The sequence below is a fragment of the Archocentrus centrarchus genome, chromosome 6, assembly GCF_007364275.1.
Source record: "Archocentrus centrarchus isolate MPI-CPG fArcCen1 chromosome 6, fArcCen1, whole genome shotgun sequence".
Taxonomy (NCBI): domain Eukaryota; kingdom Metazoa; phylum Chordata; class Actinopteri; order Cichliformes; family Cichlidae; genus Archocentrus; species Archocentrus centrarchus.
The window spans coordinates 27,176,060-27,301,271 of record NC_044351.1 but is presented as its reverse complement, the minus strand read 5'-3'; the positions used below and the strand labels follow the sequence as shown (position 1 = coordinate 27,301,271).

Here is a 125,212-nt window from a genome sequence, read left to right as displayed (position 1 = left end):
GGCAGATGACATCACCAGGGGAAAAACTCTAACGGAATTATCGTTCATCTCCAGATGGTCACAAGGACCACCCTTTCTTCAAGATCCTGTTGACAAATGGCCGCTCAGGCCCTCACTTCCAACACTAGATGGCGAAGATGAGTTAAAACGTTCGGCGTTTTGTGGAACCATGTCAGACATTCCAAGATCCACCATCCCTGATGTCACACAGTATCCAACTTTCAAGGATCTTGTCGAGGCCACGGTGAGACGCGTTCATGGGGCGGCTTACATTCCTGGCACCTCCACAGCAGATGATTATCGGAAGGCTGAAATGGAAATATTGCGTCAAACTCAAGAAGAGAGCTTTCCTACTGAGTTTCCCAAACTCAAGTCAAATCAGAGGGTTGGACCTAGCAGTCGCTTATACCTCTTAGATCCACAGTTTGACCAATCTATAGAGCTCATTCGTGTGGGAGGCCGGCTGCGACGTGCCACTGAGCTGGAAGAGGATTCTGTACACCCCATAGTCCTTGATTCCCGTCATCCCGTGACAGGGTTAATTATTAAAGATGTGGATGAACAACTTCACCACCCAGGACCAGAGAGAGTATTCGCTGAAATAAGGAGAAGATTCTGGATCCTCCGGGGCAGGGAGGCGGTTCGACGCTATCAGCGACATTGTGTTGGCTGCAAACGATGGAGGGGAAAACCAGTCGCTCCTCAAATGGCTGATTTACCACCATCCAGACTCAGAACATTTAAACCACCGTTCTACTCCACCGGAGTGGATTGCTTCGGACCCTACGTCATCAAGGTTGGTAGACGACATGAAAAGAGGTGGGGCGTCATTTTCAAATGTATGACCACCAGGGCCGTACATACAGATGTGATGTCAAGTCTTGATGCTGACTCATTCTTGTTGGCCCTCAGACGTCTGATATCACGCCGAGGGAAGCCCTTTGAAGTTCTCTGTGACCGAGGCACAGATTTTAAAGCTGGAGAACGTGAACTTAAAGAGGCATTCCAAACCCTTCAGCCACAGATCCAGGAGCAGTTGGCAAGTCAACAAATTGACTTCAGATTCAACCCTCCAGGATCACCACATTTTGGTGGATGTTGGGAAAGGGAGATTAAATCACTGAAATTGGCACTCACTACTACTTTGGGAGTTCAGAGCGTGACGGAGGAGGTTCTACGGACACTCTTGGTGGAAGTTGAAGGAATACTCAATTCGAAACCACTTGGCTATGTTTCAACAGATGTAGCTGACCCAGATCCCATCACCCCTAACATCTTATTGATGGGGCGGCTGGACCCTTCTCTTCCTCAAGTCAAGTACCCAGAGGTGGAGCTCACTGGTCGGAGGAGATGGAGACATAGTCAAGTGTTAGCCGACCACTTTTGGAAACATTTCCTAAAATTCTACCTTCCAGGCCTTCAGGCCCGCAACAAGTGGCAAGAGAACGCTGAAGACCTACAGATTGGGACCGTTGTAATGATAGTAGACCCACAGTTGCCACAGGCTCTTTGGCCGATTGGCACAATCAAAACAGTTTTTCCTGGAACAGATGGAAGGATTCGCACTGCTGAAGTCCAAGTGAAGGAACGCAGCTATATTCGCCCAGTAGTCCGTCTAGTGAAACTGCCAGAAGTCCCAGATTAAATGGTCCGTCTTGACCGTGAACAGTTTCCCAAATTGCAAATTATCATAGACAATTTGGGGGCGGCTGTGGAAAAGACTGGAAACTTGTCTGCCAGTGCATCAAAGGCTGATCTGGATCATCATTGGCCGGCTCGCCTGCCAATCATAATCAGCATCGACCAATCAGCGCTTCAGGATTCCGGGACTTAGCAGAGCAGCAGCACAGGACGGCGATGGAGTGCAGGAGGACTGTGAGCGAGCAAAACCGGACTTTCCAGTAGTTTTAAGTTGTTTAGGCCACTCAAGAGAGCTTTGTGTGTGCGTGCAGCTAACTGTAAGTAGATGACATTTAAGAGTTGATATTATTTGGTAGCGTTGAATTGGTAATAACTGAGTTCAGTGGTAATTAGCTAATTTTGTGTAAGACATTGCATGTTTACCTAGCGAATGTGGAAATAAGCTAACGGTAGGCGCCTGCAGACGCCATAGTCATGTATGTAGCCGTTAATTATCTTCTTTATCTGACCTACTGAAGTTACTTTGGCATTTAGGATGTAGCTTGCTACTTATTATCTGTTTGAACTGTATATAAGTGATGGAAGAAGATTACTGAGCATATTGTGCAGGTTTATAATTTGAATCCTGATTAGTGTATTTTCTTGATGTGTACTTTATAGAAACCATGCACAAAGGAACTGTAATGTGAGCAGAACTAAAATAAACGACAAAAGACAAGTAACGCCTCATCCTTGACCGGATGCCCGCAGCCTTTCCCCCTAAGAGTAACCAAGCCTTTAGTACAGTCACGGTACCTTATTTATTGTGTTTTTCTTTGTTTCATTTATACACGCCTGCGGGTGCTGGCAGGCATCCGCCTCAGCTAAGCTCCGGCCTCCCTCTTCCTACCAGCAACTGCATATTAAGAGAAAACACACAATCATTCCCATCATCCCCCCCTGACGCCCCTCTCAGAACCCACTGCCCCACCTCTCCCCTGCAGACCATTTCCCAAACCACACCCCACCGCCACAGCCACCTTTCAATGACACAACTGGGACTAACAGCTAACACCTTTTATAACATCCAAAACCTAAAACTCAGCCTTTGGCTGCTACAGTACTAAAGTGACCATGGTTTGATCTCTCTCAGACAATTATTTTTAGGTTATTTACAGTGTTAGTGGTGTAATGGTGTGCGAGACATTTTCTTGGCACACTTTTAGCCTCCTATCACAGCTGAGCATCATTTAAATGACACAAATTAATGACTTTGGGGTTCTCATTAGTTGTCAGCTATAATCATCAAAATTAAAAGAAATAAACATTTGAAATATATCAGTCTGTGTGTAATGAATGAATATAATATACAAGTTTCACTTTTTGAATGGAATTACTGAAATAAATCAACTTTTTCATGATATTCTAATGTTATGACCAGCACCTGTACATACATACATGCATACAAGGATAAATACATAAATGCATTTATGCATACAAGGACACATACAAGGATACATGTATGCATACAAGGATACAAGGATCTTTCTGAGTGGAGTTTGCATGTCCTCCCTGTGCCAAATAAAACCGTGACTGACTGGACAATATAATCATACAGTAGACCAGTTTCTGTCATTCAGAAGAGCCTTTTAGAGACAGGAAACAAACAGGAAGTTGGTGCAGCACTTCTCTCCCCCAACAATAATGAATTATTTTATATTATGTTGTTAAGTTGTAAAAAACTCTACAAATTATTATTATGTTCAATAACATGTAAACATCTACAAAATGTGATGTAGCTCTTTTAAAGCTGCTCCAGCTAAGCTGGTTTGGTGGTCATCATATAACACTCTTTGTTCTGGGCAGCTATCAACACAACTACAAAGTGAAGAAGACGTTTCTTAAAACTCATCATCAAAACTTGACAACTAAGCAGTTGTTTTTTTATGCTACTGTGTGTGATGTTTAAACTAAATTTCCATCTTCTTCTGGTTTCCATGTTTTTTTTATAGGAAGTGAAACTTAGCAACATTTCTATAGAACATGTGAATCTTTTGCAACATTACACATGTAGTCAAACGTGTTGACAAGCAACAGCATTTTTTACCACATAAAAGTGTGAAGGTGAGAAACAACAATATGTTTATCTACAAATTCAAAACCAACTTATCAGAATGGCCCATGAGTTTAGCAGAACAAACACAAGATAACATTATAAAGACTTAAGAAGGGTTTGAAGTGACAGCCATCAGAGCCGATACAAATTCAGCATTGGAGATGGCAAGAGATTAAAAAAAAAAAAAACAGACTAACTGGTGGAAACAGAGATATCGGAGTGTTTAATTTGTGCATATTGTGCATATTCATGACTTACACATAATAGTTACTCTCGAAAAGAGCCTAATTTTCAAGCAATTTCACTAAAACAACCAGTCATGCACAAACACTGACTGCTACATGCTGTTTCCTGTCCAACGAGCACTAGCAAGAAAAACAAAGCTGATAAAATACTCTAAAAATAAACTTTACATGAAGACTGGCCCTTATCATGCATTCCCTGTAGCTTATTTTGTTTATCATTTATATGAATTGAGATTAAATACAGAAATGGAACAACAGCTACAGTGCAGTTTCCACTTAGTCATTCAGCAGAAATGACAGAACAAGTTCAGTTTAGTTGGAGTCAGTACGCCCTGCTGTATATCTCATCTGAATAAATTGCAGTTTGTCTTCTACTAATTTGGACAATTTACACACAGACAATATTTGTAATACTGAAACTGCAAAGAGTAGAGTTAGTGAAGGTGAATGAGTTTAAATACCTGGGGTCAACCATCCACACCAGCTGACAGCGCACAAGTGAGGTGGCGAAGAGAGTGCAGACAGGGTGGAGTGGGTGGAGACAAGTGTCAGGGGAGATTTATGACAGAAGAACAGCAGCAAAAGTGAAAAGGAGATTTTACAAGACAGAGACCTGCTATGATGTATGGTTTGGAGACGGAGGAGGCCGAGCTGGAGGTGGCAGAGTTGAAGATGTTTAGATTTTCAATGGAAGTGACTAGACTGGACAGGAATAGAAATTTCAATGTCAAATTTATTTATGTAGCACATTTAAACAACCTGAGTGGACCAAAATGCCTTACAGGCAACCACAAAATAAAAGGGCCATACGTGAAAGAAAAAACAACAAACAAACAAAGATCCAAACAAAATATAATAACTTAACAAATACAAAATGTCAAGATCAGCTCAAATTTAAAGACAGAGAGAAGAACTGGGTCTTAAGTAACGACTTCAATGTAGAAACAGTCCAAGCAGTTCTAATATGAAAGGTTAAGGCATTCCAGAGGCTCGGTGCAATAATTGAAAAGGCTCGGTCACCTCTATTTTTAAGTCTAGACCTAGGAATTTTTAGGATCATCTGATAGGCGTATGAACATGAATAAGATCACACAAATACAGAGGGGCCAACCCATTTAAAATCTTAAAAACAATCCATAAAATCTCAAAATTGATCCTGAAATGGACAGGAAGCCAGTGAAGTGAAGCTAAAACTGGAGTAATATGCTTACGCTTTCTCGTCCCTGTTGAGTATATTAGACTGACAGTTTGAGCTAAGACTGAGATGATTTGCAAACGTGCAGAGGAGGGATAGCGGATATACCGGGCAAAGGATGCTGAATATGGAGCTGCAGGGCAGGAGGAACAGAGGAAGACCAGAGAGAAGGTTCATGGACATAGTGAAAGAGGATTTGCAGAGGGTTGGGGGAGGATGCTAGTGATAGGAGGAGATGGAGGCAGATGGAAACCCCTAAAGGGAGCAGACAAAAGAAGAAGGACAAAGACAATATTTTTACAGTTTTACTTCTGTGCACCAGGTTGACAAAGAGTCTTTGTCCAACAAAATGTGACGCTAACTGTATACTTTACTTTATACGCAATAATAAATTCATTTTGACTCAAAAAGAGAGGTAGTCCTTCTGTTCTGATACTAGCTGCTTAACTTCACACCTACAAACCTGGATTAAGTTAATTGAATGCATACAACGCAATATTACACAGAGAAAAAATATGAGAAATTTTGGATGATCAGTCCCCACTGAGCCCCATCTTGATATGCTCAAATTCACAGCTAAAATAAAGATGTTTGGCACAAAGATGATTGTCATTGCTCATTAATTCCTCTTTTTGTGACATCTGTACTCAGTGTTTTTTTTTTCTTTTTTGAGTATAACTTACTATTTTAAATTGTAATAAAGCTAAAATTATGTATTATAAGGGGGTGCCTGCTTTGGATGACAGGTGAGTCCATAGGACACAACTCTTCACAGGTCTAACCTGAAAACTACCAAAGACTAACAAAACGCCTTCAGTGTTAGATTTTAGTAAGTCAAAGATTATATAAGCAACTTATGTCTGGTTATCTATGAGTTATAATAATTATACTCACAGTGGCAAACTACATGTGCACATGTGGACATACTGCAGGTTGGTATCCCACAGTTTTCCGCTCTTCCTGCTGATGCCACTATTCATCTTGTTTTCTTTTGCAAGTCTTCAGTTTTGTTTCATGAAAACTGGGTTTCCTAGTCTGTAGTAGTAGTGCCCAGTGGCAGTCTGCACTGGGTAGTGCATGCTACTTTGTCATTTTTTTAATGCACTCTGTCTCTATAGGCTATAAATCACTGAATTGTACAGTACATCTTGACCAAGTCTTTTACTGCACCATTAATGCAGCTGTCTCACAACTCTCTCTGTGTTCCATTTCTGGTGCCTATTAGTATGTCTCCGTTTGCAGGTATCAATGTCTTCATGACACACCTAGTTAATAACACTCCACCCTCTCCTTCAGATATGGTCATGTCTGTGTCCAACTATGGCTGCAGCAATAAAACAAGCTCAAGGCTTCAAATAGGTACATTTACAAACTTTTTATACAGTATGGTCAGACAAACATGTCATGACCCTTTTATTTTTTTTTAGTTAACAAAGTCACGGGTGAGTGTATGAAATTTAAAGAAATGAAAGAGTTATTAAGTTGCTTTTTTTTTTTTTTTTACATTTTAATCTCTGTTGGTTTATTTTCTGCTTGGGTCTGAAGGCATGACATTATCCCTTTGACTGTACTCCCTCTTATCTTCAGCCCCTTACTCTGTTGTGTTGCGAAATCAGGACTGAACCACTTGAGAGAAGAGAAACCAAGCCAGTGATATTAGGGATGTTTCCCAAAAATATTTGCTTTGGTAGCTGGGTTTTCCAACTACCAAACGGGACCCTGCATTCCTTCACTCTGCGTGGCCAAGTCAAAGGAAGAAGGATTTCTTCCAGGAAAGAGGGAAAGCAGGCACGTCGTTGATGATGGAGCAGTGAGGGCTGAAGTGAGGAAGAATTGAAGAGGAGTGGCGGACTAAATTTCTACACTTCCCTGAGTGACGCGCCTCTCGCCGCTGCTCCTCCCAGTTAAGTGAGAGGAAGAAGTTTTCTCCTCTCACTTTTAACGCTGTTGATGTAGCGGCAGTTTGACAGAGTTCTGAGAAGGTTGTCTTGTCAAGGGGAAGTCTGGACATGAAAGAGCTCACCGGGTAGAAAAAGCACTTGAATTTGTTCTCCAAGCGTGCGGCATCATGAAGCCGTCACCGCGCTTCGGCGTCCCTCTGTGGACTCTTCTGGTCTTCAGCGCCCTCCTCAAGGTAAAAAGCTTGATCCCCTTTAAGTTAAAGAGAATTTAAACGGGCAGTATCGTCTTTTCCCAACTTTAACAGTTTCACTGATGCTTATGGTCTTTGTGACTTGGTGGGGACTGCACCTGTTGCGCAGGTACTTAAACCGTACATCCCGTAAGTCAGACGTTGGTGGAGTTTAGCTCACGCTTAAAGAAATATCTGCAGTTATAACAGATTCATTTCGTGTTAGTACCAACAAAGATCTAATAGCCGAATAAAACTTGTCATCAGATGCGCAATGTTCCTCTGAGAGTTTCAGCTGGATTATGCTTTATGTCAACAGGTTAATTAATACGGCGGCTGGAGAGTTTTAACAGTGGAGGAGTTTTTGTTAAAGAGACAAAGTATTATGTTCAGTGACTGCATATTTTTGTCATAAAATGGCAGTCTTTTCTAATAAGTAGGCCAAAGTCTCTTTATTGGTAAATTATTTACTCAGGTTAACACAAGTGACCTGACCTGTAGTATGAAATCCCTTAAAATACATTCCTCTGAAATAGGCTCAGAGAACAGACAGATTGTGGCATCCAGCTTACACCGATCCACCTGTCCCGTGTCCCACTGGTCTGTCTGCTGAGGGAGAGAGAGAAGGGCAAAAGATGAGAGAGGTTGAGAATGGCATGTGATGGTGTGTGTGGCCAACACAAAGGGGTCAGGAAAGGAATGTAGTGCAGCTCAGTGTCCCCTTCACTTCACAGACACAAGTCTTCAAACCAGGGACCTCTCCATCTTTAACTACATTCAGTTGGAATCATCATCAAAACAATTTAACCGCTGCATTGCATATTCCAACTTTAACTATGAGCGCATAATAAGAAGGCATGTTCTTTATGCAAATGTTTTTATTTATTTATTTATTTACATCTCTGTAAGATTATTAATATACCTTAAAGGTCCCAGTCTGCTGCCTCTGCTCTCTTTCCTTTCCATATGTGAACCTCACTGCATTTTCAGTATAAACTAGAGATTAACAGAGCAGAGTTTTACGCTGAGAAAGGGGCTGATTTTAAATGTTTATCTGTCATATTTGTTGCTGATGGACTTTTACATTGATAAACTACTGTTCCACTGCACAGTGGGGGTTTTTGCCGTGTGGAGCTGAGAACAGCACTAATAAAAAAGAAAGCGAAAAAATAAACAAAACAAAAAAAACATTTTGATTTACCGGACAAATCAGGTGATGGCATCAGCAGACGTGGCATGATGGTTTTGTGCTTTAAAAAGAGGAGGGGATGGGTGAATAGAAAATGCATGTTTCACACCAAAGACACCAATATACTTATTTAATTATTATTATTAATGTTTTTAAAGAAAGGTACTCAAAATACTGGCAAAAGCTTTAAACAGAACCTTAACATAGAAGTTCTGATTAAAAACTCGCCATCAGCCTGTTTTTCCACTGAATTGTGAGGACTTGGTTAATGTTTCAATCTTATGGTGTCATGCAAAGCAGTTTAGGCATTAATACACAGGCTGTTATCTAAAACACAAGGATGAGTGTTTTGCAGTCTGGTGCCACCTATTTTAATCTTAGATCAAAGTGAACAGTTACTTATAAATCTCCATTTTCACTGCAGCCAAACTGAAAGGCAGACAGGAAGTGTCCGGTCTGCCTTTGGACACATTTAATTTAGGTGAAATTTCCAGTTGTCTCACACCTTAACTGTTCCTATTCATGATTAGAAGAGCTGTGATCGAGTAACTTCCTTCTGCAGGTTTCCATACCTGAGACGTTTCTTTGTTTGGGTAAAATAAAATGACAAAGACATGTTCAGCAATTGTTGGAAGGGCTGAAAATAGCACTTGTAGATTAAAATGTAATGCTTGGCCTTGGAAATTATTAGTTGGAGAAAGTAATCATGTTGTAGACTAGGACATACAGTCAAAAGGTCCAGAAAAAGCAAGTGACTGCCTGTTTATTTAATATTTTTTGTCCAGTTAGTTATTAAATGCAGCTCTGAAGTGTCTGTGGGTGTATTACATGATACTGTGCTGTATTATTTCCATTGGGGAAGTAAAGGTGCACCAACCTGTTAACTTATTCATCTTCTATAAAGAGTACACAGGTTGAGCAGAGATGAACACTGGCTGCACGCTACACATGCAAATGTAAGCCTGGCACGAACACAGCTATTTTCCATAGTGTAAAGAGAAAGGCAGACCAGCATAAGGCTTTAGCTATGCACATCATTTTAGAAATTGTTGTTAGAGTTTATTGAAGTAGGACATTTATTTAACTTAATGTTTTCAAATACTGTCTCCCAAAGAGACACGAAAGACTTTCTCACTCAAAACAAAACAAAACAAAACAAAACAAAACAAAACAAAACAAAACAAAACAAAACAAAATAAAATAAAATAAAATAAAATAAAACAAAACAAAATAAAATAAAACAAAAACAACTCTAGCAATAATTTGTAGCTAGAGTAAAAAAAATTCTATTTGGAGTAGAAAAAAAAATCTTAAAGTGATTATGAGAAAAAAAGGGGACAAAAGTTTTACCTCAGTCAGCAGGTGCAGTTGACCCTCATGCTAGGTAGTACACATTCTTTTAAAATATTTGATTGATTGATAAAAAAAAAAATCTGAAAAATGCACAGAATTTAGCCTCTTCTAAGTCTCTAAATTATTAAATTCACTGAGCTACTCAAAAGGAACCAGCAACTGTCAGCGACTTTGAAGTGGAGATTGTTCTTGCATTTTATTCAGTACATTTTAGTACAACACCTTAAATTTCAATATGGCCACTTTAACCATTCAGTTTGCATCACTGGCACAATATAAACCTTGACTGGATGTTGTGTCACTTAAAAGATGTTCTGCTTGCACACTTGTGCACCTTAAGATGCTTTTTAAATAACTTTTATCTGCACCATTTAGTCTCAACTTTAACTTTTTGTAGAAGTTTTGTCTGTAGGACTAACCTTTTGTGCTTGAAGGCTTTGTGAAAATAGCCCTCTGGTCTTTCCATGAGTCAGAGGTTTAGGGCTGGGGCCATGTTCACACACATTTTGAGAATCCTCTCACAGAGCAAGGAGCTTAGGAGTGGTTTACTATAATTGTCAGAGCTACTTGGAGCAGAAAGGGGACTGAAAGTCACGAGGTTTGGCCGACCCCTACGCTACGTATAGCACATTCTTTAAAAAGGTTTGATTGCTTCAGCAAAAAAGAAAGAAAAACTTACAAAACTACTGACAGACGTGTTTGCACGTTACAACACCTACGGACAGTTATTGTATTTATTTGCTAACATTATTTACCATCTAGTTGATATTTACAGGAAAAAATGGTGCAGCTTTTGTTAGTTACTTTTCCCCTGCATCTGTGTAGTGTTGTTTAAGTACTGGGAATGTAAGCAGTTTTCATATAATGTGCAGTATTGGTGATTGTATCCCTCATCGCTTTAAAAAAAATTCATATTAGCTACCTGGATTACACAAACAGTTCATAATAATGTGGTGGAGTGTCATTCCTGGGGCATTTTTTACTCTTAAAAGTCTTCCTTTCAACTCCTGAGATAAAGTGTCATATTTCTAAGAAAGTGAAAGTGACCAACTTCCATTAAAATTAATGCCCACAAGTTTTTGGTTGTAGGCAAATATGGTCATATTTGCATGTGAGAGACATTTTAGGTATTTTTTTTTTCTGTGGTCAGATCAGATGTTATTAATGGTGTAACTCACAGTTCAGAGGAACAAAAATGGTGATTTTATTTTCTGATTCCTTTATTTTTTCCTTACTGATCGTTGCAGCTGCTCTGACTTATCACTTTTCTACCAGCATCATCGTTGGACAATGTTGGATCTGTCTTTAAAGTTTTTTTACATAATGTATATTTCGTCACTCACTCACTCACTCACACACACACACACACACACACACACACACACACACACACACACACACACACACACACACACACACACACACACAACCAGACCTTTACCTACATGAACTTCCCTTTAGCTCATGGGAACAGGTAAGAGAGAACAAGATCAAATTTTAAAATTAAAGGTCAAGAATCTGTTTTCTTAAAAATCCAACACACATTTGAGCTGTATGTGTGACTGCATTAAATTAATTCTTCTCTGAATACTTTTGAATGTGTCATATGTTAATTTCATTTACAAAAGTCACAGTAAAAATGTAAATTCAGACACATGATCGCCCTAAACCGAGAATGGAAAGACAAAGTAGAAAAGAGGAAATATTGTGCTTCCCTGAATTTTTTTTCATATAGATATGTATTTTCCACAAGTGGAACTTTCCACCTTACTTCTGTTAATATCCATCCATCCATATGTTTTGTTGTATTTAGTACCAGTCTTGTTTTAACAATTAATGTAAATATGAGGCACCTGAACCACCTAATGACATGTCGAAGTGTCTACGGGTATCCTGGGCAGAAGCATTGACAATATGTATGGTAGCAAATTCCCGTCCATTGTGATTTTATTTATCTGGCATTATGATATATAACCATTATTTATTAAATTTGTTTGTAACTCTAAATTAAACAAAACTGCTCAATAACTATGCTGCTCTTGTGGTTGCAAATGTTTTGCTTTTCATTCCTATTTAACTGCCCATTACTCAAAGCATTGGGAATTAAATGCGATTAAAATTAGGTTTAGATAGTGCAGGCCAGACAGAGCATGTTTGAAGTCACAGTTTGATTGGACCCAGGAAAAGTACAATGCTTTGCATGAGTTTATCGTCATGTGGAGCATTTCTCTGTTCCCACCCTCTGCATCTGCGTCTCTTGTCTTTCTTGGCCTTCTTACGAGAGAATGGTGGCATTACTATCAGTGAGAAATGTCTTGGAACAAGGAAATGTGATGTTTTTTTAACACTTTAAAAGAACTGGCTCGTCTGTGGTTGTGGACACTGTGTGAGGAGCGCTGTCTTTCCGGCAAGCCTCAAGCCTTTCCTTAAAATGTGGGTGACGTTTGGTGACGTGCGGTAACTCGATGACGTCCGATAAGTTTCTTTCTCTTGATGTGTTCTTCTTGCTTTATACAAATTAGAAAGCCTTCCAGTGTCTTGCGTCCAATTATTGGTCTAAAGTGCAAAAGTCACAAATCAAATCCTCCTTTGTGGAATGCTGCACCCTCCACCCACTCTCAGACCCCTTCATCTGCATCAAGACAGTCCAGTTTCAAATTGACATCCCCAAACATTCTGCATTCAACCAGCGCTGCGGCCTGAAGTGCAACTTGTACAAGTTGAATTACAAAGAGTCACAGTTCCCCAGTCCATGTAAATGAGACACAGGCTCCTCTCTGAGCCTGAAAGGCCTTATTGTCAGCAGATAGCCATCATTTTATCAGTGGCATCTGAGCAAGGCTGTAGTGAGAATAAAATTATGATTATTTTGCTGTTGTTTAATTTTGCATCATAATATCTTTCCAGATAGAGAAAAGGAATTAATAAAATCACAATTCACTATAGCTGCCTGTCTTTTTTAGTCTGTTAGTGTTCTCAGTATCACAGGTGATGAAATGTTGATGTTTATAAACTCGGCTAAATATCGTATTTCAGTAGCAAGACTGAAGATTTCAGTTACTCAACGAATGTTGGATGGATTGGCATAAAAGTTTGTATATGCAGTGCATTCTCCATTGCACAGTATTTTGTTAATAAGTTCTGAACATTTTTGCCAGTTAGCCTTGATATTCCTTTTTTTCTTTTTTCTTTTTTTTTTTTTTACAAATTGTGTGATTTCTCTTTGTGGCATTTAATGAGCATGTATCATTTAATAATAGGCGCACATTTATTGGTTAAAGTATTCATGTGCAAATGGTAATCTTATTAATTCCAAATTAAATTGTGATATTCAGTGAAATATCACCATAAGAACGAAAACTAGTAAAACTACTGGAATTTATGAATGAGAGAGGCAAAAAGCTCTTTCTTTTCTCACCGTTTAAAGAATAGTTAGAATGATAATATAAAATTCAGAAAGTGGACTTTTACTAATAAAGGGAACTGCAGGAAACGTTCACTGCTGTCACACAGCACGCCCCATGCTTCACTTTCACGCATTGCAAACATCACACTGGTCACACTTCTGTGACCAGACACATAGGCCCTCTTTGCCCAGAACCTGTTGGTGTGGGTATGTATGCATTCAAGTACGGTTTCTTCCTGTTACATTAGGAGGAAGCTCTAATGGCAAAAGCATTGTGCTCAGATGGGTATCTGCAGCCTGCAGCTCCATGCTTGGTAGCAGACCGCACAGTGCTGGGGACAGTAAATTTGACGTAACTCATTTTCATAGATTCTGATGTGACCTCTGATAGTGGCAAAACTGTGACAGCAGATATTTTTAGACACAGCATTCAGGATCATTTTATTATTGCAGAGAAAGATGCCAACTCTGAATTTCTCTAGTGGAGTATTATGTCATCTGTATTATCACAGAAATGCTATACAACACAATGTACACGAAATGAATAATGCACGAATTCACATGAATGGGAAAGTGTGTCTAAACTTTTGACTGGTGCCGTATATTACTTATGTTCTTTATCACATACAGTTAATATATACAAGCCAACAATTTCAATGTAGGCAAAAATTAAACAGCCGTGTGTGTGATGATATGCTTCAAAGCAAACTTTTACATTTAATATTAAATATATTGCATTATGCCCTGAATTATTTGAATTGGGGCATGCACGTGGTTGCAAAAAATGTATCCTATGGATGGAAAATGAAAATTAAACATATATTGAGACATTACTTGTGACACAAGTGATATTTTGGCAACAGCAGTGTTCTTGGTTAAACTAGACACGTTACAGTGAGGCAAGTGTTGATTAATTAGCCATTGTTGTGTGGCTCTAGACTTCCTTTGCTTGATCTAAATGAGCTGGAGGTATAAAGTACAACCAAATGCTTGACCTAAGCTCCCTTAATATGGTCTAAGTGTATTATCAAGCATCTCTGGGTGGGCTCAGGAAGTTAGATTAGAACAGAAACAATGAGGAGGTTACTCATGAGATACTGAGGCAATGAACTTTAAATAGAGAACAATCTGCCAGCTTATTAAAAGAAAAGTAGAGTGAAGAAAAAACTCAGACAAATCTTGTCCACGCCATCCATTCTGTATTTTAATGTTTGTTTTGCAAGACAAACTGCTGAAGAAATCCAACATGATTGCTGAAATACCACACTATACATACACAAGAGGTTTTAAATTATTCTGTATTACCTGCCCTCTACTCAGGTTGAGGCTAAGAGTTGCTACAGTATAATGGGAGCTACCTGTTTCCACCCATCAAGCTCCATAACATTCACTCACACAGTTTTTGGATGAGCTCAAATCAGCGAATTTAAGTAAAAACAAACAAATAAAATAATAAAGCAGTGAGCTGAGGAGGCTACAGAAGATTCAAGGATTTACTGGGAGCCCACATTCTTGGGTAAAGAAAACTCTGATCTCACAGAAATATGTAAAATAACCACAATATATTTATATTACATTACATGGTGGAGGCTCCTGATAAGGTGCACTGTTAAAAAAAATCTTGTCAAACTGTGAAAATTTTCCTGCTGGGGAAAATCCATGAAAAAAAAAAAGCTAATTTTCTGTTCTGTAAAAAAAATGAAATAAGGTTTTTATTAATCCTGCTGACTGGCAGGGCTCAAACTACCAACTTTATAACCAGCAGGTGTGCGCCACCCCTCTTATAGATGTTACATACTCCATCCATCCATTTCCTTCTGCTTGTCCGGCGTCAGGTGGTTGGCCTGGGAACGCCTCAATGTTCCCCCAGATGAGCTGGAGAAGGTAGCTGGGGATAGAGAGGTCTGGGCTGAGTTTTTTTTGCAGTGTGCTGTCACCACAGAAGCTAGGTAGCGACATGAAACTCATCCACTTTACCCAAGACATCCCCAGAGGGACTGGGGTTTTTTTGTCCTTTGTTGGACCATACTTCTTTGCTTACATGCTAAAGTGGTTAAGAAAAACCCTTTTCATCCTACATTTGAGCTCTTCTACATCACACATGTTGGCCAAAGTAATCAATAAGGGAAAAGCTGTTAAGATGATAACTCACAGAAGCTTGTTTACTTGCTCTGTTTCCATAAATGCTTAGACTGAAAGTGATCTCAGAACAGCGAAAGCAGAACCAGTAGATTGCCTGGCATGCTGGTCTATTTTTTTTATGAGACCAGAAGAAGCTGCTGACCTCTCACTTTGACAACTTCAAGCCATTGTTAATGTGACATGGATACACCCATGAAAGTGACAGAAGCTGTAGATTTCAATGGCTTCAAGTCAAGCAGAGTCAAGCTAGCTTCCTGAGAAGATGGCCAACTTCAGCCACAAGATGGCAGTAATCTATTGGATGGCTGTACACATGCAGTGGGAGATCCTTTATGTGATAGAACTCTCTTTTAGATGGTAGGTTTTAATTTGTGCCTTTTTTAAAAATGTAATAGGGCAAGCAATGCTTGCCTTAGTTGCCCAAACAGAATGCCAATGACATTTAGCATATCTTAACATACTGGTACTGATCAAAGCCCTGGTAAAGTACAACAAAAACCAAAAAAAAAAACCCTATCTGCAATAAATAAATACAGTTAAGGACAGCAGTGGCGCAAGAAGAGAAAAGTATTTAAAAAGAAAGAATAAAGAGTCAATGAATAAATAACATCACTGAATAAGATAAAGAATAGCAGATAAGGCAGTGGAAAAGGTCAAACAAAAGGAACAAAATCTACAAAGGAGATTATCAATATTTAATTTCTTCCTTGTCAGTGAAAACACCATGGGTGTTTTGTATTACTAATCTTCAACACACAGACTCACACACATTGGAGTCAGAGTCAGATAACATGATTTTGCAGAAATTTCAGCTGGAGAGGAATCTACTTTCTCCACTCAGCAGGTCAGCAAGGTCGCAACAAATCCCATTTTTATTAGTTTGCGTAATTCAAGAAGCAGAAACAAAGTATTGCGTGTTTTTTTTCCCTCTATGCCTTTGTTTCACGTTATCAGATTATGAGGTGGTAATGTTAAAAGGTTGATTCTTGAGCAAACAGTTTTAGAGGTTATTTCTTATTATGCAGGAAGGAAGTGGGATATTATCCGGAGTTGTCAGGAATCAGAAGGAATCAGAAAGTGGCAGGGTGCGTTTAGGGGTGATGTAATGTTTACATAGTGGTCAGTGCAGCCATTTCCTCCTCCGCCTGCACACCAGCCCAGTCAAAGGGCCCAGATAATAGTATACATTGGAAAAGGGTTGTCTCAGCTAGTCTCAGCAAAGTATGTGTTACAGGAATGTCTAATGTCTAAAGAAGAAATTGAAGGTGGTTTCTAACAACAGTTTATCTTTGCACTGGAGATGTGTTTAAAAGCACTCAGCAAAATTAAGACTAGTTAAATAAGAAGCTATGACAAAATTACTGTTTTGCACAAAAATGTCCCTCGCACTTATCAGATAGACCAAGCAAGAATAAAACCGATAATGAACTCATACGAGCCTGAGATGGGTGGAGTCTCAGTGGATTTGTAAGAAAAATTAAGTATTTCTAGGGCAGCATTTCCCAAAAGGGACTTTGAGCTTTAGTTATTTTTGCTCTCTGAGTCAGTGTCAAGGCATAACGGCTTAAGACAATGCTTTGTTTATTTGCTCAAGAGAAAATAAGTGACTCTTAGGCAGAGGGCCAAGGGAAATACAACTCTGGGGAGTCATAGCTTAGAGAAGTCACATTCCCTGAGGTCAGCTTAACATGAATATTTGTATGAAAACGTGAGATTGTCATGGTGTTAAGATGTAGCTTTTACAATGTGGTATGTGACCTTTACCATGTTCTTGCAATGCTGGAAGAAGTTCAGTTTCTCATTCAATTAACTTCTTCACAGTTTAACATGTGTTTATTACATTTACTTACTGTACCAGTGCATTCAAACACATTTCACAACACAAGCTGCCTTTTTTAAAAGTACTCACTATTTTTAGTATCCCCACAAAGTCCTATTTGTAGCTGTTCTGTTGTTCTTCTACAACAGCTGAACTGCTTTCGCCCACTGATATGAAATTGTACATTTTCCAATTTCTTAAAGGCCTTTTCTTCCATGTCTGTTTTAAGAGTTAAAAAGTAAACATGCTTTTTGGTTACCAAGATCAAATACTTGGATTTTAACTTGAATCACAGTGTGACATTTAATCAATAATCTTGGGACAATATACGTAATAACAATACAGCATCTATATTAAAAGGCTATGCAAATTCAAATTTGTATTACACGCCTCTTTGCAGTGATCTAACAATGTGTAACTGGTGACCCCCGGTGGTATTAATAAAAATACCCCCAGCTTACAGTTAAGATTTTTCATGGCTCCTCACATGAAGCATAGCAGAAAAAGATGTAAGAAATATTACAGTATATCACTGTAATTATTTCCCCAGCCATGGTGATTGTCTACAAAGGCTCACTGGCAAGGTTTTTGTTTTTTTAATCATATCTTTATATTATTTTTATTTCTTTATGAGGTTGCCTATTATACATCCAGAGGTTTTAATCTTGGATGTTTATCAAAACTTGCGCTCATAACTTGAGCCTGACTGAAATATTAGATTATTTCCAATATCCATCCATCTAGCCATCCATCCATTTACTTACACTTAAACTTTTTAGCACAAAATATTCTCCATATTGGCACAAGGTCACTGTTTATTTAACTGATAACTGGCCTTCATAACTCACAGCCTTTGTCTGATCACATCGTAACGTTATTATGGTTGTGGAAGATACACTACTGTACTAATTAACTTTCAACAATGTTGGCACAATCTAGAAAATAGGACTTTAAACAGACTGTCCAAACCCAACCCCAGCATTAGCACAGTGGAGAATGCTTTTAATTACTAACTATCTATCTGTGGTGGGAAAGCAAAATGGCACTGAATTACAAATTCTCAAACACTAGTTTACATGCTGCCTTATAGGGCGTTTGTCCTGTCAGGCAGAAACAGCAGAAGTGTAGTCACGCACATGTATACTTCCTCATACAAGCTGTTCCTCCTGTTAAAGTGTAAAATCCACCCAGCTTACTGGAGTTTTTATCTCACACTAGATGACATCCTGTAATGTGATGGTTGGTTTGGCGGTTAATCTTTGAGTTTTTGGTCAAAAAGCAAATAGCTACAATTATAAAATATTGCATATTGACCATTGTAAAAGAAAAGACATGCATATGGAAGTCATATTTTACTGAATTACTGTATGTTGTATTTGCCTAACAGGCAAACGCTCCCTGTTTCGACACTAGGAGGAAACAAAAATCCCTTTGAGGTGGAATTAAGAAGGGCATAAAAATCAAATGTGAGAGCAGCCAAAAGTAGCTTTGATTGTATGTTTACACCCACCATCTGATCCCCAGAGTACTGAAACCTTAAACTTCTGGATCAATGTGTGAAACCTTTGTTCTTCAGAAATAAGAGTGCAGTCCCAGAGGACTGACAGGAAGAGCAGGATCCTTGCTGTGAACAGAAAAGTAAAAGTTAAGGGGAGGACACTGCGTCGACAGGTGTACTGGGCAACTTTTAAAGCACTATGGATTTTTCTTCCCAAGATTCACAGTCAAACATACAGTCAGGACACTGAGGCAGCTAGCATAATGGTTTAATGGTTTATTAATTAAGGCCAGAAAAGCTTATTGCATATTAGAGAATTATGTTCTCAAACCTTAAAGGTTTTTTTTAATTTAATATCAGAGAATTCAGTTCTCAAAACTTAAAATATTATTTACCAAGAATACTACAATGATGAAAATGGTGTCATACATAGGCCTTTTAAAGCTTGATTATGAAAGGATTTGATTGGCTTTCATGTTGTAGCACTTGCTACTTACTTTGTGAATTATGAATTTCTCAGCTACTACTACTACTACTTTATTTATAAAGCACTTTAAAACAACAGCAATTGCAACAAAGTGCTGTACAGATACAAGTCAAATGAGCCAATACACATAACAATGACAACAACGACAATAAGAAACCAACACAATAAAACAAATAAAAATGAGTCTCAGCATGTATTAAAAGCCAGGGAATAAAAATGTGTCTTAAGAGCAGTTTTAATAGTCGACAATAAAGGAGTGCTCCTAATATGCAACGGCAAGTTGTTCCATAGTTTAGGAGCAGCAACACTAAAAGCTCTGTCACCCCTGAGCTTCAACTTCGACCCTGGTACCTCTAGGAGCAGGTGATAATTGTATTGTGTTTGAGTATGTTAGCCATCTTTTTAATGTGCTTTTTAAGCCTAAAGGTAGGATTTAAAATAAAACCTAAATATTTAACTTCATCAAATTCAAAGATGGCAGAGGACAGTGAACCAGGTGGAGCTATTTGGACTTACTATTAGGATTAGAACATTCTGAGTTTGATCTGCTTGATATGATTTTATCTCATTAAAGTTGTATATAATTGCTGCTTTTTGATATGCTTTTTGATAAGTATTGAATGATTTCCCGTGTCAACTGCTTTGTACAAGTCCAAAAATACTGCTCCCACTATCCCTCATTTATCCAGGCTAGCCTTTATAACCTCACTGAAATAACAACATGCAGAGTTGGTTGAATGGTTTACTCTAAAACTGAACTACATACTGTAAGAATGAGGAGAACTTCCTTTTCGAGGTATTCTTTCAGCTGCTCAACACTGACTTTTTCAGTAACTTTCAGGACCACAGGTAAAATACAGATTGGTCTATAGTTCATTATTTCATGTTTGTCACCAGATTTATGTGCTGGAGTAATCAGTTCATTTGAGGACAACAGAAAATACGCTATCTTGCACACATTTATTTATAATTTGGGTGACAGTTATTAAAAACCGTCTTTGTATGTTTTTAAAAGAAGATGGACAAACCCCCAGCTATCTTTTGCTGTTTAGTTTTTTGTGATTCAATTGTTTTTTCTGTTACTGACTTATCTAGTAGTTTCAAATTTAGTTTTGCATTCTCGCTTCCTCGTGCCTACAGATAGTGAAGGTTCATATGAAACTTTAGGCAACAAAGATTCACCCTAAAATTCTTTGACAGACTAAAATAATTGTTGAAATGATTTGCAACTACAAGACTCTCATTTACAAATATGCCATCAGTGTTAAGCACTGTTATTGTGAGAATCCCTATTAGTCAGTCTCTCTATAGCTTGCAAGAGATTTTGTGTTAATCTTTCGTTTGTTTAATGGTGTCTAGAAAAAAATAATCCTTTAATCTTTCTAATCTGGGATTAACTTAATTTCTGAGGCCCTTGATGATTAGCCAGTCAGTCACCACATTTCAAAGCTTTTTTCAGGGTTGCATCTCTAGACTTCATCAAATGCCTCAAAGCGTTTCTAAACCACGTTCATTTCTGCTTTCTCTTGTGCAGTCTATTTGGATAACAGCTTTTAAAAAAGTTCACATAAATTGTGACAGGCTTGTATTATTTTATTTAAAAACTGATACTTCACATTTGATCATTTCCTAGCAACTAGTGTAAAGCTGTGATCGATTACAGTGGCTCGCAAAAGTATTCATACCCCTTGAACTTTTCCATATTTTGTCACATTACAACCACAAACAAATATATTTCACTGGAATTTAATGTGAAAGACCAACACAAAGTGGTATACAATTGTGAAGTGGAACAAAAAATTATACATGATTCAAAACATTTTTTACAAATAAAAAACTGAAAAGTGCGATGTGCAAAAGTATTGAGCCCCCCTGAGTCAATACTTTGTGGAACCACCTTTTGCTGCGATTACAGCTGCAAGTCTTTTAGGGGATGTCTCCACCAGCTTTGCACATCTAGTGACTGAAATTTTTGCCCATTCTTCTTTGCAAACCAGCTCAAGCTCAGTCAGGTTAGATGGAGAGCGTTTGTGAACAGCAGTTTTCAGATCTTGCCACAAATTCTCGATTGGGTTTAGGTCTGGACTTTGACTGGGCCATTCTAACACATGAATATGTTTTGTTTGAAATCATTCCATTGTAGCCCTGGCTTTATGTTTAGGGTGAACCTCCACCCCAGTCTCAAGTCTTTTGCAGACTCCAACAGGTTTTCTTCCAAGATTGCCCTGTATTTGGCTCCATCCATCTTCCCATCAACTCTGACCAACTTCCCTGTCCCTGCTGAAGAGAAGCAGCCCCAGAGCCCGATGCTGCCACCATCATATTTGACAGTGGGGATGGTGTGTTCAGAGTAATGTGCAGTGTTAATTCTCTGCCACACATAGCGTTTTGCATTTTGGCCAAAAAGTTCAATTTTGGGCTCATCTGACCAAAGCACCTTGTTCCACATGTTTGCTGTGTCACCAACATGGCTTCTGGCAAACGGGACTTTTTATGGTTTTCTTTTAACAATGGCTTTCTTCGTGCCACTCTTCCATAAAGACCACATTTGTGCAGTGCACGACTAATAGTTGTCCTGTGGACAGATTCCCCCACCTGAGCTGTGGATCTCTGTATTTCTTCTAGAGTCACCATGGGCCTCTTGGCTGCATCTCTGATCAGTGCTCTCCTTGTTCGGCCTGTAAGTTTAGGTGGATGGCCTTGTCTTGGTAGATTTACAGTTGTACCATATTCTTTCCATTTCCGGATAATGGATTGAACAGTGCTCTGTGAGATGTTCAAAGCTTGGGAAATCTTTTTATAGCCTAAGCCTGCTTTAAACTTCTCCACAACCTTTTCCTGATCTGTCTGGTGTGTTCTTTGGACTTCATGATGCTGTTTACTCCCCAGTCTTCTCTTAACCAACCTCTGAGGCCGTCGCGGAGCAGCTGTATTTGTACTGAAATTAGATTACACACAGGTGGACTCTTTTTAGTCATTAGCAGTCATCAGGCAACTTCTGAATGCAATTGGTTGCACTCAGAGAAAAGGGGGCTGAATACTTTTGCACACCACACTTTTCAGTTTTTTATTTGTAAAAAATGTTTTGAATCATGTGTAATTTTCTTTCCACTTCACAATTGCATACCACTTTGTGTTGGTCTTTCACATTAAATTCCAGTGAAATATATTTATGTTTGTGGTTGTAATGTGACAAAATATGGAGAAGTTCAAGGGGTATGAATACTTTTGCAAGCCACTGTATATGTCATTGAAATGCATTCATATTTGTTTGTGAAGATGAAGTCTATCAAGGACTGAGATGATTTTGTAAATGATTTTGTAGCATTTTATCATCTGAGTCATCTAAAACTTGGAGTTGAGTTTTTCTTTTAATGTTCAAGCCAGCTTATATTAAAATCTCCCATTAGGATTATTTCCTTTGCATCATACCTTCTGATTACATGGTCTAAGTGATCAAAAAAAGTCATCTTTTACAGTTGAAGGTCTATACGATGCAATCACCAGAAACGGCATTGCATGAGAAAATGTGATATGTAATATTCCAGCTTATAATATTCCAATATGTCCCCTTGGATTGCAGATTGGTCACATTTAATACAGTTTTAGATGGTTACAGTAATAAGTTTACTATTATTGCTAACAACTAAATTAAGACAATTTCACAGCATTATGGCTTCCAAAATTGTCATTAGTTGACTCATCTCACGAAACTGAACATTAAAACATTGCACTGTAAGTGCTGTTCTGCCACCGTTAGAAGTTAATGATTGGTCCTATCTGTGAGCCTTGTGGGGGGAGACAGTAATGCAGGTGTGAGCTATGATGCCATGAGTTTAATATTTAGCTGAGTGGGAAACAGTTTGAAGGGTAAAATATCAGCAAGTGACTATGAGCTGTTTAAATGTTGGTTAATAATTAATGTGGAATTAAAGCTGTGTATTTGGTCCTGATACCAGGATACAGATGAAAACCACAGCTGAAATGCAAAACTGAAGTGCTGAAGCACATACTGTGATCAACTTTTGTCACTTTGAAGTTTCAGAAATTAGAGACCAGAACTTTCCCACATGTATTATTAGCTGTAGGGCTGTTTAGGGATTACATTTGGTCAGGTATTAGCAGAGTCTACTTCCTTGTTTGTATTAACTATCACACAAGCACGATCTTTTCAGCTGTTGCAGTGGGGCATTATCTCATGAGCTTTTCTGTGTCTGCACCATCAAAAAAGAAAGTGAATCAAAATAAATTAGCTTGAGTTTTTTTTTTTTTTTAGAATCTTGAGTTTTATGTCTATAGAAAGCTTTAGTTTAGGAGCGTGTTTGAATCCGTTCTTATTCATTTAACAAAAGACATCAAACTTCAGTATGCAGGCGTTCTGAAAGAATGGTTTTGTTATATGCAAGACGGCATGTAAGTAAAAAACCCGGCAAGTAAGCCCAGGAATGCGGCACAGCATTGAATAGCAAATTTGATACCCAAATAAACAACATTGTGTGAACATTTTGAGATTTGTAATTTAATTCCCAATTACTAAACACATACACATTAATGTGGGGAAAATAAACAGATTAATTAATTGTTATACAGCGATACAGGCTGTTTGGGAGTCTCAACCTTCACATCTACAGTGATTTCTAGTGCAAGAATTTATTTATTTATTTATTTATTTTTTTTGCAAATGTAAAGAGAAACAGCTTGAGGTTGCTATCAGGTCAGCCGGTATTTTGGCTGGGTTTACCTGATAGCAGGCTCGTCCTCCTTTACAGTAGAAGGAACAAACACCCCCTACATATATTCAGCTGCTAATTTCAGCCATGCCTTGTGACAGTGCACAGCTGGTTGGGTTTGATTCTTTGAATCTATTCAAAACTAAATGCTGACCTCTGCTGGTGCAAAAATAATTTACTTTGCTTTTTTCTTTCTTTGTGTCTGCAGAGCACCCTAGCAGAATGTAACTGTAAGTATGGCTTCCTCATTTGCTTTTATGTGCACTGTATCTGATATTTTGTCTCTGTTTAGAACAAAATTAAAGTTGCCTGTGCTCAGTTATCAGTGTTGTCTTACTTGTGCTGTTTTTCTTGTTCTTCTGTTTAGCATCTGTTTGTGAATCAGGAACATTAAATATAACAACAACAACAACAACAAATGTCATGTTTGAACCTGGCCAAAACTGCAACTTAACAGTTGACGGCACAACTAATGGAAACGGTTTGATAACTGACCTGACCCCCGGAACTGTGTATTCAACTACCATTAACTGTTTAAACTGCTGCAGTGTGTTAGAAATCACAACAAGTAAGTCAGTTTACTACAATATATGTAGCAGTGACTCTGTATTGTAGAGGATAGTTATGATTGTAGTGATAAATGATGAGAATGTGGAGAATGAATTTTTTTCCTATGGACATATCTGTAATTCACAGAGCCAGAAGTGGTCACCGGTCTCACTGTCACTGGTGTCACAACATCCTCTGTGATTGTGAACTGGACTAAACCAGTGGGAAACAGCTCTTTCTATAAAGTGCAGTGGACAAATGGGAGTGACACAGTAACTCAAACGTTTAAAAACATTACTGGCCTGATTCCTGGTAGTCAGTATGAAATAAGTGTCACTGCTGTGGCAAATGACAACCAGACTGAGGGAACAAAAACTGCTGTCACTGTATACACAAGTAAGTACACATTTAAGTTTAACCTTACATTATAAAGTATTCAACATGGAATTGAAGGGGGAGAAATGTGGAGACTGTAGTTTTCATATGTAGTGTTATTTTTGCACTTAATAACTCACTTGTGCTTTGCATCTATTTCTTTGTTATGATCTCTTACAGATCATAAAGAAGTCAGGGATCGTACTGTCACTGAAATTAGGACATTGTCTATATTTCTGAATTGGACTAAACCAGAGGGTGATAGGTGTTTCTTTAGAGTAGAGTGGACGAATGGAACAACGAAACAAGATTACTTTGACTCTTTTTTGTTAATTTTTTTTGCTCCCTTTTGGTTTTATTAATTGCTGGAGGTGAAATAATTAATTAAAAAGGAATTGTTTATACAGAATTGTTTATCAGGATTATGGGGCTAATTTTGATAAAAAATTCACGTTTGTTGTTGAATCAGATTGATTTTACTGACATGTCCTTTCATGTCCTACTTCATGTAATCCTCTTGTTTCTTTTTTGACACAGCTTGTGATCTTTTTTTCTTCTGTTTTTTTGATTTCTTATTCCTCCTCATGTTTTTGCTCTCCACTCACGGAGCCTGAAGTAGTCAGAGATCTCACTACTACTGAAATCAAAGCATCCTCTATATTTCTGAATTGGATAATAATTAATAATAATTATAATTAACAAATAATGCTTTTAAAAAAAAATTATATCCTGATGCATGAAACCTCAGAAATAGAAGGAGTGTGTTTCATTTTTCACATAACACTACTTCCCACAGTCTTTCTTCTTCCTCCTCATGTATTTGCTCTCCACTCACAGAGCCTGAAGTAGTCAGAAATCTCACTGTTACTGGTTTCACAACATCTTCCGTGTCTGTAAACTGGACTGAACCAGAGGGAAACAGCTCTTTCTATAGAGTACAGTGGACACATGGAGACACAAATCTATCTCTAAATGTGTCTGACACATTTACAAACATTACTAACCTGACGGCTGGTGTCCAGTATAGAATAATTGTCAGTGCAGTGGCAAATGATGGTCAAACAGTAGGACAGAGTACCTCTGTCACCCACTATACAAGTAAGTAAGCATTTAAAAATTGTTTATCCAGTGAATTCATATATATCAGGATACTTTGTAGACAAAAGCAAAACTCTTCTATGATCACAAGTGGGATAAAAATCAAAGAAAAGTATCATTAGAAGTCCAGATACCTGAATTTTTGGAAATAGGAGTTCAGGTATCTCAGCGCTGAGTTTGTAGTAGGTTGTGGGTGAGCTGACTTCATGTTTGGCTTCACCTACAATGATACTTGTAGACAGGACAAAGATGCTGTGAGAAACAAAGGTTTGGATCTCTTTTTTGGTCCCCTTTAGTTTTTTCCATAAGCGTCTTGTACAACATGTTACTGGTTATGTCGTTTCACTGTGACTTTAACACAAATATTGTAGACAGTTTTTGACATTCTTACCTATATGACAGTAAAAAATACAGTCATCTGAAAAAGAAAGTTGACCCTCTTTGAATTCTAAGGTTTAAATATCAAAAAACCAAAGCCACAATGCAGACGCAATGTACAACAAACTAAGTACACCCTTACTGCCACCATAAGAATTAGGAGGGGACGTAGCAGCCAGGTGGTGCTTATCAAATGCACTTGATTAATTAATCATCAGTGAGTGTGAGCACGTCTATGAAAGCAGAAATGTTGGCAGCTAGCTGGTCTGGACCCTTCAGGTATGTGTCAACACAATGCCAGGGAGGAAAAACATGACCTTAGAGCAACAATTGTTGCTGCCCATCAGCAACAATTATTCCTTCAAAGGGTTATAACGCCATTCCCAAACAATGTGAAATCTATCATTATAGAGTAAGAAAAACTATTGACAAGTGGAAGAGATTCAAGACAGTTGTCAATCGTCCCAGGAGTGGCCGTCAGTACAAACTTCACCAAAGATCAGATCATGTGTTGATGTTCATTTGAGCTTGTCTTGAAATCAGCCTAGAACCTGATAATTAACAAATAATGCTTTTTAAAAAAAAAAAATTATATCCCGATACACGAACCCTTAGAAATGGAAGGAGTGTGTATCATTTTTCACATAACACTACTTCCCACAGTCTTTGTTATTCCTCCTCATGTATTTGCTCTCCACTCACAGAGCCTGAAGCAGTCAGAGATCTCACTACTACTGAAATCAAAGCATCCTCTATATTTCTGATTTGGACACAACCAGAGGGTGAAAGGTCTTTCTATAGAGTCGAGTGGACAAATGGAACAACAAAGTGGAACATCAGTGTCACTGAAACTAAACTAAATGTCACTGATCTGATTCCTGGAGTGCGCTACAGTTTTTCTGTCATAGCAGTGACTGGAGATAACAAAACAGAAAGTGGCATAGAAACAATTTCACATTATACAAGTAAGATGAAGAGTATTTTTTTTTTGCTGGCCGGGGTGCTCATGTCCTGTTTTGTTTTACTGCTTTTCTATTCTTTTATTCACTGAAGGTGAAGTCATTAATTCAAAGTGGAATAATTGAGGATTTTGATCAGAATTTTGAGGCTGAATATGCTTTTGATATAAGAATGATGTTTGTTGTTGAATCAGACTGATTTTCCTGACATGTTCTTTCATGTCCTAATTCATTCAGTCCTCTTGTTTCTTATTAACACAGTTAGTGTTTTTTGGGCTTTCTTATTCCTCCTCATGTATTTGCTCTCCACTCACAGAGCCTGAAGTAGTCAGAAATCTCACTGTTACTGGTTTCACAACATCTTCCGTGTCTGTAAACTGGACTGAACCAGAGGGAAACAGCTCTTTCTATAGAGTACAGTGGACACATGGAGACACAAATCTATCTCTAAATGTGTCTGACACATTTACAAACATTACTAACCTGACGGCTGGTGTCCAGTATAGAATAATTGTCAGTGCAGTGGCAAATGATGGTCAAACAGTAGGACAGAGTACCTCTGTCACCCACTATACAAGTAAGTAAGCATTTAAAAATTGTTTATCCAGTGAATTCATATATATCAGGATACTTTGTAGACAAAAGCAAAACTCTTCTATGATCACAAGTGGGATAAAAATCAAAGAAAAGTATCATTAGAAGTCCAGATACCTGAATTTTTGGAAATAGGAGTTCAGGTATCTCAGCGCTGAGTTTGTAGTAGGTTGTGGGTGAGCTGACTTCATGTTTGGCTTCACCTACAATGATACTTGTAGACAGGACAAAGATGCTGTGAGAAACAAAGGTTTGGATCTCTTTTTTGGTCCCCTTTAGTTTTTTCCATAAGCGTCTTGTACAACATGTTACTGGTTATGTCGTTTCACTGTGACTTTAACACAAATATTGTAGACAGTTTTTGACATTCTTACCTATATGACAGTAAAAAATACAGTCATCTGAAAAAGAAAGTTGACCCTCTTTGAATTCTAAGGTTTAAATATCAAAAAACCAAAGCCACAATGCAGACGCAATGTACAACAAACTAAGTACACCCTTACTGCCACCATAAGAATTAGGAGGGGACGTAGCAGCCAGGTGGTGCTTATCAAATGCACTTGATTAATTAATCATCAGTGAGTGTGAGCACGTCTATGAAAGCAGAAATGTTGGCAGCTAGCTGGTCTGGACCCTTCAGGTATGTGTCAACACAATGCCAGGGAGGAAAAACATGACCTTAGAGCAACAATTGTTGCTGCCCATCAGCAACAATTATTCCTTCAAAGGGTTATAACGCCATTCCCAAACAATGTGAAATCTATCATTATAGAGTAAGAAAAACTATTGACAAGTGGAAGAGATTCAAGACAGTTGTCAATCGTCCCAGGAGTGGCTGTCAGTACAAACTTCACCAAAGATCAGATCATGTGTTGATGTTCATTTGAGCTTGTCTTGAAATCAGCCTAGAACCTGATAATTAACAAATAATGCTTTTTAAAAAAAAAAAAAATATCCCGATACACGAACCCTTAGAAATGGAAGGAGTGTGTATCATTTTTCACATAACACTACTTCCCACAGTCTTTGTTATTCCTCCTCATGTATTTGCTCTCCACTCACAGAGCATGAAGCAGTCAGAGATCTCACTACTACTGAAATCAAAGCATCCTCTATATTTCTGATTTGGACACAACCAGAGGGTGAAAGGTCTTTCTATAGAGTCGAGTGGAGAAATGGAACAACAAAGTGGAATATCAGTGTCAATGAAACTAAACTAAATATCACTGATCTGATTCCTGAAGTGCGCTACAGTTTTTCTGTCATAGCAGTGGCTGGAGATAACAAAACAGAAAGTGGCATAGAAACAATTTCACATTATACAAGTAAGATGAAGAGTATGATTTTTTGCTGGCCGGGGTGCTCATGTCCTGTTTTGTTTTACTGCTTTTCTATTCTTTTAGTCACTGAAGGTGAAGTCATTAATTCAAAGTGGAATAATTGAGGATTTTGATCAGAATTTTGAGGCTGAATATGCTTTTGATATAAGAATGATGTTTGTTGTTGAATCAGACTGATTTTCCTGACATGTTCTTTCATGTCCTAATTCATTCAGTCCTCTTGTTTCTTATTAACACAGTTAGTGTTTTTTGGGCTTTCTTATTCCTCCTCATGTATTTGCTCTCCACTCACAGAGCCTGAAGTAGTCAGAAATCTCACTGTTACTGGTTTCACAACATCTTCCGTGTCTGTAAACTGGACTGAACCAGAGGGAAACAGCTCTTTCTATAGAGTACAGTGGACACATGGAGACACAAATCTATCTCTAAATGTATTTGACACATTTACAAACATTACTAACCTGACGGCTGGTGTCCAGTATAGAATAATTGTCAGTGCAGTGGCAAATGATGGTCAAACAGTAGGACAGAGTACCTCTGTCACCCACTATACAAGTAAGTAAGCATTTAAAAATTGTTTATCCAGTGAATTCATATATATCAGGATACTTTGTAGACAAAAGCAAAACTCTTCTATGATCACAAGTGGGATAAAAATCAAAGAAAAGTATCATTAGAAGTCCAGTTACCTGAATTTTTGGAAATAGGAGTTTAGGTATCTCAGCGCTGAGTTTGTAGTAGGTTGTGGGTGAGCTGACTTCATGTTTGGCTTCACCTACAATGATACTTGTAGACAGGACAAAGATGCTGTGAGAAACAAAGGTTTGGATCTCTTTTTTGGTCCCCTTTAGTTTTTTCCATAAGCGTCTTGTACAACATGTTACTGGTTATGTCGTTTCACTGTGACTTTAACACAAATATTGTAGACAGTTTTTGACATTCTTACCTATATGACAGTAAAAAATACAGTCATCTGAAAAAGAAAGTTGACCCTCTTTGAATTCTAAGGTTTAAATATCAAAAAACCAAAGCCACAATGCAGACGCAATGTACAACAAACTAAATACACCCTTACTGCCACCATAAGAATTAGGAGGGGACGTAGCAGCCAGGTGGTGCTTATCAAATGCACTTGATTAATTAATCATCAGTGAGTGTGAGCACGTCTATGAAAGCAGAAATGTTGGCAGCTAGCTGGTCTGGACCCTTCAGGTATGTGTCAACACAATGCCAGGGAGGAAAAACATGACCTTAGAGCAACAATTGTTGCTGCCCATCAGCAACAATTATTCCTTCAAAGGGTTATAACGCCATTCCCAAACAATGTGAAATCTATCATTATAGAGTAAGAAAAACTATTGACAAGTGGAAGAGATTCAAGACAGTTGTCAATCGTCCCAGGAGTGGCTGTCAGTACAAACTTCACCAAAGATCAGATCATGTGTTGATGTTCATTTGAGCTTGTCTTGAAATCAGCCTAGAACCTGATAATTAACAAATAATGCTTTTTAAAAAAAAAAAAATATCCCGATACACGAACCCTTAGAAATGGAAGGAGTGTGTATCATTTTTCACATAACACTACTTCCCACAGTCTTTGTTATTCCTCCTCATGTATTTGCTCTCCACTCACAGAGCCTGAAGCAGTCAGAGATCTCACTACTACTGAAATCAAAGCATCCTCTATATTTCTGATTTGGACACAACCAGAGGGTGAAAGGTCTTTCTATAGAGTCGAGTGGACAAATGGAACAACAAAGTGGAACATCAGTGTCACTGAAACTAAACTAAATGTCACTGATCTGATTCCTGGAGTGCGCTACAGTTTTTCTGTCACAGCAGTGGCTGGAGATAACAAAACAGAAAGTGACATAGAAACAATTTCACATTATACAAGTAAGATGAAGAGTATGATTTTTGATGATCAGGTTGCTCATTCCCTCTTATGTTTTACTGTTTTATTTTTGAATCTGTTTTTCTTATAGTTTATTCACTTTTCTATTATATTATTCACCGAAGGTGAAATGTTTCATTTACAAAGGCAAAATTTGGATTTTTTTTTTATCAGGATAATGAGGCTTAAATGTTTTTGATATAGTGAGGGCTTTTTTTCTTTTTCACCAGACCCATTTTATTCTCCTGTCCTTTTCTATACTACTTCATCCTGTCTTGTCTTTCCTTATTTGGTATAGCCTGTGGTGATTTTTTTTCCTTTTTTAATATGTATCCTCATATATGTGCTCTTCACTCACAGAGCCTGAAGTCGTCAGGAATCTCACTATTACTGATTTCACAACATCGTCTGTATCAGTGAACTGGACTAAACCAGGGGGAAACAGCTCTTTTTATATAGTACAGTGGACAGATGGACAAAATGTAAATGTGAATGACACTTTTAAGAATATTACTGGCCTGACTGCTGGGGTCCAGTATGAAATAAATGTCACTGCAGTGGCCGATGATGGTCATACACAAGGACAGACAGCTACAATCACCCAGTATACGAGTAAGCATTCAAATGTGCCAAGAACCTGGTGCAGCGCTGACGTTTTGCTTGTGATTAGCATTTGCCATCAATAGTGATTTGTTTCTTTTTTTCTCAATTTTGAATGTTTTTCCTTTTCTATGCATCTAATCTATTTCCATAATGTTAGGCTTGTGTGCTGCTTCTCTACCCTTTGTTGTTTTATTAGTCGCTGAAGTTGAAAAAAGAAATTTGAAAAAGAATCATGGAGAATCAAAAAATGGTTGAAACTGTTTTATATACAGGTGATGTTTCTGTTCAATCAGACTGGTTTTACTGATGTCTCCTTTCATGTCCTACTTCATTCAGTCCTCTTGTTTCTTATTAACACAGTTAGTGTTTTTTGGGCTTTCTTATTCCTCCTCATGTATTTGCTCTCCACTCACAGAGCCTGAAGTAGTCAGAAATCTCACTGTTACTGGTTTCACAACATCTTCCGTGTCTGTGAACTGGACTGAACCAGAGGGAAACAGCTCTTTCTATAGAGTACAGTGGACACATGGAGACACAAATCTATCTCTAAATGTGTCTGACACATTTACAAACATTACTAACCTGATGGCTGGTGCCCAGTATAGAATAATTGTCAGTGCAGTGGCAAATGATGGTCAAACAGTAGGACAGAGTACCTCTGTCACCCACTATACAAGTAAGTAAGCATTTAAAAATTGTTTATCCAGTGAATTCATATATATCAGGATACTTTGTAGACAAAAGCAAAACTCTTCTATGATCACAAGTGGGATAAAAATCAAAGAAAAGTATCATTAGAAGTCCAGATACCTGAATTTTTGGAAATAGGAGTTCAGGTATCTCAGCGCTGAGTTTGTAGTAGGTTGTGGGTGAGCTGACTTCATGTTTGGCTTCACCTACAATGATACTTGTAGACAGGACAAAGATGCTGTGAGAAACAAAGGTTTGGATCTCTTTTTTGGTCCCCTTTAATTTTTTCCATAAGCGTCTTGTACAACATGTTACTGGTTGTGTCGTTTCACTGTGACTTTAACACAAATATTGTAGACAGTTTTTGACATTCTTACCTATATGACAGTTAAAAAATACAGTCATCTGAAAAAGAAAGTTGACCCTCTTTGAATTCTAAGGTTTAAATATCAAAAAACCAAAGCCACAATGCAGACGCAATGTACAACAAACTAAGTACACCCTTACTGCCACCATAAGAATTAGGAGGGGACGTAGCAGCCAGGTGGTGCTTATCAAATGCACTTGATTAATTAATCATCAGTGAGTGTGAGCACGTCTATGAAAGCAGAAATGTTGGCAGCTAGCTGGTCTGGACCCTTCAGGTATGTGTCAACACAATGCCAGGGAGGAAAAACATGACCTTAGAGCAACAATTGTTGCTGCCCATCAGCAACAATTATTCCTTCAAAGGGTTATAACGCCATTCCCAAACAATGTGAAATCTATCATTATAGAGTAAGAAAAACTATTGACAAGTGGAAGAGATTCAAGACAGTTGTCAATCGTCCCAGGAGTGGCCGTCAGTACAAACTTCACCAAAGATCAGATCATGTGTTGATGTTCATTTGAGCTTGTCTTGAAATCAGCCTAGAACCTGATAATTAACAAATAATGCTTTTTAAAAAAAAAAAAAAATTATATCCTGATACACGAAACCTTAGAAATGGAAGGAGTGTGTATCATTTTTCACATAACACTACTTCCCACAGTCTTTGTTATTCCTCCTCATGTATTTGCTCTCCACTCACAGAGCCTGAAGCAGTCAGAGATCTCACTACTACTGAAATCAAAGCATCCTCTATATTTCTGATTTGGACACAACCAGAGGGTGAAAGGTCTTTCTATAGAGTCGAGTGGACAAATGGAACAACAAAGTGGAACATCAGTGTCACTGAAACTAAACTAAATGTCACTGATCTGATTCCTGGAGTGCGCTACAGTTTTTCTGTCATAGCAGTGGCTGGAGATAACAAAACAGAAAGTGGCATAGAAACAATTTCACATTATACAAGTAAGATGAAGAGTATTTTTTTTTGCTGGCCGGGGTGCTCATGTCCTGTTTTGTTTTACTGCTTTTCTATTCTTTTAGTCACTGAAGGTGAAGTCATTAATTCAAAGTGGAATAATTGAGGATTTTGATCAGAATTTTGAGGCTGAATATGCTTTTGATATAAGAATGATGTTTGTTGTTGAATCAGACTGATTTTCCTGACATGTTCTTTCATGTCCTAATTCATTCAGTCCTCTTGTTTCTTATTAACACAGTTAGTGTTTTTTGGGCTTTCTTATTCCTCCTCATGTTTTTGCTCTCCACTCACAGAGCCTGAAGTAGTCAGAAATCTCACTGTTACTGGTTTCACAACATCTTCCGTGTCTGTGAACTGGACTGAACCAGATGGAACCAGCTCTTTCTATAGAGTACAGTGGGCACATGGAGACACAAATCTATCTCTAAATGTGTCTGACACATTTACAAACATTACTAACCTGACGGCTGGTGTCCAGTATAGAATAATTGTCAGTGCAGTGGCAAATGATGGTCAAACAGTAGGACAGAGTACCTCTGTCACCCACTATACAAGTAAGTAAGCATTTAAAAATTGTTTATCCAGTGAATTCATATATATCAGGATACTTTGTAGACAAAAGCAAAACTCTTCTATGATCACAAGTGGGATAAAAATCAAAGAAAAGTATCATTAGAAGTCCAGATACCTGAATTTTTGGAAATAGGAGTTCAGGTATCTCAGCGCTGAGTTTGTAGTAGGTTGTGGGTGAGCTGACTTCATGTTTGGCTTCACCTACAATGATACTTGTAGACAGGACAAAGATGCTGTGAGAAACAAAGGTGTGGATCTCTTTTTTGGTCCCCTTTAGTTTTTTCCATAAGCGTCTTGTACAACATGTTACTGGTTGTGTCGTTTCACTGTGACTTTAACACAAATATTGTAGACAGTTTTTGACATTCTTACCTATATGACAGTAAAAAATACAGTCATCTGAAAAAGAAAGTTGACCCTCTTTGAATTCTAAGGTTTAAATATCAAAAAACCAAAGCCACAATGCAGACGCAATGTACAACAAACTAAGTACACCCTTACTGCCACCATAAGAATTAGGAGGGGACGTAGCAGCCAGGTGGTGCTTATCAAATGCACTTGATTAATTAATCATCAGTGAGTGTGAGCACGTCTATGAAAGCAGAAATGTTGGCAGCTAGCTGGTCTGGACCCTTCAGGTATGTGTCAACACAATGCCAGGGAGGAAAAACATGACCTTAGAGCAACAATTGTTGCTGCCCATCAGCAACAATTATTCCTTCAAAGGGTTATAACGCCATTCCCAAACAATGTGAAATCTATCATTATAGAGTAAGAAAAACTATTGACAAGTGGAAGAGATTCAAGACAGTTGTCAATCGTCCCAGGAGTGGCCGTCAGTACAAACTTCACCAAAGATCAGATCATGTGTTGATGTTCATTTGAGCTTGTCTTGAAATCAGCCTAGAACCTGATAATTAACAAATAATGCTTTTTAAAAAAAAAAAAAATTATATCCTGATACACGAACCCTTAGAAATGGAAGGAGTGTGTATCATTTTTCACATAACACTACTTCCCACAGTCTTTGTTATTCCTCCTCATGTATTTGCTCTCCACTCACAGAGCCTGAAGCAGTCAGAGATCTCACTACTACTGAAATCAAAGCATCCTCTATATTTCTGATTTGGACACAACCAGAGGGTGAAAGGTCTTTCTATAGAGTCGAGAGGACAAATGGAACAACAAAGTGGAACATCAGTGTCACTGAAACTAAACTAAATGTCACTGATCTGATTCCTGGAGTGCGCTACAGTTTTTCTGTCATAGCAGTGGCTGGAGATAACAAAACAGAAAGTGGCATAGAAACAATTTCACATTATACAAGTAAGATGAAGAGTATTTTTTTTTGCTGGCCGGGGTGCTCATGTCCTGTTTTGTTTTACTGCTTTTCTATTCTTTTAGTCACTGAAGGTGAAGTCATTAATTCAAAGTGGAATAATTGAGGATTTTGATCAGAATTTTGAGGCTGAATATGCTTTTGATATAAGAATGATGTTTGTTGTTGAATCAGACTGATTTTCCTGACATGTTCTTTCATGTCCTAATTCATTCAGTCCTCTTGTTTCTTATTAACACAGTTAGTGTTTTTTGGGCTTTCTTATTCCTCCTCATGTTTTTGCTCTCCACTCACAGAGCCTGAAGTAGTCAGAAATCTCACTGTTACTGGTTTCACAACATCTTCCGTGTCTGTAAACTGGACTGAACCAGAGGGAAACAGCTCTTTCTATAGAATACAGTGGACACATGGAGACACAAATCTATCTCTAAATGTGTCTGACACATTTACAAACATTACTAACCTGACGGCTGGTGCCCAGTATAGAATAATTGTCAGTGCAGTGGCAAATGATGGTCAAACAGTAGGACAGAGTACCTCTGTCACCCACTATACAAGTAAGTAAGCATTTAAAAATTGTTTATCCAGTGAATTCATATATATCAGGATACTTTGTAGACAAAAGCAAAACTCTTCTATGATCACAAGTGGGATAAAAATCAAAGAAAAGTATCATTAGAAGTCCAGATACCTGAATTTTTGGAAATAGGAGTTCAGGTATCTCAGCGCTGAGTTTGTAGTAGGTTGTGGGTGATCTGACTTCATGTTTGGCTTCACCTACAATGATACTTGTAGACAGGACAAAGATGCTGTGAGAAACAAAGGTTTGGATCTCTTTTTTGGTCCCCTTTAGTTTTTTCCATAAGCGTCTTGTACAACATGTTACTGGTTGTGTCGTTTCACTGTGACTTTAACACAAATATTGTAGACAGTTTTTGACATTCTTACCTATATGACAGTAAAAAATACAGTCATCTGAAAAAGAAAGTTGACCCTCTTTGAATTCTAAGGTTTAAATATCAAAAAACCAAAGCCACAATGCAGACGCAATGTACAACAAACTAAGTACACCCTTACTGCCACCATAAGAATTAGGAGGGGACGTAGCAGCCAGGTGGTGCTTATCAAATGCACTTGATTAATTAATCATCAGTGAGTGTGAGCACGTCTATGAAAGCAGAAATGTTGGCAGCTAGCTGGTCTGGACCCTTCAGGTATGTGTCAACACAATGCCAGGGAGGAAAAACATGACCTTAGAGCAACAATTGTTGCTGCCCATCAGCAACAATTATTCCTTCAAAGGGTTATAACGCCATTCCCAAACAATGTGAAATCTATCATTATAGAGTAAGAAAAACTATTGACAAGTGGAAGAGATTTAAGACAGTTGTCAATCGTCCCAGGAGTGGCCGTCAGTACAAACTTCACCAAAGATCAGATCATGTGTTGATGTTCATCTGAGCTTGTCTTGAAATCAGCCTAGAACCTGATAATTAACAAATAATGCTTTTTAAAAAAAAAAAAAATATCCCGATACACGAACCCTTAGAAATGGAAGGAGTGTGTATCATTTTTCACATAACACTACTTCCCACAGTCTGTTATTCCTCCTCATGTATTTGCTCTCCACTCACAGAGCCTGAAGCAGTCAGAGATCTCACTACTACTGAAATCAAAGCATCCTCTATATTTCTGATTTGGACACAACCAGAGGGTGAAAGGTCTTTCTATAGAGTCGAGAGGACAAATGGAACAACAAAGTGGAACATCAGTGTCACTGAAACTAAGCTAAATGTCACTGATCTGATTCCTGGAGTGCGCTACAGTTTTTCTGTCATAGCAGTGGCTGGAGATAACAAAACAGAAAGTGACATAACAACAATTTCACATTATACAAGTAAGATGACGAGTATAATTTTTTGTGGTCAGGCTCCTTATATAGTACCATGTTTTCATTTCTATTTCTTTATTTTATCATGAACTGTTTTTTCTTCTCTTTTTTTGTTCTGTTTTTATTTCATTAGAACTTTAATTTTTTATCAACTGGAAAGGAATAACGAAGCTTTTTTAAAATCACACTAATGATGCTTAATATGCTTTCAGTGTTAGAATGAAGCTATTCTAATTAGACTGTTTTAATGGGTTAGTGTGGTATTGTATCATATCCTTTACCAGAGCACTGTGGTGTTTTCCCATATCTGTTAGCTGTTTAATATGTGTAGCTTGGCTTACCTAGATAATGGCATAGAGTGTAATCTTCACATATTTTATCCAAGCACACTCTTTCCTGAATCACCTGTAAATTTTATTCACATTATTCACTCAGTGTTTGAGAAATTTGCTATTAGCATTGTTTTAAGCTGATTAATTAGCAGCACGGCTTCTTCTTCTTCTTCCCTCCCGCACTACTCTGCTCTGTTAGTGAGATTTTCAATTATTCCTTGACCACCTTTAGCTGTAACGATACTCGAAGCAAATGTAGCCTTTTTGTAGCATTAGAAGCCAGGCTCAGTGAATTGTAGGCCCAGCTCTGCACCTTGGAACCTCAGGTAGTTCCCCAGGCCCTTGTAGTGGGTGTGGACCATTGTAGATTTGTGCCCTGTGTCATGGCCGGGGAGGAAGCGGACGAGGAAGGACAAACATGCAGGACTCCGGAGATGGGCATAACTTAAAGGCATTTATTAATGTAGGGAAAAACAATACAAAAAACCGTTCAGAAGGGAGACGAAGGGGAACCACAGGGAGCACAGGAACACACGGGCACACAACATCAACGACGCGACAGAGAACAAATGAAAACTGAGGGCTTAAATACACAATGGGTAATCAGGGCAAGAGGAAACAGCAGGGAACAACAGGTGAGGCAAATGAAACTAATCACACGGGGGGAAGCAAAACTAGACACGAAGCACAGGGAAATCATACTGACAAAATAAAACAGGAAGTGATAAACCAAGGAACACGCAGACGAGTCACAACACGGGGAACAAGACAAACATACTGGGAGGAGAAGCTCAGGAAATAAACTAAACACAAAACGCTGGGCAAACGGCCCAGGACGTGACACCCTGTTGCTCTCCTCCAGAGATTATTGTCTACAATTCATGACAGGTATAAAACAAAACAAACTTCCAGTCATTGTCTTCTGCTCATTCGGGGCTGGGTCCCAGGGGCGGCATCCTGAACAGTGAAGCCTAGGCCTCCCACTGCCCCAGCCTCCTCCTCCAGCTTACCCCTGATTCAGTCGTTAGCGCTTGGTCTTTGTAGAGCTCCAATATAACCTACTTAAGTGGCCGATGTTGTTGCTGCCAATTATGTTTTATGCAAGTACATTGCATGTTTTAATTACCTTTTGATTGTGTCCCGGTGTTTTACATGCGGTGCCCGACATAAACATAAAATGCTGGAACTTTTTTTCTCTCCTGGGTTTTACTCTTTGCTGTGGTCGTTTTTTTTTTTTAAGGTGCAAAAACATTTGTTTTTTGTTTTCTCCAGTTGTAGGGACAATAACTGGAAATGAAGGAAAGGAAGGGCCTTTCTCCATTACTTTAGTGACAGTATCAGGCTAAGATTAACAAAGTAATGGCATTTCTCTATAAGGTTGTCAGGGCTGCACCGCCACCTGGTGGCCGATGACTGCATAACATTTAGGACAAATATTTACTGGCACAAGGTGTCAATTAAAACTTTAATTAAAAGGCTAACCGACTAGTGACCATAGTGATGATTTGTTGACTAGTCCCGCACATCCCTAATTCTGTTTTACAGAGACCTGGTTACAACACGATGAATATCTTAATTTAAACGAATCGACATCCTTGAGTCACACTAACTGTCAGAATGTTTGAAGCACAGGTTGAGGAGGAGAATTTCTCCACCTTATTAATTTATCAAAGGCCCTGATACAGTTTTAATTCATTTATAGCTCCAAGTCTTAGCCTTGTTTGGAAAACTTAAAAATTCTTTTTTTAAATTATCTATTGCCTTCAGCTCACAGGCCCGTCTTCTGTGTAACCAACTCCCAGTTTAGATTCAGTAGACACCTTCTCTGTTTTTAAGATTAAGCTTAAAACTTTCATTTTTTGATCAAGCCTATACATGTAGAAGGGCTTGATCATGTGACCCTGGACCATCCCTTAGTTATGCTGCAATAGGCCTAGGGTGTTCCCATGATGCAGTGTGTTTCTTTTCATTCATCTCTTTTTCATCTCACAGATCCCTTTTTCCTTCCCACTGTCACCAAATGCTTGCTCATAGAGGGTCATTTTTACCGTTGTGTTTTCTCTGTAATCATTGTAGGGTCTTTACCTTACAATATGAAGTGTCTTGAGGAGACTATTGTGATTTGGTGCTATATAAATAAAACTGAATTGAAATTGAACGGAATGGAATGACATAGTCCTACATCACTCATTCAGTTCTCTTGCTTGTTATTTAGCACAGTCAGTGGTTATTTGCTTGACTTTTTTCTCTTGCTTGTAGAAATCAGGGATCTCATTGTCACTGAAATCAGGACATCCTCTATATTTCTGATTTGGACACAACCAGAGGGTGAAAGGTCTTTCTATAGAGTCGAGTGGACAAATGGAACAACAAAGTGGAACATCAATGTCACTGAAACTAAACTAAATGTCACTGATCTGATTCCTGGAGTGCGCTACAGTTTTTCTGTCATAGCAGTGGCTGGAGATAACAAAACAGAAAGTGACATAGAAACAATTTCACATTATACAAGTAAGATGAAGAGTATTTTTTTTTTGCTGGCCGGGGTGCTCATGTCCTGTTTTGTTTTACTGCTTTTCTATTCTTTTATTCACTGAAGGTGAAGTCATTAATTCAAAGTGGAATAATTGAGGATTTTGATCAGAATTTTGAGGCTGAATATGCTTTTGATATAAGAATGATGTTTGTTGTTGAATCAGACTGATTTTCCTGACATGTTCTTTCATGTCCTAATTCATTCAGTCCTCTTGTTTCTTATTAACACAGTTAGTGTTTTTTGGGCTTTCTTATTCCTCCTCATGTTTTTGCTCTCCACTCACAGAGCCTGAAGTAGTCAGAAATCTCACTGTTACTGGTTTCACAACATCTTCCGTGTCTGTGAACTGGACTGAACCAGAGGGAAACAGCTCTTTCTATAGAGTACAGTGGACACATGGAGACACAAATCTATCTCTAAATGTGTCTGACACATTTACAAACATTACTAACCTGACGGCTGGTGTCCAGTATAGAATAATTGTCAGTGCAGTGGCAAATGATGGTCAAACAGTAGGACAGAGTACCTCTGTCACCCACTATACAAGTAAGTAAGCATTTAAAAATTGTTTATCCAGTGAATTCATATATATCAGGATACTTTGTAGACAAAAGCAAAACTCTTCTATGATCACAAGTGGGATAAAAATCAAAGAAAAGTATCATTAGAAGTCCAGATACCTGAATTTTTGGAAATAGGAGTTCAGGTATCTCAGCGCTGAGTTTGTAGTAGGTTGTGGGTGAGCTGACTTCATGTTTGGCTTCACCTACAATGATACTTGTAGACAGGACAAAGATGCTGTGAGAAACAAAGGTTTGGATCTCTTTTTTGGTCCCCTTTAGTTTTTTTCACAAGCGTCTTGTACAACATGTTACTGGTTGTGTCGTTTCACTGTGACTTTAACACAAATATTGTAGACAGTTTTTGACATTCTTACCTATATGACAGTAAAAAATACAGTCATCTGAAAAAGAAAGTTGACCCTCTTTGAATTCTAAGGTTTAAATATCAAAAAACCAAAGCCACAATGCAGACGCAATGTACAACAAACTAAGTACACCCTTACTGCCACCATAAGAATTAGGAGGGGACGTAGCAGCCAGGTGGTACTTATCAAATGCACTTGATTAATTAATCATCAGTGAGTGTGAGCACGTCTATGAAAGCAGAAATGTTGGCAGCTAGCTGGTCTGGACCCTTCAGGTATGTGTCAACACAATGCCAGGGAGGAAAAACATGACCTTAGAGCAACAATTGTTGCTGCCCATCAGCAACAATTATTCCTTCAAAGGGTTATAACGCCATTCCCAAACAATGTGAAATCTATCATTATAGAGTAAGAAAAACTATTGACAAGTGGAAGAGATTTAAGACAGTTGTCAATCGTCCCAGGAGTGGCCGTCAGTACAAACTTCACCAAAGATCAGATCATGTGTTGATGTTCATCTGAGCTTGTCTTGAAATCAGCCTAGAACCTGATAATTAACAAATAATGCTTTTTTTAAAAAAATTATATCCTGATACACGAAACCTTAGAAATGGAAGGAGTGTATTTCATTTTTCACATAACACTACTTCCCACAGTCTTTGTTATTCCTCCTCATGTATTTGCTCTCCACTCACAGAGCCTGAAGCAGTCAGAGATCTCACTACTACTGAAATCAAAGCATCCTCTATATTTCTGATTTGGACACAACCAGAGGGTGAAAGGTCTTTCTATAGAGTCGAGTGGACAAATGGAACAACAAAGTGGAACATCAGTGTCAATGAAACTAAACTAAATGTCACTGATCTGATTCCTGGAGTGCGCTACAGTTTTTCTGTCACAGCAGTGGCTGGAGATAACAAAACAGAAAGTGACATAGAAACAATTTCACATTATACAAGTAAGATGAAGAGTATGATTTTTGATGATCAGGTTGCTCATTCCCTCTTATGTTTTACTGTTTTATTTTTGAATCTGTTTTTCTTATAGTTTATTCACTTTTCTATTATATTATTCACCGAAGGTGAAATGTTTCATTTACAAAGGCAAAATTTGGATTTTTTTTTATCAGGATAATGAGGCTTAAATGTTTTTGATATAGTGAGGGCTTTTTTTCTTTTTCACCAGACCCATTTTATTCTCCTGTCCTTTTCTATACTACTTCATCCTGTCTTGTCTTTCCTTATTTGGTATAGCCTGTGGTGATTTTTTTTCCTTTTTTAATATGTATCCTCATATATGTGCTCTTCACTCACAGAGCCTGAAGTCGTCAGGAATCTCACTATTACTGATTTCACAACATCGTCTGTATCAGTGAACTGGACTAAACCAGTGGGAAACAGCTCTTTTTATATAGTACAGTGGACAGATGGACAAAATGTAAATGTGAATGACACTTTTAAGAATATTACTGGCCTGACTGCTGGGGTCCAGTATGAAATAAATGTCACTGCAGTGGCCGATGATGGTCATACACAAGGACAGACAGCTACAATCACCCAGTATACGAGTAAGCATTCAAATGTGCCAAGAACCTGGTGCAGCGCTGACGTTTTGCTTGTGATTAGCATTTGCCATCAATAGTGATTTGTTTCTTTTTTTCTCAATTTTGAATGTTTTTCCTTTTCTATGCATCTAATCTATTTCCATAATGTTAGGCTTGTGTGCTGCTTCTCTACCCTTTGTTGTTTTATTAGTCGCTGAAGTTGAAAAAAGAAATTTGAAAAAGAATCATGGAGAATCAAAAAATGGTTGAAACTGTTTTATATACAGGTGATGTTTCTGTTCAATCAGACTGGTTTTACTGATGTCTCCTTTCATGTCCTACTTCATTCAGTCCTCTTGTTTCTTATTAACACAGTTAGTGTTTTTTGGGCTTTCTTATTCTTCCTCATGTTTTTGCTCTCCACTCACAGAGCCTGAAGTAGTCAGAAATCTCACTGTTACTGGTTTCACAACATCTTCCGTGTCTGTGAACTGGACTGAACCAGAGGGAACCAGCTCTTTCTATAGAGTACAGTGGACACATGGAGACACAAATCTATCTCTAAATGTGTCTGACACATTTACAAACATTACTAACCTGATGGCTGGTGTCCAGTATAGAATAATTGTCAGTGCAGTGGCAAATGATGGTCAAACAGTAGGACAGAGTACCTCTGTCACCCACTATACAAGTAAGTAAGCATTTAAAAATTGTTTATCCAGTGAATTCATATATATCAGGATACTTTGTAGACAAAAGCAAAACTCTTCTATGATCACAAGTGGGATAAAAATCAAAGAAAAGTATCATTAGAAGTCCAGATACCTGAATTTTTGGAAATAGGAGTTCAGGTATCTCAGCGCTGAGTTTGTAGTAGGTTGTGGGTGAGCTGACTTCATGTTTGGCTTCACCTACAATGATACTTGTAGACAGGACAAAGATGCTGTGAGAAACAAAGGTTTGGATCTCTTTTTTGGTCCCCTTTAGTTTTTTCCATAAGCGTCTTGTACAACATGTTACTGGTTGTGTCGTTTCACTGTGACTTTAACACAAATATTGTAGACAGTTTTTGACATTCTTACCTATATGACAGTAAAAAATACAGTCATCTGAAAAAGAAAGTTGACCCTCTTTGAATTCTAAGGTTTAAATATCAAAAAACCAAAGCCACAATGCAGACGCAATGTACAACAAACTAAATACACCCTTACTGCCACCATAAGAATTAGGAGGGGACGTAGCAGCCAGGTGGTGCTTATCAAATGCACTTGATTAATTAATCATCAGTGAGTGTGAGCACGTCTATGAAAGCAGAAATGTTGGCAGCTAGCTGGTCTGGACCCTTCAGGTATGTGTCAACACAATGCCAGGGAGGAAAAACATGACCTTAGAGCAACAATTGTTGCTGCCCATCAGCAACAATTATTCCTTCAAAGGGTTATAACGCCATTCCCAAACAATGTGAAATCTATCATTATAGAGTAAGAAAAACTATTGACAAGTGGAAGAGATTTAAGACAGTTGTCAATCGTCCCAGGAGTGGCTGTCAGTACAAACTTCACCAAAGATCAGATCATGTGTTGATGTTCATCTGAGCTTGTCTTGAAATCAGCCTAGAACCTGATAATTAACAAATAATGCTTTTTAAAAAAAAAAAAATATCCCGATACACGAACCCTTAGAAATGGAAGGAGTGTGTATCATTTTTCACATAACACTACTTCCCACAGTCTGTTATTCCTCCTCATGTATTTGCTCTCCACTCACAGAGCCTGAAGCAGTCAGAGATCTCACTACTACTGAAATCAAAGCATCCTCTATATTTCTGATTTGGACACAACCAGAGGGTGAAAGGTCTTTCTATAGAGTCGAGAGGACAAATGGAACAACAAAGTGGAACATCAGTGTCACTGAAACTAAACTAAATGTCACTGATCTGATTCCTGGAGTGCGCTACAGTTTTTCTGTCATAGCAGTGGCTGGAGATAACAAAACAGAAAGTGGCATAGAAACAATTTCACATTATACAAGTAAAATGAAGAGTATTTTTTTTTGCTGGCTGGGGTGCTCATGTCCTGTTTTGTTTTACTGCTTTTCTATTCTTTTATTCACTGAAGGTGAAGTCATTAATTCAAAGTGGAATAATTGAGGATTTTGATCAGAATTTTGAGGCTGAATATGCTTTTGATATAAGAATGATGTTTGTTGTTGAATCAGACTGATTTTCCTGACATGTTCTTTCATGTCCTAATTCATTCAGTCCTCTTGTTTCTTATTAACACAGTTAGTGTTTTTGGGCTTTCTTATTCCTCCTCATGTTTTTGCTCTCCACTCACAGAGCCTGAAGTAGTCAGAAATCTCACTGTTACTGGTTTCACAACATCTTCCGTGTCTGTGAACTGGACTGAACCAGAGGGAAACAGCTCTTTCTATAGAGTACAGTGGACACATGGAGACACAAATCTATCTCTAAATGTGTCTGACACATTTACAAACATTACTAACCTGACGGCTGGTGTCCAGTATAGAATAATTGTCAGTGCAGTGGCAAATGATGGTCAAACAGTAGGACAGAGTACCTCTGTCACCCACTATACAAGTAAGTAAGCATTTAAAAATTGTTTATCCAGTGAATTCATATATATCAGGATACTTTGTAGACAAAAGCAAAACTCTTCTATGATCACAAGTGGGATAAAAATCAAAGAAAAGTATCATTAGAAGTCCAGATACCTGAATTTTTGGAAATAGGAGTTCAGGTATCTCAGCGCTGAGTTTGTAGTAGGTTGTGGGTGAGCTGACTTCATGTTTGGCTTCACCTACAATGATACTTGTAGACAGGACAAAGATGCTGTGAGAAACAAAGGTTTGGATCTCTTTTTTGGTCCCCTTTAGTTTTTTTCACAAGCGTCTTGTACAACATGTTACTGGTTGTGTCGTTTCACTGTGACTTTAACACAAATATTGTAGACAGTTTTTGACATTCTTACCTATATGACAGTAAAAAATACAGTCATCTGAAAAAGAAAGTTGACCCTCTTTGAATTCTAAGGTTTAAATATCAAAAAACCAAAGCCACAATGCAGACGCAATGTACAACAAACTAAGTACACCCTTACTGCCACCATAAGAATTAGGAGGGGACGTAGCAGCCAGGTGGTGCTTATCAAATGCACTTGATTAATTAATCATCAGTGAGTGTGAGCACGTCTATGAAAGCAGAAATGTTGGCAGCTAGCTGGTCTGGACCCTTCAGGTATGTGTCAACACAATGCCAGGGAGGAAAAACATGACCTTAGAGCAACAATTGTTGCTGCCCATCAGCAACAATTATTCCTTCAAAGGGTTATAACGCCATTCCCAAACAATGTGAAATCTATCATTATAGAGTAAGAAAAACTATTGACAAGTGGAAGAGATTTAAGACAGTTGTCAATCGTCCCAGGAGTGGCCGTCAGTACAAACTTCACCAAAGATCAGATCATGTGTTGATGTTCATCTGAGCTTGTCTTGAAATCTGCCTAGAACCTGATAATTAACAAATAATGCTTTTTTAAAAAAAATTATATCCTGATACACGAAACCTTAGAAATGGAAGGAGTGTATTTCATTTTTCACATAACACTACTTCCCACAGTCTTTGTTATTCCTCCTCATGTATTTGCTCTCCACTCACAGAGCCTGAAGCAGTCAGAGATCTCACTACTACTGAAATCAAAGCATCCTCTATATTTCTGATTTGGACACAACCAGAGGGTGAAAGGTCTTTCTATAGAGTCGAGTGGACAAATGGAACAACAAAGTGGAACATCAGTGTCAATGAAACTAAACTAAATGTCACTGATCTGATTCCTGGAGTGCGCTACAGTTTTTCTGTCATAGCAGTGGCTGGAGATAACAAAACAGAAAGTGACATAGAAACAATTTCACATTATACAAGTAAGATGAAGAGTATGATTTTTGATGATCAGGTTGCTCATTCCCTCTTATGTTTTACTGTTTTATTTTTGAATCTGTTTTTCTTATAGTTTATTCACTTTTCTATTATATTATTCACCGAAGGTGAAATGTTTCATTTACAAAGGCAAAATTTGGATTTTTTTTTTATCAGGATAATGAGGCTTAAATGTTTTTGATATAGTGAGGGCTTTTTTTCTTTTTCACCAGACCCATTTTATTCTCCTGTCCTTTTCTATACTACTTCATCCTGTCTTGTCTTTCCTTATTTGGTATAGCCTGTGGTGATTTTTTTTCCTTTTTTAATATGTATCCTTATATATGTGCTCTTCACTCACAGAGCCTGAAGTCGTCAGGAATCTCACTATTACTGATTTCACAACATCGTCTGTATCAGTGAACTGGACTAAACCAGTGGGAAACAGCTCTTTTTATATAGTACAGTGGACAGATGGACAAAATGTAAATGTGAATGACACTTTTAAGAATATTACTGGCCTGACTGCTGGGGTCCAGTATGAAATAAATGTCACTGCAGTGGCCGATGATGGTCATACACAAGGACAGACAGCTACAATCACCCAGTATACGAGTAAGCATTCAAATGTGCCAAGAACCTGGTGCAGCGCTGACGTTTTGCTTGTGATTAGCGTTTGCCATCAATAGTGATTTGTTTCTTTTTTTCTCAATTTTGAATGTTTTTCCTTTTCTATGCATCTAATCTATTTCCATAATGTTAGGCTTGTGTGCTGCTTCTCTACCCTTTGTTGTTTTATTAGTCGCTGAAGTTGAAAAAAGAAATTTGAAAAAGAATCATGGAGAATCAAAAAATGGTTGAAACTGTTTTATATACAGGTGATGTTTCTGTTCAATCAGACTGGTTTTACTGATGTCTCCTTTCATGTCCTACTTCATTCAGTCCTCTTGTTTTTTTGTTTTTTCATTTGCCACAGCCAGTGGTCTTTTTTTTTTTTTGGTCTTGGCATTCTTCTTCATGTTCATGTATTTACTCTCCACTCACAGAGCCTGAGGTGGTCTGGCATCTTAATGTCATTGAAATCAGGACATCCTCTATATTTCTGATTTGGACACAACCAGAGGGTGAAAGGTCTTTCTATAGAGTCGAGTGGACAAATGGAACAACAAAGTGGAACATCAGTGTCAATGAAACTAAACTAAATGTCACTGATCTGATTCCTGGAGTGCGCTACAGTTTTTCTGTCACAGCAGTGGCTGGAGATAACAAAACAGAAAGTGACATAGCAACAATTTCACATTATACAAGTAAGATGAAGAGTATGATTTTTGATGATCAGGTTGCTCATTCCCTCTTATGTTTTACTGTTTTATTTTTGAATCTGTTTTTCTTATAGTTTATTCACTTTTCTATTATATTATTCACCGAAGGTGAAATGTTTCATTTACAAAGGCAAAATTTTGATTTTTTTTTTATCAGGATAATGAGGCTTAAATGTTTTTGATATAGTGAGGGCTTTTTTTCTTTTTCACCAGACCCATTTTATTCTCCTGTCCTTTTCTATACTATTTCATCCTGTCTTGTCTTTCCTTATTTGGTATAGCCTGTGGTGATTTTTTTTCCTTTTTTAATATGTATCCTCATATATGTGCTCTTCACTCACAGAGCCTGAAGTCGTCAGGAATCTCACTATTACTGATTTCACAACATCGTCTGTATCAGTGAACTGGACTAAACCAGTGGGAAACAGCTCTTTTTATATAGTACAGTGGACAGATGGACAAAATGTAAATGTGAATGACACTTTTAAGAATATTACTGGCCTGACTGCTGGGGTCCAGTATGAAATAAATGTCACTGCAGTGGCCGATGATGGTCATACACAAGGACAGACAGCTACAATCACCCAGTATACGAGTAAGCATTCAAATGTGCCAAGAACCTGGTGCAGCGCTGACGTTTTGCTTGTGATTAGCGTTTGCCGTCGATAGTGATTTGTTTCTTTTTTTCTCAATTTTGAGTGTTTTTCCTTTTTTTATTCATCTAATCTATTTCCATAATGTTTATGCTTGTGTGCTGCTTCTCTTCCCTTTTTAGAACCAGGCACAATTGTGAACCCTACAATCACCGCAAGCACTTCCTCCATCTCATTGAACTGGACCTCCCCTCCTGGTCAGGTGTTCAAATACAAGGTGGAGTGGAATCCTTATGGAACTACAAATGTTACGTTTACAAATAATAACCATGCCATATTATCAAACCTTATCCCTGGCACTACCTATAACATCAGAGTGACTGCCATTGCTGGAGATAATGAAACAGAAGGAGACCCTTTTAATTTCAGCTCATTCACAAGTAAGCCAGTCTTTATTTTTTCACCAGTTTCTAATTTAAATGTAAAATTGTCATGGAAGTCACTCCAGACTTTTACTGGTTACACATGGTCAAAAGAAAAAATTCAAATACACTCTTATTTTCATTCCTTTTACAGAACCTCTTTCTCAGTCTCACAAGGGGTTTACAGATGTTATAGACATGTAACCTTCTATTGGTCATTGTCAAAGAAACACAGAGGGTCAAAGTTACAAGAAAAAGAATTTGAAATTTCCACATTGTTGTTCATAGAATCTGAACTGATTGCCATCTAACTGACAATTCTAAAAAACATGAGCTGACAGAAATAACATACAAACTGTTGCACTTTTTAGGTTTTTGAGTAATCACTTATAGTGAAGACTTAAAATTAAGTCAGATTTGCTCTTGATTTACTTTTGTGCTTTGCATAATTGCAAAAAATGTTGAATCAAACAACTTCTCCTAATCAAGTTGTGGAGTGCTGCTCTGATAATCCATCCATCCATCCATCCATCCTTTCTAGCCTGTTTCAGTTTTTTGCATCTCTATAAAGTTTAGTCTAAAGCACTGTGAGTGTTGCAATCGAGGCATGGTTCTCATATAATGGTGTTTATCACATCCTTAAATAGAACAACTGGCTCTAAGTAACATTTGTAAAATTAATTAGCACAGAGATTCATTTTTCCAGCATGGGCTGTGAGGGAATAGTCAGTGTGTTCAATAAAGACAATACAAGTACAGATTTTTAGTCAAATTTTCTTCATCTGAAATTGTGACTTAAATGAAGGTGAAGCTGTCCAAAGCGTTAAGTAGCCACTTGTACAGCTACTTTTAAACCTTTATCATTTGGACACTAAATAATGAAACACCTAAATCAGGTCATGTTTGCAAATGAGAACTAGTTCTCAAACATTTTACCTGGTAAAATAAAGGGTTTTTAAAAAAAATAAATCGGCTATTAGCTATTTCTGTCAGTACTGATGTGAACCTACTCAAATTAAAATTTAGACTCTATACGTTGTGCACTGTCCATCATTTCAACTAGTGAAGTATAGTAAAATAAAATGTACAGTATAACTGCCCAAAAACCTATAGCCTTGACTGTATATGGAGACTAAAACTTGTAATTTTGTGTTTACTATGCAATATGTTTTTGTTTTTAGATATGTATTTACTGTGTTGATATTAAAATGCCATTTACATCTTTATTCTACAGGGCCTGAAAAGCCTGGGAACATTAATGTTACACGAGATACCAACAGCTTAAACATCAGCTGGATTTTGCCTAATGGAAAGGCTGATAACTATGTGGTCAATATATCAAATGGAAACGTAATGTTTATGAACTCCAGTCAAACACAGGCCACAACAGCCAGTTTTACTAATTTAAAACCTGGGAGACTCTATAATATTACAGTGACTGCTGTTGCTGGAAACTTCAGGAATACATCTGACCAGGTTTCATTTGCCACAGGTAAGCCCAGCAGTGTAATCTCTTTTCATTATTCTAATTATATTTTAAGACCCTGAGAATAATTCTTTTTGTACATTTTAGTTCCTACACCTCCTGGGCCCATCATGATTAGTAACTGGAGCACCTCCTCACTCAGTCTGGCGTGGGCAACACCTGCTGATATGAATGATGCTCCAGACATCAAATACTATATCACCTACCAGGCTGTGGGTGGTACCGTTCAAAGCCAAACTTCCACACAACCTAATACTACGCTATCTCTCCTCAATTCTGGAACCAACTACAGTATATCAGTAACAACTGCTGGACCTCAAAATTTAAACAGCACAGTTGTTTACAATTCTTCTTTTACCTGTAAGTACAGCAATAGGAAAAACAAAGCCATCGAATTCTCTCTGTTTTAAATGCATGTTTTTATTGGCTAGCACCTAAGAGCATTTAATAATTAGTAGCATATATTATCAGTAGCAGTATTTCATAGTTTATAGTTAAGAAATAGACAGAAAATATGGCATAAAAGAGATTGGTATGACATAAAACATCAGTCCTTGCTTGCAATAAGTTCAGGCATATTGCAGTTTTGTGGCCTGCACCTATTATGTTATGAGGGCATCCCATTTAACTGCTTTTATTTTAGCATTGCTTCCCAACTTATCATTTTTCACTCAGCTGTTTCAAAGAACAAAGTTGTGTTATTGTCACAGCCTTGGTGTCAGCGTCGGCTGCATCTGTTACACAAAAACTTTAACGTTGGCCATAATTCAAGAACAATGTGACCTAGAATGTTCAAATTAACGCCAGCGATGCAGCTATTAAAACTCTTGGAGACATTTGAATCTCGGCGAGCTTGACCTGAAGATAAAAGTCAGAGGTCAAGTTTTCTGAAAATCTTGTGAGTGCAATAATTTGAGAATGATCTCACCCAGGAGGTTCAAATGATCAAGGCCAGCACTTCTGTAGCTAACCTGGACCCAGGCTCTAAATACAGAGCATGAGACCTACACCTTCTATGATGTAGTCCCTGGAAAACTGTACACATTTTCTGTGTTCACAGTTGTAGTTGAAGTCAAAAGCACAGAGTCGTACAAGTACAGTATATTATAAAAGTGTATGAAAGTAGTTTCAGTCAAAGCTTCCTAAAAAAAATGTTGAAATTAATCAAAGGCAGAACCAAGAATCAGAGGCAGGCATACAGTTTTCAGAAAAGCTGAACCATTTAATTTTCATCATGTTCTAGCCTGTTTCAGCTTTTTGCATCTCTATAAAGCTTAGTCTAAAGCACTGTGAGTGCTGCAATTGAGGCATGGGTCACACCTAATGGTGTTTCTCATGTCCTTAAATGGATCAGCTGGTTTCAACGAGCATTTGGAAAAGTCATTAGCACAGAGATTAATTTTTACAGCATGAGCTGTGAGGAAATAGTCAGCGTGTTCAAAAAAGACAATACAAGTACAGATTTTTAGTCAGATTTTCTTCATCTAAAATTGTGACTTAAGTGAAGGTGAAGCTGTCCGAAGTGTTATGTAGCTAATTGTGCAGTTACATTTAAACCTTTATCATTTGGACACTAAAAAATGAAACACCTGAACTGCCTAACCATTTCTTTTAAGACTGGTGTGCACTGTCCATCATTTCAACTAAAGTATAGTAAAATAAAATGTACAGTATAACTGCCCAAAAACCTATAGCCTTGATTGTATATGGAGATTAAAACTTGTAATTTTGTGTTTACTATGCAGTATGTTTTTGTTTTTAGATATGCATTTACTGTGTTAATATTGAAATGCCATTTACATCTTTATTCTACAGGGCCTGAAAAGCCTGGGAACATTAATGTTACACGAGATACCAACAGCTTAAACATCAGCTGGACCTTGCCTGGAGGAAGGGCTGATAATTATACAGTCAATATATCAAATGGAAACAAAATGACTGCAATCTCCACTCAAGCCAATTTTACTAATTTAAAACCTGGGAGACTCTATAATATTACAGTGACTGCTGTTGCTGGAAACTTCAGAAATACATCTGACCAGGTTTCATTTGCCACAGGTAAGCCCAACAATGCAATCTCTTTTCATTATTTTCTCCACTTTTTAGAAACCTTAGAAAAACTCTGGGTACCATTAGAATACTTCAAACATGAATAATAACAGAAAATAAAGGAAATTAGCTTTTTAAAAAAGTGATTTATGGAAGCTAAATCTGATTAATTGGATATTTATGCTAATAAATGTATATATTTAATTGTTTTTAAATATGTTGTTATGGAGAAATAGCTAAACAGTTTTGGGGAAAAAAAGAACATTGCATTGAAATGAACATATTCAAATAAGCAGAATATTTGATCCCTTTTGTAACTGTCCTTAAAGATAAAGGTTGATACTGGCATACCTGTAAACGTTGGAGTGTACTTAATATTTATTACTATTTCTACATAACTGAACAGTTTTGTACTTCTTTAAGTTAGTAAAATGACTACAAGGTATCAACTTGCTGTTGTTTGTACATTTTAGTTCCCACACCTCCTGGGCCCATCATCTTTAGTAACTGGAGCACCTCCTCACTCAGTCTGGCGTGGGCAACACCTACTGATATGAATGATGCTCCAGACATCAAATACTATATCACCTACCAGGCTGTGAATAGTACCATTCAAAGCCAAACTTCCACACAACCTAATACTACGCTATCTCTCCTCAATTCTGGAACCAACTACAGTATATCAGTAACAACTGTTGGACCTCAAAATTTAAACAGCACAGTTGTTTACAATTCTTCTTTTACCTGTAAGTACAGCAATAAGAAAAACAAAGCCATCGAATTCTCTCTGTTTTAAATGCATGGTCTTATTGGCTAGCACCTAAGAGCACTTAATAATTAGTAGCATATATTATCAGTGGCAGTATTTGACAGTATATAGTTGAGATTTTGTCAGGAAATATGGCATAAAACGGATTGGTATGACATGAAACATCAGTCCTTGCTTGCATTCGGTTCAGGTTTATCGCAGTTTTGTGGTCTGCATCTATTATGTTATGGGGGCATCCCATTTGACTGCTTTTATTTTAGCATTGCTTCTCAACTTATCATTTTTAACTCGGCTGTTTCGAAGAAAACAGTCGAGGGTTCTTCAGTTACACAAAATTATTGGCCATGAACATTCAACGTGATCTAGAATGTTCAAATTCACACCATAGATGCATCTACTAAAGATCTTGGAAGGGTTTGAATCTCAACACCCTTGACCTGAAGGTAAAAGTCAGAGGTCAAGTTTTCTGACAGTCTTGTGAACGTGAATCTGAAACAGCCAGGGGTTGCGCCACTCCCAGAAGCACTGATTTACTCAACAAATGTTAACGAGACCAACTCTTCTTTAGCTAACCTGGAGCAAGGCTCTAAATACAGTGTCCGGGTCAGACCAATAGCTGCAGAAGGAAGTGAATGCACAATGGAACAGGCATTCAGTTACACAAATAAGAAATAAGAACCCAGTCAAACTCCTGAATAATGAATTCCTTCTGTACTGTCTTTTGTTACTCAAAACATCTGTACTGTACAACTCCTAAAATGTAAAATGCTTTTTTTTTTTTTTTTTTGAGCTTTGGTCTCACATAGTGCTTTGTTTTTTACAGTGCCCAAAGCAGTGACCAATCTTAGAATGGAGATAGTGAACACAACCTCCATCAACCTGACGTGGTCCAGACAATCTGATTACAAACCTTTCTACTCCTACCTGGTGACTGCAAGCCTGGATGGCACGCCGGTCCAGAATGCTTCAACAAACATTGAGACCTATACCTTCTATAATCTAGTTCCTGGAAAACTGTACACATTTTTTGTGTTCACAGTTGTAGAATGGTTCAAGTCCGAACAGGAAAGCATACAGAATTACACAAGTATGTCTTAAAGCTGTTTAAAATGTGCTTCTAAAATCAAATCTTTCTAATCCACGTGGTGTTTTACATGTACAGCTTTACTCTTGTCTTAAAACAGAAGCGGTGGAAAAATTCAAAGCACCACAGGCAGAAGCTTCAGAAAAACTGAAGTGTACAGTTTACACATAAAGATTGTCCTACCTCTTTAATAATCAGTGGCTGTTAGCACCACACCTCATCGGTTTCTACACTTTTCTCTGAAAAGTGTCACGCTTTTTCTTTCTCAAGCCAAAAAAATAACCCTGATAACATTATCAGGGTTTTTTTTTTTTTTAACTGTTGTTGCATTAACATCTAGAAGTACATCTTTAGACATATTTTGGGTCAGAATACAAGTAAATTTGGTTAGCATTTCTTTGTCCCTATTAATTCACTACTAATATCACATTTCATTTTAATCTATTTTTCCAGAGCCTGAAGCAGTCAAAAACATTACAGCCATAGGAAGCACAACTAGCCTGTCAGTGAGCTGGCAACAGGTGAACAGCGGGGTCTCTGCATACAGTGTTGTGCTGTATAGAGACATGCAGCTACTGAACAGAACAGATGTAAGCAATGAAACTGCAAACACAGTCTTTCTGGGCTTGAACCCAGGAGTGATCTACTGTGTGCAGTTGGTCACCCAAAGTGGACCTCAAACGAGTAACAGTTCATCTGTTTGCAACGCAACTTGTGAGTTTCATTGACATTGTGACGTATGACTCAAACTTTATACTCAGTGTTTTTATCAACACTTGCACGTAATGTTTGAATCAATCAAGTTAATCAAAATAATCAACGCTACTCCTTATTCTGTTCAGTTCCCAACCCTCCTGGCCCCATCACAGTGATATCTCAGACTGTTAATTCCATCAACTTTACCTGGTCCCTTCCAAAAGACATGGACAATATCACGTACAGCTTCACTGTGTCAAATGGTAGCAGCTTTGTGAAAGAACACAACTGGTTCCTGATGGAAAATCTCAAGTCTGGAAGCCCCTACAACATTTCTGTTGTTACTGTGGGTGCGATGAACTACAAGAGTACACCAGTGACTACAGTAAACTATACCAGTGAGTAGACATACACCTGATCACACCACAGTTGTTTTGGTGGATTTTCTTTATGCTTTTGAGTTTTTTTAATATCAAGTTTATACTTTTTCTTTCATTCTGACACATTTATTTTTTACTGCTACACATTATATTTCTATGAGTTTTATAATTTTTGTGATGTAGTGACAATGAAAGCTCACCCAGACATATTTTAGATTTGTTTGGAAATAATTGTATTTGTACAAAAATAATAATGTTTAAAAACATGTGCACAATTTACATTTCAATATTAGGGCCATTTAGAAGCACTAAGTGACTGAGCACATACTGCAGATGGCATGCAGATTTCTTTTTCCTGAATAATATTGTTCATACTATTTACCATACGACTGTTTCCCCCGGGTGTGAGGACATGTAACAGGTTTTTCATCTGTCTCATTTTCTCAGGACCATATGCTGTAAGCAATCTGAATCAGACAGAAATAACTACAAATTCAGTGACCTTGGAGTGGAACCAGCTGGAGAGCTTATTAAGCTACTCTTATGAAGTGCAGGTCACCAACGTGTCCGGTGCTATTTTAAAAGACATAATTGTGAATATAACAAAGCAAACAATCACAGATCTTCGTTCTGGGAGCAACTTCAGCTTCACTGTCACTACACTGACAGCAGATGGCACTCGTGCAATTTCTGTGACAGTGTCCTACTTCACACGTATGTACAGTGTATCTTGTCAGAAATTCTGCCTCTCCTGGAAATTCACAATACTAAACTCAAACTAAATAAGCAAAAACAACCAAAGTTAGCAATCACAGTGAGCAAGCTTGTATAGTTTACTGTTATTCCAGTCAGAGAGATTTGTCTATTTTGTACTAAAAAAGAGTGCTGTTTATGTGAACCCATAATGCTACTGCAGTTTTAATAATAACAGTTTCTCCTGTGTTTGTAGGGCCATACAGTATTAGTGAGTTGAAGGCAGAAACCTTAAACACAACTGCTATACAACTGGGTTGGATGAAACCACTTGAGTACAGTAATGACTATAAATATCGGGTTGAGACAACAGGCTGCTCCTCCAAAAACAACACCCTAGAAAATGAAACCATAATCATATCAAACCTCAACCCTGGGACCAGCTGTACCTTCTGTGTTTCTGTCATGGCGGCAAATGGCATCGAAGGGGGAAAAAACTGCACCTCTCAGTACACGTGTATGACTCGTAGCTGGCATTTCAAGTTTTCTTTTTCAAACTGTCGGTGTTGACATGCTTTAATCCTTTTTGTCCTCATCACATCAACAGACCCCGAGACAGTACAGCCCAATATATCCAGTCGTTCCAATAGTTCAATCACAGTGACATGGACAGCACCTAAAGGAAATGTGGAACATTATAAAGTTTCCCTAAATGGCAGTGTTGTAGCCCTGAACTCTTCGAATACCTCCTACCTATTTGAATTCCTGTCAGCTGGAAGGACTTACACCATCATTTTATTCACAATTAGTGGACCCTTCAATGCATCATCTGGACCCAGTACTACTGCCACTAGTGAGTATAATAAATGTTTGCAATTTTGAATAGAGTCATATTACTTATATTAGCATTATAGGTAAGAATGTTTTTTGATCATCTGCATTTTTATTCATTTCAGCAGGTTATGAAACAAAAACACTGAAAAGTTATTTGTTTCATTTAATATAATCAAGAATGCAAGACTTTGTCATTATTAGACAAATACTGAGTGCTTCTCTGGCACCACACGGGTCCTGCTGTATGAGAGCATGTATGCAAAAATAGGACAAAAAGGTTTTGACAAATTAGCTGTTTCTGATTGGTCCCTAAAAGTCTGACCTCATGCCATAAGAAGTATCGTGAAGTTTCATTCAACATTGCACTAACAAACTGTGTAGCATAATTAGATAAGTGAGCAAACATGGTAATCGTAAACAGGGCAACATGTCATTTTGTTATTTTACTTCCCTTTATTTACAAGTAATATGAGTGAAAATATGCCAAACAGTGTAACATTCACTGTTTAAGTGTGCATATATTAGTGAATAATTAACTAATCTTTACAATAATGTTACACAGCTTATGTAAGCTACATTAACATGTTGCATTCCCTCCCTACCCCTCCAGTCCCTAACCCTCCAGGGGCCATTGAGATCCTGAGCAAAACAACCAGTTCCATTTACATTAGATGGAATGACGCACCTCTGATGACCGGTGCAAACTTCTTCTACCGACTGACTTACACACCATCCCTGGGAGCAAATGCCAACAATATCAACTCCATCAGTGCCAGTTATAATTTATCATCACTGTCATCTGGGACTTCCTACAACATCTCTGTGGCAACTGTGGGGGAATTGGGTTGTGAGAGTGAGAGGGTTCACATGGACATGGTCACCACAAGTAAGGGTTTTATATTTGTAGTTTCCTTTTTCACCTTTAATGTATGAATTAACTTTTACATCTCTCAAATGTCTGTCAGGACCACTGAGCGTGCTGGATCTTAGGAGCACTACAGAAGAGACAGACATCATAGTCATCTGGAACAACCCTGCTGATTACAAGGAAGGCTATGAATATATTTTGGCCTGGAGCCCCCCAAATCAGAACATCACAATGAACACCACTATGTATAATATCTCTAACCTGGTTCCTGGTAGCCGCTATAACTTTTCTGTAACCACAACGACTGCTGATAAAACACAGGGTGCACCAGAATCGATTTCCAAGTGCACAAGTACGGACATGACATATTAATTCTGCAAAATTTTGTTACATAAGTTTGCCTTTGGTCTGTGCTCATATGAAAAAAGTTTTTAAATTTTAAATTTTAAAGTTTTAAATTGGAAATATATTCTAACATTGTCTTTAGGGTAATATATATATATTTGGGATTTTTCAGCCATAACCTACAACTATACAAGTTAATTGATGAAACAATTTATTTTTGACTTGTAAGCCCAAGTTTTAGATCCTCTTTAGGCACAAGAGAGAAATATATTATGTAATAATTTAGGAATGTTCTGTTTTTATGTTATTTCTGTTTCACGCTGCAGATGCAAGCCCAGTGACAAGCTTAGGCTGCCAAGGTCCAAACAGAACAAATGCAAAAATCATCTTGTCGTGTTCCACACCCCGTGGCCAAAAAACTGGCTTCCAGATCCTTCTAAACGGAAATATCATTGCAGATGACCCCTCTTGCAATTATACTGTTTCAAACCTTCAATACTTTACAAAATATAATCTGACTGTGAAGACTCTAAGCTGTGGACAACCCAGCATTCCTGTGTCTCTTCAGTGTTCAACAGGCATAACAGGTATGGCTTTGTGCTTTGCAGAATGTAGAATAATGGTAATATTCAAATGTATTGCTCTGACACATTTCAGCACCAGAGTTTGAGACACATATAGCAGACTTTTACAGAAAATACCTCATGCTAATTTAATCCTTTTGCCTTGTTGCTGGTCAAAAACGTATGTCTATGCATTCTCTTGTCTGTGGCTAGTTTGTTGATTGATCAGTAGCTGATAGTACACTCGGTACAAATAGAACTGTGAAACATTCCTGCAGTTTCTTTCCAAGTTTTACTTTAATATTAATATACAGTTTTCTTTTGATTTTTTTTCTTAAGTTCCGCCCAAACCAAATAATCCTTCTGCCTTGGCGACTGTGATGAGTTCAAAATTCAATAGTTTTATTATTCAGATTGATTCCGTAATGTTCAACGACTCTGGGGGACCAATCACACAAATTGGGGTGATGATAACAAAGACTGGTAGGTTTTACTTTCTCTTTTCTTTGTCTGAACATGAAGGACAGTAGTATTTGCGTCATGTTGTTATAATTTATTTGTGCTGGATTTGACTCATGACAACTGTTTTTCTGTCAAAAGCCAATTACTATTATTGGTGTTTTTTGTACTTCCAGAGACTCTCACTGATTGGGACCCATACTTGAATAAAACTTACTCTAACTGGAAAAATAATGGCGCTGATGCTTACCTGGCTACAGTTGTACAGAGACAACAATCACAGTTGCGCAGCAGTGAAGATTCTCTGTGGATATCGATAGGAAATAAATCCACATGGGAGGGCTACACGAATGGTCCTCTGGATGCCAAAGAAAAATACAAGTAAGAACACAAACCAAATTGTGTATAAAAAAATTTGTGCATTAGGAGACAAAACACACTAATAACATTATAAGTCATATAGAATTTGGAAGATAATGTACATTAATTATTATTAAACTCAGTGTGAGCAATGATTTTATTCTGATCTTTTTTACTTATGTTCTGCTAGATTTTATATGAACTAACCTTTTACGTCTTTGACTATGGTCGCTAAGATTACAGCACAGTTACTTTGATAATTGCAGAGAGATACTGTAAACACAAAAAGGCACTTTAACTGTAAATACCAGATTTGTGTATATAAAAAATCATTTTAAATCTTTAAACTGAGTTTTTTTTGTTAAATCCTGCAGATACGCCATTGTATTATACACCCAACTGAACCTGCAAACTGGCCTTGTGGATAGTCGTAATTCATTTTTTGCAATAATACCTGCGGGTTCTGTCACTCTCCCTCCAAACCCAGGTACAGAACAATTGTATTGTTTGTTTGTTTGTTTGTTTGGCTTATGAGGTGCTTTTAGTAATGTTAGAGAATTCTTAATGACATTGGTCATTTGGTTTTGTCTCTCCATTGCAATTTTTGCAAACATTGTAGCTGACACTTACATTGCTATCGGAGCAGCAGCAGGGGTTTTTCTAATTCTCTTCATTGCCCTCATTGGCTTTATTATCTACTGGAAAAGGTTTGTTACTGTAACCACTCATAAAAATTACCATCAAGTCACCAAGAATAAACTCTAAATTTATAGTTTATATACTTTCCTGTAGGGTAGCTAAAAAAGAATCACCAGACATCCAGATTCAGTCCTTGAGGTAAATATTTTTATTTATATCATCCTGTTATACTGTATGTATAAATATAATTGGACAACAATTGGTTCTCTAATTGTTACTTTTTCTTCTTTGTTTTTCTTCTAGTCCCAAAGTGTAAGTACAAATCCTTTAAATCATAAAGTATGAGCAGATCTTTCAAACATTAATAGTGTTTTTCTGAACAAAACTGAACTCTTTTGCCTGAACTGTGGTTTGAGCAGAAGTGTGCTTGTGAATGTGGAGAACTTTGAGGCTTACTTCAAGAAGCAGAAAGCAGACTCCAACTGTGGCTTTGCAGAAGAATTTGAGGTGAATCATAAACTGATTATTCATTGACTCTTGATTTGTGGATGTATGAATAAGTACATGATACTTATTCATACAGACACATTCAGACACATTAAACACTTTAACAATGTTAGAAATAAATCAGGGCTGGGACAGTTTTACAGTATCACTTACACTCTCACAAAGGTACAGTTTGGAGTGATGCAACTTTAATAAAAATCAAATATAATAATTATTACTGGAATTAGTCAAAATCATAATGAAGGTTACATGTAATTTGATTAAAAAGAATAGCCTCACTGATTTTAACTTGTGTCTTCTAGTACTGCACGTGTAGTCATTAACTCTGGTTTCTTTTTTTTTTTTTTTCTGTATTTTACAGGACTTGAAAGTTGTTGGCACTGGTCAGGCAAAAATACACGCACTGCATCCGGAGAACAAGCCTAAGAACCGCTATAACAATGTCCTTCCATGTGAGTCGCCTTCACAAATCCACCTCTACTGCTTTAACCATAACACACTCACTCTTTAAACAGTATCATTGCCTGTATCACAGTATCTGCTATCATTTTCCAATTTTGGTTTGTCTATAAAACCAAAAGTATCACGTATCCATTAAAGGCATAACACAGTGTAGGAAAATGTACTGAAATAATTACATTTTAAATTCCTTTCACACTCATAAGAAGTGCATTTAATTCCAGCCATAAAATTTTATGTACCCTCTTGTTCGCCTCCTAGATGATTCTTCTAGGGTGAAACTTTCAATTATCCATGGAAGTCCTTATGATGATTACATCAATGCTAACTACATGCCGGTGCGTACTGACACTCTTTCAAGCAACTCTCTACCACAGTCATTTCTTTAGCATCAGTAAACATCCTACTCAGCAACATAATTTCGCTTCATGACATGCCATTTATTAAACTATTCCACCTTTATGTTAACTTAGCATTTAAAAATATCAGATAAAAATGCAACCAGCGGTTTTCTGTGGTTGGGCTCATATTTTATTTTGATAGGGTTACAACTCGAGGAAGGAGTTTATTGCCGCTCAGGGTCCTTTACCCACCACAGTCGACGATTTCTGGAGGATGATCTGGGAGAAGAATGCGCAGACTCTGGTCATGCTGACACGCTGTAATGAACAGGGACGAGTGAGTACAAACACAAATGCTAGAACTAGCGGCACAAGCATCGTTACACACACACACACACACATACACACACACACAAAATGTCCTCCCTTGTGTTAGAAAGAAAAAGCACCTTATCCTAAATAATGAAACTAACATTTTCTGTGAAGACATTCTTCACAGCACGGTGAACCGGTGGTTAGCACTGCTGCCTCACAGTTAGAATACCATCTGGAAGGCCTGGGTTCGATTCCACCTTGGACCAGACCACTCTCTCTCTCTCTGTGTGGAGTTTGCATGTTTTCCCCGTGTCTGTGTGGGTTTCCTCCAGGTACTCCGGTTTCCTCACACAGTCCAAAGACATGCACTTACTGGGGTTAGGTTAATTAGAAACTCTAAATTGCCCATAGGCATGAATGAAAGCATGAATGTGAGTGTGGATGCTGTCTGTCTCTCTGTGTTGGCCCTGCGACAGGCTGGCAACCTGTACAGGGTGTACCCTGCCTCTCACCCTATGTCAGCTGGGATAGGCTCCAACCCCCACCCCCCCATGACCCTGAACAGGATAAGCGGAAGTGAATGGACAGATGGATGGACATTCTTCACATTAGAACACCTGTGCAGGATCATGAACATTTTTAACAGACAATAAGGAAGAAAATTAGAATAAGTCTAATAAATGCAATCAGTTCACACAATATATTCATAAATATTTAATATGGGTTGAAGCAAGTGGTGTTTGGAAAAATATGTTTTAAGGAAACCATCCATCCATCATCTGCTGAGTAAGGCCTCAATCCCCCCAACCACCTCCGTCAGCTCTCCTGGTGGGACACTGAGGTGTTCCCCAGCCAGCCTAGAGATACAATTTCTCAGTGGTCTGCTCTTGGGTTTCCTTGTAGTTTGACTTGCCCAAAACACCTCATCTAGGAGGTGTCAAGGAGGCATCACAGTAAAATACTGGCTCTTATGGATTGATCACATGGAAGAGGGGACATATGACTCTGATGCAATGTAGATCAAGGACCAGTCAAAAGCAGAGCCTTGGCAGTCTGATCCCCAGTTGCTGAAACTGGTTCTTGGGACCTGGAATGCAAGTACAGTAATCCCTGTAAGCCAAAAGCTCAGGCTTCAGACTGCTGTAAGCACTCAGATTTAGACATTTTATTTTTTTCTACTCTTGGATCTGTATGATATCAATGTGAGCATAGCATCCCCACCCACTTGCCGTATTTGCATGTTTTCTTCTATACAGTCATGTGATGCTCACCTGAAGAAAGTACAGCTCTTACTGGTTTAAAAAGATGATTGTTATTCTCATAATATTTACACTTTGTCAAAGCTAAAACATCTTCTTTTCTTTCCAGGTAAAATGTGAGCAGTACTGGAATTCTCGCACTATGAAATGTGGCAACATCATTGTGACAGCAAGGTCTGAAATACCACTTGAAGACTGGACCATCAGGGACTTTGACATTAAAAATGTAAGTGTTTTGCAGTTCAGTTTTATTTATATAACACCAATTCACAACAAGCCTCAAGGCTCTGTAAGATAAATACCCTATAATATTAGAAAGAAATCCCAACAATCACATGGCTCTCTATGAGCAAGCACTTGGAGACAGTGGGAAGTAAAAATTGTAAGTATTTTCAGGTTACCAAGGAAAAGGAGGAAGACTACTGGATTACTAAACACTATGGTCACTGAATATTTAATGTGGTTTCCAGCAGGTGTCCCACAGCCATAATACTAATACTTTCCAATATTGTAACAAATGTTCGGTAATCACATGTCAGTATTGATTGATGCTCTCTTTATTGACAACATATCTATGTAACTAATATTTTGTATTAGTGTGCCTGATGAAAATGCACTTTACTTTAAAACATAAATCTTTGTAACACATTTTAGACAGCCAATTTATCCAGTTATCTTCTGAGGCAATGATCTATCAGTTATCTTGTCTTGAGTATTTTCAGCTGTTTTGAGGTGCTGTCCTGTTTGTCCTTCAGGTGAAAACAGCAGAAACCCGATCAGTTCGGCACTTCCACTTCACAGCTTGGCCAGATCACGGGGTGCCACAAACCACAGAGCTCCTCATCAGCTTCAGGCATTTAGTCAGAGAGCACATGGACCGACACTCCCAACACTCACCTGCTGTCGTCCACTGCAGGTTTGACAGAGCACACATGGAAATACACACCATCAAGCTTGTATGGAAACCTGGACATAGGTGCAAAGCACAGTGGTAGGGTTAAGTAAAAAAGTTTATTGAACAGTCTTTTTCAATAATGATATGCTGAAGGCAGGTAAGTTGATCAATTTCCAGTGGTCCTCTCTCTCTTTCACTTCTCTCCGAATAAAATCCTTTTCCCACAACTTCTCCTCTGGTCCGGGCCTCTGGATACAGAAAGACAAAGGTGAGTAACACACTAAAGATTTAGAGTCAAGCTTGCTATACTGTATGCAGTGCAAAGATCTGGCAGACTTGGTAGGTGCTCTAGCCGTTTGTAGCCAGAGGAGAACTGGGTCAACAGCCTGCAGGTGAGTAATTACACATGTGGCTCAGGTGTGTGGCTGGGCAGAGACCTCAGGTATGCTCCATGTCTGGAACACAAAACACACATATCCGCACAGACACACTCACACTAAACAGAGGAGGGAGATGAGAGAGAGGACAGAAGAGGGGAGAAAGAGAGAAAGGGCAAGCCGACCCTGGAGGACTGGGTACCACGACACACACAGCTCTGCATTTATCCAGTGTGTCTGTTTTCAAAATATCAAAAAAAAAAATTACATCTGTGTTTCTATGTTCTTTACACTTAGTGCTGGTGTGGGGCGCACAGGTACCTTCATAGCCATTGACCGCCTGATCTTCCAGATTGAAAGAGAAAATACTGTAGATGTGTATGGCATTGTTCACGATCTGCGCATGCACCGACCCCTTATGGTGCAAACAGAGGTAGGAAACGGTCATACTGTACTCACTGTGTTTTGTTGTTTGAAGCAGTGACATTTGAGTGATATGCTACATCTCACTGAACCTTTGCATTTGATATACCTGCAGGACCAGTATGTGTTCTTAAACCAGTGTGCCTTGGACATCATCCGGTCAAGAACGGGGACCAACGTGGATCTAATCTATCAAAACGCCTCTGCAATCTATGAGAATATAGACCCAAAAAGAGGGATTCCCAAAAACGGGTTATACAACGCATAGGCCTTGGAAGTCCATCAGTTCATCCGTCATTTTCTTCACTTATACAAAGAAACTGAGCAAATATCTGTGAAGTGGAAGCTTTGAACACATTTTTCTGTATTTATTTTTATTGTTTTCAGGCTTTGAATAATAGTCACCTAGGTTCCTGGATTCAAACACATATTTTATTATATTTATTTGTTAAAATTTATGAATGTTCTAAGTGAAGGAAACTGTATGTAGAGATGCAATAATGGATTATCTATTTTGGACTCTTTCCTTTAATTACATATTTTTGTACTCAGATGTTTTATAAATTCTTCTTCCTTACTACTGTATATAACTCACTGATGATTACATCTTTTTGCTCAGGTAGTGTGATGGATGCTGTACAGACATTTTTTGATCAAGAAAAACTTGTAATGAATCTTTGCCTTGTATAAAACAAATGCTGGTACGAATACGTTGTGCCTTTGAACAACCTGCTTTAACACCAATAGGTGGCACTCTTATGTTTTTAAATGAAAAAGACAAATGTCTTAAATTCAGCCATCTGTTTTTGCATATCTTAAGCCAATATGAACTCTGCAATGCATTTAAATGAAGGAGTCTTTTGCACATGTATGCGCTGTATTGTGAATAATGCACTGGATGCATTTGCCTTCTACACTGTCTACTACAGAGATGTTTTTATCCATAGCATTAATGTTGTGGCCTGTGCTTTGTGAAACTGTTAGGATTTTTGCTCTATACACCCAACAATTTTATGCTTGCAATTTTACTCAGTATACAGCTCAGGAATTCAGTGAAAACTGAACATGTTCCTAGCATCTATGGTTTTAGTACTTTGAGGAACTTTGTCCATTGTTTTATCCTCATTCTCAACATTGTGCATTCCTCACAGAAGCTGCAATGTTTTGTCACTTCCTGCTACATATCCAGTCCTTGTATGGACATATCCTGTGATGTTAAAAGGGCCAGAAAAACACAGGCATTCAAAGCACAGCATTTTCCATGAGGCAGGTACTTTTTTTTTTTTAAGAGAAATTAATTTAAGAGTTATCCATGTCCATGTTGTATTTTTAGTATCTCATAGTGTATTTAATGCAATTGTAAACATTTGTGTTTAAAATGAAAAATATAATTATTCACAAGGATTTATGATGTCTTTGAAAATGATGCTTGCTGGTAATATATAAAATATGTGTGTGTGACAAGGATTCAAAATTTGTATAACCTTCAAACTCTCAAATGAAATGGGATTAAAAATTCTACAATATCATGACACAATACATTACTTCTCTTTTTTAAAATCTGCCAGCTTCAATATGATTAAAGCTTTGTTTGCTTACTTTAATGCTATCTCTGGACAATCATGAGTTTTGATCTATTTACAAAGCTCATATCATTGAGCATATTCAGATAAGACCATTAAAAACCATAAATTGCACGCAGTGTGTGACAGCTGCACCAGCACTTGTGATAATTTCATTGTGTAAATAGTTTGTAAATTGTTTGAGTCAAATGGAAAGATCAAAAGGACCAACACAATACATGCCTGCATGCTGCAGAAGAGGACTGAGCTGGTACACCTCTGCATTATTCAACTTTGAGGTTGCAGGTAGATAAGTGCACCCTCAACGAATGAATAAATAATGCCATTTCTGTTTCTTACTTGGTGGGGAAAAAGCTTTTCACAAAGACTTCAGGAGACCATTATTTTCACACAGCATTATTTTGCCACAGATATAAGATATTTCCAGCATACTGGCTTTAATAAGCCTGAAATTTCTCAGGCTTCCAAATTCGCCTATTTCTCCATCTTTGTCCTCCACTTCTCCACATCATCTCTGTCTCATGCATCTCAGGTCAATAAGTTGGATTTGAAAAAGAGATGTGGCATTTGAATGTCCCATTTTGGACACATACTGTCCTGCAATTGCAAAATGAAAATAGGACAAAATATAACTGGGTGATCCAAATTCAGTAATGATCTCAAATGCTTATGTGCCGCAAAATCACCATAACAGGTTATGCCAGTAGATTTTTTGCTAACCTTCTCTGAAATTAAAAATAAAAGAACAACAACAGAAAAGACAAGGTGAACTATTCATTGTCTGATCTAATTTAAATATGGCCATTTCTATGTAAACGCCAGGGCTTACATGTTAATTGTAATAATACATTTATAAAAAATGTGACAAAGTTTACTCTTTGATTGAAGTTACAAAGGATAAGACTGCCACACCATATGTTCACGTCAATGAGTTTCAGACTCTTCATTACCTACATTTATCTAATAACAACAATTAATTTTTTTTTACCAATAAAACAACAATAAGAGCTGGAGAGTGTACCTCTGCCAGGCCTTAAAATGATCTCCACATCATATATAATCGGAGACCCTGAATGCAGGAGGATATCTGGACCCAGATTAACTTGTGTGGCTTCTTGAGAACATCAAGAAAACTTATTTCAACTTGATTTTTATTTGTTAAGATATACCCAATTTTGCTTTACCTAGCAAATAATGCTTCTAAAAATTTCTGGTTCTGAACTAAATTAATGCCAAAAGTTAATCATTGTTTCAGCCATGCTGGACCTCTGGTAAAATTTATATATTTTTTATTTTGTTTTTATTTGACCTTTATTTAACCAGGAAAAAAAGACAAACACACACACACACACACACACACACACACACACACACACACACACACACACACACACACACACACACACACACACACACATTGAGATTAAAATCTCTTTTTCAAGTGTGTCCTGGGCATGGTATATGTTTATAACATTTTAAGTAATCATGCTCAACAAACAAACACACAAACAAAGAACCTTTATTTTTAATTTATGCACTTTTATGTTGTGATACTTCTATATGGAGTATTTTAAAATTACATTAAAATGTAATAAACAATGTGTGTATTATGCAATGTGCCAATGTGAAATTCCCAGTTATAAAGTTTTGTTTGTCAACTTTGATTTGTGCCAGTTTAAAATGTAATATATAAATATTTATGACAATAGTAAATTTTCTGTAATTTAAGGAAACATCTGAAAATGAATCTGAAATGGAAACTGTGCCAGTGTTTATCTTGTAGGTCACATGCAGCTGGTGTTGTACGCAGTTGCGGCCACAGGTGGCGCCACAGCTCCCTGTGTGGCAGCAGCAGATGAACCGCAGGAGTATACGGTCCACTCCACACTCTCCATGTTGAAACGAACCGAGCAACTTGTCCTCCACCCGACTTCAACCGTCCGTCAGAGCCCGCCTGTTGTCCGCCCCCCAGAAAACCCAGCTGTGTCTACACAGCACCGTGCTATGACGCTGGACTGGGAAGGAAGCTTTGGAGCAAGTGCATGAGCGACAAAGAGTGAGTTTACACGCCTGTTACTACAGCACGACAACACAACGCCAAGCATAACTTGCTATTTTTAGTAACCGTTACTTGTATTTATACAACTAGCGCATTTTTTAAGAGCTAGCTGCTAGTTAGCTGTGATAACACTGAATGGTAGAATGAGGAAAGATTAGCTTTTTTCCTGGGATCCGCACTGCAATTTTAGGCTTCCCATCGCCGCCGCATTTAAAGGAATTCGGTCAGTGGTGATAGTAACGTCATCTTCAGTGTTTGGTTTGCTGTCTGGCTGGGTAGCAGCTAACCTTACTAGCTTGTTGCCTCAAGTAAACCCTCATTTCCACGTTAGCGGAGCAGCCCATGCCCCATGCGGCTGCAGTTTTGCTGTCACTCGTTTGCATAGCAACCACGAGCCCCACCGGTGCCCAGGATGGCCGTAAAAAGCAAGGGCATATTCCTGTGTTTGCTTCTTTTAGGTTTAATAGGTTTGCCGTGTTGCTTTCACTTGCTTCAAGTGTTACAAAGAGTAAATAAATGAAAAATCTAGAACATTGTACTGTAAAACGCATGAGGCAGAGCATAGACACATAGAGGGGTATTAACTGTAAGCATAAGAAAGCAGTCTCTATATATTCTCTATGCCATGTGGGATGCTACGTTTTTCTTTGACTTCACTGCAGAGTGCGACTGTAGATAATTCAAAATAGAGCGACGAGGCTGGCAGACATTTAAATGTCAAATATATGCAGGACAGGCCAAGACATCGCCAGCGTTGTCCAGCTGCACTGTGCCAAGTGGGATGCCAAACCTGCAACCTTTTCATGGGATCACTAGGAGCACATTTTAAAAGCCAGGAGGATTTTCTACAGAGACCCCTTTAAAACTCACCTTAAGCATTTTTTTTTTCATCTAGCCACAACGTTTGCTTAATGTGAGTATGGAAATTTGATCAGAAATTAAATGTGCACTCTGATAGATATATTTTATAAGAGAGGCACTGATTGTGAAATTCTGGGTTAATAATAACAGATGTTTAGGTGCCCCACTGATAAACTGCAAGTTAAAAATAAATAAATAAAAGAAGATGAGATGCAACAGATAAATATTGGCCACTTACATCTTATTTGCAGATATACAAATTTGTGTAAACTGGTGATTATCAGTAGATACATCAGGGCTAGCCTCACTGGTGCAAGTCTACATTCACTGATAAGTCAGAAGCTGCAGCATAGAAATGCCATAACAGAGCGTTTTTGAGGTCACTCAGAAGCACAGACTTCATTACATAGCTTGCTTGTGTACAAGACAGTGCTGATAAGATTTTCAGTTCCATCATGTAGTTCTCATTAGATTGCCTGGAGTGTCTGAAAAGCTTTCAGACCACAGCAATAACACTGAAAATGACTTAATGAGATCCATATCAGTATTTATACATGTGAAGGTCTTATGAAAAAAGTGCAGCTCAGCAAATAGCAGATCATCAGTTTTTTAAAGCTTTCAAAAAAAAAGAAGTGTGGGTCAAGTGATACTTGTGGCATTTGATCTTGATGAGATGATGACTAAATGTGGAGATTTTTCAGTGCCACTTTGTCTCATCCATCTTTAATTTTGTGGCATTATGTTGAGTTGGGCTTTGCTCGTGATGAGAATAACACTGAAGTGCTGAGTGCACTTTAGTTAATAGTTAAAGGGATTACTGGAATGTGTCACTCTGCTCGAAGTGAAAGTAGGTAATATCTGGGAAATTGCAGCAGAGCTTGAAGAAAAGACAATTGTTCCCACTCTCTGTGCTCTATAAATTGTTTATTTGCTTTGTTGCTTCAGTCTTTCTGGATCTGTCTGCACTTTCATGGACTCAGTCTATCAGAGAGGGTTATATGGAATGATAAAGGTCTAACGTGCACTGTCACCATTCACCATCAGACTTGCTTCGGACAAAAAAAATTGATCTGATATTGAATGACTGCAGAATGTCAGACTACAGCTGGTGTCAGTAGCAGAGATTGGAACATGGCAAGCATTAGAAGGTCATTAGTATTGCGTGGGCAGTGGAATTAGGTCATGAAATCATTAGCAACAGAGACTACTTCTTGTCGCATATCTGATTTAAATAGTGTCTAATACCAGTTATCAGATTGGGAATTAATACAGTTATTTCCGCTTTAGAAAATTAATGTTAGCTTTTCTATACTGACATCCCAAGTCTCGTCACACCATGTGACAGTCTACCTTGCTCTAATCAGGTGGGGATATTTAATGGTTTTGGGCCCTAAGCCTATCAACTAGAACTGCGGCTTTGCTCTGTCGTGAATTACAAATGAGGAGAGAGTGGCAGTGAAAGAAGGAAAGAGAAAAGAGACGTTTGAGTCATTTTCTGTGGGTGGATAGTCCTGCTTTTTTATCACTGCTTTTTCTAGCAGGAAGACACAGCAACAGATGTCCCGACTTCCATGCTGTACTGTGAGGGATACACAGAAAATACCACGTCTCACTGCATCCTGTAGATCAGACTCTAGAGAAGAAGCCAGCTAGGGGTTGAAGATGCTGACTAGTTTCCCTAGTTTCTTGACTCCCTCTCTCTCCCAGTCTAAATGCTAATCTTCACTCTGTTTTTAATGTAGAAATTAGATATTTTTACCTGCTTCTGATTGTCTCTGTGTATCTTAATAGTAATTTTCCAAAACATACTCGTACCTTTAAACTGCTACTTTGAATCTGGCAGTTCTTCACAATGGAATTGTCCTATTCCAGGGCTGATAAGTGGCTCAGTGCTGTTTCCAGTTCCCTTGAGATTTAAATACTTTCCCCGACATCTAGTGGGGGAATCTAGGCTAATACTGCTCCATACAGAATCTGTCTCTCTGCCCCTAGAGAGCAAATGCACTTTTAGGAGCTCATATTGTGCCAAGATTCCTTTCCCCTGCAGAATTTTTCATTACAAGTTACTTTACAGATCCTAGCTGACATTTTTGTTTTAAAACAGGGCGTTTTTGTTACAAAATATCACTTTTACCAGAGGAAAACTGAACTATGTGAACACAGTAAAACACTGATGTTATTAATGTTTTTCTTATTACATCATAATTAATGCTTTTATCCAAATGGATGCATTGTTTATTCAGATATTATTCTATAAAATTCACAAGGACTTCTGTTTTACCTGTCTAAAATGTAAATGGAATCTGGTACAATTTTATTTGCTGTTATATTGTCTCTGTATTAACACTGAGTAAAAAGACCCTACAGGTCTATAAACAATAGTTTTTTGTGTTGGTCGAAATTAACCCTGGGGAGTGAGACAAAGGCTTCTGAAACCATGTTCATGACATTTAAATGCAGAACTGAAAACTGGATTCTTCTCTTTTCATGGAATTGTGTGTCAAAAACAAACAAAGGGTAGTTTTGTAACAGCTTTATAACCGCATATAAGTTTAACTCTTGCTTTGTTTTTTTCTCTATTCCCGACAGCCTGGACTTAAAAAAAAAATTTTTTTAAGCTATTTGACTCCAGCTGCATTTGCAGCCAGATTTTTTTGTTTATTTGTTTGTTTCCCATTCTCTTGGCTCTCTCTTTGTCTTTTGCTTACTTTATCCACACACGCAAACAAATAAAGGGTTTGTGACTGACCTCCTGACCCCTAGAATGACTTCTCGCTTTGTTCCTAGATAACTGACCAGCAGGTGTCTGTATTTATAGAGCAGGTTTAACCCCATATATCTACCGCTCAACTTTTTACAGGCTGCCAGCGAGTGTTCTCACAACAGCTAGTGCCTCTGCAATCAATATCCACCTTTCTCTCTCTATAGCTTACTATATGGAGTTGGTGGTTGTGTAAATGCTTCCAGCTTTCATTATGGGCCAGTATACTATGTGAATATTGTAGATATAGTTGTAAAACTTGATTTATTTAAGATATGTGCCCATATTGTAGAAGCTGTCATGTATTGTGGACATAGAATACATTCATTGTTTTGTTATTTAATACTGAGGAGCCATATGGGTTAACCCACAGGTATTCAAACTTCCTGCTCATAATGTGTCTGGTTGGTTTTCTGAATTACCTACATTAAGTATGATGTAGTGTGCATATCCTCACAAAAGTCTCCATTGGTTTTACAGCTGTTTCTGAGGGGCAGGGCTTGCACAGATGTTCAGTCCCTGAAAATGATTGGCACTGTGCACTGCCCGTGTCAAACGTTGCTAATCTGCAGTTTTCTGGGATAAACTGCAGCATCTGTATCAAGTTTACAGCGTGGCTGTTGTAGGTTTCTGACATACTTTTAACACCGTGTTTTCTTACAAAAGATGTGCTGCTGAGAGGCTTGTTTACATCATCAGCCTGTCAAAGCCCACTTTCAGAGGGTCGTCACAGTGCTCTGTGCAGACAGAATGATATTGGCATTAATTTTTGGCATCTGTGTTGCTAATGTTTTATGTCCTGCATTTTATTGCCTCCAGATAAATCCATTAATAGCCGTTAATGTAATTCTACAGCTTTGTTGCTTTAGGAGACGAACAGTGTAAGCATTTTATCTGTTAAACTGCAGTCTGTTTTCTTAATGAAGCAGTTAACAGGGGGAGAAAGTGACTCTGTTAGGTTACACTAAATGGAAACTTGTGACATCCATCTGTGGATGAAGTCGTTCCAACAAAACAAGCATTGCCTTAACCTTTGAGAGTGACCTTGGGTCGCAGAACATGGTTGATTTCCAGGACATAAGACCATCATCTGACTTGTGTCTTAAAGTGACACTCCACATAAAATCAGTCTTTTTAACATTCACCCCACTTTTATGAGAAATGTCTTTAAAAGCTTCAACTTCTGCCAGATATTGATCACGAATAGTATGATTTATGTTGTTACAGTGGTTTCAAGTGTGATGCAGGGAAAAAAAGTCTACACTGTTCATAGGAGGATCCTGAATCATTGCTGCACATTTATCTGTGCTGCCTTACTCCCTCCGGTGTTAATGTGTCCCTGCTTCTAGCATTCCTCTATGCTTCCTCTTTTCTTTCTTTAAGTAAACATATCTTGGTCTCCTCTTTCTGCTGAAGGCATAGAGATGAAATTGATATTGACCCTCTTATCTAAATCTTATTATGTGTACTTTTGCACAAATTTAAAAGATTTTCTTTTACGGTAGGTTAAGTTGCTTTTTGTTGCTACAGTACTGAACAGATTTTGTTGCTGTAGGTTTTGACATTTAAGCATTATTTAATGATTGATTAGTGTCCTCTTCCAATCATAATTATATTTTTCACAGCAACACATATACCATGTCCAGCTGAAATGTTTCTATTCTTCTTTGCTTCACTAATTGTTGTGTTAACTAGGAACATCACAAGTGTTCTTGGATTGTTCTTCTTTGAAACAGACTTTCAAATATAAGGGGTGTTTTATACCAAGGACTTGATATCACACATTCTTTAAACTGTGGGCTTTATACCATGCATACAGTACTTCTATGTTTAACATATGGAAATCGTCAAATGGTGGGAAGCGCAGTCCAAAATACCCCCAAAGCATACAGTATGTAATTTTTATCATCCACACATTGCTCGAGATTTGTTTGGCAAATTGGACGTAATACAACCACCGGTTGCTAGGGAAAAAATATGTATTCCTGTCTAATTCGGAGTGGTTCCTGGAGGTTGCTATTTCTTACTGGGTGAAATTAGTTGCAAAGAAGTTGCTGCATCAAAAACCTTCTAGTGATTGCTTTGGTTGGTAGCAGATTTCCACTGTTGCCTGTAGTTTTTCATGTTTGTTTGTACTCGCTAACTACTAGCCAAGCGGAAGTAAAACTTGAGTGCCAATATATTTCAAAGGCTGAAGCTTTTACTTTGAAGGCAAATAGTAGCTGTTTTTCACTTTTCACAGTCTTACTACAGCTCGGAGGGTAGTTGGCCAATCCATCACTTTCATGCAAATTACAGGTGACCGCAGCAATATGCTAATGACTAAAGCAATTATAAGGAGGTTTTTGCCAACCGGTTGAAGAATACACATTTTTCCCTGTCAACCCACATGTGGCTAGGGAAAAATGGGGGCCATTGACCAGTCTCTAGGCCTGTGTGCCTGAGGCTTTAGCAATCATTTTCCCAGCAACTGCCATCAACTTCCAACCACCACTTCAATCGGTCAAGGAATACTCATTTTTCCCCCACAATGGGTGGTTGCCAGATAGTCACGGACCGGTCTCTAAGCCTGTGTGACTAGGGCCTTATTCACTTGATCCTATACTGCTACCATGATTATCACACATCCAAAATACTTCACAAGTTAATGTCATGTGGTTAGCAGTCATGTGTCTGCAAAACCTCACTAGACTTAGACGGTGAAGGGGATTGTTGGGTGATCTCTGTTGGTCCACAGCTTTTTCTCCCTAACTGGGTAGTATGGCAAACACTGTGAGGACTGGGTGAATAGGTGTCTCTATTAGGGCTGAAGCAGTAATAATAATGTTGGGTAAATGATATTTATCATAAAAGGTGTTGTATTCAATTCAATTTTATTTATATAGTGCCAAATCACAACAAACAATCGCCTCAAGGAGCTTTATATTGTAAGGTAAGGCCCTACAATAATAACAGAGAAAACCCAACAGTTAAAACGACCCCCTATGAGCAAGCGCTTGGTGGCCTCATCTAGCAGCCTCTAACTACTCTTTTAAAGTGGTGAATATAGTCTCATTTAAAAACCTGGCCTCCCACAGCCACAGTTCACTTATGAAGATGGATTGCCATTCACAGTACACTTTGAGATTTAATAATTGGCTTTGTCAGAGCAGTACTTACTAGTGGGACACATTTTACATTTATTAGGAGTGTGAAGATAAATTTCACCACTGGGAAGTGAGTTTCGAACTAGGCCATCTACTGTAGTTGTAAAAAGATGCAGTTATTTGTGAAATTATATCTGTGAGATTAGATTAATTACATATTATTAATTAATTATTAATTACATATGAGGCCTTGAATAATCAGGCCCCATCTTATGCCATTTCAATTAGTACCTACTCAGCGCGGGTCGACACGACTCGCCACGGTTTTGTTTTGTTTCCATTACAATTGAGGACCACCTTAGTGTGGGCAGAAGTCTCGTGATGTAATTTGTAAATTTGTAAAAGAGCCTCAAAGTGTGTTAGCTTTTGTCTACACTGCTGTGTTGTGCGATGGCGCCCGTGAGCAGCAGTTAGCTCAGAGACCTCATGATAAACTTTTTCATTTCTCATCTCATCTCCCACCAAGCACAGAAATGTCTGCACCTCCTCATTCGAGCACCGTGTTGGATTGCGTGCCTCCAGTTTCCTGCTGTCACAGTTGATTCCGGTGAAGGAGTCGCTCTCATGAATCCACTAGTGACGACACTTCCTGGCCAATCAGTGGCATGTTGTTCTTCGATGTCACATTTTCAGATCACCTCGGATTGCTTGGAACCCCAGCTGAGTGGGTACTAAAAAAGTACCTAGTACCTAGTAACAGGTACTAATGGAAATGCCTATAAACCATGCTGAGTTGAGTTGCGCTGAGTAGGTGCTGATGGAAACGCGGCATTAAAGACCTCATAGTACCCTATCACCCCAATAGAGCATGTCTCTTACTTGTGGTTCCTACGGTATTTAAAAGTAGAACGGGAGGCAGAGCCTTCAGCTTTCAGGCCCCTCTTCTGTGGAACCAGCTCCCAGTTTGGATTCAGGAGACAGACAACCTCTCTATTTTATTTTTACTCTGTTTATACACCACTCTGCATTTAATAATTAGTTATTATTAATCTCTGTCTTATTTCCACAGCATGTCTTTTGTCCTGTCTCACTCCCCTTGGTTCTGCTGGAGGTTTTTTCCTGTTAAAAGGGAATTTTCCTTCTCTCTGTCACCAAGTACTTACTCATAGGGGGTCATTGTGATTGTTGGGTTTTCTCTGTAATTATTGTAGGGTCTTTTTCTTATAATATAAAGTGCATTGAGGTGACTGTTGTGATTTGGCACTATATAAATAAAATTGAATTGAAAATAGAATGGACTAGTGGTTTGTGAGGAGAGACAACACAGAGGGATGAATCAGTTGCTCAGAAGGGGAAACTCCCACACAGTTTCATAAGAGCCTGTTGAAAAGATGGCAAACTAGCCCTTTGAGCTGCACAGGGTTGACACAGCCATAAACTCTGCTTAGTTTGTAGCCAGATAAACATTCTTATTATTCTAGATGTACTAATATATCTCCCCCAACATCACCATTGACCATTATTGGCCTTGTTGACTGATATCAACAGATAAGATGATATTTACCGATGGCAGTGTCACTTTGTTGTGTCTATTGGCTAAATATTCAAAAACAGTGTGATGGAGAGCAAAAAGATAATGAAAATTTGTGTTGCACAAAAGGAAAATGTAATGAAAAGGAAAGCAAAACAAATAACATTAATAAAAAAGTATCAGATTTGATTCTTTGGCGGATAGGTATTTACTGTTGGTCCTGTTTTGCTGGATTGAACTCTGATTTTACAGTTTGTGATGACTCAGATTTATACCAAATGGCACAAACAATGGACCCCAAAGTAGGAGAGCATGTGATGGACAGTAATTGGTCTTGAAGGGATTTGAGTGCTCTTAATGTTAAGTGGCCTTAGACCTAGATCAAAATTTTGTATTGAGTTTAATTTGCTGCCATCACGGACTGTGAGTGCTCACTTTGTGCCTCTGTGTCTCAGCAGTCTGATTTTTCTGTTGATAGATGGTTATGTTCTGGTTGTCTGTGTTATCTGTCTGCACTGGACAAACAGTTCCTGTATACCAGAGAACATTTGTAAATATCAGCCTCCATTACCTAGTGCCCACTTGGATCATAGTCTCAGATGCAGCAGGGCGTGAAGGACTTTGACAATATGACAATTTCACTTAAAAGACAGAAACTGACTTTACATTTGACTGTTGTCATCTATCTGCCTTCACAGCAGAATCACATGTATCCTGCTGTAGCCTTACATTTACCTAAGTGGTCAGAGATGAGGGTTGTTGAAGCAGGCTGCTGACAAGAGGCTTTCGTTATGAAGGCTCTCTATGTAATAAAAACTCCTACACAAGTACCAATTGGTATCTATTTAACCTTCAGAAAAATGATGACCTGAAGTCAAAAGAACTGTGAAAGATTGAGACTAAAATTTAGTTACATGTAGCAGAGTTATGTAAGTCAGTTACAAAATATATGTAAAATGTAATTAAAGTACAATTAATCCAAAAAAAAATAGTAAACAAAATATGCACATAAAGAATCTTGAAGCACAATAATTTTGTTGCTTTGGATCTTTTTTGCTCTGCAATGATCTTTGCACCTCATAAGCCAATTATATCAGTTTGTATTGCTAAGCAGCTCGAGTCTGACATGCCTGGAACTAGCCAACCACGTCAAGGCAGGCGGCCATGTCATTGGACCGCTTTCCAGTTTTCAGCAGGGGAATTTACAATATTCCCTTCTAAAATCGGAACAGATCTCAAATATCACTGAACTGAATATCACTTACTTTAATAAGTGAAATGCTTTCAAAATCAAAATGCCTAAATTTTGCTCTTGTTTAATGTAGTTTATTTAAAACAAAGCAACAAGTTACTTTCCTTTACTGTGGTTAAAATATCACTCATTACATTTTTAACTGTTAATTTCTAATCTTATTCACAAGTAACCCTTCTAGTATTGCCTATAAACCAGCCTTGACTCTCTTTTATGAAAGCTGTCATACCCACAGTGCTCTAATATAAATGTTTGCTTGGATAAAACATACAATTTGCTAGTCATACAATATTCAGGACTGTTTGTTTTTTCTTTTGTTTGTTTTTTCTGTTTGGTTTGGTTGCTCTCTCTACAATAAGATGGTGTTGCATATGAGCTGTCAGTTCTTTACACTTTTTCCTTGGCCTTTGGTCATAAGTTAAATGCAATCTCATGGTGTAACTGTTTTTTTTTATGTGGTATGCAGTTAACTTTATTGCACTGTGAATTGGTCCCAAGAACAGATACCTAAACATCTGCTCTGAGTGTGGAAATTGGAACTGCTAGAAATGGGTCATGCCGGTGTTGTTCTTCCATTGAAACCACGTCACATTCTGGGTCACACTGTTTTACTTCAATTGTGGTTTGCACTGTTTGTACACGTTGTGCATTTTATGACTCGTGTCTTTTAAGTAGGAAAAATATGGAGTAGACAAAATGAAATAGACTCTCTGGGGCAATTCTGAATCACTCATTCCTTCTGTATTTTTTCTGTTTTTTTTTCTATTGGCTGTGTGTTTGACCCAGTCTCTCCTGCACTGCCCCCCCCTCTGTGTCTCTGGCCCTCAAGTGCTGTTAGCTCAGGGATTCTCTTTCACTTCACTTCTTATTTAGGTTAGACGTACTCAAGTGCTATGGCTTCCTCCTTTGCTCAGCAGCAGGATTTTAAAAGTTGCAGATATCACCATTCCTGCACCCTATTTTTCACTTGTTGCTCTTCTATTAGATTAGTAACATGGTTTAAAGCGTACTAATTCATTTGTTATCAAGGGAAAACAAATGGGTGGTGAAACCACTATTTTAAGCTGTAAATGTAATTTATCTCAAATATAACCTGTTAGAGTGAAAGTCAAAATTTAAGATAAAATTAAGTTTGCTTATGTGAACTATTTGATGTAGTCATATTCCTACTATCTTGCCTCTATTCTTCTTGGATTCACATCCTACTAGGGAATGCATGTATCTAGTGTAAGAGAAGTAGTGCTCCATAACTATGATAATGTGGGTTATTGACTGTTGCATTATTACTTTCTTATGTTCTGGTAAACACACTTTGCTTCCAACAAAATAGCATTGACTGTGTGATAATTTTTATCTTTTTACTGATCTTTTTGGGAGGATTTGATTCATAATTTTACCTTAAGTCTACTGGAGGTGTAGGCTTGTTCTGACATACTGGATTCAGGACTGGGAAGTGTGGGGTGGGGCCTTAGCACAGTGGTGTGACCAGGAGCATGAGAAGGAGAGACGTTGGGGGTGAGGCAGGCTTGAGTGTTTGTACTGTGTGAGTTAACGTGAAACCTTTTTCTGACTTATGCATCTCTACAGGTGAGACAAGACGATTCAACAAAGGCTTCTGGATGAAGTGTCTCCTGTGGCTCAGGTGAAAGGTAAGGTGAGCACCTACTTTAATTTCTTAATAATGAATACACTTAGCTAAAGTGGATAGCCATCTGTTTTAGCTTCAGTTAATCACAGTTTGCATGTGCTGTTAGCATGTTACAGTCCAAGTTTACAATGTGTTAGAGTACTTTAGGTGTACTTAAATCATTTGTGAACTGATTTTTTTCAGTCCATCACCCTGCTTTCAATATTTGACACCAATGCAAGTACATTTTTACCCAGTGTTGCCAGGAGGGATAACTCACTTTCTGAGCAGAAGTAGGGCATGTCTCTTAAGGTATAAAGTAGATTCTGTGTTAATGCCAGTTTTTATGACATTTAAGTAAAATATTTTCCATCTACAGCTATTTGATCACAGTGTTGGCTAGTGCTGTAAAATCTGTTTGTTCTGTGCTTGTGTGCACATTTGTGTGCCAGAGTTTGTACACCATGTGGTTTTAGAAGAAAGGAAACAGTTAGAAGTGCTTACAGGGTGTGTCTGATTCATTTGACTTAGAAGGGAGTAAGTGTTTTAGGTTGCACAAGGACAGTTGGCCTCAAACTGATACTTCAGAGAGATGGGCAAAGCCCTAAAACAGGCAGTTTGCCTGTGGACCACGGTGCTCTCTCATACAGCGGCAGGAAAAGTGTAATTGCTAGTTACTGTATCCTTTTTCAGCCTTCTATAATATGCTGTATTTTTGTCTCTCCTGTAAGGAAAAAGTACCAATCTGTATGTTGGCTGTACAAACTATACTAAGATTTCACTCAGCTCTTTTGCACATTGGCCTATTGGGGTAGAGATGGTGACTGTGTATTTTTATTTATTTAATGAATGTAGCCTTGTTACTATGAAAGATTCCATTTTGATATTACGGGGATGATAATGATGGCACAGTGATCTTACTTTGCTTTCGGTATGCTGAAATTGTGTTGGGTTAGAAATACTGTTTAGTGATTCTGTGCAGCCCTAAGGTGGTAGCAGACTGTGCTGTGCTAGTTATAAAAAGAGGCACTTGCCAACTCAATTCAGTAAGGAAGTATTGAGATTCAGCCATGCCAGCGTTGTTTACCCTGGCATGTGCTTGGAGCATGTGGGCACATGAGCTTTAACAGCAAATTACACATTAACTAGACAAATCCAGTACCTAGCAGCTTACGCCATGACTGAACAGTCAGGGGAAAATGTTTAACTGCAAATTCTTGCACACATAATGCGGTTCTGATTTGACTTGCAAAATATGTGCATTTTTTTTTAAATGAAACTTTAGTTCAGCATCCAATGTAGTGCAGAACTGTGCAAAACTCTTGAGCCACTCTTCATTTCATTATATTTTGCTTCCAAGGAGCCAGACCTTCATGTAATTTTTTTCTTACTCATCTTCACTCCACTCCTTGTACCTATTTTCAGAGGAATTCTTTTTTGTTATTGTTGTTGTTTTTTTAGGCTATTAAACACTATTTCAAGCATGAAATAGTCACCAGTGTCAAGGGATGAGCCAGTGTTGTGTCTACATGTAACACAATTTAGCAAAGAGCCAGTTTTAAATTGCATATTTGATACTATGAGCCCGCACATGAACACACAGGCTCTGTCATGGCTGCATTTGAGCCAGTGGTGTTGGTCATCTTGTCAAAATTGATGGTATTATAAATGGAGAAAAGTCAGATTTTGGGCTATCATGCAATACCATCTGGAAAACATCTCATTGGCAGCTGTAACTAGTACATGATGCAATTAGATAATTTTGATCTGTTATTAATAAAAGGGAATAGGAGGAAGTGGCCAGAAGACTTGGGGAATGGCTGGAGCCAAGAGGATGGATAACCATAATGAAAACACAACCACAACAATGTTGAAATAATGCTCTGGGTGTATTAAATGCCTAGTTGGGTCATTTTTTTAACATTTGGACCACACATGACCAGCTGTTAGATCTCCTCCTCGCATACCATCATAGCTTGGTTGCATTCAACCATGTGTTTTCGATTGATTGTTGTTTCCACCTTTAGTAGGAACAGTTTTCTTGCATATTTTTCAAAGTACTGCACTTTGTTGGAAGTTATTGAAGTAGCGCGCTTTTTAGTAAATTCTCATCAGAGGCTGATACCTGGATCTCACTGTCAGATTTGCTTGGGGTTGTCTCGTATTATAATGCTAGAGAAGTAAATGCATCTTGTTGCTATATCATTGATACTGTGATATGAGGCTTTCATGTCGGTATTATCACAGTCAGTATGATATTCCACAGCACTACAGTGTAGGATCGTCTTGATAGAGAATGGAATAAAAGGTAGCCAACATCCAAAGATGTTGGGAATGTCCCAAATATTGACTTGTTATAATTGGAGAACCTGTTTTTGTCTTATACTTTAAGTGTTTCAATAAATGCACCTATTTGCCATTTTTCAGCAAAATATAAAGAAATGTTTAGGTGTGTCAAGACTTTATCATAGTACTGTAGTTGTTGAATATTAATATATTAAGGGCTAAAACAAGGATGAGATATTAATTACTTTCATGTGCTCACATTTCCTGTAGGCCAGGACATAATATGTATTTAATAACTTATTTTGATTTGCATAGAACACAAAGTAATTAAACATGGAGATCTCACAGTAGCTACAAAGATGCCAAGTTAATTAATTAAAGTAAAAAAAAAAGAAATCCGTATTTGCTTCTGTTGCAATTTGCTAATTGCCTGCATTGTGTCCAGTCACAATTTGGATTTGAAATCTATTAACCATTCAGCATTAGCTCACATCCAGCTGCTTTTAAACTGTGATTTAAGACAATTAGGATTTTCTACTTTTCTGTGATAACTACTTTTGATGAATGGTAAATTATCCTAAAACAATTTTATTGTCATTTTAACACCAGATTCAGTGAAACTGTTAGGTTGATGCATCACAGTATGCTTCGGATAACAATGACGCAAAACGTACAAGGAAAAAACCACAAGATTTTTCAGGCAAAGTGGTACAACCTGACTGCAGATTTTCTCAACATTTTCACTCTGCCACTTAACTGTAAAACACCTTGGCTGTGTTTATTTCAGTCAACCCACACACAGCAGTTTGAAGGAAGGGCTGTGATCACATTTTGGTTCACGCAAGTGGGGAAGAAGGCAGACAGTTCTAATATTCTGTATCCAATATCTCTGTCAACTCAACCCTGAAGTTAATTGTGCTTGAATGAAAAATGTGTTGTGGGGAGGCGCTGAAATACCAAGTGGCACATTTATGTCTGTCTCACACATCTGGCTGACTTCTCTTTTATTTCACCCCAAAAATCTAACAGGTTAAAATTCCAACCAAACAATAAAGGACCATAACACTTAATGTGTTTTCTTCTGTAGAGAAAAACATGATAAATAGAAATATGGAAATTGTTAACGGACTACACTTCTTTAATATTAAGTCTATCCTAAGGCTCAAATACCTCCTATTTGAGAGACAAATGACTGGATTTAGCATAGCATAACGTGGTTGATTTAGTGTTGATTCTACATTAGCATTTGTAGCTCCTGGGATCGAATGTCAGACATTACAGAGCCTTTCTATGTGGATTTGGCATGTTATGTTTAAACTTCTCCAGGAGGTTTGTTTTTTCAGCAAGGTTAAATTAACCAAAGAGCTCTTCGCCAAAGCACTCGGTCCTCAGGTGTCAAACTCAGCCCAGGTCTTAGGATGGGTTAAATGCATGGAATAAATTTCTCTGTAGGGATCAATAAAACTTAATTTAACTTTGAGTAGGCTTCATTGTTGTTACACAATGTTTGCCTAGAGCCATTTCATTAAAGAATAGTTAGAACAATCTCCAGCTGACCTTGCAATAATTAAAGAACAAATAAAATCCAAATTGGTTGTCAGAATAAATTTAAGGAGAGGTAGTAATAGCATGTGCATTGACTATTGTAGAGCACCATTCAGAGAAGACAGTACCTAGCAGTTTTGTTTAATAAACACAACAAGACTTAACTTAATGAGACCAACACTGAGTGAATTTTATATACATTTACTCTGTTTCTTGTGGTTGGAGAGGGGAAAAACAAAGGGAAATGTGTAAAATAATTTATTTAAGTAAAAAGTTATGCAAAGTAGTTTATTTCGGTGAAGTACTGCTACAAAATATTAGTCCTTTGTATATACAGCAAAGCCTTGAGGATATGATTAGTGCTTTGGCTGTGTCAGTGAATAGACTGAGAGTTCCTGTCAGTATCTATAAGTGTTCATTATTGTGGGATTGATGGAGAGACAGAAAGAGGGCAAGTGGCAGACAAGAAAACAAAGTGGATGGACAGTCTGTGAGAAGTGGTTCATCTGTTCATTTTTTTTTTCTCAGTAATGTTTCAAAGTACAATTCTCCTGACTGTTGCATGATGCAGTTCTTCTACAGTTATGTGCACAGTTTTGTTTTTTTTTACTATCATTTGTGCCAACAAGACGCCTGCGTTGTTTTTGTTTTTTCTTGCCTAGCACTCCCTCTTTCTTTAGGAAAAACTCTTTGGATTTACTCCAGCACTTAGATTCTCCAAGTGCTGGGTAGTTGGATCCCATTTTACCTCCATGTATAGCCATGAAAAACTTGACCAATGAGTTTTCATAAAGCAAACAGCATTTTTATTTATGGCTTCTGAACCGCAATGTTTTGTTTTTGTTTTCCCGGTATAACGCAGTTAAATGCAGGATAGGATGAACAGATTTTATCCACACAGGAGTGCAGAACGCAGTGACAGCACAGATAGGAAAAACCTCATTACGCTATGTTGATTTAGCTCCTCATGTGACAGGACTATCAAGTGACTGCTCGGACAAAGGGAAGAACTTGTAGCAGGTTGACCCAGTTACTTCTCATTAAATGCTTTACAAACCACGAGTCTTGCTGTGGTGCTGTCCCTTCAGCATGCATATGAGATCACCCAGTAGTCCAAAACAAATTGGACAGCAAACTTTTTTTTGAGAGTCTTGCAGCTTTGAAGTCAGCTTGTTTTTCTCTTTAACTGTTCCTCACTGTTGGAAAGAAGATTTGGAGGAGCTCCATGCTGATAGGATGAGGGTAGCAGGTCATGGATATAATTTGGTATCTCAGTTTTATGGAGATGATTCCAACTACTTCAGTGTTGATTAATTTAAACTATGTTCTTGTTCTGCATTCATACTGTTGGAGGCTAATAAGAGATGCCTGGCTTCTAAAAATGGTATTTTGTTTAATCCTGTATTTCTTTTGCATAAATGCCTCTTAGCTTAATGGTAGGGGAAGTATATAGGAACTATTTTGCCTAAAGTAGTCAAAGAGAATTACGCAATACCTGAAATAGCAATAGCTGTCAAGAGAGGTTTCTTGTTTCATTTGTACACTACCATGCAAAAGTCTTGAGCCATCATTTCTTTATATTTTGCTTCCAGGAAGCCATAGTTTTGTGGAAACACACTGCCAGTGCATTAAATGCATACTTGGATAGAAAAAAAAATCACACAAAGAAACACTGTCACTCATGGATTGGCCTCCCCAGATCCTGGGCCTCAATATTATTGAACAAGTGTGGGATCATCTTAATAGAAAACGGAACAAAAGGCAGCCAGTATCCAAAGAAGCCTGGAGAGCTATTCCTAAAGAGACTTTTTAATGAAATTACAAGGCTCACCTAAGAGAGTTCAGGCTCTGTTGAAGAATAAAGGTGGTCATGCCAAATACTGACTTTAAAGTCTGTTAGAATTTTACAAATTCTGTATTTCCATTTACACTATATTGCCAAAGTATTCTCAAAAGTGTTCTGTCAGGTTGACATCTGTCAGGGAGCATGACAAATGTCCAAAGTCTTGGTATGCTGACGCATTAAAAACAACCCCACACCAAACTTTACACTTGGCACACTACAGTCAGACAAGTATCATTCTCTTGGCAACCACCAAACCCAGACTGGTTCATCAGATTGCCAGACAGAGAAGTGTGATTTGTCACTCCAGAGAACATGTCTCCACTGCTCTAGAGTCTAGTGGCGGCTTGCTTTACACCATGACATCCGAAACTTTGCATTGCGCTTGGTGATGTAAGGCTTGGATGCAGCTGCTCAGCCAGGGGAAAACCTTTGTACGAAGCTCTCTACACAGTTTTTTTTTTTTTTTTTTTTTTTTTTTTTGCATTTTTGCATTTTTGCATTTTTGGCCACAGCGGCTTTTTATCATAGTGGAGAGAGACAGGAAATGGGGGAAAGATACAGGGGAAGACACGCAGCCAAATTGGCGATGGGCCAGGCCGCGAACCCGCGCTGCCTGCACCGCAACGCGGCATATGTGTGTGGTCGCCGGCTTCACTAAGCCACCCAGGCGCCCTCTGCACACTGTTTTTGAGCTAAATTGACAGCCACATGCAGTTTGGAGGTCTGTAACAATTTCCGCTGCAGAAAGTTGGCGACCTCTGTACACTGTCTGCCTCACTGACCCCGCTCTGTCATTTTACGTGCCTTACCACTTCAGTAAATACTTTTGGCAATATAGCATATGTTTGCACATGTTTCAACAAATCCCTGTTTCAGTAAGTCAGTAGCAGACTAAGCTGTTTGGCATTGGCAGAGAAGATTTGGCAAGTTTTTCTTGAGCACAACCCACATGCTCAACTCTGCTGCTCAACCTACAAATGCATTTTCCTTATAAATGTGGCACCATTCAAGGGAAATAAACAGGCTTTCCAATGGTATAAGAGTTATTGCCAAGAAGCATTGTTACAACAAAGAACTAAATGACCAAACACAAATTTCCTTACTTTTTGTGCTAAATTTATATAGCCAGCAATATTCAGAAGGTTTAAGCGTTTTGAAATTACTTGTGTAAAGTGTGTGACAGCTCAGGCGCTGACTCTCTTCAAAACTTCCCAGGAGCGTTAGTCCTCTGCTTATTTTCCCTGGAACATTTGCATTTTCTCCTGTTTATTCACTGATGAAGTCCTGTAGCTTTAACGTGTATTATAGTTAGTGTACTGACTGTCTAAATCCAATTCATATTTTGGCTATGGAAACATACCAATGTGAAAAGAAATCAGAAGAAGCAGGAGAGTTTTATCAGGCTGATACACAGACATTCCAGTAAAAATGGATTATCAGGGCGCCTGGGTGGATTAGTGGTGAAGCCGGCAACCACATACATGTGCCGCATTGCGGTGCGGGTGGCGCGGGTTCGAGTCCCGGCCCGTCGCCAATTTGCCCGCGTGTCTTCCCCTGTATCTTTCCCCCATTTCCTATCTCTCTCCACTGTCGATAAAAAGCTGCTGTGGCCAAAAATGCAAAAAAAAAAAAAAAAAAAAGGATTATCAGTATTTCATTCCAGAAAACATGAGACATAATTTGGTATTTGGGGTATTATAACAAGAAATCTGCAATCACCTCCTTCTCTCTTCTGCTGTCTGGGTTGTTCTTTGTTTTTCCATCATTTATTTGACACGTTGTCATCTGTTATCTTTTGACATTTCAAGCCATGCAGCGTCCTTTTTTGTTGGCATCTTCTTCCCAGCCCCTCACACCTCCTGTCTCTCTAGCAGAGAGAGAGAGAGAGACACTTTCCCCTGAGGACCACACATGGCCAAGCCCATAACTTGTTTTGATTTATCACATAGACTCACTGGGCCTCGTAAACAAATGGTGCATGCAGATAGCTCTGTTGTTGTTATAAATATCATATAAAGAATTAAATGTAAAGAACACAAAATACTGATGCTACTAAGCTTCACCACTTTCTCCATGATACAGCCTGAGCTAAATATCTTTCCATTTGCATATTTATATATGTCTGATTGACATACATGCAGTGATAACAGCAAAATTGACCAGTGTACACATTAAATGAATTCAAAGGTAAGTTAGTGTGTCCACATATTTTTTAGTGTGTCCACATTTTTTTGTGTACAAGGTAAGAGCATTACTATTAACATATCAGCAAATATGGCCTGTTTTCTGCATTTTCTTTCTTTCAGAATTCTATTTGTGAACTGTCTTACAACTTATTACCTTTTCTTCCACAGAGTGTTTTGGTGCTATAAAAAGACTGTTATAAGAGGCATTTAATTCACTGCAAGCAAATTGAAGTAGAGAGAAAGACTGTATCTAATTTGTGTTGCAGTAATATTTAATTCAAGATGCAAAGGGATAAGAAAATTGTCTCACACTCACTGCTTTTTCATGCCTTTATTTATTTATTTATTTGAATAGAAATGCAGGGATTTGGAATGGAACAGAAGGTAAGGACAGATATGATTGGAGTGCCACTGACAATAAATTAATTCTCAGCTGAACTACATAGTTCAACACTGGGCTTGTTTTGAAGACGTCTGGCACCTGGCATCCATCAAGGTTTTGCTAAATTCGCTACTCCTCAGCCATTTATACTTGAAATCTTCTGAAACTTTACACAAATACTCTTTGGGTAAGGCTCTACAAAACAGGGAGGCAGATTTAAAATTTTTGACTTTTTAAAAAAAACAATTTTTTTGAAATTTTCCAAAAATACTGTACATTAATGTTTACCTTTAAACCCTAGTCCTCCCTTATTCTTAGGCTGACTCTTTTGAAACTTGGTATGAGTATACAGTGTGTAAACCTAAAAAAAATACTTCAAACACATTTTTTTTTCAGGTTTTTATTTAAGGATTTTTGAAATTTTTAAGATAAACACTACATTTGTGTTTAACTTCTGTGATTACTTCTCCCTTATTTATTGGCTGAAACTTTTGAAACTTGTAAAGTATTGATTGGCTAAATCTAGACCAAATGCTGCATTTGAATTTCTCATTTTTTATTTTTTATAAATTTTCAAACTTTGTAAACATTAAAAAAGGATCCACTCAATGACGGTTGTTCTACAGCCAAATTAGTTTCAGTTTATATATCACATATTGTAAAACATTTGGCAGTGGAGCTCTATGAGCCAACAGGTCTCTTGTTATAAAATGATTCAAAAAGCACCCATTGCATTTCTACTTGTTTTAGCACACACAGTATTTAAGTGTAGTGAAGTTTTTTTGTAGCTGAAGACATCAGCTTTATTGCTTTATTGGGAAGGGGGGAAAACCAAAATACTTAGGCATTGCAAGTCTTAGGGTAACAGGACAGTGAAAATTGGTGTTGGCCTTGTAGATATATAAAGTAGCTTGATGTTGACCCCTCTTCTTTTCTGGCACAGTTTGGCATTATGTGTCCTCCTGAAAGGCACCTTGGTAGAAAAGAAATTAGACAGTCAGAAAGTACAGTAAAGTATCTCCCCAACTCAAGTCTTTTCAGTGAGTTAAAACATCAGCCACCAGGTCTCACGTTAGTAGTCCACCTTTGTTAGATATGCCGGATTAATGGTCAAACTTTGAAGGCTACGCTGAGAGGGATTTTGGGAACTTAAGTGGAAAGAGTGGGAAGCACAGTTTTAACTGACTCAATAAAAAGTTCTTCCTCTATTATGACTTACAAGGATGTTTTCTGCAGCACAATCCAAGCTAAAGCAGCAACAACAGCACAAACATAAATGAGAAGCACATATTACCTGTTCCATAAACACTGCCCCATGGTGACAACACACAGCTATGACATGTAGATGTGGGTAATACACGTAGCATCTGTGGATTACCAATGCATTACCATGTTGGGCATTTAAGTCATGTATTCATACTTTTTAATTCAACTTTTTTTTTTATTGTTAATAGTCATATAAGGAGAACTGAAAATAAGTGAGCTAGTCTTACAGGCACTCTGATGTGTGACAGTTCAGTGTTTACATACGACAAAAGCTAAACTCTTTTGTCGTATGTAAACCTGTGTGTGACCTGAACTCACACACTCACCCACTGTAACTGTGCAACACCCACATCTCTGTGCAATATTATATTATTCATACTGAACAATATCTAACATTCCTATATTGTGTAATATCCAGTATTCATTCACTAGTGCAATATTCATTCACCAAGTGCAATATTCATCATCTTCATTATTATATGTATACACGCATTTACTTTCTTACAATGTACAGATGCACCAATGTAGGTATGTATGTATATATTTTTATACATTCTATTTTTTGTATATTTTACACATTGTTTATTTTCTGTATATCTCTTGATCATATTGATTATACTAGATTATAATATTTTTATAATATTTTTATTTTCATTTTAGAGAGTTTGATTTTTTCTCCAATAAGGATAAGGAGGTAAAACTTAGGGAAAAAACATGTGGTGTTGTCTTTTTAAGTTTTACAATACTTCTATAATGGCTGCATACTTTTTTTTTTTTTCCTAAGTACATAGTGACATTCTAACAGAATATCAATAAATATATTAAGTGTAGCTTTCATCTTTGCACACGGCTTTTTTCCTAGTTGACCTCACTCATGTTTGCTTTGTTAATGTGTTTGTGTCTGAGTACGTGCTGGTATATGTGCCTTATTTAGGCGTCAATCTGCAGATGCTAATTTTCACATACTGTCAGAGCAATTAATATCAGGGTTCTAGCCAGTGGTTGATCTCCATGCGCGCACCCCGCACACTCTGTGCACGCACCCTATTAAGACTGATTTTTTTTTTCTCTGGCTAGATTGCTGCACTATAGTATTATTTCACTGCAATTTGCAACCTACCACCAGGCACAGCCAGTTTTGTTTACAATGTGCACGCGTGATCTCACGATGGTCCTGTTCATGCTTGATTTTGCAGGGCAAAATAGCGACCAGCGTGAAACCAAGGGGGAAGTAGAGGAAAAAGGGAGCTCAAAGGACAATTTTGGGCTTCCTATTAAATGGAACATCCTAGGAGCTTGTCTTGTTTCTTGTCTTCATAGATTCACAAGGATAACACACTGTCGTGTTGCTTAAGTAATGTTTATTAACAATAGCTGCAGGTAAATGTGCATCTTATTTTCAGAGCATCGTAATAGACTAGAGGGACCCGCACTCCCTATTGTCATCAAGTCACATGGTCCAATCAAATTCAGGTTCTTTCAATGACCCATAAGACCAACCATTATCAGAGATGCATATTATTATCCAATTGTTCATTGTCACTGAATTAGCAAGCTGGTACGGGATTTAGCATTCAGCATTAGCAGGCTAATGCTAATTTGGCCCCACCCCCCAACACTCATGCACCGGGCTGAAATTTTTTTCTGGCTAGAACCCTGAATATGTCAGATTAATTTCACAGTCACCAACAGGATTCTTAATGATGTGAAAGCAGCATTGTACATGCATCTTTGATGTTCCAAGAGGAGAAACACAAAACAGAAAGCAAAGGAGGATGTGTCAGAACAAGTCAATGTTAAGGCTACAGCATGTCAGAGTTAATAGTAAGCTAGCCCTCTGTTTACATGTGCATATCCATGTATCTTTGCATGTTTGTTAATGTCCACATTTTTTTCTCCATCATCCATCTGGCTAGGCTGACCTAAGGCTGGTTCTCACACAGAGGAACACTTGGCCTGGATCCAACCATATACACAGCCAACTGGCTTGTGTTGTTTTGTGGCCTGCTTTCTTATTCAGACTTATTCTATGAAAACAAATGTAAAAACAAAAAAATTGTGTAATTCATAATGTCAGTCTGGAGTCTGGAGAAATAACTGCTGGTTATTCCAGGAGTGTCCTCTAGATACTTTTTTTTTTTTTTTAAATAGATCATGCTAAAAACACACATCCACCCACACAAGTATACACAATAAATAATAAGAAGACTGGGGGGTGGTAGAGGTTACAGTCTTTCTACAGAATAATACTGTGAAAATTTAAATTTAGAAATTGACTGGTGGGCTGATTGAGTTTTACTTTTTTTTTTTAGTGCTGTGTGTCAATTCAGGAAAGGTAGAAATACACCAAGGTGCATGCTTGTTGTCACAGTATAAAAATGATACAGATAATTGAAACAAAAATGTGTGTTGAGGTTGATAGAACATCTTGTAGGAATACAAGTTTTGCAATTTGCAGTTTTTAGTCAAATTTTATGCTGTGTAATGGTGTTGCAAAGTTAGACATTCTGTTGAGTGTTATAATTTATACAGTCGTGTCCAAACGTTTTGAGAATGACACAAGTATTTTTTTTTCTTTATTTTTTACAAAGTTTGCTGCTTCCATTTTATCAATGAAGAACATCAAGGACACACTGATATTCTGTAAAAAGTACAGGGATTGGACTATTGAAGACTAGGACAAAGTAATTTTCTCTGATGAAGCCCCTTTTTGATTGTTTGGGGCATCCGAAAAAATGATTGTCTGTAGAAGAAAAAGTGAGTCCTACCATCATGTGTGGGTTTGCTTCTCATCCAAGGAAGTGGGTTCACTCACAGTTTTGACTAAGAAAATGGCCATGAATAAAGAATGGCACCAAAACATCCATCATCTGAGATCAACTTCTCCTAACCATCCAAGAACAATTCTGTGAAGAACAATGCCCTTTTCAGCATGACGGAGCACCGTGCCATAAGTCAAAGTAATAAATAATTGGCTTGAGGAACAAAAGATCAAAATTTTGGGTCTATGGCCAGATCTTAATTTCAATGGGAACTTCTGACAAAGTCCAAGCTTCATTATACAAGAATGGGCTGCCATCAGTCAGGATTTGGCCCAGAAGTTGATTGACAGCATGCCAAGGCAAATTGCAGAGGTCCTGAAAAAGAAGGACCGACATTACAAAAATGTAAATATCAATGAAAGCCTTTAAAACTTGAAATGTTTAATTATACTTCAGTATATCATAGAAAACATCTGACAAAAATATCAAAGAACACTGAAGCAGCAAACTTTATGAAAACCAATAATTGTGTCAAAACTTTTGGCCATGACTGTAGGAATGGCTAAAAGATATGTTTTAGAAATTTACACAAAGAGGCACGCACAGACTAGATTCAGAGAGGAACGGAGGGGGGGGGGGATACTTGAAGATCTCCTTTTTGACACAGAATATGTTTTGGATCTGTGGTTGTGTTTTGATTCAGCCATAAAGCTGGTTCAGTTAACACATAAATATTGGGTTAATCTTTCCTAAGACTGAGATCTGCTCCCGTCCCCTTTGTAGGGACTCCTGGGCTCATTTACAGGCTATCCTTCCTGACAGAAGCCTCTGTTCTGACCGTGTTTAGCATGGGAGGTTTGAATTTCTGCCAATCTAACCTGAAGCACAGGGAACAGTTAAAACTCTTTCAGTAACTGACAAATCCTTAGCCCTTCTCCACTCAAGCTGAGGAAATAACTCATAAAATGTTTGATAAAATCCTTCCATAAGGTGCAACTGTTGACCTTACAGGGAGGGGCAGTAAAACAGGGTAGGGACCACTGCAGTCTTTACAGACCAAACTTTCCTATTTAAGGTGAGATCAAATGGGAAATCTGGCTGGGAGGCATTTTCTTCATTTGAGTTCCTTAAAATATGCCTGCACCCCCACACCACTCAGAATAGAACAGGCAAACCACACATCCTCCCACAGTGTGTTACAAAATTAGACTGTGTCTGCTTTTTTTTTCTTCCTAAAGTGACAGAAGACCTGCAGTACTTCTACCTTTCACATGTCCTCTTAAACACAATAGTAACAGTTGTTGATTTGTCATTTCTTTTGCTTTGTTTAAAAAGACAATGTATAGTCTTCAGCAACTGTTTCTAAGGCGACCTTACGTTTAATATTCAGGAAGCAGTTCTAATACATGCTGATGAAGCTTTTGACCAATGACCATATTTTTTAACCATACTTGATTGATGCTAAAATATCTGGGTCAGCTTGTAGTTAAGGGTGGAAATTATAGAACATTTTTAAATTTAAGCTTTACAACATTTAAGGTGGTTTTTGTACTTTTTCATCTCACTTTTGTTAAAAATATAAAATATGACCTTATACCTCTCATCACCAAGATTATCTGCTTTTATCTGGGTTTTTAAGCAGTGTTTTTTTTTTCACAGGGTTTGGCAGTGGATGAGAAATGATGACCTTCTTTTAAAATAATAGTAAACTATTCTATAAAACTATAAAAGCCAGTGGTTGTAATGCTCTGCACATTAGCAAGTGGCAGAATAAATACTTCACAGTTTACTCAAATTCTTTTTTAAACAAGCAGCCTGTGTGCTACAGTATACTGCAGTGTGCATTATTGATGCACATGCTGTACATGGCAACACCCTATTGGTGTATATCTAGGTCATGTGGTCATCCATTAGTCGTGTTGTTACAGGAGACTGAGGGTTAACATGACTGGGGGCAGTGAAGCGAGGATGGATGGAGCAATGGAAGGATGAGGGATTGTCTGGACTTAATCTGTGCCATCATATTAAGAACAGCTGGTTTGATGTTGGCTCTCTGTATTTTGAGGCCCTCACACACAAGCAGAGCAAATGTGCTTTCATGTAGAGACCTACAGCAGAGTTCTTACATCAAGGCCATATGTGCTTGGCTATCTTTATGTTAGAGGGGAATTTTTGCATTGCAGCAGCACAGTGTAATTTCTCCCAGTGTTGTCCCAGTATTCAGGTAGTGGTTACTTCTCTGGAGACAGGTGATGACACTCCATACTGAGTTAAATCAGGAAATTTAAACTCTTTCACTTCGTGGCAGTGTTGCTGACAGAGGTGATGGTGTGTAATTTAAGATTACGGAAGTTGGATTGACCACAATAGAAGCCTTATTTTTAATCTGAACACAACTAAAAGAACACCATTCTACAGTGTTCTTCATCAGTGGATTGAACCACTGTTGTTTATTTCTATGTTTTAGACTGGCTAATTCATCTTATCAATTCCAGGTACATTTTTTATTCTCCAATAATATGCTGCTCACTGTTGATGTTGTTGACTGGCCACTCTAAGTTGCCGATACATGTGAAACAAAGATTTATCTGTATGATTCGGACTTGAGTTTAACTGGTGACCTGCACTGGGTTTACCTGCGCTGGGTTTACCTGCGCTGGGTTTACCTGTAGCTGGGATATCCTGTAGCTATCCAGGACGTGGGTGTGATGGATTCTACTGGATGTAGGAAAGTTGAGAATTATTTACATTCATCCATGCATACAGTTATTTAAGTACTTATCTTGTTCTGGTTCACGGGATGCTGGAGTCTATCCCAGCTTTACATCCTGGACACATCACCAGTCTATCGCAGGGCCATATTCTTTTATTTGTTTAATCTACAGTAAACTAGAGATGCGGTGATTACAATTTCCTTGGCCATTTCTGATTTCCGATTTTTTTTTTTTTCCTAAGTGTGACCTGCCAATATTGATTTATGCCAATTCCAGTTTTCCTTCTAAGAACTATTACTAACTTTCTTCATTGCAGAATATTATTTTCATAATAAAAGAAATAATTAAGCTTTACAGTTTCCCTCAAACTGCAGTAAGTTGCAGGATCTTCTCTCACTTAAATAACTGAAAATAAAGCACAAGTTCACCTACCTTTACCTGACCTGTGGCTTCTAACTTGTGGGTGGCTTAGTTCTGGATACCTTTAGCCACTTTTTTTTAGCTTCTTTAAAATATTCAGCTGGGTGAGGGTGACTTTAAGTGTTTACTTCAGCAAACTTTGTGTTCACTGACTTTGAGGTTACTGACAACATGTTAACATGTGGCTGTGCATGTGTGTGTGACTATTTTGCCTGTGCCACTGTACACGTGTTACGCATACATGAAATGGACTGGTTTATAATCGGACATATGCGAGGCTGACTGCCTGGCCGGTCACTAGTCGTGGCCGAGAATGCAGAAAATTGGACAATTCTGGTCAATGGTCAGTTGACTGGTACATCTCAACAGTAAACCAGAGCTTTTCATGTTTATTCACTGCTGGCTCAGTCTGCTAGGGACCTGTTCACCGTAACAGCCATGATATGAAAATGCTGATGGAGAATGTGCTACCAACCTGCTATCCACAGCAGTCAGTGCTGGTGGAAACATGATCTAATTGATTGTTTTTAAAAACACAGTTCTTGGGTATCAGAAGAAAACAAACTGTATCATAAGTGTGATAAAATTCACATGCTGTATTGTTCACAGCGGGTCACAAGGTTCCTGTTACTCTACTTGTGTGAACACATTGAGACTTTTGGTAGGTGAGATTTATGGTTGTTAGATCAGTGAAGCGTATTAATAATATACAGGTTAGAACAAGTCTATGTGTTCCACTCCCCACTCCCCTGCCTTCCTAGTGGGTGTAATGATTACTAAAAACAAACAGGCCCCATGTGACAGCAAGTCAAGTGCTTTCACCTCAACAAGGTAACTGTGGGTCACACTCTTCTGTTGTTGTTTTTTAATCTGTCCTTCTCTTAGTTTAAGGTTAATGTATGACACTGGACTACGTGCCATTGACTGGCCTGATACTGTTACCTTACTCGTATCCTTTCCACAAGATGTTGATATCAGTGTGTAAATATTAGTCTAGCACCTGTGTAGCAGTTGTGATAAATGAAGCGCATGTTAGCCTAGCTTGGCAAGCCTTATTTGCTGTGTGCAGTGAGTGGTAAGAGGTGAGTTTAAACACAGTTGTATGCCATGTTCAAGTATAAAGAAGGTCAGGCAGAGGTTAGAACTGGCTAAGTGTGAGGAAAACACTTTGTCTCTGAATTCTTGTGGGATATGCTTCTCTGACATTTTGTCTGTTGTCCCTGAAATATCAGTGTGACCAATGTTGATTTTTGTAAGGCTAATACTATTGAGGGGTGAAGGAAGACTGGCCCGAGGTTCAGTCACAGCTCAGCATAGTACAGACTTTGTGCTGAAATGCAACAAGTGCACATAAAGTAGATTAATTGAATTTTTTTTTTTTTTTTAAGTTACATTTGGTGTATGTGTTTGGTGTGTATGTGGTTTTTATGTTTTGATATGTTTTTTGTAAGTGCATCTAAACTGGTGACTAAAAAAAAGTGAAATGAGAATAGAGAAGTGGACTAAGGAAGTGCACCAGCAATGGGTGAGCTTACCTTAAAATTAAACAAGCCTTTCATGTAAATGGCAATCCGTGTGTGTGTGTGTGTGTGTGTGTGTGTGTGTGTGTGTGTGTGTGTGTGTGTGTGTGTGTGTGTGTGTGTTTGCACGCATGCGCAAAAAAACAAACATAGATCATGTAAATGGATCTGCACTTGTTTGCTTTGGTCTGAGATGTTGGTATGTAAGTGCAGTGGTTCTCAAATTGGGGGTGCAGAGCGACTGCAGGTGAGGAGGGGATGATTAAGGTAAAAATATGAAGTGAAGCTAAGTTGAATGAATATGCTTTATGGGGGTAAATAAACAAGAGCTTGCTAGTTCTGTAGTGCTGAACTTTTTTTTAGTAAAAGATCTTTAACGGCGATCTTTTTTAATTGTTCATGACAAATGTTTTGGGGTGTGGGTCGTGAACTTAATCCCAGAAGAAGTATGAGAACCACCACTAAAATCGGCGATTCTTAGTAATGTTAAGGCACTTTGAAAAATATTCCAGCTTCACTACCGTCTTTCCTACTGCTGCTCAAAACAACTATTATCACATTGATTCCTGCTGTGCTCAGATAGCATATCTTAACTGGTTCTGAGAGATCATAAGCTGGCACTTACTGGAACCTTCTGAAGACTGAATGCACTCAGTGTTTTGGCTTCATTTATTGGTGTGTCGTTTTATACAAATGAATGAGCACAATGCTGTTCCTTGCTTATTTGGGTGTTTTTGTATAACTCACACTGCTTCAGCACTAGTGCTGGGGCAGCTTGGTGGAGAGGAGCCTTTTATCTCTCCTTTGGTGCTACGTCATGTGCATATGTAATCCTCCCTTCGGTCTGCAGCAGCCAGTCACGTATGCATAGCCACACACTCTTGCTCTCTCTCTCTCTTTTTTTTTTTTTTAAACTTGCGTCATTTAAGAAACACACATTAGCACCACTGTGTCCCATAAATGTTTCACTGACAGTACAACATGAAACACAAACACATTAGGCATGTGAGGATGCCACACCCATGCTCAGTCTAGACTGCCATTGTGCACATACTGTTCGTCTTTTTCCTAACTAATCCTTCCCTGCAGCTGTGAAAGCCAGCTGTGATTGGTTTGTCCGGTCAGTCTTCATGTCTGCCCACATATCAGTCTGATGTGGGACATGTACTGTAAGTGGTATTAATTCTGTGTGTGTGTGTGTGTGTGTGTGTGTGTCTGTCTGTCCCGATGCAGCTTGGCAGGCCATTGTGTTTGCTGTTGTGTAATGTTCAAGCTTCAAGCCCTTTTCCATGCAGCCTGCACCCCACTCAGGGTTCAGCATTGTACTACATATGCACGCATGCACTGCAGCAAAACATTAGCTATTTATAGCTCTGACCCACAAGGACAGAATAAAGCTCTTTGTTGAATTTACCTTCTTCTCTGTCATGTCTTGGTCATTCATAGCTGACTTTTTGAAAGGACGATAATGCTAAGGTAGACAAGAAAAATAAAAAGATGAGATTGTAAGATTAGAACTCAGAAGGGAGTCAAAAGGTTGAAGGAATGAGTCAGAGGTCCAGAATAGGCAATGGAGGGAAGTAGGGAGTAGTTTGACGAGTACATGGATGTGAATGCTTTTGTATTCACTTGTAGCAGGAGAGTACACTTTGTACATGATGTCAATGGACAACAATCCTTCAGCACGTAGTCTAATTTTTAATTTTAGTCATTGCTGTGGTTTAGGGAAATCAGTGAAGTTACTAATACCTATATGTACACTTTCTCCTGCTGCGCTTGCCTCGTTTAATAACAGTGGAACGATGTGGGAGAGTTAAAGATGAATCAGTTTATGAAAACATTCTTTGAATGAATTTTATGTAATCTGTTGTTCTTCAGTGTTGTAACTTGACTGGTTGGGAGTCAGAGGGTCTTGTCTATTGTATGTGTTTGCATACTGAGAGAAAATGAATGGAATTATATTGATCTGAGTGGAGCACAGTGTAGCCATCCAGACAGACCTAGGTGGTAACAGCTACGCTCCGTCTGTTTTACAGTCTGCCCTGATCAGCTCGACATCTATTTGGATGAGCGTAATGATCTTTCTGGAAACTGCTGTGACCCTCAGGAGTAGTTAATAACATGCTAAGAATAGTTTGCAACTTGTCAATCGTTTCTGAGTTCAGTAGTGGAGAAAACAAACACATACAGCACATGTACACCCGTATAGAGAGTGTGTGTGTGTGTGTGTGTGTGTGTGTGTGTGTGTGTGTGTGTGTGTGTGTGTGTGTGTGTGTGTGTGTGTGTGTGTGTGTGTGTGTGTGCTTATTTTTTCTTTATGTGGGCAAGGTGGCCTGTAAGTATGACTCATCCACTCACTGCTATAAATTAACAGCACAATAACAGCATGAAGCTGCAGAGCTACAGCTTGATCCCATACACATCTGCAGTAGCTGCATTTGTCCTTTTTTTGTGGGCTGAAATGTACAACTCTTTAGAAGATATAATCTTTGAGGATATCTAGGGAAGCACTGATGAAGATGTATTTTTTTGAAAAGGGGAGGGTGAGTCAAAAGGGACAATAAGAGAGGTCTTTTTGAACAGTAGATCTCTGTGGTCAGACTAACTGAACTTTGTTGAGGCTTCCATCTGTCATTTACTCTGACAACGCACAGTGTGAACTGCTTGTCACTGCCATGCACAGTGCCATTATGTGAACAGGCTTACATGTCCTCATACAGTAGATCTTTGTTAGTGTAGGAGACAACTGAAAGGGTTGGGAACTCAGATGGATTGACATAGGCAGAGAGAAGGAGTATGGAGTTTGAATATGGAGTTTGAGTCAGTGAAACAGGGAATGGCAAAAAGAAAGATGCATGCAGGCACAAAACCTGAAAATTCTCTTTTGTTCCTATTACAACTTCCTTTCATTACTCTTTTTCTTCCTTCCTTTTTACATCTTCTTTCTCTCTTTTTTGCTTCTTCCCCCTGCAGAGGACAAGCAGGTTGTCAGGATGAAGGAGGAGAATTTGTTTCATCGGAGGTTTTCTCTGTGCCCTGGTGCCACCTCCCCACCCAAAATAAACCCTCGCACCCTCACCCGGAACCTCTCTTATGGAGGAGACAACGACCTCTACAACCTCAGTCCAGGTACAAGAGCAAGAGGTCACAACTGACAAATAAAAAAATGAACATGACAACAAGTGATATTTTGATTCCAGTGTCTGTGAAAATGTGGCGCACTGTGGAAATGTACTTATGCCATATTAATCAGAAAACCTCAGCTGTTGCTTTTTAACTGCTTTGTGCGCTGCCATGCTTTAATTGTCTGTCAGCAAGTTTTTTCATTCATTTATATGTGACTGTGTGTTGTGGGTTCCCACCAGGCAGTGAGACAGACAGGAACGGTCTCTCCATGCTGAGTAATGAACTTAGTCCTGCCTTGTCACCAGGCAGCAAGGTAAGAGCTCAGTTCCTGATTGGGCAGTTCCTCAAAAGTTGACTATTAATTACTCATTGGGTGAGATCACATTGTTGCCTTTAGTAATGACTTATTTTTTCCACTAATTACTGATAGCAGCAGTCTGAGAGTTTTATTGTAGACAAATCCAGCAGTTGTTGAGGCCTTGTTTTTAGGAAAATTTGTTTCAGGGCTTTTTCTTTAGAAATGGGTCATGCAAAATACAGGAGGTGAATGAAACCCTGGTGTAATTTATTCTGTTTAAACAGCACCAACAAAACAGGAATAAATCATTTTTAGGTCATAAATCTGCACCAGATGCAGTAAAATTCTGGGATTTGGAATCTCAGGGCCATGGTGGGAACTGTGTCCTTATGACCACAAACCATGTATTTGGCACCCAGAACTATTTTGCCCTGGTGCTGTTTATGTTGTATTAGTCCTAACTATCCTATCTGTCTCCGTCCTTATGAATACGAATTAGGAGTGGTCAGTAAATGTTTCCAGTGGCAACTGGGCAATAGTCCTGTCTCGTCTCCTTTCCTCATGTTGCTTTGCCTCGTCTCGCAATATTGCCTATTTGTATGTGGAATGATTCACATGCACAGCGGCATTTCTGACATTTTACCCTATCTCCCACCCTGAAGCCACCCCAAAATACTGAGAACAGCCTTACCCTTGCATGTTGTCATTTACCCTGGATTGTCGTCGTGTACTGGATTTTAAAAATAGCTTTGTTTTTGGACGTTACTGAATGCCTTTGTGAGCTCACTGATAATATTTGGTTAGCGCATATAGAACAAGTGGTTAAGTAACTGCACATCACAGTAGAATTGCAAATTACTTACCACTGTGGTTCTAATCTTTGTTTACCGATCAGTCCACCCTTTGTTGTTTACTCAAGGAAGTTAGTGGGTGTGTGGTCACAGCACCACAAATGACTGCCTGCCAAGTTTCCTTGCTGACTGAAAGGGCCACCCACCCCTCTTTGCACAAACCTTTGAAAACAATGAAATATTGGGCTGTTCACAATTAAAGCAAATAAGGTTATTTAAACTATTATCAACCACGTATTTATGCAAACTAAAATCCCTCCAAATAGTATGATTTGTCTATCATTTACGTTTCTCTATGTGCTGTCTCTTCTAACTCCCGCCTCCAGTCTGAGTCCAGGATGTTTAATGGTGTTGAGAAGGACTGCCCCTCCCCCACAGAGAAGCTGGCCCGGAAGGAGTCTCTCAAGGTACAAGTCACGTCCCTGCTTGACATGGTCAACAGCTGTTTTGACTCATTTGGGATCCATTTTAAATGTTGTGTTATTCAACAGTTTTTAAATGTGCACCTTTATGTTAAGTCTTTAAGTTGATTGCTAGTTAGTTTGACTCTGCTTCCACCTAGTGTTAAAACTTTTATATCAGTCCTCTTATCAGTACTGATGACTCATTATTAGTTTCTTTTTTCCTTTTCTTTTTTTTTTTTAAACTGTTCTAAAGGTCCAAAAGCAGAATTACAGGCAAGAGAAGAAACGGGCAGCTAAAGAACTGTCCAGTGCGCTCAAGGACCCCAGCGTCATCATCATGTCCAACTGGCTAAAGGTGCGAGACTGTTGCAGTGACTTCCAGGCCTGTTTACATGAGAACGTTTTTAGGTGAAAACAGTAAAACGTCTGTTGCTTTTTGGTTGTTCGTTTACACAACAATGGCGTTTTGAGTCCCTGGAAACGGCACACTTTGAAAATGGGTTCCAGAGTGGGACATTCCCAAAACACTCCTGTCTCTGTCCTATCAGGGAACATTTTCTATGGAAGTTTTCCATAACAGGAGACACTGGCAAATGGCACTATGGTTGCGACTACTATACCTACACTGCCAACCTGTGGCCTGGCATGGAAACTACAGCACTTTAAAAATCCCATGCAGTTCCGTGTGAACAGCGATTATTTTTAAAATGTTGCCATCTACATGCGTTACTTATTGAAAACAAACATAGAAAATCAATACATTTCCAGCAGATCGTTCTCATGTAAACAGGGCCCCAAAGTAATAACATTGCTGTCTCACTGATATCATTAACGTTTTCCTATTTTGCATCTTGCTTTTTAGTGTGCAACTGTTTCATATACTGCAGTTGTGAATTAACATCATTCATTTTCTTTACTTTATTTTGTTATACTGAAATTGCTTCCAATTTCATCCCTTATGTTTCTTTAGATCCGTGGCTCTTTAAAGAGTTGGACCAGGCTGTGGTGTGCCTTGAAACCTGGAGTTCTTTTGATCTATAAGACCCCGAAAACAGATCACTGGGTGGGCACCATCCTGCTCAACGCATGCAAGCTGATTGAGAGACCCTCCAAGAAGGACGGCTTTTGCTTTAAGCTTTACCATCCACTGGATAAATCAATCTGGGCTGTCAAGGTCAGGCATGTTTGTAGGCTCACTGGCATGTCCAGTTAAAAATATCTATTTCAAAAACACTAAAGTGGTCATTTCTGAGTCAAATTGAAATTTTCCCAATTCACTCAGCATTAGGAAATTTTATATTTTGTATATTTAGATAGTTAAGTCGGATTTATTTTGTTTGTTTTGAAGCAAGAATTAGCTCATAAAAACACTGATCATTTCCTGTGCAAAGGGAAAAATCTATCGAGGGACACCTAGTGGTAGTATTAAAAACTCCCAAAATTAATATTTCTATACATAATAATAATTATCCTGTTCAGTGCTCTATAATGCTTATGGCCATAGTGAGAGACACAACAGAAAGTGCAAGTCTGTGTTCAATCTATTTGCCCAGGGCCCCAAAGGAGAGAACGTTGGCTCCATCACGCAGCCTCTACCTAGCAACTACCTGATCTTCAGAGCAGCTTCTGAGTCTGACGGTGAGACTTCTGTTAACTTGTCTCGGCTGGAGGTGCAGCTTCTTGCATGTTTAATGGAAACAAACAAACAAAAAATAAATAAATATATATTCATATATGTGCAACCAAATTGATCAACCCTCCCTCCCCCTAAAATCTGTTCTCCAGGCCGGTGTTGGATGGATGCCCTGGAGCTGGCACTAAGCTGCTCCAGTCTCTACAAGCTGACGGCCAAATCTGGGAGAGAAGGCGATATCAGCACGACTCCAGAGTCCTCCCATATACTCCACTTACTGCAGTCCACAACGCTCACTGATACAGAGCTGCTACAGTAAGTCATAAGCTCACACAGCTAAATCCACGGAAATATAATTCATCTCAGATTTTGCTTTTATTATTTATTGTTATTGGATCATTAGTGATTCTTGTAATCATGTTTTAAGTTGTTGCCCATTTGCCCCAGTTCTCGAATATCACTGTCAGAAAATTCTTGTGGTACTCTGAAATATGTGATGCAGCATACGAAAACCAGGCTAAAAGCCAAGATTTTCCTCTTTTCAGTCCATTTATCTATTTTGATTATTCTCTATGAATTTTTAACTTGAAGACATCAAACTGTGTCAAACTTGTGAATTATTGTGGCTTAGTAATGATGCAAATAGATAAGTAGTCACTTTTAGCACATTTGTATGTGATTAAGCTTCTGATTTAAAAACTCCACTAGGTTTATAAGAAACCATTGATTGACCACAATTCACACAGTGTTATTACCACAAGCTCAAGATGTTAAAGGTGGCAGCATGACTAAGTGGGCAAATTTCACTGGCTGGAAGGATCCCACCTCTCAGCCAAGAGGTGGGCTACACTAGGACCTGGGGAAAAATCGTGTGCTGTTTGTCTGTAGATTATGCATCGGAAACTGTTCAATAAGCTACATTTTTCAGACATAGTTTTGAAAGATATTTGCAGACAGTGAAAACACTGGAACTATTGGAAAGTCTGGTTGCTGCATCATTGCTTGGCTGTTTTTGTGCACAGCTGGGATTCACAGTCTGCGTCTCTCCCCGTGCTGCGTCACATACAGCCTCTGTGCTTTCTGATGGTCAGCTCAGAACAGCGGGTGAAGAACCATAGATTCTCTGGAGACGTTTTTATTATACGCTCGTCGAAAGACGAGACACATTGTGTGGGGTGGCAGGTGGCGCCCATTGAAGGGTCTGCTCAATAACTCGAGAACCGTTTGGCCTACACTTACCAAACTTTATGGGTAGATAGCTTATGGTCAAAGCAAGGTTGGGCTTCTATATGGGTTCACAAGGGTGAAGGTCATATGGTTGAGTCTTTGTGTTTTTGTTAAGTGTTTTCATGTCCACTCCATATCTGAAGAGGCACAGAGACCCACAAACAAGCAGCAACTGAAAGTGGTTGCAGTAAAGGGTCTAGTGGAGCACCTCAAGGCATTTGGGGATGTCCATGGGTGCTAGAGTTCAGGCAGTCATTGCCTGCAAAGTGTTTCCATCCAAGTATTAAAAAGGGTTTTTTTTTTTAAATGTATGTCCTGTTAATTTTTAACTTCTGAAAATGGGGGACTGTGTATAAAAATGGCTTTAAATTCTTAAAAAGCTGATGCAAATTTTTGCAAAACCCATTAAATTAAGGCTGAAAGTCTGCACTTCAGTCACATATTGATTGTTTGAGTTACAATTCACTGTGGTGGCATACAGAGGCTTTGTCCTAGATATTATGGAGGGCACTGTATACACCATGCCAGTATCATGTCTTGTTGAAAATGACAGTATGATATAATATAAACATACTACTTTACAGTTTTTATTTTCTCAAAGAAGAAAATTTGTTCTGTTATAATTTTGGGGGGAGTCCCAAATGTTTGCTGTCATGAGATAAATATACATGCAGCTAATAAGACAAAAAGTACCTTTTTCTAATATGTTAATTATTTACACATTATTTCACAGTAAGTCAGATGTAGGTTACTATATATACTCAGTAAACGTATGTTGCAAGAAGTGTTCAAACTATGCTGTGCTGTGACATCAACAAATAAAGACAGGGACAGCCCTGGATGCATTTGGGAAAGCATGAGTGATCCTGAATTATAAAGTATTTTCAAGTTCTCATGATAATAAATTTAGGTGCCCAGTTTTCCTGGCCACTCAGCTTTAGCAATAATTCAATTAAGCAAATTCAGAAAGCAAAAACAATATGCCCTCCATTAACACAGCAAAAAAGAAATAGAGTACATCAGATTTAAAAAATTTGATTCATCACACCTTAAAACAAACACACAAACAAAAAACTATGAAAATGATTTTTCAACAGTTCTGTAAACTATATGCTCAAAAACAAAAATCTAGTTTTGTTGGAGGTAGCCTCTACATTTACTGTATTAGTAATTTTGGTTATTAAACTGGAGCATATTGTCAAAGGAAAAGTGTGGGCATGATTAATCACATTAATAGTGGCTCGTTACCAGCGTGCACAATAGCAGGACATAGCAGGACATGGGTGGATTCATGTTGGCATGCAGCCATCATGAGTCCACCTGTTTTTTCTGCTTTGACGTGTCAAGAGTCTGCTGAGAAAAAGGTCTGTTCAGCATATCCTGATTTTACCCTTATTTATGGCTCATCTGTTGGCAGCTTTTTTTAAAACTGGAAAATTGAATTCAGCAAAGTTCTGGCACTTTTACAGTCTGTCTGTGTGAAAGTGGGTACAGAATTTGTTTTACTGAGAGCTGGGTATGATTGGAGAAAAAAGGAAGAGATACAATGACGAGTGTGGGAAATATTTTCCAAATGTTGATTTATGTCGCCAGAGAAACTATTCTTTTAAGGCATTGTGAGACTTGATAGACTTGATTTCACAGCTTACACCCATTAGACAGTGGTCAGTAGAAGACTGCTGATACATGCTGTGAAACAAGAAAGCTCAGTCACAACACATTTTTATGTACAACCTACACAACTGGGGCTGTGTGTAGGTTGTTTTATCTTAATGGCTGAATTCATAAGGTGTCCTGTTTGCTTCTGAAATCCTATTTGCACTATAAATATGTGCTTTTGTGTGTGTTTATTTTTTTTTTTATTTTTGTAGCCCTCGTTCTGATCTGTTTGTTTACATCCAACATTATATGCATTATAAGTCTCATTCCTCCTCACACCTCCCCCTCCTCTTACCTCCTCCTTCCCTTTGGACATCCATCCCAGCAATACCGCCTCTCCAGTTGCTCTCCCATCCAATCACAAAAGCCCATCCAGTCACATGACAGACAGAGGAGCAGGAAGATGGAGCACAATATGAGCCGTACACCACCCAGACAGTAGCAACACAGCCATTGCAGTCACACACAGACACACACTTTCAGGAAGCAGGTGTGCCGAAGTCGAAGAAACAAAACAAACGTCACCTTTTTTTTTTTCCTTCCCCCCACTCAGTAGAGTGAAAGCATTCACACGCACACAGGAGACGAGACAAGGGCAGGCTGCATCTGTGTTTGGTGGTGTTTTGATTACTGAGGAAGAGTTTGCCTGTATGTTGTAAGACTTTGAGGTAAGGAAAGCTTATCTGCTCTGGGGTGCGTTTGGATTAATGAATAACATTGTCGTTGGTTGGAATGTGACTGTTCAGGTCAAACCTGAGGCATTTTGAAAAATCTGTCTTTCATTGATATCGGGCAAGCTATTTTCCTACATGCTATTACCACAATCCTAATGCTGTATGTTCTTATGGAAGCTTGCAGCACAGTGCAGTTGTTTTCCACTGTCCCAATGTTTGCTGGTATTTGTTAGGAAACCAAGCTTTGTAAATTATCTGGCATTGGTTGTGCATGATTTAATACTCTGCAGTCTCTGTCCACAGACTTCCACTGTGACTTGTAAAATGGCTGTAGGTTGTTCCTCTTTAGCTACCAACCTCCTAAATCTTTCCTTCCCTTCATTCTCACTTCTCCCTTTTTTGACCATTCACAAGCTGACGTGTGACTTTCTTCTTTCCTTTTATCACATTTTATTCCATTTGTGGTTTTTTCTTCTGCTTATTAAGTCATAGCAGATCTTAGGTCTGGGTTTTTTTGTTGTAGACTTCCAGAATCATTTGAAAATGCTAATTCAGCACAGAATCAAGTTTATTGTTTCTCACACTTGTCTGGATGTTGGTGTACACATTTGCTGCACAGACCATATGTATTTGGACAGTTGTGCATTTTTTTTTGTTGTTGTTGTTTTTGCTTCAAAGGCTCGGAGAGTAGTTTTCATCAATATTAAAAAAAAAAAAAAAAGAAAACATATGAGGAAATATAGTCCTTAAACTCTAAAGCCAATCAAATTTTCTTTTTTGGAGGCGATCCCATTGTCAGTATCTGCCAGTATTTGGTTTTCAATAAGTGAAATGCAGCTTGGATTGAGAGTGAGGCAGATATTATGCATCATCACCTGGATAATGAAATGTTTAATGTGATTTTATGCATTTGACTGAATCTGAGGACACACAAGTGTCCTGTATACCTCTTCATTCATCCTGTTGCTGCTGACAGCACTGAAAACATTCAGTACGAGTGTGCCTTAGGATTTAGTTCGAGTGCTGCTAATTTACATGTTTGCAAATGATCATGTAGACTCACTGGGGCTTTGCATTATGTGCTGGCAAATATTTAGTAGCAGAGTGTCCCATTTTAAACCCTTAAAATTTGTGCACACTGTTAAAATGCAGACCTTTCATTGGCAGTGGTGCTTTACTATAATATTGTTTTTAAAATGAGTGTGCTGGAGCACAGAGCCTACAACAAAATAAAATGTATGATCTGGTCTGTTTTTCTGTATGTACAGTACTGTGCACTGCTCAAAAAAATTAAAGGAACACTTTTTAGTCAGTATAGCATCAAGTTAGTTAAATTTCTGGGATATTAATCTGGTCAGTTAAGTAGCAGAGGGGGTTGTTAATCAGTTTCAGCTGCTTTGGTGTTAATGAAATTAACAGCAGGTGCACTAAAGGGGCAAAAGCGAGACCACCGCAAAACAGGAATGGTTTTACAGGTGGAGGCCACTGACATTTTTTCCCCTCCTCATCTCTTTGCATTTGGCTATGGCTAGTGTCACTACTAGTAGCATGAGGCAATACCTGAACGCTAGAGAGGTTGCACAGGTACTCCATCTACTCCAGGATGGCACATCAATATGAGCCATTGCCAGAAGGTTTGCTGTATGTCCCAGCACAGTCTCATGAGCATGGAGGAGATGCCAGGAGACAGACAGTTACTCTAGGAGAGCTGGAAAGGGCCAGAGAAGGTCCTTAACCTATCAGCAGGACCAGTCTCTGCTCTTTTGTGCAAGGAGGAACAGGATGAGAACTGCCAGAACACTACAAAATGACCTCCAGCAGGCTACTGATATGAATGTCTGACCAGCCAATCAGAAACAGATTCATGAAGGTGGCCTGAGGGCCTGACGCCCTTGAGTGGGCCCTGTGCTCATTGCTCTGCACAACGGAGCCTGATTGCCATTTGCCATAGAATACCGGAGTTGGCAGATCCACCACTGGCGCCCTGTGCTTTTCACAGATGAGAGCAGGTTTACCCTGAGTACATGAGACAGATGTGATCATGTGGTGAGAGTATGCTGGCAATTCCTGGAGGATTAACAAATTTATACCATTGACTGGCCCTCATGCTCCCCTAGCCTAAATCCAGGAGAACATCGCTGGGGCATAGTGTTATGGTCCAGATCTGGTAAGAGATCCCTCAGGACACCATATAAGCACGTGAGGGCCATACAAACTAAGTACCATTTTGAGTTGCCTCAATGGAATTTCAGCCTAATAGACTAGCCTACTGAATTTTTTTTTTTTTTTTACTCTTTTTGGGGTGTTCAGCCCTCTGTAGGTTTTGCTCCTAGCACAGTGACCAGTCCATATCAGGACGTAATGGACTGATTGATGGTAATTTTGTTCTTACATTTATAGAGTGCTCCACTAGCGGGGTAGCCATCAAAACTTTGGCTGACTTTTGTAAAGTCACTGGACATTATGCATCATAATGCCATGAGTGAAATATAAAGCCGGTGATTAACTGTCATATTACTTCTCTGTACTTTATATCCATTTCTAGCATGACATACAGCAGGAAAAAGTGGTTGATTATCAGAGTTGATGAATGTAGTTCTAACCTGTTTGCATCTCTGTTCATTAGGTTGAATGACACAGTGCTGTTGGGAAATCACCATATGGAGAATGACGGCTTTTCAGATAAATCAGAACGCGAGGGTCATGACGATTGGGACGCTGCAGCCAATGAGAACGGTGGAAGACTGACAGAGGAGAGCGATGTGGACCAATCAGATGAGCTGTCCCCTGGGCCACAGGCCACAGCCTATGTAGAGCAGAACACAGAGGAGATGGCTGAGGTGAGTTGTTTATGTGGAAATCTATGAATTTGTTATGGTTGCCTTGCAGTTATGTTTGTCCTCCTGATTTCTTGTCTTTGGAAAGTCAGTGATTGTTACTACTCTGCTACTACTCTGCTGTCCTTACATATGTACAACTACCTGCCTCTGCGCGTGTTTCTTTAGGCTGGCGAGGCGTCCCAGGTGGAGACTGTATCTGAGGAGAACAAAGGTCTGATCTGGAGCCTGCTGAAACAGCTGCGGCCAGGCATGGACCTGTCTAAGGTGGTGCTTCCAACCTTCATCCTGGAGCCACGCTCCTTCCTGGACAAGTTGTCTGACTACTATTATCATGCTGATCTACTCTCACAGTCAGTAACTCTTTGTGATTTTAATTGAGAATATATATCCATTTGTGGGATTTTTTTTTTTCTTTTGCTGTTCTTTTTTTTTTTGGAAATCTTATAAGGTTCTCTTTTCTGTTTCTTCACAACAGAGCCTCATTGAAAGAGACTGCATATGGTCGGATCAAGCAGGTGTTAAGATGGTACTTATCGGGCTTTTACAAGAAACCCAAGGTAAGATATGTTCACTCCAAAATAGCTTAAGTAGTGCTATTATCACATCAGCTGTACTATATGCTTCCACAGCATTTCTTTTGTCCTGTCACTCTCCCCCCTCCCCTCATTTTTCTTTCCCACTGTTGCCAAGTGCTTGCTCATAGGGGGTCATTTTGATTGTTGGGCTCTCTCTATAAGAGAGAGATAAGGGAAGACATGCAGGAAAGGGCCGCATGTCGGGCATGAACCTGGGCTGCCTGCACCACAGGCATGTGCCGCACATAATCGCCTGCCCACTTGCTGAGCCACCCTGGTGCTCCAAGCCAGTGTTCTTTTAAATTAAATGTTACCATCTCACTGAGAACCAGAGCAGAATCTGTGAAAACTGAAGGATTTGACTATTTAGTGGTTGCTAAAGTTTTAAACTGAATGGACGCTCATCAGTCCACCCACCCACATACTTTCACAGCCCAGCAGCCTCCATCAAGTGACTATGTCAATAGCACTGTAAGATTTTCTGACTTTTAGCAGTTTTTAGTTTTGTGGGCGCATCATCCTCTAACATGACATTCAGTAACACTTTATTTCTTGGCTCCTTGACAAACGTCTCTGTCCGGGGTCTATTTTCACAGTAAAAATGTCAGGAGACATTTCCCAATGGTTTCCACTTGTTTGAGATTTATTTCCTCTGTGGCAGCAGAGCCTCTGAGAAGCTGAGCCAGCAGATAATGTCTGTAGATTAATCCGGGCTTGCTCAGCACATTTTCAGCTGACTACTTTTGAGAAACTGTAAACTGATAAATTCTTGAGAACCTCTCATTATCTGGCTACCAAACAAATATTGCTCCACTGCCGGAGTAATTACATAATATCCACAGCACTGTCTGTTGTAGGTTTCTAGTTAAGTGGAGCTGCACTCTATAATTATGCTTATTATGTATACTTAAGGTTTTATTGGTTAGGTCCATCTGGTCCAATGATCATGTGCAGTGTGATTGGACATAAACACATGTTAGTGCTTAAGAGTTGTGCTCAACCGTAACAAAACAAAATATTAAACTAGTTTGACATTTAATCTGTGAAAGAAATCCTGTTTGTTTCAGATGATGCCTAAATTGCCTCTCATATTTCTGTGTTTGCATTTGCAGGGTCTGAAAAAACCTTACAATCCTATCTTGGGGGAGACATTTCGCTGCTGCTGGCTCCATCCACAGACCAACAGCTGTACTTTCTACATAGCTGAACAGGTTAAATCAGACTTGTAGCTAAATGGTGTACCGGAACTGGACATGATTCATGGCTTGTGTGAAATGTCTTGCACAGTTTGACAAATACACAGAGCACACACCTGTGAAATGCAGCAAGTGTAAAATTAATAAGTGCCAGAGGGTGTCTGACACCTTTTTGCCTCGCTCTGCTGCTCAAATGTCTTTTTCTCTCTGTGTCCTCTGCCAGGTGTCCCACCATCCGCCTATCTCTGCCTTTTATATCTGCAATAGGAAGGATGGGTTTTCTATCAGTGGAAGCATCCTGGCCAAGTCCAAATTCTATGGTATATCCCATATTTCAGTATCTAATTAATTTTTTTCTCAGCTAAATGATCAGCATAGATCAGTACATCTATGCAGTTATTTGATGGCATGCAAGGACAGAACTTGTCCTTGTTTATACTTGAGATAAATTCACAATGATGCTTCAGAAGCCCAGTCTATGAGAAGCCCAGTCTATGAGAAGCCTTGATAACTGTGTTTCTCTGTCCTACTGCTTTTGTAGGTAACTCTCTTTCAGCTATTCTGGATGGTAAAGCCAGGCTGCTGTTCCTGAGCAGGGATGAGGAGTATGTCATCACCATGCCCTATGCTCACTGCAAAGGTAATAGGTCTACAATAAAAATGCATTAATCATTCCATGTCCTTGTTGCCATGTTAATATTTGCAGTTTTCATAATCTCCTTAATACTGCACCGTCTCTTTGGACAAAACTAATGTGTGGAAGTTTTTAATGCCAAGCACTGTTAATTGAGGTAAAGAGTCCAATAATTTATTAGTTCATTCGATATTGTGCGTGAGCGAATGAACACAGCAGGTTGTTTGTGGATCTATGAGGTGCATAGCAGCTAATAAGTTAGCTTTCAGAAGTGGAATTCACAAACAAATAATCCATGTTGTGTAGAAATCTTACCTTTTTGTTCTGACCATAGCTGAGGATAAATCTTGCACTGGAAAACTGAGTCTTATTAGAACTGAGCATATCTGGGTTTCTTTCTACTGAATTTCATTGGCTGTGCCACAGTGATTGTAGCTGTTTGTGATCAAACTCCTTACTGTCACACTTTAATTTACCCATCATTGCAACAGCACACAGACTACAGGAGTTTAAAATACAAGCTCATCTACCATGTTTACAATGCAGTCTGTCTAAACTGACACAATCTGTGTGGGCTGTAAATATTAGAGCCATGTGTTGTGGCCAATATGTCTGAGCTACTGGAAATCAAATGAAGCTGTGCTTTGCTTTATGGCAGACAGAGATGGATGTGATACATAAATCAAAGTATGTTTACGTTTCCTTTGTGTCACAGGAATGCTCTCACTGCAACTGCCCACATGATAAATTCTGCCAATAATTTGTTGATTTTTCTCCTGGACTTGTTGATCTAATGCTGTAAATACTGTGCGTCTCTCTCGTAGGTATTCTGTATGGCACTATGACACTAGAGCTGGGAGGGAAAGTTACCATTGAGTGTGAGAAAACCAAATGTTTAGCAGAGCTGGAGTTCAAATTGAAGGTATATTGAAAAAGTGCCATTTAAAAAAAAAAAAAAAAAAAAGCCTTTTAAAAAATTTGCCTTGTAAATTGGCAGTCATTTATCTAGTCAGCTATTTGTATTATAGCCTTTTTTTTTTTAGTAATTTTGATTCTGTTCACTGTAGCCTTTTCTTGGAGGTTCCTGCTCTGTTAATCAGATCAGTGGGAAGATCTTAGTTGGAGAGGAAGTGCTGGCCACTGTTGATGGACACTGGGTAAGAACCTTTATCCTCTTGCTCCCACTTGCTGTCTCAGTCAGGGACTTGAATGCATCTTTCAGAATCGTTTGCTGCTGTTTAGCAATTAGTAATTCTCTGTAGTGCAGAATACGTAATTACAGGTTTAGGAGCAGCATTGTGGTAAATTACCTTGGTTAACAGGACTGAACATTTGTTGCCTTTGTTAAAATCAGGACAGCGAGGTATTTATTCATGAGAAGCACTCAGGCCAGCAGGAGATTTTGTGGAACCCAAGTCCAGAAATTCGCAGCAGTCGTCTTAAGAGACAAGTGGTCCAGTTAGACCAGCAGGGAGAATTTGAGTCTGAAAGGTAAATCCCAAAGATTATCTGCTTTTCAGTCACTGTGTTATTTCTTACTTTGAGTCTTATTGAGTAAACAAACACATGTCCTAGCATGATGACTAATAACCATAATGGTGGCTTCCATTTAAGGTGTTTTTGCAATGCTCAGAACTTATGCATTTTGCTTTTTCTCATAATGCAAAACTGCTCCTGACTTTAGAGACAGTTAATTGGCCAATAGGTTTGTCCATTTGCATCTGATACTGATATGCTCTCGACAGACTGTGGCAGCATGTGACCAGTGCCATCATGGATCGGGACCAAGTGCGCGCCACCCAGGAGAAATTTGTGTTGGAGGAAGCTCAGCGGAGAGAAGCCAGAGAGAGGGGAGACAAACCCTGGATTTCACGGCTTTTTCATCAGGACCCTGTCACATCCGAGTGGACCTACAAGCACATGGAGTATGAACACGCTCACCCACACACTAGTGACCTTTTCATTTAGATTATCAGTGCAGTAAAGATTGACCTGTGGAGGAAGGAATCAAATAGAAATGGTGCTAAAATAAATGCAAATATGTCAAACATCCCACTTGACTGGGTCAGGCACTGAAAGCTGAGAAAGGCTGTCTCTAATTTAATTAGGTGTGAAAAGTGCCTATGCAACCAACAGATAATTACAGTAACAGTATTATGAGGCATAATGCTACCCTTCAGGACAGCCATATTCAAACTGGCACAGGGGTTATTAGTCAATGAGAGGTCATTGCTAATTACTGTAATAAATTTTGCAATGGGGGAAAATACCATTGCAAATACCATTGCATAGCTGTCAGTATTACCTAGTGCTATGGCATGAGCAAGTAGAGACAAACACTGATGTGTGGAAGTTTAAATTATGCTGGTTTATTTTTACAGCACGCGGCCGTGGAACCCTGAGCGTTGTCTCGTTCAGTTTGAGAAGGATGGTGTGATTCAGACACAGGAGAAAAGCCAGAGACAACACAACGGACTCTCCTACACCCACAGCTGGGCCAGCCAACAGAAGGTTAAAGTTTTATGTTTATTGATGAGCCTTTCACTGACATTTTATCAGAATGAAAGCTGAGCAGCTTCCTGCCAAATCAGACTGCATACTAATACTTGCTGCAAAGTCACAGATAAGCGTGATAAGCCCTTTCTTTGCCACTTGATATTCATTGCAATTTACCCAGACAGCCAGGGTTGCGTCAGCTCACTGTGAATTTTCCTGCAGTGAAGTTTGTAAAGCTCTTGTGCCATCTCCTCTTAGGGTGAGGTGAACGGGAAGCACAGGAAGGCCAGCAGTCAGCCGTCTAGCTGCAGCCAGAACACTGAGAGCAGCAGCACCACGCCAGAACCCACACACGAGTCCTCTGACAATGAAGGTGAGGTGTTTGAGCTCACACACACACACACACACACACACACACACACACACACACACACACACACACACACCTAAAAATTAAATAAATCTAAATCTCTTTGTCGGTTTTGTTCCCAGCCTTTTCAAACCAGTGTGCCCGGTGCAGTAAAGAGATGAAGAACATCACCATGTTAGAGGCCTCCATCACAACTATCAAGAAGACACAGCAGGATATCCAGAGGTGAGAATGAAATGACTGCTTTCAGAAGAGGTCGAAGCCAAGTAAAGAAACCTTGATGATTCAGTGCTAAACTCTAGATGTGCTCATATAGCATCAGCTGACCTGTTCAAAGTTGAGAAGCAAAATATGAAGCTAACACGAGCTTTGTGCTGCTTTCACAGTTATCACAAAAATTATCAACATTAACTTAAAGCTTTCAAGACAAATGAGCTGAATATTGTCTTTAGAAAGTTTTATAGATCCATCTGGACAGCTAAAGTGGAGTTCTGCATTATTAGCAGACAGCTTAGGCTTTGGGCTGATTTACATCATTCTTATATCCATTGATGGAATTTAAAACAGAGTCCAGAATTCAACTATTTTTTTCAAGTGTTTTAAAAGAGACTGGAAAAAAGCAGGGAAAGACAGAAACACACCACCCACCAATTTCGCCCTAAGATATTCTGCAAAACTAAGCCCTGGCAATTCACAAGGTTTTCTTAAAATACATCTGGTACGATTTATACTTCCATTTGGACCCAGGACAAAGAAATGAATTAGGAGCTCAAACCGAATTTATTCATACTTCAAAGAGTTTTATTGTCATATTCAACAAGGAACCAAAATATCATAAACATCCACTGGAAAAATCAAAGGGAGCACTTAGTTTGTGGAGCATGTAAATTCCCCTCTGCCTGATACTAACTCAAATAAAGTATCTGAACAAAATTCCACCTGGTCGAAAAGCCATCTATCTGCAGCCCAGGAGGGCAACAGCTGTGACCCACCACCAATCCCCTGAGAATAAACCAGCTACAACAGATGCCCAGACACATGTCCTACACCAACTACAGCCTGGGAGCCAGTGTCATACAGAAACCATCTGATACAGGACTCGAAGCGTGAGAGATCATAGCAGTGATTAAGCATAGGTGAGATGCTTTATATAAACACAGAAGAGACTTGCAAAATAAAAAATGTTAACAAAGAGCTTGAAAGCTACTGGAGATCATCCATGGAGCTCAGAAAGTGATGAAACAATATGCCACTGGATGAAGCTGTAACTCATCAGAAGCATATACATGCCACCAAAGCCAGTGGCAGCAGACTTTTATTTAACCATTTAATCCCAAATTTGTCGTCGGCGACAGAGTGTACTTCAAATGTCCCGCCAGTCACAGACTTCTGGCAACAAATATCGTAATAACCTGATGTTGGGTGTGAAGCGCAATTTTCTCAGCTTTCAAAAACCGTTTTAATTTTTCTGATAGGACAAACGGTCACGTAATTACGGTAATTCAAACTACGTTTGATCTGACGTCTCAGCGGTGATACGCTCGTTGTTAACCAGCTGTTCACAGCAAGTAAGGGCAGGTAACGGGCGATCGCCTGGTGTTAAAGGGTTAAAGAAATGAAAAGGTACATTTATGTGTACCTTTCCATGATACAAAGCAGCTGACTGGCAGTAATGTGTAGGTAGCAAAGTGGTGTTCTGAAAAATGTTAATTTGTTGCTTGGCAACAGTCCAGTCCAAGTCCAGCTGTGTAGCTATTTGTGTTAATGGAGCCAAATGTATTAAATTATTAAATAAACAAATCATAATCTGTTGGTTATTACTGTTATCTAATGAATACAACTTACAGAAATGTTGTATAAAAGCAGTTTTATATGGGAACTGATAGACGGGACGCTGCGGCCTCAGGATTCTGACCAAAAAACAGCCATGCTGATATTTACTGCCAAAGAACTCCTCGTGTCATATTGCTTTATTGTTTTGTTTTTGTTTACTCATGTTTGAAAGACCAGAGCGGTGTACTATGAAGGAAGTTCAACATAGCCAGGCATTCTTTGCATTAGTCAGCTTGACCAAACCAGTGATAACAATAAGTATCACATTAGTGGTGATCAGCTTTCTTCGTTAAGGCTGGCTTTCAGCTTCAGCCTCTAGTTGTGCATAAAAACGGGTTCATGTGACTCTTCTTCTGCACAAAATGATCTCCATGAGTGCCACCAACTCCAATCAGAGACATTATCAGATAATGATGGTGAATGGTGGTGGTGTTATAATTTTTATCAGTAAAGTATAACACTGTTGACAGGTGCTGCAGAAAAATTGTTAATTTCTGGATTTAGAACACAGCGGTAAAAAACAAGGATCAGTGAAAACATGGGGTTTCTCAGTTCATAGTACACTATTAAGATCATGAATTGATTTTTTTAAAGTACTGACAGATGTAGTGATGATTCAGGTGCAATTGCACATAAATTAAATACACCAAATGGCTGTAAGCATGATAGTTTTGTTGGAGAACAAGCTTTTCTGCTTTAATTGTTGTCATTTTCCATAGGTGTTTAGATTTTCAGTCATTGTTACATGTTCATTTTGTTTGAGACCCTTAAAAAGTATACAGTCGCCTTGGGTATTCCTGAACTGAAAAAATATTCAGAATTAAGAAAGGAGTCAAAAATTATTCACTCTCTTAATCTGCCTTCTCCCTGACTTGAGTCACCTTGGGACCCCTTGAGGATTGTAGGGTGGGATTCACATTGTTTTTATAGATTCCTGTTGAACTGATTCAAACACTTGCTCATCCTGATCCTTTTCCTTCTGCAGGAACTTGGTGGCTCTGAGTCGTCAGATGGCTCGCCAGAGGACGACAGACGACAGCGTGTTGCTGACAGGCCGTCACTGTCTGATCCTCTGTGTTCTGCTCCTCTCGCAGCTCCTCCTCAACTATGTCTTCACCTGAGCCAGCTCCTCAGGGAAGGAGTTTCCCGCTGGCACTGATCTGGCATCAGAGTCCTCCAAAAAGCACAAACTCTAATTAAACAGAGGAGAGCAGAGATGTCGGATCAGTGTTGGGAGGGCAACTTTGTCCCTTTCTTTTCTCTTTAAGGGAAGGAGCCTGGACCTTAAAGCAATAAACACAGCCACCGCCTGTCAGCCATCAGCAGAGAGAAACGGCACCCCCTAGTGTAGCCTGACTGAAATAGCACCGGCACCCACGCACTTTGGACAGGAGAGGAGGGATGAGAAACGAGCACGGTTAAAAAGATTTTAAATAAAAAAAATAAATAAATAAAATGTATGATTGAGAATGATTTAGCAAGAAGAAATGACAAAGAGGATGTTTCACCATTCCTTAGTGTCTTTTATATTGCCCTGCAATACTGTTTATCTGTGAGTGTGCCTGTACATGTGTTGTCCGTACCTACAGTAGGCCCTCTGGGCGCAAGCAGATCACCGCTCGGACTTCTTCCTTTTCACTCCAGATTTTGGGCCTTAACGCTGAAGCCAAAATAAGAAGAAAACACAAGAAATACAAATGAAGAAAGAAAATCTTCTTACAGTGCAATTGTGTGTTTTGTATCGGTGTACACTCAAATACACTCTGTCTCGTCTTTTATTGATGATGCATTTACCAAAACAGTATTTATAATCTGAAAAGACAAAGAGTACTTGTTTACAGGCAGCACTGCTTCGGTTTGTAGGAAGGCTAATTGGAATGAGGCAGGGCAGAGAGCCAAACTGAGTGTCTTTGTGTTTGTGTGCCTGTAGTGCCGTAACCGAAGGAATAATAGGATAGCACCGCTTTGGTCTAGACCACGACACTAGTGTGTACAATCAGTTACATAAAGAAGCATGCCGAGGAAGAAACAGAAGGAATAATGAGAGGAAAAAAACAAAATTATACTTTGGCCTAAAGAAGGAGTTTGTGTGCGCATCTCTGGTCTTCACTATGTTCAAGTGACTGTTTTAGATGTAAACACTTAGTAATGAGTTTTTTTTTTTTTTTTTAAATCTTTTAATCAATTTGTATATATTTGTCAGGCAGTCTGTTTCAAAAAGAGATTTCAGAATGTATTTATTGTGTGATTAACCTTGACTTTCCTAATTTAAATCAGATTGAAGGACTGAAACCAAGGGTGACAATCGCTCTCCCAAGGCTTGTGTAGGTTTGCCATTTCTTGTATGTCCGTGCTTGTTAGTACGATGGCGCACGCACGCGCGTGAGGATGCCTTCACGGTCACGCTAAACAAAGCCATGTCTGTGATGTTGGTTTTTACTGGTTTTAGTCCTTAAATTTCAGCCTCATCACCAGTACTGATCAGCACCACGGGAGATTAACGGAAGAGCGGAAGAAGGAAGTTGACTCTTTGAATGCTGTTATTTAAACCTTAATTTGTTTTTATTATTTTCATTACTATCCCGTTTTCTACACTGCTGCCATGTTGTGGGATTCTTCATGCCAGATATTTTTTGTCATATGGAACAATGTGATGAAAACATGATGATGCCTGATGTTTTCATTCATAACTGTTGCATACTGTAGCACTACAGTAAAATGTTTTAACCCTGCCTCTGCTTTTGGCTCTCAATATCATAATTATGAAAAGCTGTATTCATTGGTGTTTGAAACAATGCAAAATGGTTTACTTTGCAAAAGACACACTGTAGCTCTAGCTCTCCCACTAGAGGGAGATATTGATTTAGGCAAAAATATTCTAACTGGGACTGGATCACATTTGTGAAGTGACTTCCTTTTATGTAATTAGACCGCAGCAGTCAAGCTGATGCATCTTTTACATACTGAATACAAATTAAATAGTAGAAAAAGAAGCCAAAGAGGCTACAGTTAAGACTGGGTGCACTATTTGCTTTATGAATCAAAGTGGGCTCCATGGAAGACCATCCAAGAAGACCCCCATTCCAAAAGATCAATATTAAAAATAAAGGTCAAGACATATTTTTCTTTAAATGACAAGCTAAAAGTCTTCAGTGAAGATGTCCTTTAAATGAACAAAGCCTCAGAACAAAAAAAGAACCTTCTCAGAGAACGCCATCCAATCTCTGACTCAAACTCAGTTCCATTATGGTGTTGCTTTGCAGCATATTTAAAATAATACATCACACCACAAATCAAAAAAGTGTCAGTTTAAACTTCACAAGATTTTTTTTTTCCTCCCTTGTGTTTGGGAGGGGTATCAGTGTTTGGATCACATCTGTGATAGTAACTGTGTTGAGCCCTTGAGGCCTGAGAGTAGACTTTGAGAAAGTGGAAATCTTTTGCTGAACACCACATGGATTAATGTCTCTGCCAAAGCTCCAGTGAAGGTAACTGGATTGTTTGAGGCACAGACATGATGATTAAGCTTTACTGACATACAAGGTTCTGTCCTTTAAAAAGAAAAAATCTATAAGTTGAAGTGAGCAATGTTAATGTAAAAAAAAAAAAAAGGTTTCCTTCAATAACATTGCAGACAGGTTCAGTAAAATAGTTTGAAAATACTAAGTAATGCTCATAGATAAGTTAGTGATTTCACTGCAGAAGGTTCTTATTTATACAGTAAGTCTCAGCTGCTGGAAATTGCTTCAGTTTTTGGCACTACATGACAATATACAAGTCAAATTTCTCATGTCATGTAGTTGGCATCCCATAACACCTTATGGCTCTGTGTGAGATTATGTGAGTCACAGCAATTTAGTCTAATTTCTTTAAACTGTAATGAAGTGAATACTTGGCATATACATGTGCCAAAGTGTGAACCAGCACTTATAATGGATGTATTCATTGTAGATTATTTGCTCCTTTTTTCCCCCTTCCATTTAGCTCGGCAGCAGAGCAATACATATACAAGGTGTTGGTGGGGAATCAGTGTCTTGTTTAATAAAAGGACAGATATTTGCTGAAACAAGGAGTGTCTACTCAGTTTTTTTTACAGTATTATCTTTTTCTTTGCATCCTCAAGGAGGAAGCATCTGATGAGAATATGATGAAGAATAGGAGTGGAAGCTGCAGAGAGGGCAGATTGGTAGCTGAGAAAAGATCACAGGGTCATCTCCTTCCCTTGCGTTGTTTCTATTCACTAGAGTTAGCTGGATCTCCGAGTGGGAGTAAAATGGACCATTGTGTTGTCTAACTGTATGTGTGGGGTTGGCGGAAGGATTGATAGGCCATATTAGGCCTTTGGAGAGTATTTGTGTTCTTTTTCCAGGCTTTGAGTACTCCAGAGGAGGTACCTTGGAATGTGTGAGAGTGAGTTTGTAACAGTGCCCCTGCTGCTATGTGTTTACATCTCCTGGCAAACAAATGAAGCGCGCAAATTGCACTCCGGTGAAACACATTGTTTCACACAGATTTTTTCCTCTCACTTTTAACAGCGTTGAGACCTTTGATCCTGTTGTAATAATGTTGTCGGGTATTTTGGGTTTTCTTTTATATGTTTTAGTGCTTGAATTTTTTTTATAGCATCAAACACTAAGTAAAAATCATGCCCCATCGCCTCCTGTGGCCATGCTTTATAGTGGTTATAGAATACAGGAGGACCATAGACTGTAGACTATAGGTGGCCACTCACCTATTGGTAAATGAGGTCCGGCTGTGAAGCCTTCAGCTGTGCATTTTCGTGTCTGCCATCATGACACAGGATGTGAAAAGAAATGGGTGGATCTGACTGATGCTTAATTTATGGTACTGCATTTGTTTCTGTTTGCAGAGGTATTTTCCTACAGAGAGGGATTTTCAACCGAAACAAATGGGCTCCCATGCAGTCCGGCAAAATTCAGTCAAATGCTGATTGGCTGACAGGTGGACCAGATCAGGAAAGGAAGTGACAGCGGAGCTCACCAGGAATGGGAGAAGCGGAAAAAAATCATCAAAGGTGAAAAGTATAGATAGTGGCTGCAGTGGACACATTTCATAACACTCAGTTTCATTGCAGCTGGTGGATGGACCAACAACAGCGCAAGCAAGACCGGGGCCCAACCACTGCCCTCATCTGACAGCCCTGGGCATCTGACCCCCACCCCCCCAGTTTATAACTTTTGTTTACATTATTCCACATAAGCTACTGGAAAGAACTACATTTTTTTTTTTTAGCACAACAGTAAAGAGATTTCTCATGCCATGTAGTTCACGGCCTGTGACTAAACTTCCTCATGTCTGTGTGAGATTATGAGCAATAGCAACTTACAGAGAAAGTCTTTGAACTTGGAAGCTCAGTAAAGATGAAGGTGAAGGGTGCAAGACGTTAGCATGCTCACGGGCCAGGAAACGTAATAAAATTATTCCACTAAAGATACATGTTAGTAAAGAGTGCAGAGTTTGCAATGAGTGAGAGAATTTTGTGAAGGTTGTGGATTCAGTTTTAGGGTAACAGAGAAACTCGCTGTATGATTTTGGATGCTTAATTATATTGCCAACATTTATTTACGGAAACATCACTTTTGAAGCAGGAAAATGTTATGTTATTGTAATTATTCTGCGTTTGAACCAGTATTGCTAGCTGATGTTTTAGGGGCACATTTTTTTCTCTAAATGTGGAGCTGTGACTCTAAGTTAGTTATTTTGAGTGGCTGTCTTGTTTATTTTTTAGGCTTTTCGTCTCCGCCTTACAGCATCACTAAGACACACATAATCCTTTTATTTTCTCTCTGTGATCCATGTCCTCTCCACCCTCTCCGCCTCTGTATTTTCTCCCCAGGTGAGTGGCCAGCTGCATTGAGGCGTGTTCTGCTTGTTTTGGCTTAATGGCAGCAGGAGTCAGGTTGGATGTTTTCTCAGGCCTGTACAGAATAGGCTGAGCCATGCTGAAATGCAGCAGGGAGGCAGAGACAGCAAACTTGCCCGGACTTGTCTTGGTCTCCCGGATACAGGGGGGAGGGGGTCTGGTAGTCAGGAGCACCCTGGGGCAGTGTGTGTCATGTGTCTAGTTATTATTGTTATATAAGATTAGGTAGTGCCAGGTTAACTGCTCTAAGTAAATGAGTAAATCAATGCTGAAATCTTAATTTTAACAGCAGTACTGTCACAGAGAGGAAAGCCTTGCAGTCAGAAAAACAGTAACTAAAGTGTTAAACTTTACTGTTGTGATTTACTTGGCTGAAGGTTTTTAAGTTGCTTTTCAGAAGAAGATATCCACTTTCCTGGTTGTTGTAGAACAGCACACAGATTTCTGTAATTCTGATCACTTTAAGAGCTTTTAATCAATTTTATCTTGGAGATGAAGTTTGACTTTTTCAAAAAAAAAAAAAAAGTACTTGTGCCTGCCTTTTAGGCAGTTATGTACTTAGAATATTTTCTGAGATCTGTTAATACCTCAGCTAAATATTTAAGCATTCAAGCTGTATCTCAATACATCATCCACATGTTTCTATGTCTTGGAGGAAGATGCAGAATCCCAGTTGCTTCCTGTGGTTAGGCCTTTGTCTTCTGTAATAGTTCTGCTGTGAATTGGTGAGACAGAGGCATTCTGTGAAGTGCCCGGGTCACAGCTCAAGTAAAAGGCACTTTATTTACCACTAAATCTGACTGAAATGTGGCTGCTTTTGTCTACTTGAAGTCTAAGTGGAGACTTTGCTTTTTAATTTACTAGTTGCATTTTTAAGGCTGCTCTTTAACCTATAACAGGGCATTTTGATGAAGGGTGCAGTAGTTAGTGCTGTTGCCCCACAGCAAGGAGGTCCTGAACTTGAATCCACTGACTGACTGGGACCTTTCTGTGTGGATTTGCGTGTCCTCCTGTGTTCTCTCTGGTTCTAGCCCTGCCATAGATTAGTGGCCTATCCGGGGTGTATCCTGCCTGGTGCCCTATGACAGCTGGGATAGGCTCCAGGCCAACGGTGACTCTGAATTGTGTAAGCAGAATAAAATGGATGACTGGGTAACTTAATTAGTGATACTAAGGATAAGGCTTCAGACTTATATTGCTTAAACACATGGGGTTAAGTGTCAGATTCAGGATGAAATCCTCAGGGTTTATTTATCATTTAACATGTATATAATAAATAATCTTTGACTGCAATTATTATTCTGTATTTGACTGCAAACCTCGATGTGAGACATTATGATAATCTGCTCAGCTTCTCATTATTACTTACTTAGCCATCTCTATGTGATAGAATAGGTAATAAAAACCAATGTCAAACTTCCATCTTTCCATCTAAATTGAGTCATTACATTTGGCCTTTGATGATTCAAAAGTTTAATGACCAAGTCACTAAAAAAGGAGGGTTTTTTTTGGTGTGGCTGTGGCAATACCCTGCCCGTCTGTTGCTGTGCCAACCACCTACATCATATGATGTAATTCCTTGGAAAAGGGTGCTGGGTGGTCTTCCTGTGCCGACAGGCAGTCATGGTCTACTAAGGCACAGGTAGAGGAGGCTCTGCTTAGCTGTTACCTTATGCCATTGCATTACCTGCAGGTATTAGTGTCACGTTTTAACTTGTTACTGTGTTTGCAGCACTGCCTGCCTGTGAGATTTCCACGCACAGCTGCTGCTGCTCTTGTCAAGTCTTGTCCCGAAGCACTTGGCTCATCCCAGGGATTAATGAGACAACCACACACTCACTCAGATTGGAGTCAGTACTATCACCACCACCACCTATCACCACCTTGAATTAGACTGCTAAAATAGACAAGAAGAGAGAGAACTATATAATTTTTTTTTTATTACATCTTAAACGTTTATGAAATAGGGTGTCACCAGAAAAGTGGCCTTTGACCTGTGCAGCATGCAAACAATTCTGCAGCCACGAGAGAATGTTTGGTGTTTTAAAAATAGTCGCGGCAGCTACAGTATGTATAGTGTATAGCACCAAGATTAGGTGTGTGTTTGATCCTGTTTACACAGTGTGTCAAAAGCTATATTGACTCATCTCTGCTTCCTGCCTGAGCCTCATTGTTTTCAGCAGTGGCCACTCAAACAAGTCAGTTGCTCCTGATCGGATAAACAGGAGAGTGAAAGCTGTGACACGAGGTCACAGCTGGCATGTGCGTCTGTGTGTATGTGAAGTCCTATATCAACAGTACACTTGCTACCAGGCTCTTCAGCATTAACAGAGCGATCACACGAGGGAGTTTGTTGCCAGCAGGTTGTTGTTTTTCCAAACAAACACAGTCTTGTCTCTGGGTTTAATTTTTTACATACAATATATATAGAAGGACAAAGAAAATGGATAAAATCAAAGAAAATGGTCTCACACATTAGAAAAAGATGACAGAGGATCTCACCCAATTTGCTGTGCTGTATGTCCATGGACATACAGCACAAAAGATTGTTTCACCAGCTTGCTATGGAAAGATAATAAATTGCATTGGACTTACACAAAGTACAGAAAACCACACACTGTACTTCCACCCTTCAACGTTTTTACAGTAGAAGCCTTTGTTACTGTGGCCATGTCCTCTACTGCAAGATCCTGACCCTAGTTAGAGGGGATGAAGTGTGTGCATATGTGTGTACTCCTCCCGTACATGTGTATGCACACTGTATGTGGCCTGCCCACTCAGCTCTTCCATGCATGGGTCTAGATTCCAGTGGGCCTCCCTGCTTGGGTTTTGGAGGGGGTAATGGGGTTAG

General features: G+C 38.7%; 2 protein-coding genes across 5 annotated transcripts; both read left to right on the top strand.

Annotated features, from left to right (window-relative positions):
- Positions 1–7,143: 7,143 nt before the first annotated feature.
- Positions 7,144–66,506, top strand: ptprja (protein tyrosine phosphatase receptor type Ja). Its single transcript, XM_030730565.1, has 32 exons — positions 7,144–7,310; positions 24,140–24,161; positions 24,299–24,499; positions 24,628–24,876; positions 48,934–49,191; positions 50,408–50,665; positions 50,747–51,019; positions 52,475–52,717; positions 53,182–53,454; positions 54,301–54,564; positions 55,015–55,275; positions 55,404–55,655; positions 56,085–56,351; positions 56,587–56,847; positions 56,938–57,183; positions 57,775–58,050; positions 58,130–58,384; positions 58,704–58,964; positions 59,280–59,423; positions 59,576–59,780; positions 60,134–60,246; positions 60,379–60,466; positions 60,552–60,596; positions 60,702–60,710; positions 60,818–60,905; positions 61,267–61,357; positions 61,626–61,702; positions 61,908–62,042; positions 63,389–63,505; positions 64,035–64,195; positions 64,849–64,984; positions 65,090–66,506. The coding sequence occupies exons 1-32, from the start codon at positions 7,245–7,247 to the stop codon at positions 65,240–65,242; spliced, it is 5,748 nt and encodes a 1,915-aa protein (XP_030586425.1). The 5' UTR covers positions 7,144–7,244; the 3' UTR covers positions 65,243–66,506.
- Positions 66,507–68,395: 1,889 nt separating this feature from the next.
- On the top strand, positions 68,396–119,203 carry osbpl5 (oxysterol binding protein-like 5). 4 transcript variants are annotated; one of them, XM_030731449.1, is made up of 23 exons: positions 68,396–68,613; positions 79,695–79,756; positions 99,635–99,790; positions 100,027–100,100; positions 101,263–101,343; positions 101,594–101,695; positions 102,311–102,514; positions 102,894–102,978; positions 103,126–103,288; positions 109,160–109,373; positions 109,539–109,723; positions 109,849–109,930; positions 111,061–111,159; positions 111,368–111,464; positions 111,686–111,784; positions 112,603–112,700; positions 112,846–112,935; positions 113,133–113,269; positions 113,524–113,703; positions 114,160–114,289; positions 114,533–114,647; positions 114,767–114,869; positions 117,463–119,203. In XM_030731449.1, the coding sequence occupies exons 3-23, from the start codon at positions 99,655–99,657 to the stop codon at positions 117,596–117,598; spliced, it is 2,610 nt and encodes an 869-aa protein (XP_030587309.1). In that variant the 5' UTR covers positions 68,396–68,613; positions 79,695–79,756; positions 99,635–99,654; the 3' UTR covers positions 117,599–119,203. The 4 variants fall into 4 exon arrangements, with proteins under 4 accessions (XP_030587309.1, XP_030587310.1, XP_030587312.1 ...); XM_030731450.1 differs by having other exon boundaries at positions 79,695–79,761; XM_030731452.1 differs by lacking the exon at positions 100,027–100,100.
- Positions 119,204–125,212: the final 6,009 nt, after the last annotated feature.

Coding starts and splice junctions, on each gene's coding strand:
- ptprja (XM_030730565.1), top strand. CDS start 7,245: ATGAAGCCGTCACCGCGCTTCGGCGTCCCTCTGTGGACTCTTCTGGTC. Junction 60,467..60,551: donor TTTATTATCTACTGGAAAAG/GTTTGTTACTGT, acceptor ACTTTCCTGTAG/GGTAGCTAAAAAAGAATCAC. Junction 61,358..61,625: donor CTATAACAATGTCCTTCCAT/GTGAGTCGCCTT, acceptor TTCGCCTCCTAG/ATGATTCTTCTAGGGTGAAA.
- osbpl5 (XM_030731449.1), top strand. CDS start 99,655: ATGAAGGAGGAGAATTTGTTTCATCGGAGGTTTTCTCTGTGCCCTGGT. Junction 111,160..111,367: donor CTTTCTACATAGCTGAACAG/GTTAAATCAGAC, acceptor GTCCTCTGCCAG/GTGTCCCACCATCCGCCTAT. Junction 114,290..114,532: donor GCTGGGCCAGCCAACAGAAG/GTTAAAGTTTTA, acceptor ATCTCCTCTTAG/GGTGAGGTGAACGGGAAGCA.